At 50.1% G+C, this 121896-nt stretch overlaps 7 protein-coding genes and 2 long non-coding RNA genes across 23 annotated transcripts; 4 read left to right on the plus strand and 5 right to left on the minus strand.

Annotated features, from left to right (window-relative positions):
- Positions 1-1301: 1301 nt before the first annotated feature.
- Positions 1302-8229, minus strand: LOC147575455 (uncharacterized). Its single transcript, XR_015242411.1, has 2 exons — positions 8085-8229; positions 1302-1656 (listed from the first exon to the last, which is right to left on the minus strand). It is a non-coding gene; the product is annotated as an uncharacterized LOC147575455 (long non-coding RNA).
- A 57-nt stretch (positions 8230-8286) lies between these two features.
- On the plus strand, positions 8287-14045 carry LOC112870379 (coiled-coil domain-containing protein 74B). 3 transcript variants are annotated; one of them, XM_025933536.2, is made up of 8 exons: positions 8287-8566; positions 9772-9813; positions 10915-10979; positions 11982-12139; positions 12971-13148; positions 13223-13305; positions 13387-13458; positions 13612-14045. In XM_025933536.2, the coding sequence occupies exons 1-8, from the start codon at positions 8317-8319 to the stop codon at positions 13748-13750; spliced, it is 987 nt and encodes a 328-aa protein (XP_025789321.2). In that variant the 5' UTR covers positions 8287-8316; the 3' UTR covers positions 13751-14045. The 3 variants fall into 3 exon arrangements, with proteins under 3 accessions (XP_025789321.2, XP_086538469.1, XP_086538470.1); XM_086682343.1 differs by lacking the exon at positions 10915-10979 and having other exon boundaries at positions 8301-8566; positions 11977-12139; positions 12938-13148; XM_086682344.1 differs by lacking the exon at positions 10915-10979 and having other exon boundaries at positions 8301-8566; positions 11977-12139.
- A 713-nt stretch (positions 14046-14758) lies between these two features.
- On the minus strand, positions 14759-18245 carry LOC147575456 (mediator of RNA polymerase II transcription subunit 15). Its single transcript, XM_086682357.1, has 5 exons — positions 17991-18245; positions 17310-17470; positions 17045-17211; positions 16483-16581; positions 14759-15797 (listed from the first exon to the last, which is right to left on the minus strand). Exons 1-5 carry the CDS (start codon positions 17997-17999, stop codon positions 15661-15663), a joined length of 573 nt encoding a protein of 190 aa, XP_086538483.1. The 5' UTR covers positions 18000-18245; the 3' UTR covers positions 14759-15660.
- Positions 18246-25920: 7675 nt separating this feature from the next.
- On the plus strand, positions 25921-34466 carry LOC112870317 (tubulin alpha-3 chain). The gene is made up of 5 exons (XM_025933468.2): positions 25921-26050; positions 30017-30239; positions 31125-31273; positions 31587-32267; positions 34078-34466. The coding sequence occupies exons 1-5, from the start codon at positions 26048-26050 to the stop codon at positions 34372-34374; spliced, it is 1353 nt and encodes a 450-aa protein (XP_025789253.2). The 5' UTR covers positions 25921-26047; the 3' UTR covers positions 34375-34466.
- Positions 34467-35260: 794 nt separating this feature from the next.
- On the plus strand, positions 35261-38045 carry THAP7 (THAP domain containing 7). Of its 2 annotated transcripts, XM_025933491.2 has the most exons (5): positions 35262-35380; positions 35553-35632; positions 36053-36208; positions 37003-37143; positions 37331-38045. In XM_025933491.2, the coding sequence occupies exons 2-5, from the start codon at positions 35553-35555 to the stop codon at positions 37893-37895; spliced, it is 942 nt and encodes a 313-aa protein (XP_025789276.1). In that variant the 5' UTR covers positions 35262-35380; the 3' UTR covers positions 37896-38045. The 2 variants fall into 2 exon arrangements, with proteins under 2 accessions (XP_086538473.1, XP_025789276.1); XM_086682347.1 differs by lacking the exon at positions 36053-36208 and having other exon boundaries at positions 35261-35380.
- Positions 38046-38785: 740 nt separating this feature from the next.
- On the minus strand, positions 38786-56529 carry LZTR1 (leucine zipper like post translational regulator 1). Of its 3 annotated transcripts, none has more exons than XM_086682317.1 (21): positions 56122-56529; positions 55591-55653; positions 52162-52218; positions 50622-50701; positions 50022-50130; positions 49442-49525; positions 48346-48403; positions 47617-47756; positions 45468-45669; positions 44836-44991; positions 44584-44694; positions 44113-44205; positions 43836-43931; positions 43591-43756; positions 43211-43380; positions 42748-42859; positions 41734-41860; positions 41491-41640; positions 40742-40847; positions 40574-40654; positions 38786-40297 (listed from the first exon to the last, which is right to left on the minus strand). In XM_086682317.1, exons 1-21 carry the CDS (start codon positions 56319-56321, stop codon positions 40181-40183), a joined length of 2478 nt encoding a protein of 825 aa, XP_086538443.1. In that variant the 5' UTR covers positions 56322-56529; the 3' UTR covers positions 38786-40180. The 3 variants fall into 3 exon arrangements, with proteins under 3 accessions (XP_086538443.1, XP_025789128.1, XP_086538444.1); XM_025933343.2 differs by having other exon boundaries at positions 42748-42904; positions 56122-56528; XM_086682318.1 differs by lacking the exon at positions 44836-44991 and having other exon boundaries at positions 42748-42904; positions 56122-56528.
- A 738-nt stretch (positions 56530-57267) lies between these two features.
- Positions 57268-72299, minus strand: AIFM3 (AIF family member 3). Of its 10 annotated transcripts, none has more exons than XM_086682330.1 (22): positions 71823-71961; positions 70229-71027; positions 69611-69779; positions 65242-65455; positions 64884-64993; positions 64558-64667; positions 64418-64462; positions 64093-64189; positions 63904-64016; positions 63526-63612; positions 63002-63093; positions 62763-62893; positions 62556-62671; positions 62371-62442; positions 62231-62294; positions 61563-61639; positions 61330-61447; positions 59562-59660; positions 59203-59278; positions 58548-58652; positions 57863-57883; positions 57268-57635 (listed from the first exon to the last, which is right to left on the minus strand). In XM_086682330.1, the coding sequence occupies exons 3-22, from the start codon at positions 69639-69641 to the stop codon at positions 57596-57598; spliced, it is 1818 nt and encodes a 605-aa protein (XP_086538456.1). In that variant the 5' UTR covers positions 69642-69779; positions 70229-71027; positions 71823-71961; the 3' UTR covers positions 57268-57595. The 10 variants fall into 10 exon arrangements, 9 of the variants coding, with proteins under 9 accessions (XP_086538456.1, XP_086538452.1, XP_086538453.1 ...); XM_086682326.1 differs by having other exon boundaries at positions 64418-64471; XM_086682327.1 differs by lacking the exons at positions 70229-71027; positions 71823-71961 and adding an exon at positions 72232-72299 and having other exon boundaries at positions 64418-64471.
- Positions 71964-73123, plus strand: LOC147575457 (uncharacterized). The gene is made up of 3 exons (XR_015242410.1): positions 71964-72196; positions 72611-72714; positions 72894-73123. It is a non-coding gene; the product is annotated as an uncharacterized LOC147575457 (long non-coding RNA).
- Positions 73124-78361: 5238 nt separating this feature from the next.
- Positions 78362-115645, minus strand: CRKL (CRK like proto-oncogene, adaptor protein). The gene is made up of 3 exons (XM_025933459.2): positions 114799-115645; positions 103762-104227; positions 78362-81979 (listed from the first exon to the last, which is right to left on the minus strand). The coding sequence occupies exons 1-3, from the start codon at positions 115107-115109 to the stop codon at positions 81845-81847; spliced, it is 912 nt and encodes a 303-aa protein (XP_025789244.1). The 5' UTR covers positions 115110-115645; the 3' UTR covers positions 78362-81844.
- Between the last annotated feature and the right edge of the window lie 6251 nt (positions 115646-121896).

The following is a 121896-nucleotide window of genomic DNA, read 5'->3' on the forward strand; positions in this document are numbered from 1 at the left end:
TCTGGAAGTTTTTGTGCTTTAAATGGTTCTGCCTGTTTTATTATTTATCTGTTTGTTTTTATAAATTCAGTGTTTTCTGAAATATACTTTTTAAAAATATATAATTTATTGTCAAATTGGTTTCCATACAACACCCAGTGCTCATCCCAACAGGTGCCCTCCTCAATGCCCCTCACCCACTTTCCGGTCTCCTCCACCCCCATCAACCCTCAGTTTGTTGTTGCTGTTTTTAAATTTTTTTTTACATTGTATTTATTTTTGATAGAGAGACAATGCACAAGTGGGGGACGGGCAGAGAGAGACGGAGACACAGAATCCCAAGCAGGCTTCAGGCTCCAAGCTGTCAGCACAGAGCCCGACGTGGGGCTCGAACTCACAAACCACGAGATCATGACCTGAGCCCAAGTCTGACACTTAACTGACTGAGCCACCCAGGCGCCGCTGTTCTCAGTTTTTAAGTCTCTTATGGTTTGCCTCCTTCCCTCTCTGCAACCTTTTTTTTCCCCTTCCCCTCCCCACTGTCTTCTGTTAAGTTTCTCAGGATCCACATATGAGTGAAAACATACGGTATCTGTGTTTGTCTGTATGACTTATTTCAGTTAGCATAACACTCTCCAGTTACATCCATGTTGCTACAAATGGCCAGATTTCATTCTTTCTCATTGCCAAGTAATATTCCATTGTATATATAAATCACATCTTCTTTATCCATTCGTCAGTTGATGGACATTTGGGCTCTTTCCGTAATTTGGGTATTGTTGAAAGTGCGGCTATAAACACTGGGGTACGAGTGCCCCTATGCATCAGCACTCCTGTATCCCTTGGGTAAATTCCTAGCAGTGCTTCTTTATTTTGCGCGCGCGCGCGCGCGCGAGAGAGAGTGTGCAGGCTCCCAGCGCAGAGCCCAATGAGGGACTAGAACCCCTGAACCGAAAGATCATGACCTGAGCCGAAACCAAGAATCGGACGCTTAACCGACTGAGCCACCCAGTCGCCCCTTCGTCCTGCCTGTTTTAGGTTGCTATAGTTTTCCGTCATTTTTACCACAGCATGTGGGAGCCCTACGTAAGATTACCAAGAGAATCTCCTGGGTTCCAGGTGTTCCTCCTTGCCCCCATTCTGGAGTAGCAAACCGATTTACGCTTGATAATCAAGCCCAGCCACCCAACCAGTACAGCAACCCCCTTTTTGCCTGACAAAGTCACCAGGTGGCAGTCTCAGCTTCCTGTTCAGTGGAACCAGCGTGTCCCTTGCCACCTGTGGCAACCAAGCAAGACCTCTAAGCCAGCAGAACCCGAAGCTGTGGGGGTGGGAAGTTGAAACTTTACTGGTAGGTCATTAGAATAGTAACAGTGAAACAAGCTCCTCCCACTTCTACCCCTTGATTCCTGAAGTCTTTGGATATCTTTGCCTCGGGGAAAGAAACTTCACTACACGTTAGTGGCTGCTTCAAAGCACGTCCCGCATCTCCCGGGACATTAGGGACATTACGCTAGCTCCACCAAGTGATTTCACCCAGCTGACACCAGAAGCAAATCTTCAAAAGGCCATTCCGCCATCCTTCAGGGTGATGGGAAATACAGCAGGACCGGTGAGTTCCAGACAGAGGCACTGACAACATCATGCTTTCGCGAGCCCACGGCCACACTTCGTTTGCTGTAAAATGAGGTAAAACCAAAACTAAAGATGTAGGATTACACATATAAATAAGAGAGGAGCTAAGAATAATAATGGGACTGTATCAGAATGTGGGATTGGTGATAGAAGTGAGTTAAACCCTCACTCATTAGAACAGGAAAGGAAGCCAGTGGGTGTGGCTCATTTTGGTAAATCAAGAAATAGTAAAGGTGCCTGGGTGGCTCAGTCGGTTAAGTGGCTGACTCTTGATTTCAGCTCAGGTCATGATCTCACAGTTCATGAGATCGAGCCCCACATTGGGCTCTGTGCTGACAGCATAGAGCCTGCTTAGGATTCTCTCTCTCTCTCTCTCTCTCTCTCTCTCTCTCTCTCTCAAAATAAATAAACTTAAAAAAATCGTAGCAAAAGCATATCACCGAAAGCTATGGAGGTAACTACTGGAAAAAAGAGCCCCAGATACGTAGTATTCATGTCTGGGGCGTTGTGAATAGTGGCAGTGAAGAGACTGAAATCTTCCTGTAACAGTAGATTTTAAAAGATCTTCATTATCTCTTAATTTTATTAAAGGAATATATACATTTAAAAGGAAAAATGATAAAATGAATATCCATCTGACTTGCCTGTCTCTTAAGGAAAGTATTCTTTTCCTATTATTTTTACATTTTTTAATGTTTATTTTGAGAGAGAGAGCACGCAAGCACCAGTCGGGGAGGGGCAGAGAGAAGGAGAGACAGAATCCCAAGTAGGCTCCACTCCATCAGCACAGAGCCCCATGTGGGGCTCAAACTCACTAACTGCAAGATCATGACCTGAACTGAGATCAACAGTCGTCAGACACTTAACCCACTGAGCCACCCAGGCACTATGGGAAACTATTCTAGAAAACATCATCCATTCTACTCAATGTTTCGTATCCAAGCCCCCAAAATGCCCAATCCCTCCATATGGGTCCCAAAGAAATTTGTTTCTGAAGAATGTACATATTTCCTTTGCGAGAGAATGAAAACTCTATTCCACAATGACTTTTCCTTTTGCCTTAATTGTCAAAAAACTGTAATGTTGAACAGTCAACTGTGATGTTGCTTCAGTAAGAAGTGATTTTTCTCAGGTTCCTGACACCACTTTTTTTTGTTTTACATTTATTCATTTTTGAGAGCATGAGCAGGGGAGGGGCAGAGAGAGAGGGAGACACAGAATCCGAAGCAGGCTCCAGGCTCTGAGCTGTCAGCACAGAGCCCGACGCGGGGCTCGAACTCACGAACTGCAAGACCGTGACCTGAGCCGAAGTCAGATGCTCAACTGACTGAGCCACCCAGGCGCCCCTGTTACTGTTTTCTATTCATTGCTCTTTGTTTCTCTTTTTGTCTTCCACTCTTTTCCCACCTTGTCTGGCTTTAACTCAGACTTTTTTTTTTTTTTTTTAAGTTTGTTTATTTGTAAGTAATCTCTACGTGGGGCTTGAGCTCCCAATCCCAACAAGATTAGGAGTTGCATGCTCTTCTGACTGAGCCAGCCAGGCACCCCTGTAACTGAACCTTTTACATTATCCCATTTCTCTCTTCTCTTAGCATATCAATTATACTTTTGATTTAAAATTATTTTAAGTGTTTGCCCTTGAGTATACACTTACAGTGAATCCAAGTTCTCTTTAGAATAACACCGTAGCACCTCACGGGAGTGCAAGACCTTAGAATATTTCTGATTTCTCCCTCCCATTGCTGATAACATTGCTGTCATTCACTTATTGATAAGCTATAATTACCAAATGCATTGTTGCTATGATGATTATTATTTTTTGCTATGGTTATTTTAAACAAACTGTTATCTGTAAGATTAATTAAGAATATGACAGGGCGGGGGCGCCTGGGTGGCGCAGTCGGTTAAGCGTCCGACTTCAGCCAGGTCACGATCTCGCGGTCCGGGAGTTCGAGCCCCGCGTCGGGCTCTGGGCTGATGGCTCAGAGCCTGGAGCCTGTTTCCGATTCTGTGTCTCCCTCTCTCTCTGCCCCTCCGCCGTTCATGCTCTGTGTCTCTCTGTCCCAAAAATAAATAAACGTTGAAAAAAAAATTTAAAAAAAAAAAAAAAAAAAAAAAGAATATGACAGGGCGCCTGGGTGGCTTAGTCGGTTAAACATCCAACTCTGGATTTTGGCTCAGATCATGATCTCACGGTTTGTGAGTTTGAGCCCCACATGGGGCTCTGCGCTGACAGTGCAGAACCTCCTTGGGATTCTCTCTCTCCCCCTCTCTCTGCCCCTCCTGCACTTTTCTCTCCCTCTCTCTCAAAATAGACAAATAAACTTAAAAACAAGAATATGAAAAAGAAGGGGTGCCTGGCTGATTCAGTCGGTGGAGCATGTGACTCTTTATCTTGGGGTTGTGAGTTCGAGCCCCACAATTTTTTTTAAGTTTTAAGAATACGAAACAGCAATTTTTTTTTTACCGTCATTTATTCCTTCTCTAATGCTCTTTTCTTAATGTAGATCTTAGTGTCTGACCTATGTCATTTTTCTTCTTTCTGAAGAATTTCTTTTAACATTTCTCACAAAGCAGGGCTACTGGCAACGAAGTTCCTCAATTTTTGTTTGTCTGAGAAGGTCTTTATTATTTCTTCTTTACTTTTGAAGGAAAATGTAGCTAGATACAGTACTCTAAGTTTGTGGCTTTTTTCTTTCAACATGAATATCTTTCTTCACTCTCTTGCTTGCGTGGTTTCTGAGGAGAAATCCGATGTGATTCTATCTTTACTTCTTACTATGAAAGCTCTTTTTCTTTTTTCCTCCTCTGGTTTCTTTCCAGATTTTCTCTTTGTCTTTAATTTTCTCCAATGAGAATGTGATATGCCCAGGAGGAGATTTTTTGTGTGTGTTTCTCCTGCCTGGTGTTCCCTGAGCTTCCTGGATCTGTGATTTGTTGTCTTTCGTTAATTTTTGAAATTATCAGTCGTTATTGCTGTAAATATTTTTTGTTCCTTTCTCTCTTCTCCTTCCGGTCTTCTCACTCTACATATGTTACACCTTTTGAAACAGTCACAAGATTTGTGGATATTCTGTTCTGTCATTTTCATTCATCCTTCTCTTCATATTTCAGTTTTGGAAGTTTCTCTTGACGTAGCTTCAAGCTCATTGATTCTTTCCTTGGCCTCGCCCAGTCGGCTGATAAGCCCATCAAAGGCATTCTTCACTTGTGTTACAGCGTTCTTGACTTCACACATTTCCTTTACCTTCTTAGAGTTCACATCTCTTTGCTTACATTATCCATCAATTCTTTCATATTGTCCACTTTTTCCATCAGAGCCATTAGCATAGTCATCATAGTTGTTTAAAATTCCCAATCTGATGGGGCGCCTGGGTGGCTCAGTCAGTTGAAGTCTGACTGTTGATTACAGCTCAGGTCATGATTCCAGGGTCATGGGATCAAGCCCTGTGTCAGGCTCCTCGCTAAGCATGGAGCCTGGTTAAGATCCTCTCTTTCTCCTTCTGCCCCTCTCCCCTGCTTGCACTCTCTTTCTCTCTTTAAAATAAAAAATAAAATAAAATAAGATGTGAAAAAATAAAAATTTCAATTCAATAATTCCAACATCTCTCCAGATCCAAGTCTAGCTCTGATGCTTGTTCTGTCTCTTCAAACTATGTGGGTTTTTTTTTTTTTTTTTTTTTTTTTTTTTTTTTTTTGTCTTTTAGTATATCTTGTAATTTTTTTTAGGTTTATTTATTTTGAGAGAGAGCGAGCCAGCTGGGGAGGGGCAGGGGGGGGGAGATAGAGGATCCAAAGGAGGCTCTGCGCCAACAGCAGAGAGCCCAGTGTGGGGCTTGAACTCATGGACTGTGAGATCATGGCTGGACCGAAGTTGGACACTTGACTGGCTGAGCCACCCAGGCCCTCATAGTATGCCTTGTAATTTTTTGTTGAAATTTGGATATGATGTGCTGTGAAGAAGCAACTGAGGTAAACAGGCCTGTAGCATGAGAGTTTGTTTATCTTGCCAGGGTTTAGTCCATGTTTATTGCTTGTTGCAGCCATAGGTGTCAGAGGCAAAATATTCCTCCGGTGCCCTCAATTTGTCTTCCTTGTTGTCTTTGGGTTTTCCTAGAAACATTATTATTATTATTATTTTTTCCAACGTTTATTTATTTTTGGGACAGAGAGAGACAGAGCATGAACGGGCGAGGGGCAGAGAGAGAGGGAGACACAGAATTGGAAACAGGCTCCAGGCTCTGAGCCATCAGCCCAGAGCCCGACGCGGGGCTCGAACTCACGGACCGCGAGATCGTGACCTGGCTGAAGTCGGATGCTTAACCGACTGCGCCACCCAGGCGCCCCATTATTATTATTTTTAAAGTAGACTTCATGCCCAGCATGGGACCCAATGTAGGGCTTGAACTCATGAACCTGAGATCAAGACCTAAGCTGAGATCAAGAGTCAGATGCTTAACCAACTTAGCCACACAGATGCCCCTAGACACTTCTTAAATTAGTTCTGAGATGGGTAATTCTTTCGCTTGTATCCCATTTTTACACAGGCCCCCACTGATGTGGTGGAAAGGTGTGGAGAGAGGGGAAGGCTAGAAGCAGCTAGAGTTAGGTATTTCTTTTCCTCCAGGTCTGTTAGGCTCTATTAAAATCCCAGCCGGTTTGGCATTTGGGGCTGTCTTAGTTTGTTTTGAGGGAAATCCCTGAAGAACAGAAAGCTCTGGGCAATACTTCAAAATGGCTGCTTCACCCTCTTCCTGTTGGGACCACAAGGGGATTTTTTCCATCTTTCTTCCTCATGAGAATCTGGTAGGGCTCCTGGAGGTTAAACTCACAAAGGTGCGGGGCCCCTTAAGATTGGACCTCTGCCCCCTGAACTCTTTAACCCTTGTCTACACTGGCCACACCAGCAATTCATCAATTACAGTTTAGCTTTTCCTCCCCTGGTAGTGGTTCAGACAGAGATTGATGCTCCAGTGGGTTGTGATTCTCTGTCTCTCCAATTTGGGGGCAGCCGTTTGTCCTGTGATCTCAGTTCTCTGATGGATCTAAGAAGAGTTTATTGATTTTTCAGCTTGTCAGCGACTTTCTCTTTTGTGCAGATGGCAGTGATGATTGCCAAGGCTGGACCAGGAAACCAGAAATCCAGGTACATTTGTAGTTGTAGGATTTCCTTTTTTTTTTTCCTTTCATTTTTAACGCTTTATCAATCATTTAAAATTTTTTCTATGATTCCACTCACTATGGCCATCTTTTTCTGTAGGTTTTAATCATATTCATTATAAAATACTTTTCTGTAACTTTTCTTATCTAGTATTATTTGCAGATCTATTTCCATTGACTGAATCTGGATTTTTTTTCTCGTGACTCAGTCACATTTGTCTGTTTCTTGGCATGTCTGGTATTTTTTATTGTATATCAGACATCATGGATGACAGGACACAGAGACTCTGGGTTCTGTTATAATTCTCTGAAGAGTGTTGAGTTTTGTTCTCCAGGGGGTGGAATTATTGGAACGTCACCAAAAGCTTGTGGAGGCTGGGCTTTTAAGTTTTATGAGGGTGGGTATTTTCTGATTTTGCCCTTAGTTCTAAGGCAAATCTCTTATTTCTAGAACATAGTCTTTATTACCAAGGTGTGATCCTTTTGGGGGTTAAAAGAAAAACTGAGGCGTTTACCAAGCTCCTCTGTCAGACTCCAAATTCTGTCTCCCCTGGAGCTAGCAGCAAATGAATCTCTTCTCAGCTTTTGGCCTTCCAGCTCTTTCTCTTTCCCTGGAATCCCTGGAATCCTGTGGGCAGTTCAGGCCAGCCACATATTTGAAGTTTATTGCTTTCAACTCCTCACTTGCAGAGGCTCCAAACTTCACTGTGTTGCCCCCTCAGTTTCCAGCTGCACTGTCCTTCCCAAACTCCATCCTCTGCCTTCTGCAGCCAATAGGACTGTGGCTTCCTGTTTGAGGTCTGGCTGACCAGAAGAGAGAGCTCAGGGAAAAAGCAGCTCCTCTTTTTAAAAATAGGTTTATTTATTTATTTTGAGAGAAAGAGAGCATGCAAGCGGAGGAGGAGCAGAGAGAGAGGAGAGAGGGAGAGAGAGAGAGAGACAGACAGGGAGAGAGAGAGACCCAATCAGGCTCCTTGCTCTCAGCGCAGAGCTTGACACGGGTCTCCATCTCACAGTTGTGACTTGAGCCAGACTCAAGAGTTGGGTACTTAACCAACTGAACCACCCAGGCGCCCCAAGCAGCTCTTCTTTCAAGAGCTGCCTTCGTCCACTTTGCTTTTTGTTCTTCTCCGTTGTTTCCAGGTGGCTGTTTCATATATTCTGTCCACATTTCATAAAGCAGAAAGTCCTCTACCTTTGGATTTTTGAATATGTAATCCATATCATCTATTCCAGAAGCGAACTATTAAAATAAACAAGCATAGACAATTGGACAGTAAGACCTATGTAAAGGCGGACGATTATCTGACCTTAATTCAGAGGATGCCTTTCAAAGTCAGGGTGTACGAGCTCAGGCAAACTTGACGCAGGCCCCACCCCCACCAGCAGCTTGGTCTCTCGGGCATCACAGACGACGCCCCGCCGCAAGCCCCGCCCCCCTCGCCCGCTCGCGCCCGTTTCCATGGCGACGCGGCACCAGGCCCGGGCAGTCGAGCCACCAAGTGGGAGTGCAGCGACGGCAGAGGCGGCGGCAGCGGCGACATGAGGGCGGGGGTGGCGGCGGCCGGGCAGCGGCCCCCCAGCTCGGGGAACCCGGGCTCCCGGGGCACGTCGCGCCTGCGCCCGCCCGCCATCCTCCAGCCTGCGCAGCACAGCACGCAGGTTGGGCTCATCGAGGCGCAGAAGCGGGTCGTGGACCTGGAGAAGAGCCTGCAGTTCCTGCAGCAGCAGCACTCGGAGACACTGGTCAAGCTCCACGAGGAGATCGAGCACCTCAAGCGGGAGAACAAGGGTGAGTCCGGGCGCCGCGGCCGCGAGTGAGGCGTCTTCCGCGGCTGGGGCCGAGGGAGAGGCAGACCTGCCGCTCCCGGGTGCCTCCAGTACCGAAACACTCGTGGACTCTAGAACACGAGGTTTAGAAACCCTTAAACAGGGTATAAGGAGGACACAGGGCAGCAAGCCCCACCCCGGGTCCTGCTACGTGGGTCTCGGACTCCCTGCCGCCTCCGCACCCCCTGCCTCCTCCGCACCCCCGGACCCCAAACCTGGGTTTTCGTGGGCGGGGTCGACGGGGCCGCCCCACCATCTGGTGGGGTGGTCTGGCTGTGCAGCGTTTCCCACAGTAGGCCGGGTCGCAGTCTCCTCTCTAGGCAAGTCGGGCCCGCCTGTTCTAAAAAACTTTTATGGAAGTAAAAAGTGCGAGTGTACAGCTCAGTGATTTTCACAAACTAAACACAGATCGAGAGCCGACTTGCCATTCCCATCCAGCCCCTCCTTGGACACCTCCCCCTGCCCCCGCGTCTCCTCAGGCCAGGTCCTTCCTAACTTTGCCCCGCTGGTGGCTCCTCACCGCCATGGGCCAGGCCTGAAGCAGAACTTAAGGCCTATCACGGTGGGACACTGCTGTCCTCTCTCTTCTCCCTTATATGCTGTAGTTGGAACTCCTCCCCCCACATTCTTAGCCCTGTCTCAGTTTCTCCCCACCTTTCTCCTGTTGCCTTTACCTGAAGGGCTATTAGATCAAGGGATCACCATGATGTCAGGACTCCCTCCTCCTGACATAAGGAGTCTTGAGTCTCACCCCTGTCCCTCCCTGATGCCCAGGCTGGATGTGGCCAGCCCACGTTCTGGGTGTCGCTTGATCATTGCTCTGACCACATTTGCTCATCCATGACTAGGGGCTCCTGGAGGACTGGGTCATCCTGACTCACTCACCTCTGTTCCCCTGGAGCTTGGGGCTCCACCTAGCAGAGGGTGCCCTATAGATGTCATGGGCAGAGAAATGGACTCCTGGCGAGGCTCTCACCCAAGGGCTCTGGCTCAGGGAACAGCTAGAGGCATTGCTGGCCCTAAGACACCCAGGGTAAAGGCTTGGCCCATGGGGCAGTGTGTGAGGTCTTTCAGGGGTTCAGCGGGGAGTGCACAGGGCAAGCCAAAACCTCTCCTCCCAAAATGGCTGCAGTTTCAAAAATGACCAGAGCACATGCTTGCTTTCAGATCTCCATTACAAGCTAATAATGAATCAGAAGCCAAAGGAAGGTAAGACTGAGGCCCTTGGGTGCCTGATGGGAAATTACTTCTGTCAGGAATAGCCCCTCCAGAGTGCTTGTGTCTACCCAGCTAGCTGCACTGGCCCATGTACTATCCCAGTGGGGAGGAATCCTGGGGGACCTGGACAGACACCACTGCCCCCCACCCCCCGCCATGGTGTGGGTGACTGTGCACCCAAGCACAGCAGGTGGGGCTCTCCGGGATCCCAAGGCCTGAAGGCTGCAGTAAGGAAGCAGGAAGAGCAGCTTGGGGTGGGGCTGCCGAGACCCCACCCCTGCCACCACCGCCCCGCCCCCGGGCCCCCAGCTTTGCTGCTCTGCTGGATTCTTTTACTTGGGTTGCTGCTATGGCAGCCCCCAGCCCTGTGCCTCTGGCACAGACGGCTCTGGGCACAGTCCTTCTGGGGATCCTCCCTGCCATGTCTGCTGTGAGCAAGTGTAGAGACAGAGAGACCTGCAGTCACTCGTCTAAGGCCCTTCCTCATCGTGACAGCCCCTTTCTCTTTGCCTGTCCTTCAGCCCAGCCCAGGGAGACTCAGGCTGTGTTGGGCCTCTTCCCCCCACATACCTTTGGGGCCAAGTCTGACATCAAGAGGTGGTCTGAGAGGTGTTAGCCTGGTATGCCCCAGTCTGGGGATGTCCCGGGGCTCCCTTTCTAGGGGACATGGAATATGGGAACAGTGGTGGTGGGCCCTCCTCGAGCGGAGCAGAGCAGTTCCAGTGAGCTATCCTGGGCAAGTGGCAGGGCCTGTTAATGGTCCCAGTCCTGCAGGGTCGGGGGTCCCCAGTGGGATATCAGAAGAGGCCATCCTCCCATTCAGGGCCTGCTTCTTCGGGCCCAAGCCCGCTGCTTTCTGGATGGCCCTTCCAGAAATCACCTTCCCCTTGGCCTTGGTTCTGCCTCACCAGAGCCGGGGGGGGCGGGGGGGGGGAGGGCTCTGCACAAACACAAACACACAGGCCTGCAGGGCCAGGAGGAAGGCACGGGTGGCCTGGCCCCTCCCAACAGCGGGGCACAGAAGTGTCCGGGAAAGCTGGGACCAAGGTGGTGCTGCCACCATCTCAGACTAACCGTGTGCATTTCCCACAGGCAGCACTTCCAATTCCAGCTTTCAGTCCATCAAGTCCGTCTCAAATTCGGCCTTGTCAGTTGGCATGCCAGCACCCTCTGTGAACTCAGGGTCAGGGGAGGGGCACATGCCCCACTGGGGCCCTGGGCCCCGATGGCCAGTGTGGGGTGCTGACCAGATTGCACCTTTGCCAAGCTCTGTGGACTTAAGGGTTAAGGAGTAGCTGAAGGGAGCCAGAGAGGGTGGCCGCCAGCTGACACCAGCAGGAAGGAGCCGAGGCGGGGTGTGACAGGACCATGAGTTGGCCAGAGGGAGACTACGAAAGCGAAAGCGGGGTTGGCTACAACGGAAGTGAACGTCAGATCAAGTCAGATCAACGTGGGGCACAAGGTCCTGTGGCAGGCACACCCTGCCTGCATACAAAGAGAGGAGCCCCTGAGCCTTCCTAAGTGGTCTTCCAAGGGCAGCCTGGCAGAAGCCCTGCTTGTCGTGTTTCCTGCAAGCAGGTGGATACAGGTGGGACAGCCCTGCCTAGCGTTCTGGGCTTGTGGTGTCCTCTGCAGAGTGAGGGGAGCTAATAGCCCCTTCTCTGCACTCGGCCTCCGTGAGAGGCCAGGCATCCTCCCCGGGAGTGGCCCTTGCCCCTTCCATGCAGGGCCTAGGCGGGCCGTGGGCCTTGTCCGTGGAAAGGAAGTCTGTGCAGGCCGGGTCCCAGAACTCTCATACAGTTTCATTTTGCCCAAAATGGGGTGCTGCTTCAGAGTCAGGGAACAGCTGCGAGGCCACCCTGACCCCTGGACTTCCCCGAGGCATGGGAGACTGACCCAGTACAAGTAGGGGGAGGCCAGCTTCTACAGCAGCAGTAGTTTTAGGGCGTTCAGCAGGCACCACCCACAGACCCCCTTTTTGGGTCACCTGGCAGCCCCCCCAATGGGGACTCTGTTACCATCTCTCCTTTACAAGGAGGAAACCGAGGCAGAGGGCAGGCGCTCCTTGGGCACTCACAGCCAATCCTGGAGGACGTGGGCCCTGGCTCTTGATGCCCACCCACAGTGACTGCCCTGTCTGGGTCTGATCTACAGCCAACTCTCAAGGAAAGGCCAGGCCCCGGCCCAGCTTCTCCAAGAAGCAAGACTCAAAAACTGACAGTCCTCCGAAGACGGACCTGGAAGAGAAGACCCCAGCTGCTGCCCTGTTTCACAACAGCAAGCGGGACAAAGCCCCAGGGGTGCAGGGGCAGGCCAAGTAAGGGCTCACCTGTACCCTGTGGGCCCAGCGTGGCATTTAGTAGGTTCACATTCTGGAACCAGCCAGCTGCCTTGCCCTTCCAAATGGGTCAGTCTCCAGGGTGAAAGCAGACTCACTCCAGGCAGGCCCATCTGGCGGGCAATGCCCTGTGCTGACCTGAGCCCACACGAGGGTGCCAACAGCAGCCCAGAAACTAATTTCTCACAGAAATGAAACAAAGTGACTTGGCCTTCACATTAGTTTGCTTTTCACCAAGACAACAAGCAAAAGAACAACAGTAAGTTGGGTTCCTGGGCTCACCCTGGGAAATGTGCTTGGCCTCCGCAAGGCACAGAGCCAGCAGGCCAGAGCAAGACCAGGGTTGACGCCTGTTTCTGGGACTTCCTGGAAAGCAGCAGTGAACCTGGACTTTGCATCCGAAGAGACCCTGTTGTCCCCTGGGTAGTTCAGCCAGCAGGACGGGGTCCTGCTTCTCTGCACGGTCCTTACTTAGAGTCCCTCTCAACCAGCCCCACAGGTGTGGGGTCAGGACTGAGGGCAGTCACACAGCTTGAACCACATCTGACCCTCAGTGCACCTTGAGGGGAGAGGAAGGGATAATACGCCCAGGTCACAGCTGGCACCAGAGATGGCCCCCCACCCCCGCCACCTGGTGTCTGGAGCACCCTGGCCAGCAGAAGGGTACCAGACCCCGACGAGGCTGTGCAGACACACCCTTCTTCCCCACACCAGCCGCACACTGGTGTGGATGCCGCCCTCAAGAGAGGTGGTGGGTGGTTAGACCAATCCTGGCAGGCTAGCTCTGGGCTGCTGTAGTGCCCGTTCCAGAGATGAAGAAGTGGAGACGTCCAGTGCAGCAGCCCCCTGGGTGGCAGGCAGCCAGCACAAGGGCAAGCAGCCCCCCGTGATGAATCTGCCCCTGCACCTGCGCAAGCCCACCACGCTTCAGCAATGCGAAGTGGTCATCCGCCAGCTGTGGAACGCCAACCTCCTGCAGGCCCAAGAGGTGAGGCTCAGGCAGCGGGGACCCCAGTGCCTCCGCAGACCCCGCCCACTGCCCCTCTTCTCCCTGCCTTCCAGCTGCAGCACCTCAAGGCCCTCCTGGAAGGGAACCTGAGGAGGCCCAAGGCTGCATCTGAGGAGGCCCGCCCCAGCTCTCCCAAGTGAGTGATTCGGCGTGGCCCCCACCGCATCCCAGTGAGGTCTGCTCTTTTGGGGCTCACTACCGACTCCTCTTTCACCAGGGACCAGGAGGCCCTTCACCAGGGAGCCATGCAGCTCCCCAAGGTCCCCACCAAGGGCGTCCCCAAGAAATGGTGAGTCCCACCGGCAGGGGGAGGGTGGGGTGGCCTGAGCCCAGTACATAAGGGGCAGGGACAGCTCAGTGCCTTGCCTGGGGCCCTGCTGCCAGCCAAGTCTCCGCTCCTGCTCCCGGGGGCACCTGTAGTGACCTCCCTCTGCCCTACCAGCCTGATTCTGAGCCCTATGCCCGTGGCAGAGCGCCCCATCCTGCCCGCGCTGAAGCAGACCTTGAAGAGTAACTTTGCTGAGCGGCAGAAAAGGCTGCAGGTGGTGCAGCGCCGGCGGCTGCACCGCTCTGTCCTTTGAGGCGGGCGCCACGTGTCGGCGTCTGCATGCCAGGTCAGGGCCAGGCCAATGCCCTACAGCTGGAGACGCTAACCCTCTCTAGATAGCGCTTCAAAAGAATTCGAACACGTTTAGGCCGCGCGAAATTCCAGATAAGCAAAGTTCATGGCAGATAAAGTACTTGGTTGCTCTCAGAACCGAGACACTATTTTCTTGCTCGGTATTTTGCTATTCTGCATTTACACAAAAACACATTAAATAAGTATTACCCTACCTGTTGAAGACTGGAAATAAAGCTCGTTTCTCCACTTGTGAACCTCATCCCTCACCGCTATCTGACATGGCTGCCCTGCCCTGTGCCCCCAGCTCTGCTCCCTGCGGTGGGAGGGGCCCACTGGGGCAGTCACCAGGACTTGTCCAGGGCCTGGTGGGTGCCCTGCGCCACGGGCAGGCACAGCATGCACCCTTCTTTGAGTGCAGGGGGTTTCCTGGCCCTTGGCTGGGCTGGGACTGCCTTCCAGGCACAAGGGCAAGTCCCGTCCCCCCTGCCACAGCGCCGTCCAGCCTCCACACTGACAATCCCAGCTAACGAGCCATCCTACCGAGCTGCCTTCTGCTGTGGAGGGCCACGGCCATGGGAGAATGGTCCTCTCCAGGGCGCTAGGGTCCCACCCTGAGATTCCCACCCAAGAGCCTCACCACCCCTTTACTCACCAGAACCGGAGCTTCCTATGTCTCATGGGTGTGGTCAGTTTAGTGTCGACCCTCCCCTGGCAGGACAGGGCTACTGGCCCCACTGGCCATTTCCTCAGTGCTGATCTCTGCCTCTTCTCTGGGCAGCAGGAGCTTTGCCAGAAACCTCGGGGTAAACCAGGATGAGGCACTGATACTGTCAAAAAAGGGTGAACTAAGGTCTGGGCATCCACGGCCATCTCCAAGGTGAGGAATCTGGCTCGGCCCTGAAAGCATACCTCACTGGATAGTGGTCCCAGACTTGGTGGGAGGGGACACAGTGACAAACTCATGACAAACACAGGAATAATAAATTTATTGTAAGAACCACAGATGACACGGTAGTGCACATACAAAAGGGGAAGATTCTCGTGGCCAGAGGGCTGATGCCCTGTCAGGGAGCTTTCACTCTCTGGAGCAGCTCTGATGACGCCAGGTCCTGAGGATGCTGCCCTGACCCAAGAACAGGCCCAAGTGCCCAGTGAGTGGGCACGGTGCCAGGTACAGGATCCACTCAGGTGTCCCTGCTCCCTAGGCACCCCCACAGTGCTGAGCAGACCCCCATGGCTTAAAGGGAGAATGCCATGAGGTAGGAGTCCCAGGTGATGGCAGGGGATTCGCAACTGCCTGCTGGCCAACTTTCCTTCTGAGACGCAGCCAGCGGCCCTTGGATCCAGGAGCTTCCCAGTGGCGTGCCCCCCACGGCAATGGTGGAAGGGTCTGAACCCAAAACCGTGACCAGAGAATTCTGTGTGTGTTTTCAGGGTTTCCTATGCTCTCCATGTTCCCCTACAGAAACAAAAAGTTTTCTGGCACACACACAAGAGGCTCTAACGAGACCTGGAGTTCTCCCCCAGGCTGCTGAGGAAGGACATGGGCCCTGGAGAAGCCAAGGGGACAGCAGCCCAAGGAGGAGCACTCAGGGCTGAGGCATGTCCGACTCCCGGGGGGGAGTGGAGGTGGGGGGAGTCCCAACCCCACCACGAAGCAGCCAGCTCCACAGCCACCTGCCCGAGTCACGTACAAGTATGGGAAAATGTTTGGCAGGTCCCCAAGGCAGACGATAAAAGCAGGAAAGCTAATCTAAGCCCAGGTTCTCTAAGGGAGCCAACACCTAGAAATGTCCAACGTGAGGTGCATGTCCGCTGTGGCCCTGACAAGGTTGCCGGCTATCCCCGTGGTCCCCAGTGGGTGGGTGGCTAGGCGGCGGAGAGGCAGGCCTGGTGGATGCTCTGCGCCCAGGTGTTGAGCAGGGCTGTGACCGAGTGCTTGTCCGGGAGCTGCAGCAGCCTCGAGGTCATGCACCGGTGCACTGACTGCAGGAAGGGGTTGGCGTCTGCAACAGAGCAATGGGCCATGAGTGCCGCTGTGACCTCCGCCGGGACAGCCAGTGCTGGGCCTGACCCTGGGCTGCACAAGCAACTCTTTATGAAAGGCCGCCCCACAGACACAGGGCTGGCGTCTGGGGCATCAAAGCCAGTCAACATGACCAGGATGCCATCTCCCGCACACAGTGGGGCGGCCAACACGGTCCCCTCCCAGGCCCATGCGTCAGTGGAGAACTGGAATGTGAACAGGTCTGGAGCCCAGGGCTTTCTCTCAGGGACAGCCTTGGGATCCCAGCGCTATGCACCAGCTCTGCACTGCAGGGGGACTGGCCACCATCAACAGGGGTCTCTCCGGGCCTCTGGTTTGAAGCCATGTCACCCAGGTGGGTCTCCATAAACCCAAGCTCCTTCTGTACTCCCGTAACAGCCTTGCAGAGGCCCACAAAGGCGGTTGGACCTGCTCGCCTCTCTCTCACTACAGGTGACCGCCCTGCAGACACAGGATGGACCCCTTTCTTCCCAAGTGACTTCTGGGCAACCCACTCCTGCCCACAAAGGGGCAGCAGAGAAAGGGGAGGAGGGGCCTCAGCTGCGGGGCACAGAGCAAATCTCGGTTGCCCTGAGCTGATGCCCCCTACCAGGGTCCCTAGACGGCAGCCGTGAGGCCTCCCCAAGGCTGTCCTCTTGGCTCACTGTACTGCCACTGCCTGTCAATCCACAGTGGGCTCTGGGCGGGGTAGTCGGCAGGCACACTGAGCTCCAGCGGCGGCACGCTTGGGAGATCCTTGTCATCTGCAACACATGTGTCTATGCCTGTGACCTGGCCCAGGCTGCCCTGCCTCAGAGCCCTGCTCTAAACAGGGCTCTTCATATCCCAAAAGGTTCTGGTGAGGCTTGCTGCAGTCTGGAGGTCACTCTGATTCCCACTTCCACATCTCCCTAAGGCCTCAGGCAAGCACAGCCATATCTGGTTGGGAGGGAGGGGCTTCCCTGGCAGGCCGGTGAGAGGTAAGAGTCTGTGGGCTCAGGGCTCTGCCCTCAGAGCACCTCCTGGGCCAGGTATGTGTGAGGATCCAGGAGGACACAGGGATGGTGGGCTTCAGGGTGTGGTGTGAGCATGCCTGTTTGTGGGAGGCCAAGTGCCTGTCCACATGGATCATGCGGGCCTGTGCTGGGCCTGCTCTAGGGCCTTGGGCTGTAGTTCAGGACTCACTCTCCCATAGCACCAGCCCCGCCCGCCCTCCCCTGTACGCACCCAACTTGCATATCAGGTGGACGGTGCCGTTGTTACTGCAGTGAGATGGGTCCAAGTTCACCAAGAACTTAGGGTCTAATCTGGCCACCTCCCCCTGGAGCACGTTAGGAATGCTCTGCCGTTCATCGTCTTCAAACCTACGCTTCCGAGTGCATACCACCGGGGCCCTGGAAGAGACCACCACGGTCACCACACCACACTAGGCTGTGGCCCGTGGCCCACGGCCCACCACCCACTGCGAGGCTGAACCCTGGACTGTACGTACGTAATGGGTGGGCCGTGGATGGCCGTCATGGCTGGCACGAATGTACGGTACAGGGAATGGTTGAAGACAGGTGAGCGGATATTGGCCAGGACGGCATCCAGGAGTGGCTGGCACAGGTACTGCTGCTTGGTTGGCGGCACCGGGGGTGGTGGGGGCGTGGGCTGTGACAGGATGGGCAGTGGGGACGTCAGCAGCCCACTCTTGGGGAGGCTTTCTAGACCCTGAAGTCCTTATCCTTCACAGCCAGACTTCTGTGGCTTCCCCACAACCTCTGCCCCCCTGGAGACAAATACGGCTGATCCTGGATACATTCTCCTGCCTTCTGCAGCCTTGACCTTCCCCAGAGTTCCCTTCGCCCAGGGCTTGGACTGGGGCTGGGCAGGGCTGGCTGGAGGCCTGATGGTGGAGATGGGCATACAAGAAAGCCCATGCACCTGGGGGCTGCAGAAAGCACCCCAGGACCACAGCCACAGGGTGACTTCTCATGTTCCCACATATACTCTCCTTCCGCACAGCAGACCTGACCTGGCAAAAGACTCCTGGGCAAGGTCCCCAGGCTGAGCAGCATGGCCCCTCTGCCCACTCCTGACTGTGAAGGCTTCTCTCAGCTTGTGGTTCTGAATTCTCCCCACAGATGCCTGTGGCCCTTTGAATACCACCAGGCCATGGTGCCCCACTCACCACTGCCATGTCATTCTTGAGCTTCTCCAGGGCAATCTCACACTTCTGGAGTGTTTTCAGGGGGCACCTATGGGGAGAGGGGATGTGACTGATTCTGTGCTCAAGGATGAGGTGTCAGCGGCTCTTGAGCACTCATCCCAACCGCTCCCTGCCTAGCTTGTCCTGGTGTGCATGGAACCAGCCTTGGCCACCAGAACCCTCCACAGGAGCCCCAATCATTGAACTATTCCTAGACCCAGAGTATAAGGCAAGATGCTCCCACGTCCAGGAGCTGTCCGGTCCTGCTCATCAGAAGAGGGCATAAAGGTGATGGGTCAGGGGGAGAAACAGAGGCCAGGTCCCTGCCCCAAGCCCTGGAGTCCCAAAGAGGGATTGAGCCTAGAGGCTTGAGTGCTGCCCAGCTCCAATACATCTAGTTCTGCAGTTTCTAGCATTTTGCACGGTAAATAGAACAGAGAAGATCTTCTAGAAGGGAGCATAGCCAAACTGATGCAGAAATAGGGACAGAATCCAAAGGTCAGTCCATGTGCACAGTTCTGCAGAGCTGGCCCATCTCTGGCGTTCAGAGCAGCACAGCTGGCAGGTGGGGGCAGGGCACGTGTGCCATGTTGTGAACCAGGGCTCCAATGCCTTACAAGTGCTTCTCAAGGCGATGTCTTGTTTCATTTTCACAGCCAACCCGGGTGAGCCATAGTCACTCCTTTTGCAACGGAGTAAACGAGATGCAGTCATTTGCCCAACGCCACTGGGAAGTCAGCGGCAGGGCAGGGGCTGGATACTGGCAAAGACAAGGGGCCAAGGGCTTGGAGGCACCTGTGGAGGCCCGAGGCCCCTTCTCTAAACTCCGTCTCACCACCAAAGCCCTACAATCCCAAAGAGGGATCGAGACTAGAGGCTTGAGTGCCGCCCAGCTCCAATACATCTAGTTCTGCAGTTTCTAGTGTCCTGCTCAGATACTCAGTGTGGCTAAGTCTGAGTTCCACCCCAGGCCTGAATGGAGGGTCACAATGCCACTGTGGCTTTATTTCCACTCCTGACTGGGGGATACCGTTGCGGTCTCATCTCTGACTCATGCCTGGGTTCTTCATTGGCTGAGAGAGAATTGCCTCAGAGGACACTTAGCTCACTGTTCACTGACGTTTGGAATTGAAGGTTTAGTACTTACCCACCTCACCCCCTGGCCTGTTCTGCCTGCAGGTGGATATTGGTGCTGGAAGATTCACTCGTTGGCTTTGAGGGAGATTAAGACTCCTTTTCATTCAGTTGTGGGTTTGTTTTTTGTTTTTATTTTTAGGGGAGAGGGGCAAAGGGAGAGAGAGAGAATGAGAGAGAGACAGAGAGAGAGAGAGAGAGAGAGAGAGAGAGAATCTTAGGCAGGCTCCATGCTAAGCATGGAGCCTGATGCAGGGAGCAATCCCATGACCCTGAGATCATGACCTGAGCTGAAATCAAGAGTCAAATGCTCAACCAACTGAGCCACCGAGGCATCTCAATTGTGCCTTTTTAATACAGAAAATTCAGGGCACCTGGGCGGCTCAGTTGGTTAAGTGTCTGACTCTTGCTTTTGGCTCAGGTCATGATCTCATGGTTCATGAGATCAAACCCCATGTTGGTCTCTGCATTGAAAGGAGGGAGCCTGCTTAGGATTCTCTCTCTGTCCCTCTGTGCCTCTGTGTCCCCCTCCCCTGCTCGCTCGCTCTCTCTCTCTCAAAATAAATAAACTTAAAAATATATAGAGAAAATTATATAAGCAGTAAAACATTAAGGAGAGAATCCCCAAACACAAGTTATTAAACTGAAGTCCAGTCACAAATCACTGCTTATTCTAACCCTCATTTATTTAAAATCAGATTTGTGTCAAAGTCTTTCCAGAGACGTTTTTACAGTTCCAATCCTTCAGGCTTGGGACAACTGATGCTTCCTTCTTCTTATTGCTTATTGCTCCCTTCTGCCTGCCCAGTTTCTACAGCTCCAAAGCCAGAGAGTAGCATGCCTTGACCATGTTCCGCTTGCTCTGAGAATTCCTGTCAGCACTGGATTCCATCGTTTAAAAAAAAAAAAAAAAAAAAAGGAATTATATATGAAACTTCTGCAAAAATACATGCTTATTCAATATAATGTATGGTTATTAACAGAAGCTTTTAGCATAACAGAAACACCACAGACTTTGGAATCAGGCCTGGGACCAAATCCTGAGTCCATCAACATGGGATCTTCTGAATTGGAGAGCAACACCTGTCTAGATGCAATGTTCCATTTTCCTATTCCTTGACTGTTATTAGTCTAATCTCCCTAGCCTAGATCTTCTCAGTTTTAAGGGCAATACTTCGGGGCACCTGAGTGGCTCAGCTGGTTGAGCGTCTGACTTCGGCTCAGGTCATAATCTCACGGTTTGTGAGTTCGAGCCCGGCGTCGGGCTCTGGGCTGACAGCTCAGAGCCTGGAGCCTGCTTCGGATTCCGTGTCTCCTTCTCTCTCTGCCCATCCCCTGCTTGTGCTCTGTCTCTCTGTCTCTCAAAAATAAATAACTGTAAGGGAAATCTTCTAAATCCTTACAGTTCGTGTAAAACCATTCCCAGGGCTCAGCCTGGTCTTTCTGTGAAATGAGGCTAAAATCTCCCACCCAGAATCATTGTGAAGATGGGATGAGGTAGCAGACCCCACAGAAAAGGCCTATGTAGAGAAAGACACTACTGGTGCTAGTATCCTTCCCCTCACTCCCCGTGCCTTTTCATTTGTTATTGAGGAATAACGTTTATGCTGAAAAGTGCACATGGATTGGGGTGTGAATTTCCACAAACAGCACAGACCTATGCAACCAACCTGCAGGTCAAGAAATCACAGACCCCAAGGAGCTCCCCGGAGCCCCTTCCCTTCCCTATTTTCATAGTTTGGGGACTAATGACATTGTCATCCATAGGAGAGAAGCTGCCCTAAGGATTTTCTCCAAAACCTTGTGTGTACCAGCAAAAACCAGCAAAGTTCTCAGAAGGTGGTAATGTATTGCCTTGTAATGGGTTTCTCCTCAGGATATCCAAGTGGACAGAGAGTTTGATGACCTCGCTATCTCAGTGAAGGTAATTCTTCCAGCACTTTATATCAAGACTGCTGCCCACAGAGTGGAGTACGAAAGACTTGCCTCCAGTCTACACCCCGTCCCTACTGGCGTCTGTCCCTAAGTGACTGCGGTATGTGGCTTCCTCTCACAATGGCCACTTCAACTTCCATGTGGAGAGTTCTTGGCCTCATGATGCTTTATTACCACTTGAGTCTGCAGTGAGTCCCCATGTCAGCTGGGTGGTAAGTCTTGTGGAGCCTGTCTTCATGATGACTCAGACACTTGTACCCTCCTCTCCATCCCATGGCCTCTGTTAATGCAGAGGGTGGGCCTTCCTTTGCTCACACTAATTTCCGAAACATGAACTTGTGCTGTGTGCTACATGTTGAGCTGGGTATGGGGTCAAAGATCTCCAAAGTTCCTGCCTTGGTGACTTCAAGAGACCATGAAAATATAAGGTGGTGTGTGACTGGCATTCCCAAACTCAACTTGCAGAGCGCAAACTGACACAAGGTTTTTGGAAGGTTTTATGTACCAAGAGCCTTAAAACTGCCTATGCCCTTTGATTCAATGGTCTGACTAATCTGCTCTTCAGAAATAACCAGAGATGCATAAAAATATTGATGTCCAGGGGTGCCTGAGTGGCTCAGTAGGTTCATGCGTTCGAGCCCCGCATCGGGCTCTGTGCTAAAAGCTCAGAGCCTGGAGCCTGCTTCAGATTCAGTGTCTCCCTCCCTCTCTGCTCCTCCCTCACTCGTGCTCTCTCTCTCTCTCTCTCTCCCTGTCTCTCACAAAAATAAATATTTTTAAAAGTTTCACAAAAAAATATTGATGCCCAAAAATGCTCACTGAAAGGCTGTTTATAATATGAAAATTGGAAATAATCTAGATGCCCAATAACAGGGGACTGATTAACTAAGAATTGGAACTCTGCAATCATTAAAAGCCAAGCGTTCAAAAAACATTGAACACGTTAACAGTTTATGAAAAAGCACATGGTTAATGTTAAGTGAGAAAATCAGGATTGAAAAAAAATCACATGGTTTGTCTGGCAATTCCTTAAAAGTTTGAACCTGTAGCTTATCACAGACCCAGCAATTCGTGTCATAGAGAAATGAAAACATGTGTTCACAGCAGCTTTATTCATGATATCCACAAAGTACAAATGTCCACCAACTGATGAATGGGTAAATAAAATATGGTGTAGGGGCACCTGGGTGGCTCAGTCAGTTGAGCAACTGCCTTTTGATTTCGGCTTAGGTCATGAGCTCACGAACCTTGGGATGGAGCCCTGCATCAGGCTCTGTGCTGTGCGTTGGTGGAGCAGAGCCTGCCTCGGAGTCTCTCTCTCCCTCTCTCCCTTGCTCTTTCTTTCTCTCAAAATGAATAAAATAAACATTAAAAAATAAAATAAAAATGGTATGCCCATACAATGGAATATTATTTGGCCATAAAAAGAAATGAAATTTGAGGTGATGATAGCATTCTAAACTTGCTTGTGGTAATGGCTGCACAACTCTGTGAATACACCAAAAGTAATTGGACACTTTAAATAGATGAATTGTAGAGTATGTGAACCGTATCTCAATAAAGCTGTTTACAAGAAACAGGAGTGAAGGATCATGCTACCACAGGAATGTATCATGTAACAGGAGGAATGTGTCATGCTACAACATGAATGAACCTTGAAAACATGATGCTGTGAAAGAAGCCATTCACAAAAGACCACATATTGTATGATTCTGTTTATAGGAAATGTCCAGAATAGGTAAATCTACCAAGACAGAAAGTAGATTAGAAGTTGCCTAGGGCTGGGGCGCCTGTGTGGCTCAGTGGGTCGAACATCTGACTCTTGATTTCAGCTGATTGTGATCCCAGGGGATTGAGTCCTGTGTCCTGTGTCTCCATGCTGAGCATGGAGCCTTCTTGGGATTCTCTCACTCACTTGCTCTGCTCCTGCTCTCTCTCTCTCTCTCTCTCTCTCTCACACACACACACACACACACAAACTCTCTCTCTCTCTCTCAAATAAAATTTAAAAGAAGTTGCCTAGGGCTAGGGAGATGGGAGGGACTGGAGGTTCGCAGCGAAAGAGCATGGGTTTTTTTGGAGATGATAAAAATGTTCTAAAATGGATTGTGATGGGGCACCTGGGTGGCTCAGTCAGTTATGCATCCAACTCTTGATTTTGGCTCAGGTCGTGATCTCACGGTTTGTGGGTTTGAGCCCTGCTTCAGGCTCCCCGCTTACAGTGTGAAGCTGCTTGTGATTCTCTCTCTCTCTCTCTCTGTCTCTCTCTCTCTCTCTGTCTCTCTCTCTCCACCCCTCCACCACTCATGCTCTAAATAAATAAATAAATAAATAAATAAATAAACTTAAACAAATAAGTCACCTACCCTAACTTTACAAATGGATTGTGGTGATGGTTGCACAACTCTGTGAATATACTGCAAACCACTGGATTGTACACCAGTTTAAATGGGTGAGTTGTGGGGCACCTGGCTGGCTCAGTTGGTAGAGCATGTGATTTGATTTCAGGGTTGTGGGTTTGAGCCCCACATTGGGTGTAGAGATTACTTACAAACAAAAAACATATTTTTTAAAAAATGAATTGTATGGTAGGTGGATTATATCTCAAGAAAGTTGTTACTAAAACAAAAAATCATATTGTTGGATCCAATTTTGTAAAACCCATGTATAAGTATATACACAGGGGGAAAAAAACTAAGAATACCTTGACATATTAATAATGTTTAGCTATAAGGTGTGGGTTTGGGGATGATTTTTATTTTCCTTATGTTATTCTTCATTTCCTACACTTTCTCCTCTGAATATGTGTTACTTTTAAAACCAGAAAAAATAAGTAGTACTTTAAAATGTGATACAGGCTACAATTCAGTTATGTATGTGGAATGATTGGAGCCGTGAGGGTGGAGGAGGGTGTTATAGACTGAATTGGGTCCCCCTGCCAAATTCCTACGTTGAAGGCCTAACCCCCAATGCGACTATATTTGGAAATAGGAGGCAATTAAGGTTACATGAGGTCATAAAGGTGGGACCCTGATCTGACAGGATTAGTGTCCTTGTAAGAAGAGACACCGAGAGCTTGCTCTCTCCTCCCACCCCTATAGGCAGACACAGCAAGAAGGGAGCCTTCTGCAATCAGGAAGAGAGCCCTCGCTAGAAACCAACCCTTCCAGAACTTGACCTTGCATTACTCTCCTAGCCTTTAGAACCGCCAGAAAATAAACTTCCGTTACTTATGCTACCCAGTCCATGGTGTTCTGTTATGGCAGGTGACCTAAGATAGAAGGATTCACTCTCTTGGAGGGAAGAAGCAGGGAGGGTTTCTCCTGGTTTCCCTGGCTCTCCGTTGACCTCCTTCCATCTCCCTCCTCCCTGCCGCCAAAGCTATCTTTCTTTCAACGTTTATTTATTTTTGGGACAGAGAGAGACAGAGCATGAACGGGGGAGGGGCAGAGAGAGAGGGAGACACAGAATCGGAAACAGGCTCCAGGCTCCGAGCCATCAGCCCAGAGCCTGACGCGGGGCTCCAACTCGCGGACCGCGAGATCGTGACCTGGCTGAAGTCGGACGCTTAACCGACTGCGCCACCCAGGCGCCCCCAAAGCTATCTTTCTAAGGGCCGACCTAATCATACTATCCAAATGTTCCCAAGGCCTACAGAAAAAGCCCAGCTCCTCTACCTGCTGTGTGCCACTGCAGGAGCAGAGTTCCCCGCTCTTCTGTAAGAAGTTAAGGGTCTGCTCCAACATGCTCTAGGGAATCACCAGAAAGGATGTTGCATTCTGGTGATAAGTTTGGGGTTATGCCAGAATTCCTTTTACCCTGCTTTTCTCAGAAATAAATACACAGTGGATCCCAAAGAAAGTTAAGTCAGTCTTTACAGAATGGAAGAATCAGGTGATTGTACCAAAGTTCCCCAAAATGGACACTGCACTCCAACCCAGCCTTGGCAGGGGAGCCTGGGGTATACCCTCCAACTCCCTTGTCCCCAGAAACTCAGAAATCCCCAGATTAAAGAAGTAATCAAGTCCTGCCTGGTTCCTGGGCGCTGGATGGCAAAGGCCTTTCTGCACCGGAAAAAGGGTGGACAAGAAAGCCGGGTGCAGATTTTGGGTATGAAGCTGGCATCCATCTTGTTGGTTGTTAGTCTATCTCAAGTCTCTTGAGATAGAACACACCTCCGTGGACCAGATGAAGCCACTTGAAGTAACAAAGTAACATCTGTGAACATGACTTCATGAGCCTCCAATCAACAGCGTCCACCTTCTCAGGAGACCCCCCCCCCGCCCCGGGCCCCCGCCCTGCCCCCAACTTTCCCCGTAAAACCCCTCGTTTATAAGCCATCAGGAAGTTCGGGACGTTGAACACTGGTTTTACGTTCTCCTGGGTGGTGCCACACCAACAAATAGCCTATCTTCAAGGCAAAAACTTGGTGCAAGTCTTTTATTGGCTTGCGAAGCACGGGAGAGCAGCTCTCCTTTGCATTGGTTACTGGTAGATGGTGGGCAGGCCTTGAGAGGGTGTCTCGTTTGCAAAGACCGGAATCACGAGCAGACAGGTGAGTGGGCCTGGGCCTCCAAGCAAGAAGGCAGCACAAGCTTGATGTGAAGCCACGCTCACATTGAGGGCTTACGTGCACGAAAATGTGCTATGTCCCACGCAGAGAAAACCGTGACCACTCCCACCTAACATCCGAGGATGCATCAGAATGTTCGGCTTTGGCTAGGCCACAGCCTTCCCGCCAAAGCCATATCCAATCAGAAAGCACCATACTCCGCAAGTCAAGTAATGTCCAATCAGAAGCGGGATTCCAGGCCTAGGTCCGCCCCGAGGCACTGAGGACCAATGGGCACCTGGGCAGCGGCGGGCCAATCCCGGGCCGGGTGCACCGCGCAGCAGCTGCAGTTGGGCGCGTGGCATCGGTGGCAGCGGTTGAGGTCTGGTGACGGCGTTGGGTAGCAGCTGAACTCACCATGGTGAGGCCCCCGCCGGCCACTCTCGGTTCATAGAGGCCCAGGCAGGAGGGAGGATGAAGCCCGCCACATGAGGCCCCTGGGTGGGGCAAGACTGGGACAAATCCTAGGACCGGGGCTCTGTGTGTGTGTGTGTGTGTGTGTGTGTGTGTGTGTGTGTGTGTGGCGGGGGAGGGGGGTGGAGATCGGGGGAAAGAGGGGGCTGGGCTGGGCACGGGAGGCCGAGGGCTGCCCGGACGAACAGATGATAGTCCTCTCGCTTGTTCTCTGGGTGTGCGAACCCTGAGGGCAGCGGCAACCTGCGTCGTGGTAATGTCCCGGATGAAGGGGGTCGGCAGGTGCAGATGTCTTCTCGAAAATTGTAACTTGGGGCGCCTGGGTGGCGCAGTCGGTTGAGCGTCCGACTTCAGCCAGGTCACGATCTCGCGGTCCGTGAGTTCGAGCCCCGCGTCAGGCTCTGGGCTGATGGCTCAGAGCCTGGAGCCTGTTTCCGATTCTGTGTCTCCCTCTCTCTCTGCCCCTCCCCCGTTCATGCTCTGTCGCTCTCTGTCCCAAAAATAAATAAACATTGAAAAAAAAATTAAAAAAAAAAAAAAAAAGAAAATTGTAACTTTATGAGCCAGGTTGGAAGCTGGGTGACCTTGACTTGTTGGGTGGCCTTGACTCAGTCTCTGAGGACAGCCGTTATGTTGGGTTCCTGAGGCCTGGAAGGTGGTTCTCAAACGTTGGGGTCCCAGGACATCCCTAGAGTATGTATGTATGTATGTATGTATGTATGTTAACGTATGTTTATTTTTGAGAGAGAGACACACACACACAGCACAAGTGGGAGAGGGGCAGAGAGAGAGGGAGACAGAATCCCAAGCAGGCTCCAGGTTCTAAGCTGTCAGCACAGAGCCCAACGTGGCGTTCGAACTCATGTGATATGAGATCATGGCCTGAGCTGAAGTCCAACACTTAACCGACTGAGCCACCCAGGTGCCCCTACAGTATTTATTTTTTTATAGAGTTTATTTGAGAGAGAGAGAGAAAGAGTGCAAGTGGGGGAGGGGCGAGGGAGAGGGAGAGGGAGAATCCCAAGCAGGCTCTGCACTGCCAGCCCAATGAGCTCAACTCACAAACCATGAGATCATGACCTGATGGGGAAGCAAGAGTCATGCTTAACCGTCTTAGCCGCCCAGGCACTCCATGGACATCTCTACAGTGTAACAAATTAGGACTCCAAAAAGCCTTTGTTTATGTGGGTTATCTCCATAGTCATTTGCCATGTTAGAAATTTTGAAAATATTTATTTACTTTCAGACAACATGCTAACTTAAACACCAGATATCCAGGTTGCAATAGCCATAGTTTGTCGGCTCTTGCAAGGAAAATAACATTCTGTGAAAAAAGCTAGTTCAGTTGGCAACTGAAAGCACACAAGTGCTGTTTCTTCAAACAGCTGTATTTCAGCAGGTGCACAAGTGCTTTATGGATACTGTCCATTTTATCACAGTACTCGAGGGTGGATGTTTTATAAAATAATCATTTTTTGCTTCATCATGAATATTCTGAAATGAAATTGCCTGGTTTTTTTTTTTTTTTTTTTTTTTGGTCTTTTTACCGTGAGTGAATAAGGGTGAAGAATCTAACGAACACTGGTATAGTTTGGTGCCACTACCTTGATTTGTACTAGGGCATTAAGAGTTTTACCCACTTTTTTTTTTAAAGTTTATTGTTTTGAGAGAGAGAGCGTGAGAGAATCCCAGGCAGGCTCTGCACTGTCAGTGCGGAGCCCAGTGCGGGGCTTAAACTCATAAATGGTAAGATCGTGACCTGAGCTGAAGTTGGATGCTTAATTGACTGAGGCACCCAAGCACCCCAGTTTTACCCACTGTTTGATTATGCACCATCAGTGAACACGGTGAAATGTGAACACGGTGAAAAGGGCTGGTTATGTCAGTAGTCCTACTGTGAAATCGCTTTAATTTCCAATTACCCTGAAGAGGTCTGTGGATCTCTAGTGGCCTGAGAAGGCCAGTGATTACTTTGAGGACTGTTAGCGGGTAGGGGGATCAGTAGAAACAATTGACAGGAGGAAGAGAGCAGAAAGGTCTGCGCATTTGCTGTCTGGAAGCTGAAGCTTCTGGGTACATAGGGAACAAAGTAATCTGCCAAGAATATGAAGAGAGCAGTTGGACTGGAGCTTGAAAAGAAAGAGGATGAAGATAAGGCTGAGTAAAGTAAGGTAAAATTTTAATGATCCAGGTGAGGTTGGTGATGAATTTTTAATGGCTTTCTGTTGAAAGCTAGGAATGATTTCTCTGACTGCTTTTCGTTAGTTCCATTGGATAATCAGATGGAAGTGGCCTTGCAGATCATGTAGCACACCAGCCCCCATTTTGTAAAAGAAAAACCTGAGGGATTTTCTCAGGGTACAGAGCTTCCTGTGATCATACTAGGGCTGAGTCCGTAGAAGGCTAAATCAGGCATCCTGTGAAGCATCGGCTGCCTGGATTTAAGTAAGGCAAAATGAATAATACTGATCTGTAAATGGTGTGATTGTGTGGATTCCAAAAGACTTCCCAGAGTGTTGATGAATTTCTTCTCTGAAGGAGTGCATTCCTTGTCATTGGAGAAGTTCTTTCTGCAACTGAATAGTTCCTTCTGGGATGGATTCTTAGGGTATTGTGGCGTTACGTGAATCTCTATGCCCCTAATTGGAGAGTTGGTGTTTGTGTGATAAGAAACGGGACTTCAGGGGCACCTGGCTCAGGCGGTTAAGCGTCCGACTTCAGCTCGGGTCATGATCTCACGGTCTGTGGTTCGAGCCCCGTGTCGGACTCTGTGCTGACAGCTCAGAGCCTGGAGCCTGCTTCGGCTTCTGTCTCCTTCTCTCTCTGTCCCTCCCCTGCTTGTGCTGTCTCTCCATAATAAACAAACCTTAAAAATAAAAAAAAAAATTGCCTGCCAAACTTAAAAAACAGGACTTCAAGTTCTTGGTATTGTATATTAGGATTTAGGGTAGGTGGGACACCTTGAATTTTATTTGATCTCCTCTATGTATTTGTAAGGATAAGGTGTCTAAAATAGAACAAATGATTAATGACTGTACAGTTATGTTTATGGCAGGAAAGATAGGATACAGTCAAAATAGGTACTTTGAGTCTAAGGAAACCACCAAAGGACAGTGTGGTGTCCTACCATTTGTGATGTCTGGTTGCCATTAACTCCTAGCCTTGAGGTGAAGGGAGTGGTCACTAGAAGCTGAGAAGGTGGCTTTATCAAGAACACTGACTGCTGAAAGTTTGTGGCCTTGATAAACACACTCAGGGAGCCCATGGCAGTCCGGCAGGGTGGGAGCCAGGAAGTGAGCACCCTGACCACACTGTCCTCTAACCTCGCAGTCTCTTGCCGATGCCTGCCTTGGCTACTGCAACCAGAAGCCAGGTGCAAGGAAGCCCCTTTAATGCAGTCCAGATGGGTCAGCCTCCCTGAGCACAGCCCTGGGTGGAGAAAATAGAGGGTGGCTGTAGATGGGTAGATGGATGGCACACATATGGTGACCACGGGCACCTGGGCCATGGTGACCTGTGTCCAAGTCCACTCTTCCTCCCCTGATCTGTTACTTGTTACATTCTCTTTGGACAGGACACCATCAGAAACTAATCGCTATACTCTTTCGAGAATAACTGTGGCTGTATGGTGACTGTGGCTGTATGTGACTGTATGGTGTGGCGTTTATCATTGACATTACGTGTATGGTAGCAAACACTTTTGTGTAGGGGCTAAGTCCGGCACTTAGTAGCTAGGGTGGTTTAGAGCACCTCAGTTTTCATAGGGACTTGAAAAGGGTCACATAAGCCTTCTGGGAAAGCCATAGACAATGGGAAATACGTGTAGATGTGTGTGTTAATATGGTTTCCATGCCATATAGCGTCGGTTCCCTTGAAGACAAGGGGATCTCAACGTTTGTGTTCTGGTTCCCAGCGCGAGTGCATCTCTATCCACGTGGGGCAGGCAGGTGTCCAGATCGGCAATGCCTGCTGGGAACTGTACTGCCTTGAACATGGAATTCAGCCCGATGGTCAGATGCCAAGTGACAAAACCATCGGTGGTGGGGATGACTCGTTCAACACGTTCTTCAGCGAGACTGGGGCTGGCAAGCATGTGCCCAGAGCGGTGTTTGTGGACCTGGAGCCCACCGTGGTCGGTAGGTACTCGGGCACTTGGGCGGCTTTCCCGGGAGAGTGGGAGAGCCTCCCTGAAGCCCCCTCCGTGCCCTCTGTGCTCCTTTGAATCCTTTCTGCAGAAAGGACGGGGTGTACAAGTACACGCCTGTGGCCACATCAGGTGAGAAACTGAGGCTCCTAAGTTAGGAGAACCTAACGGACAGGAAAAACATAGGCTGGTAATAGATTCGCTCGTGGCCGCCTCAGCCCCGGGCAGGTGGTTGTGTAGACTCCACCTGCGGGGTGCCCAGGCACCGGTCCCTCCTTAACGCTGCGCACACCAAAATGCTGCTGCGTGAGAATCTTGACCCGCATCTGACAGAAAGGTAAGTAGAGAACATTCGTTGGCTTCCTCCGGATTAGAAGGCTGAAGTGGTTGCCAGGGAGAGCTGCCAGGAGAGAGCACCTTTCAGTGGCCACCCAGGGGAAGACAGGATGTCACCCTAAAGCCTGTGAGAGGCAGGCCACAGAGGGTGCCCTGATGGGACTGGCCGGCCAAGGTCATGCTGACCTGGTGACTGTCTAGTACGTAAGCGATTTTTTAGTTACACTCTTTGAGGTAGCTGTGGGTAGGAGGACATACGTATTATGCACGTGCAGAATCACCTGTGTGCGGGTGTGAGTGGTTTCCCTTCTTTGAGGACCAGTCAGATTGGACTTTGTACCTCCACTTGACACTACCTGCTGAGCCATAGATTGCTGTTGTGGTCTGCGTATGACGCAGAGACGTTTTCTACGAGACCCTGATGCCGCCGACCCGCGAGGAACGGCACGTGCTTGGTAGATCCCGACGGTCCCCAAACCCACCCCTCCTGGTGAGTTGACAACAGGCTTGAAGCCCTGCGGCCCACGTGTCCTCTTTGTAGATGAAGTGCGCACAGGGACCTACAGGCAGCTCTTCCACCCAGAGCAGCTGATCACCGGGAAGGAGGACGCAGCCAATAATTACGCCAGAGGCCATTATACCATCGGCAGGGAGATCGTCGACCTGGTCCTGGACCGGATCCGAAAACTGGTAAGGGGGTGCCGAGAAGGCTTCCTGCGGACGTTGCCCCGGACGGGAGGGTGTGCAGGGATTGCGACCAGGAGGTCGCTCTGGCAAAACCCCAGGCCAGAACCTTGAGTCCACGTTTCCCTTCACGTGTGGCTTCAGTGCGTCCGTACATCTCTAACGTCTGCCTTGCTTTGCTCCTGAGCGTCCTGCACGTGCGCTGTGGACGATTTGAATGTGTGATCATCCCGCAGAGACAAAGAAGCGAGCGTGGCTTGTCGGAGGTCGGCGGTGAGGCTTCCGCAGGCACTGACTCACGGTCTCTGGTTTCTCTCAGGCGGATCTGTGCACGGGGCTGCAGGGCTTCCTCATCTTCCACAGTTTCGGGGGCGGCACCGGCTCTGGGTTTGCGTCCCTGCTCATGGAGCGGCTGTCGGTGGACTACGGCAAGAAGTCCAAGCTGGAGTTTGCCATCTACCCGGCCCCGCAGGTGTCCACGGCCGTGGTGGAGCCCTACAACTCCATCCTGACCACCCACACGACCCTGGAGCATTCTGACTGTGCCTTCATGGTGGACAACGAAGCCATCTACGACATATGTCGGCGCAACCTGGATATCGAGCGGCCCACGTACACCAACCTTAATCGTCTGATCGGGCAGATCGTGTCCTCCATCACGGCCTCCCTGCGATTTGATGGGGCCCTGAACGTGGACTTGACGGAATTCCAGACCAACCTGGTCCCCTACCCCCGCATCCACTTCCCCCTGGCCACCTACGCCCCGGTCATCTCAGCTGAGAAGGCGTACCACGAGCAGCTGTCTGTGGCCGAGATCACCAATGCCTGTTTTGAGCCGGCTAACCAGATGGTCAAGTGTGACCCTCGGCACGGCAAGTATATGGCCTGCTGCATGTTGTACAGGGGGGACGTGGTCCCGAAAGATGTCAACGCAGCCATCGCCACCATCAAGACCAAGCGCACCATCCAGTTTGTGGATTGGTGCCCAACTGGATTTAAGGTAGGACTGGGTGATGTTGAGTGGCGTTACCGGTCAGCAGGCGGCCGACCAAGCACGGCATGCCCTTTGTAGGGGATGCCCTGTTCCATGGCAGCCAGCCCCTTGGTCATAAATCAGTGAGCCGGAGTGAGAATTTATTCAGTGGTGCCATTTGAACTCCCTTCCTGAGTTATCACATTGTGTATCTGCGTGAGAATTTTCTTTTTTAACAGAACAGAAAGTTTTTGGAAGGATTTTTGTTGCCGCTTCTGGGGGAAAGAATTAGTGTGGGAAAAATAGTTTGGACTTAGAAATGTAGCAATTTTCAAGGGCATTTTGATAATTTATGTGGATATTTGAAATTGGGGTATCACTGTAAACATCAGTGTTCCTAAATCCCACGTCATTCTTCAGGCATAAGGAAATTAAACCAAATCTAAACGTCCCATGCAGCATTTGATTTAACGAAAAATGGTCATGGATGTTTTTGGAAGAAACGGCAACGTACTCGTTTCTCTGTTAGTAAGATTGGCAAGTTTGGGCAGAGGCTGCCTCCAACACAGTTTGTGCCGGTCTTCCATCTGATACAGAATAGGAAACTTGCTGTAGCTCTTCAGCTTTGTCCAGTACTTGGACGCTAAGCTGTCGATGCTCTCCATCTGGGAAAACGTGCTTCCCTCTGCCTTGCTTTCCATGCCGCCTAGCTGGCTCAGACCTTACTGCTTCTGGTGGGCTTGCTGCAGCGGGTCCTTCACTAGCCCTTCCTATTCTGGGTTCAGGGATCGGCACAGTTGGCAGACCAGCCACGTAGAGTTTTATGTGGACACACCCACACCTGTTCATTGGTGTCTCGTTGGGGCTGCTTTTGTGCTCCAAAGAGAGAATTAAGTAATTGTGACAGAGACCATGTGGCCCACCCAGCCTAGAATATGTGCTGCCTTGCTCTTTTTTTTTTGTTAACACTTATTTTCATTTTTGAGACCGAGAGAGACAGAGCATGAACGGGGGAGGGTCAGAGAGAGAGGGAGACACAGAATCGGAAACAGGCCCCAGGTTCCGAGCTGTCAGCACAGAGCCCGACACGGGGCTCGAACTCACAGGCCGTGAGATCGCGACCCGAGCTGAAGTTGCACACCTTAACCAACTGAGCCACCCAGGCGTCCCTGTCTTGCTCTTTATAGACAAAGTTTGCCGACCCCAGCTCTAACTGACCCTGTGTATTCCTTCCTGCCCAAACCTCTGGTCGTGGTGTCTCCTGGTTTGGAAACTTAGAATGCCTCCCCTTTTGGACCCAGCCCTCGAATATCACCCCCTTTCTCCTACTTAGCACACACATAGGCCACCTCCTGTTGCGGTAGTAGCAACAGTCCTAGGACCTGAGGGTGTGCCTGTCGCCCTATTATGCACAGGCTGGCTCATTTGGTGGGAGACCGGGGGTATGATCTCCCCTGGTGATACAACCATAGTACTCTGAATCGAGTGGAAGAGGTTTCAGCTACAGAAATGAATCCCCATCTTGTAGAAGCCTATGGGGAAAATAACATGAGCAATACAAAGCAGCCTCCCCTTTTAGAAGAAACAGCCCTGTTACCTGAGCACCTGTCACATGTCTCAGTTGCTGGGACACAGCCCTTCAGGCAACTTGGGACTGAGCCGGGAGCCAGGGCTCCTTTTCCCCAGTTTTCCTGGTCTGGAAACCAGCACCCTGCTCACCTGACACCTTGCCTGGCACAAAGAAGGCACCTGCGTGTCTTTTGTTCCCATGAAAGCAGCTACCGTTTCTGGGTTTGACAGAAGTTGCACAGACTGTTTTCTTCCCCTTCTCTGGCAGGTGGGCATCAACTACCAACCCCCCACCGTCGTCCCCGGAGGGGACCTGGCCAGGGTGCAGCGGGCCGTGTGCATGCTGAGCAACACTACCGCCATTGCCGAGGCCTGGGCCCGCCTAGACCATAAGTTTGACCTCATGTATGCAAAGCGAGCCTTTGTGCACTGGTACGTGGGGGAAGGCATGGAGGAAGGGGAGTTCTCCGAGGCCCGGGAGGACCTGGCAGCTCTGGAGAAAGATTATGAAGAGGTGGGTGTGGATTCCGTGGAAGCAGAGGCTGAAGAAGGGGAAGAATACTGAACAAGTGCCTCTGGCAACCATCCTTTTGTATCATCCCCATGATAACATTACAAGATATGTTTATCTATTAAAGTTTGTATATTGAATCTTCATGTCCTTTGTGCTTTTGCCGTAATTCCCGATCTAGACACCTGCCTTTTCCAGGTGGATTTCCAGGGGAAAAACATGTTTCCTCTCAAAAAATTAAGCATGTCTGTATGTCTAGTTACCACTTTAACCCTAGAAAGAAAGTTTCAAAAGGCGTGGCTGAAGGAATTAGGAAGAATGCTTTGGTTACTTTAAATTTAGGCATTTCTTAAATCCTTCACCCATTTTTGATGTTCTTTGAAGAATGGAATAGTAATTTGGTTGTCTTCTAAACTGTGGAGTGGCTACTTTCACCCAGTCTTGTGGGAGGGTCCAGGGAGGCAGCCCCGCCCCAGTGCAAACTTATTTACTGTGAGGTTCTCATTCCTTGAATTTTTTTGATTTCACCTCTAACTCAGCCGCGTGCCTGTCAGAAGGAACTGTAACAGGGCTTTCTGCCCATCACCGCCCACCCATGGCACCTCTCCCGGAGTAAGCTATGGGCACTGAATTTGTCGGGTTATATTGATCACGTATTCTGGCCCCTTTTACTAGTTGGGAGTTTCCTTTTTGCAGTCTAGCCTTTCCCGGGCTGCCAGCGTGGATCCCGGGACCCTGCCGGTTTCCCGCTGCCGCGCCAGCAGACCCATACACTACGGGGACTCTGCGCCAACGACCGGGGCGCCGCTCCTTCGGTGCCGAGGTGTTGACGGCCAAGAGTTTGGCCTGAAAAGCCAAGAGCCCGAGTGTACTACCGCGCAGGCGCTCAGGGAGGGTGGGACGACGCAGACCTGGCAGCAACATTACGCTCCCGCCACTTCCGGTGCCCGCCTCGCCCCGCCCCTGGGTCGAGTGCCTCGCTCTTCCGAGTCTCTATGGTATCAACTTCCACCGCTCTCCACTCCTCGCGAGACTTCGGCGGCGCAGCAATGGCGAGATCGTGAGTGCCGCTGACGGGAGTCAGGAGAACGGGCTGGGACGGGGCTCGGGCGAGATCGGGCCGGGGGAGACCCGGCAGGCCACGGCCGCCAGGAGCGGAACGGCGGCTGGGGGCGCGAGGCCCTTCCGGGCCTGGAGAGCCGCCCACGAGCAAGCTCCCGCCTCTTCCCCAGATGCCGCGTCACTGCTCCGCCGCCGGCTGCTGCACAAGGGACACGCGCGAGACGCGCAACCGCGGCATCTCTTTCCACAGGTCAGCGCGCCTGCGTGCTGGCACGCGAAGGCTCACGTGTGCCTGCGCCGGTTTTACCCTCTTCGTGGAGCCACGATTGCGCATGCGCTTTCCTCTGGTTGGCGCGATGCTTGTATTTGTAGGGGGGAGAGGGGCGGGGCGGGTGCGACTGAGCCTAGGTGGGAGAAGAAGCATGGGAGGTCCACCAGCCTGCGTCCCTCCGCTTTCTGACTCTCACCTGCCAGGTGACGCTAAGGAAGTTGCTTTCCTCGAGGCCTCAGTTTCCTCATCTGGACCTTGGTGGGAGGTGTTTACCTGGCAGGGTTGAAGGGAGGTCTGGTGGTGGCGTGTGCATGACCAGTCCTTGCCGTCTGGAGTGCTTGAGCAGCTTCAGCCCAGGGCTACAGACACCCTGGTGCTTACTGGTTTGTGGCTCCGCAGACTTCCCAAGAAGGACAACCCGAGGCGAGGCTTGTGGCTGGCCAACTGCCAGCGGCTGGACCCCAGCGGCCAGGGCCTGTGGGACCCGGCTTCCGAGTACATCTACTTCTGCTCCAAGCACTTCGAGGAGAACTGCTTTGAGCTGGTGGGAATCAGGTGAGCCTCTGTGGCAGTGGTCACTGGGGCAGGGTTTGAAGCATCAGAGTAGTCGGCCGATTGGGGCAGCTGTACGGCCAGATGAGGACGATCCTGAAGCCACTGGCTGGAGCCCAGGCCGACCTGGTTACGCGGTGTGGCTGCTTTTTCCCAGCTTTGCACCTCGGTGACAGTAAGACCCACCCCCTCAGGGTAACTGTGCTAGAGACAGGAGAGGAAAACATTAGCTTTTTCAAAGGCTATTCTTTAGAACCCCAGTCCTCCCAGCAAATCCACAATGAAATTATTCTTTAAAAAAAAATTTTTTTTTTTTAATGTTTATTTTTGAGAGAAAGAGAGAGAGAGACAGAGCGTGAGCAGGGGAGGGGCAGAGAGAGAGGGAGACAAAGAATCCGAAGCAGGCTCCAGGCTCTGTCAACACAGAGCCCTGGTGCGGGGCCCGAGCTCTCGGACTGTGAGATCATGATATGAGCTGAAGGCAGATGCTTAACCAACTGAGCCACCCAGGCGCTCCCACAATGAAATTATTCGTTTTGGCTGGTCAGCCTAGTTCTAGTACAGTCTTTTTTTACACGTCTAATTTTGAAGAGCCCTGCAGGAAAGAGATTGGTGTAATTTTACCTAAAGTGGCATTCCCTAAACTAAGTGCTGGCAACATGCCTACCCACCTCCCACTGTGCTAGCATGGGAGAGCCTGATCTGGGGTGCTGGGGGCATGCTAGCTCTGTGCCCTGCAGCTGGCCCTGGGGGGCAATGCTTATTGTCCACCTTATCCAGGCTGTTTTTCCCCACAGCGGGTATCACAGGCTGAAGGAGGGGGCAGTTCCCACGATATTTGAGTCCTTCTCCAAGTTACGCCGGACAACCAAGACCAAGGGGCACAGTTACCCACCTGGCCCCCCCGACGTCAGCCGGCTCCGGCGATGCAGGAAGCGGTATGTGCTGTGGGTGGAGGGTGCCCCATTCCCACCCCAAATCTGAGAGACTGGGCTTTAGGATGTGTGCCAGCTTGCTGGACAGGGTTCTAAACCAGTAGAGTAGACTAGGGTGGGCCGGTGAAGTAGAGTCTGGCAAGGCCTTGGCCTGGCCTATTAGTGTCTCTCTCTCTCTCTTTTCTCTCAGCTGCTCTGAGGGCCGTGGGCCCACGACTCCATTTTCTCCACCACCACCTGCTGATGTCGCCTGCTTTCCTGTGGAAGAGGCCTCAGCACCTGCTGCTTTGCCTGCCTCTCCCACTGGGAGGCTGGAGGCTGGCCTCAGCAGCCCCTTCTCAGACCTCTTGGGGCCCCTGGGTGCCCAGGCAGATGAAGCAGGCTGCAGTGCCCAGCCCTCGCCGGAGCGGGAGCCAGAGCGGCAGCCATCCCCCCTTGAGCCACGGCCTGTCTCCCCCTCAGCCTACATGCTTCGTCTCCCACCCCCAGCCGGAGCCTATATCCAGAATGAGCACAGCTACCAGGTGGGCAGTGCCCTGCTCTGGAAACGGCGGGCTGAGGCCGCACTCGATGCCCTGGACAAGGCCCAGCGCCAGCTGCAGGCTTGCAAGCGGCGAGAGCAGCGGCTGCGGCTGCGGCTGAGCAAGCTGCAGCAAGAGCGGGCACGGGAGAAGCGGGCACAGGCAGATGCCCGCCAGACTCTGAAGGAGCATGTGCAGGACTTTGCCATGCAGCTGAGCAACAGCATGGCTTGAGTGAGGGGCTGCTGGGCCCGGAGCTGACTTGAGAGGTTGCCTCTTAGGGCTTCAGCCTCTTCCCCCCCTTAGAATCCACCTGGAGAAGGACCCCATCTGAGCTGTGTCCACCAGACCTGCCAGATGCCATAATAAAGTGGATTCTAGGAGGCCCTGCTATGTGGCTCAGCTAGGGGCTGGGGCCCCTCCCCAATTATCCAAGCTCTCAGCGGTGAAGAGCAGAAAATCCAGCTTTTTGCCCACCCCACCTCATGCAACTCCAGTCCCCACAGGGTTTTGAGGGACAGGATGGTGTGAGCAGAGGCCAGCAACAGTGCCAGGCACCCTCTCCTTGGTACCTGAAACAGCCCAGACAAAAGTAGTCTAGTCCCTTTGAAAACAATTCTGAAACCCAGGCCAGAGTCAGTCTCTTTACAAGGACACCTGCATGGCTTTTATCCACTAGCCTAATCTGCCCAGCAGTCAGTAGGGTACAACATCTGAACCCCAGCCTGCAGACCAGCCACCCACTTACATTGGGCCTGGCTCATCTGAAAAACGGACAAAGATGGCAATTTCTGACCTAGTGCTACTATGATTGGCAAGTAGTAAGGGCCCAGCAAGTGACACTTCTAGTCCCCGGAGGTCTGAGAAGAGGTGGGGGAAACTTGGAGGCAGGCATGAAGACAGCAATTCTGGCCTCAACTGGAGTCCCCATTTTTCTTCAAGCTGACTGGAAAGTAGGCTTCCCTGAGTCTGTGATTGTGGCAGATGGTTCAGTGTGCAGGGTGATTAACTGCACACATGACCTCCCTGCTGGCTGTGGCTACAGTAGCCCCAAGAGCATAGCTGAATTCTCTCTAGTCCTGGAAAGTGCCACACAATGCTGTGAAATTGGCTTTCTAGGGTCCTTGGTGTGTAACTTCATTTATTCATATCATGTCTGGAAGAAAAAGTCAAACGACCAGTTACAAGGGTCCACTGTAGAGCAGGGTTTGCAGTTGTTCACCAAGGCTCATCTTGTGCCAGGCCATTTCCTAGCTTGCCGGCAGCCTTATGGATGGACTCCTCTTGCCTAAGGATGTCCACCTGGGACCAGGGCTCCCTGTCCAACTACGTGGCACCATCTGGGGCTCTTCAGCAAGGGCCAAGGAGTGGCAAGTGCCATTGCATGGGGATGCAACTGGAGGGAGGAGACAGGGGGACTGTTTCCCCCCAACGTGGCTTCCTGGCAGCCAGGGCAGAAGGGTCCCTGGGGTTCTTGTTCCCAGAGAGGAGGCAGAAGTGCCTGTTGTATTAGGGTGGACTCACACAGGGCCTTCTGTTGGGGGGCAGGAAAGGACATGGTGCCCAATCCTTTAGCTTCCCAGTCTAGGCAGGAGCAAGGTGGCCTTGGGACTTCAGGATTTCTGCTGCAACCCCTCTCCCCTCCCCACCCCATATCCCTGGGTATCCCTAGATGTGGCTGGGAGTTGCTGACACGGATAGAAGACCGGATGGGATTGGCCAGTGTCAAGCACTTGGGCCACATGATCCATCCCCAGCTCAGGGACAGCTGAGGGCTGGAGTCCACCCGTGGGGCCTGTACCCATGAGGTGTAATAGGTAGCACTACTATGGTCTTAATGGCATGTCTATGACAAAGAATAAATACTTAGGGACAGATGGGGACCTGGGGGGGGGGGCACTTTCACCGACGTCTCCCTGGCACAACTGGGGACTCCTGATGTGTACACAGTGGAGTGGGATCCTGCAGCCCCTCTGGAAGCCAAGGCCCAGTTCGGCATCAGGGCCCTTCACAAAATTCATCCTGAGTCAGATTTCATCTGCCTGTTACTATTGTCCACCCACAAGCTCTGGATGACAGTAGGGGCCCTTAGAGCAACCCCAGTGAAGGTGAGGGGGTACTATGTAGCCCACATCAGGGGTCTCGGGGCAATAGGATCCAGTGGCCAGACCCACAAGCCATACACAGTCCCTGCTGGATGGGCAGCCTCAAACCAGCTCCACAATGGGCTCTCCCCACTGCTGGGCCCTGGCTTCCCACCCACACCTCCAACTGAGAGGGTGCCACCCAGGGGGTCTGTTTTACCATCACTCCCTGTGGGACTTGTCCTTAGCAGTGAAATGGGGCATCCAGAGCCCCCCATGTCCTCTTTCCCTCCGGAGACTCTGGGCACCCTGCCCCTCGGCTGGCAGGTCCAACCACTCCACCTGAGGCCTGAGCGTGGCCAGCATAGTCTGCAGTGGGCAGGGCAGGAACAGGCATGGTTATTCTCCTCGAGTGGGCCAGCACCACATGGGGCCTCATATGTCAGCTCCAAGCTCTGCGCACTGCTTGTCAGAGATGTGGGAGGCCAGGGAGTCTATGATGTCAAGAAGCAGCTGTTGGCTCAGCGAGCGCAGTGTGGGCAGCTTGGACACCTGCAGGAGGCAACCAAAAGGCCCAAACAGGATGGAACCGGATTCCCATGAGGGCCAGAGTGGGCTCCAGAGTCTCGAAGGAGCTCAACCAAGCCAGGGCACAGGCTGACTCCAAATGGCCAGTGGGTGGGTACTCTGGCTAACCCCAGGGACCACTGCTGCAGGAGATGAGCAGATTCCACGCACCCCCACCCCACACCTGGCCAAGGCTAATGCGGGCAGAAGTGGGTCCTAAAGATGGGTTGGCAGTGAGTGCTGGGCTGGGAGGGCCCTGACCTTGGTGAACTGGTGCACGATGATGTGCAGGCAGTGCCGCTTCATGTCCAGTGCTTGCGTCTTGTCAGCTGCCTCCAGGATCTGGAACGGCAGGTTCCTTGAGGTGCTGCCCCATCCCTCCCCCACCCGCCCAGGTTCAGGAAGGCCCATGAGCACCCGCCGAGCTACCTGCAGTACATTCTGTACTGTCACGTTCATCTCCAGGTTCTGCTTGCAGTACGCCTGCAGCCGGTTGTTGTAGAAACCGTAATAGTAGGGAGCCGCAAACAGGTAGCTGGGGGCTGGTTAAGGAGCTGCCAGCCAAAGGAGCTCGTCCTCCCGCCACCTGTGCATCTCCCCTGGGAGGGTGCAGCTGGAGCCCCACGTGCACCAGGGGCAGAGGAAGCCTGAGACTGTGGCTGCCTCCTCCTGTGTGCTCAGAACAAGGAAACCGCCCCCCACCCCCACCCCAAGGGACCAGCACAAGGGCTCCAATCCAGGCAGGACACTGACTTGCTCTCTACACGGACTCTGAAGCCCTATTCAAGATCCAAAGAAAACCCCAAATCCTCTCCCAGGAAAATACCCATATGCACATTTGCAGAACTAACTGTGGCTTCACAGAGCCCTGAAAGGCATCTTGCACCCATGTGCAGGCCCCCATGAAGTGACATGACCAGGAATCACTCCACGGTGATCTACTCACCTATAACACAGGACCACTTCCTCTGGGCAGTTGTGAGAGTCAAGAACCCACCCATCCCTCCCGGCTGCCAACCTCTCTGTGCCTGCTGACCAACTGCTGGGAGAGCATTAGGTACCAGGAAATCCTCAGGAAATCGCTAGGCCAGAACCCACCCACGAGGCTCCAAAGCTGCCTAAGCTGGGGACTCGGACCTCCAGAGGTGACCTGGGAGCACCCATGGCAGGGAGGATGCAGAGAGTCCTCGGGCGGCATGTTGACCTCGCCGTAGTAGATGTAGCGCAGCATGGACTCAAAGGCCTGCCTGCTGGGCACCATCTCCCCGATGGAGATGTTCACCTGCCCGTCCTCGGGCATGAAGGACCGGAACATGGCCTCAAAGTAGCTGCAGACAGGGGCGTTTGAGTCCTGGCTCTCGGCAAACAGAAGCTGTGCCCAGGACTGCCCTGCCCTGCCCTGTAGCCACACCCCCACCCACCTGGAGCGAGCGGCCAGGATGGCCTTGTGGGCCGGTCTTGGGTGCCCATCCAGCAGCAGAGTGATGTCACAGAACTCTGCACCTGCCCCCTCCAGGTATGCCTTCATGTCCTGGATCAGAGATGTGCCTGGTAGGGAGGGCAGGGGTTGGTGTAGAGGGACCCCGAGCAGATGCCTCCTGCCCCTCTGCAGACTCAGCCATCGGATTTGGGCCTCAGGGCCCCAGGCACTGCTTCCTGGACATCTGCCCATGCTGCTGCCCTGAACAAACGTCTCCCAGGCCAGAAGGCTCACTCTGGCCCTTGAGGCACTAACAGGCCCTGTTACCTTCTCCCCTCAGCCCCAAACACGGCCCTTAGGCCTGCCCAACCCCCAGAGTCTGATCTCCCCAACTCAGCCCACTGAACCCTCCTCCCTACCCTTATGCTTGAGCCCCCTCTGGGTCTGGCAAGCACTGTGTCCCTCCTTGTGTCACCCAGGGCCAATGGCCAGATGCAGCACAGACCCCAGGGAGAGTCAGGGGATGAAGGAGATTGTGATGTCCCTCCCCGGACTAGGTGGGCACAGGGAGCTACCAGGAATGTCTGAAGTCTTTGGACTGAGCTTACCTCTCACTAGGCCCCAAAGGGTGGGCATGCCTAGAAAAGAAGCTTGCAACTAGTCACTGACCCTGAGCACACTGCTCCCAACAGAGCTGTCAAACCTGATGTCAGTCAGGGCAGGTACCCTCACTAGAGTGGGACCCGTGCCCACCTCTGGAAACGGGCTCAGGAGATTCTCCACCCTCAGGCACACAGCTGTGGTAGGATGCCCCATAGGTCAGGGGCTCTTCCTTCCAATGAGCCTGACCTGCCTCCCTGTCTGCCCATGCAGGAGCCCCAGGAGCGCTCTGGGCACCCCCGGTACCCACACCCCACCCTGAGGGCCTGACAGGTACTTCCATGGCTCCCAGGTCTCCACCCAGGATGAATACAATCCCGTTCTGCTGCCTCAGGGATGGGGACTGGATCCCTACCAATGTCCACGGGCTGCTCTGAGGGAGCACGGGGAGGTGGCTGCTGCTTCCGCCGCACAATCTCCACGATCAGTGGGGAAGAGAGGCGTTCAAACTCCTTCATCATGATCACCTGATTGAAGTGGGACTCCTTCACCACGAAGTTCAGGCAATGCTCCTGGGACACACAAGCCGGAGCAGGCAAGCAGGGTCAGGCCTTGGCCGATGGGGCAGCAGCCTGGGCAGGAGGACTTGGGCCGGGGCAGGGAACAGGGGGCTTGTGGCAGGGGTCGGCAGCCTGGGGTAGGGTTTGACAACGGGGTATAGGGGCCCTGTGGCGAGAGTTGGCAGCCTGGGGTGCAGGTTGGCAGCAGCAGGGCAGGGGCAGCAGCTTGCAGCGGGGGTCAGTAGCCTGGGGTTGGTGTTGGCAGCAGGGGACGGGGGCCTGTGGTAGGCGGGGTGGGCCATGCACACCGGCCCGCACCTTCAGCTGGCCCAGCTGCAGCCTGGTGGCACTCTCACACACAACCAGCACGTTCTGCAAGTCCACGGAGGCCTCGATGTACTGTCGGCACAGCTGCTCCAGGCGGCACAACTGGAAGCTCAGTGCCAACTTGTAGACATCCATGATGAGCAGCACATCCTCCACGTGGCCTGCATCCAAGAGCTACCTGAACCTCAGAGTCATGGAGAGAGGGAGAAGGTGCGGGGCAGGGCGGAGGGGAGGACAGGGTCCAGGGCTTCTTTCAGAGGAGTGTGGGTCTGGGTCATCAGGCAACTCAACCACACCAGTGGACATGAGTGGTGGTGGCCGCCAGGCCTCAGGCTGTGCGCCTGTCCACCCTGTTCCCACCCCCAGCACACCTTTCCGCGGGTACTTGATCTTGTCCGTGTACAGGAACTGCATGAGCACTTCAAAGGGCCGGGCCTCGGCCTCGCGGATGGCCACGTGCAGCAGGGGCGGCCGGGCCCCCCCGACAGCTGCACCAGGTTCCTCCCTGGAAGCGGGGGCTGCCTCCTCCTCCAGCTTCTATAGGGAGAGGAAGGGGAGCTCAGGGGCACCCCACAGATGCCACTGTCCTGGCAGGAGGGACTGGGCAGCACCTCACCTGGGCTAGCCGTTCCCGTGCCTGCATGATCTTCCTGCGGAGCCAGCGGCTCCGAGCGGTGACAATGGCCACATGGCCCTGCACACACTCCTCCTTCTGGAGCAAGAATGACACCTTGGTGGGGAGCACAGAACCCTCATCCTGGCTGGGACGGAGGCCCAGACAGCCAGGTAAGGGCTCTAGGACTCCAGGCACAAGGGGTAGGCCAGCAGTGCCTCAGGGCACAGCCTCCACCCTGCAGTACAGGGGACAGGCTGGGCATAGGGAGGGCACCCACCTCGCCCAACACAAACTCCACGTCGCAGAACTGGCGGCTCTCCCACAGCCTCCCGTAGTCCTCATGCAGTGTGCACTTGGGGTAACAAGAGAACTGTGGGAGGAGACCCAGTGTTGCCCAAGGAAGCCAGCACTGGCCCAGGCTCTGCCCCCCTCTAAGCCACACTGCCCAGCCCAGCTCAGCCCAGCTCCCTCCACTGGCCCAAGCCTGCTCCCCGGCCTCCACTGGCTCCACTGTGAGCCCCCAATGTTGCCCCACCCACCCCACCCTGCACAGAGGTTCCTCAGACTGCCCTCGGCCTAGAGTTCCCCACCCTGTCTTCCAGACTCCTCGGGAAGGCTGCCATCCCACTAGACCCCTGGCTCTGGTCCCCTTGGACAAGTCCCACCCCTACCTACGGGGCCTCAGTTTCCATCATCTGGGACCCATCCACCCTGGCTGGCTCCCCTGCAGTCGGTCCATGAGCCCCACCTGGAACCTGTACATCTCCCCACTGCGGATGTTATTGTCCACGGTGCCCCCGAAGATGTACATGGCGTCCGAGATCACAGCAGCTGCGTGGAAGAGCCTTCCGCTTGGCAGCTGGGTGGAGGTGGGGAGGGGAGGAGATAAGTGACCCTAACAAGTACTTCTCTAAGCCTCAGTCTCCCTATCTGTGAGAGAGGCTGACCACAGGACTGGCATCAGGGAGTGATGGAGAGGAGCGAGGGCGCCAACCCTCACCTCTGAGGCCGGCGGGGCAGGCGGCTTGGCTGTGGTGGTGCCAAAGTCCAGGCCAAACACATCTCGGGACTTCTTGAAGCCACCCCGCTCCTCAGAGGCCAGGGCAGGCGCCTCCTCAGAAGCAGATGCTCGCTCTGGCACCTCAGCCCCACCGACCTGGAGGGGAGAGACATGCGGGCATGGGACCAGTCAGCAAGGGCCAGGCAAGACACCACAGACCAGCCTCCTGCTGACCCTGTTCAAGAGTGAGAGCGCTCTGGAGACAGGTTTGGGAGGGGAAAGAGCCACAGGATGAGGGAGCTCGCAGCATGGCTGAGAAGGGGAGCCAGCAGCAGTCAGGGTGGACGTTCTGGGAGAACATCCTCAGCACCATGCAGATATGATGGGAAGTGAAATGTTAAAAGCCTGTAGGCTGCAAGATGGAGAACAAGGGCCCAGGGCCTAGGGTCTGGTCAAGGCAGGCGTCCAGGGCTGAGGGCCTCAGTCATCCGGGCTTTGCTCCTGCTGGCCATCTAGAGCCCTGGGAGCCCTCTGAGGCTGTGAGGAGCTGCAGGGTGGTGGGAGCAGGTGAATCAGGCCTCCCAGCCCTCAGGCCTGGGCAACCCTGGCCACCTGTGCCCGGAAGCACTCACCTCACTGTCTGAGCTGGGCTGGACAACCTCCCAGGTCTGGAAGTCCACATCATAGCAGTGCAGCTCATTGGGCAGTGTGTTGTCTGCCGCACCCCCAAACACGTAGAGGTGGCGGTCAAAGGCCACCATGGTATGCCCATAGCGCCGCTGCGGGGGTGGTGGGGAGCCACGGAGTAGGTGCTCGGTGGGGATGCGTGTCCACCTAAGGGCACATGACAGTAAACTAGTGCCAGAGTGGGGGCTCCTGCTCCCCCACGGCCTCCACCTGGGTTCTGAGGCCTCCCCACAGCAGGCACCATCTGGAAGTGCCCTGAAGCCCCTGGGGAGACCAGCCGGGTCAAGGTAGGGCATGCACTGCAGGGCATCCCCTTTTGCTCTGGCACCAGCTCTGCCTAGGTCCACTCAGCCCACCATGGGGTCCTGCCCGAGTCCTTTTCTGTCTCCCAGCTATAAACCAGGCAGCAGTGGCAGGCAGGAGAGGTGGCCAGCCTCTGTATGGTGAGGCAATTCCACTCTCTGGGGGAATGGAGATATGTCCACCACTCCAACATGTGGGATGATCCCCGCAGCCAAGGCCTTGCTCCTGGGAGCCACCAGGACCCCACCTCCCAATGCTGCTCCTACATTCTCTACCCTCCCAGGAATCCCCAACAGCTTCCAACGTATCCTCTTTGGAACCCAAACAGATCCTGGCCAGGTGGGCCATGCCATCTGGCTCCATGCTGACCCCTGCACCTGGCACATGCTGGGCTTGACAGGTGCCCCTGCTGCGGGGAGGTTGTCCAGCATGCAGGAGACCTGCCTGGGCAAAGCCCATCTCCAGGTGGCAGGGGTCCTGAATGCCCATCTGGGAATGGGGTAGGGCAGAGGTGCTCTGTAAGGACCCCAGTGCTAAGTGCCTCACACCAGCAGCCCTCTGTGGCCCCATGGGGAATGGGCCCTATGTGATGCCCACACCACAGGATCTGCCCACCTATGCACAGCCTAAAGGCCAGGGTGTGTTCACTCTCACCTCTGTGTGTGTGGGAGCAAAGGGCACAGGCATGACGCTGGGCAGGTGGCTGTCTGGGGGCTGGGAGCAGGCCAGCCCGAGGAAGGCAGCACCACACTGACTCCACCCCGTGGGACTCCTCTGCTGCCAGTGGCCCCCGGGATCTCCTAACACCCAGCCTGGGCTGGTGCTGGTGGCCATACCTCCCCTGGTTTTCTTCCTACCCCTGTCCACTCTGCCCCCAGCTGCAGCTCTGCCCCCCATCTCTGGCCTGGGTCCCCCACCCCACAGCCCTCTGCTCCCTCAATGCACCTTCCTCAGCCCCCACATCCCTGAACAGTCCTCAGGCCCTGCGTCTCCTCCAATACCTGTACCTCCTTGAGCACCCTTCCCAGATTAGCCACTTGTCCACCTATCCAGAGCCTGCATATCTGCCCTTCAACCCCTCCCCACATCTGAGCCTTCTTGGCCTCTACTTCCAAGGCCTCTCACCTCACCAGGTCTGTTCCTATTGGTGCTGAGCCCTCTTTGCTGCCCACTGCTGTAAGCACCAAGGCCAGGATGGAGAGGCAGGCTGGCTCAAGCCCGGCTGCCCTCATGAGAGCCACAGGAGAGCTGGGTGGGTGTCAGCGGGATTCCCTCTGCCTCAGATGCCTTGACCTTCCTCCTTCTGAATGGACAGTGCTGGGCTCCAGGGCAACTCCAAGTCCCCTCCTGAGCCTCCCTGGCTTACAGCAGAAGCTCCCTGTTCCCTCCCCTCCATTCACTCCCAGAGCCAAGAACCAGTCTGTGCCACCTCCAGGGCTCAGTCCCCATCACAAGGGCTGGTCAAGGACAGCATAGGCTGGACGCTCTCAGGGCCTGAGCACCCCTCCAGGCTTCTTCCATCGTATGAGATCTATTCCAGCCACATTTGTTACTGGTGACACTGACCAGGCCGTCTGCGGGGCAGGAGCCGTCCTTCACACTGGACAGAGAGAGAGGCCAGCTGAGCCCCATCTTGCTGAGCTGTAGCCACACACTAAGGAGCCTGCTTGCACAGTCTGTATGAAGGCACCTGCACCTCCTTGCTTTGGAAGGGTAACTTGCCCTGCTGTGTCGGAAGCTCACGAGGACAGCTCCAGACACAGATGTGGGTGCCACCACCAGAACACTCACGTCTTGTCCTTGAATTCAAACTGGAAGAGGTTGTTGGTTATCTTGGCTCCACTCTGCCCTGAGAACACAAACATCTTGTCCCGGCACACGGCCACTGGGAAGTTGCAGCAGGATGGCGGGATCTCACCGCTCTGCGCTACCTGGGGTAGGGAAGGCAGCTCAGCCCGAGCCCTCATGGGACCGGGTTCACAGGGTCGAGACTTACACTGCTGAACTGGGACTACTTTCATTCTTGAAACTTCTGTGAATGAGGGTTCATAGATTAAGTTCTATGGAACAGCTTAAAGCCCCACCTCATCCACCTAAATGGGCCCAGTTTTTAACAACTGGGGCTAAAAATCATCACCATGGGGGAAAGAAACTCCAGGGGAAAGAATGGAGCAGATGGACAGATTGCCCAGAAACAGCAGGGAGCAGGACACCAGACAGCATGCTGAACTTGCTGTGTTCAAATGAGGGTGGATTCTACCTAAGTGGCACCAGTCACCAGGACACGCTGCCATTTGAAGCACAGAGGATTTAGTCACTAGGTGAGTGCTGCTGGAATTGGGCAGGAAGTCAGCAGGGAGGGTGAGGCTGAGGACAGGCTAGGATTTGGCAAAGAGAACAAAGCAGCCCCTCCCCTGCCCCACCTCTGCCCCCCCATTGCCCCTCCCCTCCCTGCCGGCCCCACCCTGGCCCCCCAAGCCCCTGCCTTCCCTGCCTGCCCCAGCCCCCCAAACCCCTCACCTCCTCCCAGCATGTGAGCTCCCGGTCCTGGAGGCCAATGGTCCACATGTCATTCAACCTGCATTAGGACAGAGGGGTCAGGATCTGCACAGCTGGAGCTGGTGGCAGGGTGGGCCTGGCCGGGAGAGATGGCTCCAGGGAGGAAGGACACATCACGCAGGACTCTGATCAGGGGCCTATGGAGTAGCCATGAGGTGGGGGCTTCAGGGTCAGGGCCAGGGGGGATGCACTGAATCCCTGCTAGGTATCCCCCCAGCCCAGACAGGAACACATGGTCTTAAGCACAACATCTAGCCAGTGTAGCAGGGTCAGTCCCACTCGGCAGACCCCCGGGGCTCGGAGAGGACTTCAGAGAGGCAACACATGCAGAAACCACCACTAACATCGCATCCCTTGGAGCGTTTGTTTGTTTCAAAAAAAATTTTTTTTTTTTTTAGTGATTTCCATACCCAACCTGGGGCTCGAACTCACGACTCCAAGATTGAGACTCACATACTCTTCTAACTGAGCCAGCCAGGTGCCCCACCTCTTGGAGTTTCTATAATGCTGAAGTCTTGGGGAATGATCACATGCTACTTTTGTAATCAGAAAAATGCAGCACATCCTCAGATAGCTGCACAAAAATGGGCCAGGCTTGCCACCTCCTCAGACACCCCCAGGAGGGGTCTCAGGGGTGCCAGGCCTTCTGACCTCTGTCGGGTCAGGGCAAGAGCTCCACTCAGTTGCCCCTCACCTCCATCCTACCCATCTTCTTCCCCTCAGTCCTTTTTGTTTTCAGTTTATCTATTTTGAGAGGGCAAGAGCGCACATGCACACACATGTACGAGTGGGGGGGGAGCAGAGAAAAAGGGAGAGATGAACCCAAGTGGGCTCCGTACTGACAGTGAGATCATGATCTGAGCCAAAATCAAGTCAGATGCTTAACTGACTGAGCCACCCAGGCACCCCAGCCCCCCACCCCGTCCCTCCTGTCCACAACGCTACCCTCTTGAGAAACCCCCACCTGAGCCCTCCCATGCCAGGAAGTCCCGCTCTGGGCCTTGGTACACTTACAGGGATGCTCAGGGGCTGGGTACACGGGCTGGGCACCACCTACCTGGCATTGCCATCATAGCCAGCAAAGATCCACAGCTTGTCACTGTATACCGTGGCGCCATGGGCAGACCTAGCGACCGGCAACCTGTAGTGTGATGAGGGAGGGGGTGAGGAGCGAGGCCGCCCAGCACAGACCTGAACCTCATGGCCCCATAACACCAGCCGGGACCCCAGGGCCACTGTGCCTACATTTGCTGACACCGGGGCTCTGGGATGCCATCTGGGTGTCATAAGGCTGAGCTCATGAGGCAGGGCAGTGGGATAAGGAATTCAGATGCCCACAGGGTAGAGCCCTCTCCCAGCCACCACCAAAATATCAAAGGGGGATGCTTGCAAAACAGGAGAGACGCGCCCATCAGCAGTACATCAGGGTCCCTTCTGCTCTCTGAAAGGAGAGAATCTAAGAGCAGGGCAAGGGCCTCAAACAGGCACAGCTGGGAATGAGCAGAGCTCAGGCCTCTCTGAGTCTCAGGCTCTTCTTCTGTAATGCTATAGGGGCCACATCCCAGGCCGGCTGCCACCACGGACCCAATGCGGTAGCCACTCGATCAACCCTGAAAGGTTTCAGCAAAGTCTCTCACCGTCCTTCAATTTTCCACTCTGTCCACTGGCCCGTTGCAAACTTATATTCAAAGAGGTCGTTTTTATTCTTCAAGTTAGAATTGGAATAAATGTCCCCAGTGTAGCCCCCTGGGTAGAGAGAGGGAGAAACTGTCACACCCAAAGGCAGCATCTCAGAGTCTCTAAACCCCAGGAGGTGGGGGCAGAATCTGGCCTCACTTAAGATGTATTCTGGGACTCCCTCCATAAACTTTGGGGAACACCTACTGTGTGCCTGACTGTGTTAGGCTCTGGGGACACATAAATGAGCAGAACCCTGTGCTCTGCTCCTGGTGGGGTGACAGAGGAGGGAGGAGAGCCACCTTCCAGCCCAGTCACAGAGGCAGACAATTCTAAACCTGGGAAATTGGGACAGTTAGGGAAAGGGGCACATAGGGCCATAGGGGCCCTTGAGAGGCCCCCAAACCAGTGCAGGAACTCAAGACTCAAGCAGAGAAAGACAAGGCATGGACAGAGAGAAGTTGGCCATGCACAGCATGTGAGCCCCAGGCCTGGGGCAGGACAAGGGTGCTGTGAGCCCAGAAGAGGGCACAGTGCCCAGGAGAGAAGAGGCAGCTCACCAAATACAAACATGCTGCTCCCGTAGACAACGGCTGAGTGGTGGTAGCGGGGGGCTGGTGGGGTGCCTGTGGTGAAGGCCCTGGTTGGGGGGAAACGGAGAGTGGGTGTCAGCAGGGGTCAGATGTGCAGTCCATGCCACACAGGGCAGCCCCTGCCACCTCCCTGATTCCTTTCGTTTTTGTGTTTTGTAGGTAATACCTATGTCATTATATAGAAACGTATAATAAAAGTTGCCAATAAGGAAAAAACACAAAACCAGAATTAAGACTTGTATATAATCCCTTTGCCAGAAACTACCCTTTATACCTTGAGGCCACCACCCTCCCACCCCGTCACCTTTCCTATTCATGTTTATGCCTCCGAGTAATTTATGAAAATGGAATCACGCGGTAGATATGTTGTAATATCTGCTTTTTCAGCTTAACAGTAAACTGTGACTAGGTCTTCCTGCCACTCTCCAATCAGCTATACTTGTGTTCTTACAGCTGCACTGTGTTCCACAGAGGTAGTCCATGCATTTTATTTATGGAATTAAAAACCCATTTATACTGCTTCCCTGGGGCTGCTCCTTTTCAGACTTTTATGCTTAAGCAATTATTAGTAAAGGACTGTAAAGTCTTTAGAGTGATTTTAAACATTAATCTGTAACTATTGGTTATATTATAAAACTAAGTGTGAGAGGAACAATAACAAATTTCTTTGGCAATATCAGCACTACCTAGGTCTCCTGGGCAGAGGGTGGGTGGCACACAATGATGCCACCCTGGTTTTCCAGGCTTGGCAGGTATGGGTCCTGGGCCTGGACATCCTCCTCCATCAAATGGGGGTGGTGAGACCCCCCCCCTCCCCAGAGGACTGCTAGGGACGGAGGGCTGCACACACAGCTCCTGCAGAGTGGGGCACCCAGGGGACTCAGAGGGTCTGTGCTCCTGCACGAGCAGATGGTAGAGCTCAGAACACCCAGTATCTTCTAATCCTGGGATCCCTTTCTCCCCCTCAGCTGTGAGCTTCCCCCTGGGTAGGGCTGGACTGGAGGAGATGGGCACAAATATGCAGTGCTCAGAGAGGGCAAATGTCTTGCCCAAGGCTGCACAGGGGCGAGGGCCATCCGTGGCAGGAAGCCAGAGCTCTCGTATTGCCCACTACCCATGTGGGGTCTCCGGGCAGAAGACGGGCCCCACAGTGTCAGTCCTGAAAAGACCCAGCAGCGGTTCCCCACCCCCACCCATGTTGGCTCCCAGGACAGCCGCTGGCCCAGGAAACAGGCCCAGTGACTGAAGGGCTCTCTGGAGGCAGAATTTGAGGACCAGCAACCAGACCAAACAGATCCCCTTACCTAACAGGATTCAGAATAATCAATCCAAGTTGTGGACTGGAAAAGAAACCCAGGAGAGAGAGGGAAAGACTAAGGACCATAGCTGTCTCCTTGCAGTTTCTCCCTAGCTCTCCCCAGCATGACCCTACTGGCAATCAGGGCCCAGCATGGTGCTACAGACCTCTAGGGGAAAGAGGGGGACCTGGGGCCCGGAGACCACGTACCTACACCAGGAGCAATCCTTCACATCGAACCGCAGGAGATCGTTGAGCATGGTCTTCCTAAAAGACAGCCAGGGAGAAGTGGGGTCAGTCCTGGTCTGCTCTCCAGGACCCAGGAGATGGACATTGCGGCCCAGGGATGGGGGTGGGGACTGTTGTGGGGACCCAACCAGGGCTAGGGATTCCCTAGAGAATCCAGCTGATTCCCAAGGGACCAGAGTGATGACCACAAAGAAAGCTCCCCAGCTGGTGCGGGTACCAGGCTACCAGGCTGCCAGGGACCCGCCTGCCTGGGGTCAGGTCCAAAGTCTGATCCCAGCTACTCAGCAGCTGGCTTGAGGGTTCACACCTCACCCCAGGCTCTAGAACCCCTCCTCCCACTCCCATGACTCAGCACCTCTTTCTTGGAGGCTGTGCCACCACAATGCAGAGCTTCCCAGGGGAGGCCCCTTTCCTCCTCTCTGATATTCCTTCCACCTCTTTATTGCAAAGCCAGTGTAACTACATTAAAGATGCACAATAAAATGGAAAACAAATCCACTGGCCACCCACTAAGACCTGCAAGTTACTGCCCAGCCCTTGTCAGTAAGAAGGAAGAAGGGAGTCAACCAATAGGAGCCCAGCATCCAGGCCTGTATGGGGCACCCCCTGCACCCTTCCCTCAATCTGCACCAGGGGGCTGCACACTCCACCTGTCTCTAGAAAAGAGGAAGCAGCCTGGGAGATAAAGGGCCTGCCTGAGGCCATGCAGCCTGGAAGCCAGGAGCTGGGAAGCGGAGATGTGACTGTAATTTTTCCCCTCTCCCATTTGCCCCTCCTTGCTCTCTCTCTACCCCTCTCAGATTCTGCAGGAGGCTTTCTTTCTTTTTTTCTTTCTTTCTTTCCTTCTTTTTTAATTTTTAACATTTATTCATTTTTGAGAGAGAGAGAGAGAAAGAGAGAGAGAGAGACAAAGTGCGAGTGGGGGAGGGGCAAAGAGAGCCAGAGACACAGAATTTGAAGCAGGCTCTAGGCTCCAAGCTGTCAGCACAGAGCCTGACATGAAGCTTGAACCCAAGAACTGTGAGATCATGACCTGAGCCGAAGTTGGACGCTTAACCAACTGAGCCACCCAAGTGCCCCTATTTCTTTCTTTTTTAAATGTTTATTTTTATTTTTGAGAGAGAGAGCAAGCACAAGCAGAGCAAGTGGAAGAGGGGAGGGGGAGGGGCAGAGAGAGAGGGGACAGAGGATCCAAAGTGGGCTCTGTGCTGACAGCAGAGAGCCAGATGAGGGGCTTGAACTCACACACCGTGAGATCATGACCTGAGCCAAAGTTGCTTAAGGGACCAAGCCACCCAGGGAGCGCCATCTTTCTTTGTACTCAATCTTTACAAAGTTGCAACCAGAGTGAGACAAATCCTGTTTCTTAATGCCACATTATAGCAAAGATATTTCTGCTTATTGCTACACAGTTACCATGCCAACCCTACCTGCTATAGAACACTCCTGGGAATGTTCCCACCCACTGCCCCGGACTGGACATCAGGCCTTTTCTGGTTTGGGGGATTCTCATAAAGCCTGCAGTGAACACCTGTGAATCTTTTCCTATTTCATCCTGTCATGTGACACACATTTACTGAATTGTTTGGGTGCTGGGTTCAGGTCTCTCCCCAGTGGAGGAGACAGGTAACAAACAAAAATAACTCTGAGGTAATCTATGTGGTCTGTACTCTTACCATGGAGCCAGTAAGAGGTGCAGAAGGGGACGGGAGGGCCACAGTCCAGTTGACCCAGGCAGTCAGGAAGGCCTCCCTCACAGTATGTTCGGAAGAGAGGCAGGAAGGGTTGGGAAGGAGGGAACAGCCAGTACAAGGGCCTGAACAGGAGGATGCTTGGTTCAATCAGAACACAGCAAGGCAGTGATGTAGCCCAGTGTAAAACAAAGGCAGAGGAGCAGGGCAGGCACAAGTGTATAGGCCTCTCAGACTGCCAGGACAGTTTGGGCTTTTACTCAGAGAGAGGGGAGCCATCCCAGGATTATGTGCTCAGGAGGCACACACTGAGACTTGCATTTCAAATGGATCCCTCTGGCTGCTCATAGGGAAACAGGCTGTGGGGAAGACAGGCTAGAAGCCAGGGCCCCGCCCAAGGAAACCATTCTGCCTAGTCTGCAGGTACTCATGGGGTCCTTGTATCCTACTAACTCCAGGTCAGCCCCCGCAGAGGGAGTCCTGAAGGACCAAGGCTGCAGAACCAACCAGAGGCCAGTCCTTCTGGGCTTCAGGCCAAGTCCTGTGGTTGAGAGGCAGGGACAGACTCATGGGCAGAATCGGTCATGTGCAAACACCGCACCTTCAGTACAGCAAAACCTGTCCTGAGTCTTTCACAGGTTTGTGCTCACTGACCCTCAGGAGCAGGGCATATGGCCACCCTATATACAAAGGAGGAGACCAGATTAGTGGTCTTAACAAACCTGCCTGAGCTCAAAGCCACAAAGCTCTAACTTGAACTGAGCCTGGTCTATCCGGGAGACCAAGCTTCAGCCCCACATCTAGCAGGTTCCCAAGCCTCCCAGACCCCTGGTGAGCATCCCTGGCCTTTCCTGATGACATAAATGAATTAATGGAGGAGGGATGCCCTGCCCAAACTCCAGGTCTGGTGCCACTCTGTACTCCCCCACCTTTGGGTCATTCATTGCCCAGGCGGATCCCTCCGATTGGAACCTTCTTCCTCTTTTCCCTGAGTCACTCCTACTTATCTTTCAGGTCATCAACCCCTCCAGATTGGGCTTCCCTGCCCAGATCAGAGCCCCTTTTCCTCTGCAAGCATGGCCAGCTATGCCCACACCCAGTACTTAACATGGCCCAGCCCATGATAAGAGCTAAAATAGCTCTTTCCCTCTGGGAATGGGTCTTAAGGAAACACCACCAGAAGAAAGCAGCTGCACAAACCAAAGGTTTACCTCAGCCATTATCTCTCACCAAAGGAGACCAACCGCAACTTAACTGGGAACAGTTCATAGGATGGAGGTGTGCCCACCAACAAAAACATCAGGTCGGTGTCAGGAAAGTTGTTTCCCAGAAATTTATGGCAGGTGGGAAAACCTTTCCAAAAAGTGGAAAATATGAGAAATAAATAAAACTGTGTCCTCCAAACACTGCCATGTGAGCATGAGGATAAGGCCCAAAAAGGAGTTCAGTGAAGGGAAAAGTGCCTGGTGAGAGCGACTGCCAGGGTGGATGTGTTTCTTTCAAGGTTGTGTCCACCCAGAACAAGAGGAACATTTCTGTGTCCCAAGCATGTGCTATCCACTGAATGCTGTGCTGAGGACCTTGAGGACAGGTAACCTCAAAGACGGAGAAAGTGAGACGGAGTGATTAGCTAACCTCATCCGAACCACCATGTTCCTCCCTCCCTGGTCCAAACACCCTCATGTTCATACTCACTCACCCATTGTCTCCACCAAATACATAAATGGCATCTTTATAGGCCACCACTGTGTGCTTGCTGCGCCTGGAAAGAAAGAATGGGTGGGTGGCAGTGAGTCCAGGACCCTCCTGGGGGCACCCAAGGAATGAGACTAAGCACCCGGGCTGGTGCAGAAATTAGGTAACACCTCTCAACTGCCAAGATTGATAGAGATCCCTAAATTCCACCTGTACCCCAAGACCCTGTATATGGGAACCAAAGACATTGCCCTGGGACTCTCTGGACTCCGCACCCCACTGCAGAGCCCCCGGGACCCCAGCTCCAGACCCACAAACACAGCTTAACTCTAGTACCTGCCCCAGGCCACGCTGCTCCAGGACTCCCTCAGGACCCCCTCCCATGGCCTGGACATCATCCTGGACACCACCACTTCCTCCCCATCCCCCATCACCAGATCGCTCCTGGACACCACGCCCCGGCCTCGGTCCCTGGACCCCGCCCAAGACCTCCTCAGACACCCCCCTACTCCAAGACCCCTGAACTCCGCCGTACCGGGCCCCCACGAACTCGTCGCAGGGCGGGAGGCGCCGCCAACGATGCACTGTCTCGAAGGGCCCGAAGTTGAGTGTCAGGTACTCAACACTGTCCGAGCAGCTGTGGTCAAAGTCCACGCTCGGAGCTACCTTGGACCGTGCGCTGCCTGCCAGGGCCCCGGCTCCGATCGGGCCCCCCGAACCCCCCGGCCCAGCCATCCCGGGTCCACGCCGGCTCGGCCACTGGGTCCGCGGGACGTGAGGCCACCGCCCCGGGCGGGACTACGTTTCCCGGCGAGCACTGTGCCAACCGCACCACACTTCCGGCCGGCGCCGCACTCCCGCCTGCACGCGCTTCCCGGCCAGCTTAGCGCTCCTCCTGACTCCGCGGGCCAGCACAGCCTCCGGGAACGCGCCCTGCAGAGAGCGTGTAACCCCCTGGGAATCATTTACCGCCAAGTACGCGCGCCCAGTTCCCCCTTCCAGTGAGGGCGGCGTCTAGTCCCCAGCCCTTTCTGGACTGCACTGCCCCGCCGCAGGCCCGACCCACACCGCCTGGAGATAGGCCACACTTCCCGGCATGCCCTGCTTGCGCGGGTCTCGGCCTTGATCGTCCGCCGCTCCCGGGATCCCGGGTGGAGGGTTCCGGTCTCACAGCGGCCTAGGAGGGAGCACGACTATCTCCTTCCGTTTTGCTGTCTCATTTCTGGCCCCCGCGTCTCGCCCTCAACATTCCCCTTGGCTAGGAGGCAGAGTAGCACAGAGGCTCTAGATCCTCGTTCCTAGTTAATAGCAGAGCCTCATTTTCTTTACCTTCGAAATGGGGGTTCCTGAAGCTCTGGCTGCCATGAAAAGCATGGATTGTCTCAGGACCCAGCCCCTACAGCCCCAAGTAGGCACATGCCCCCAAACTGCCAAGTGCGAGCTGCCTCTGACCCCTGAAGAAGCACTTCCCATCTCAAACCTTTGGCATGTGCTGTCCCTTCTACCTGGAGTGCCATTCTTTGAAAATCCAGATCCAACACACTGGTTAGAGAAGCTTTTCCTAACCTTAGGGGTAGCATCAGTTGCTACCTCCTCTGAGTGCTCATAGGCCAAACTTCCTTGGTGTGGTTGTGCTTTCTCCATGAGTATCTGTCCGATTACAATGGAAGTCACACAGATATGCAAACGTGTGCGTTTTAATTTTAAGATAATATCTAATATGTTGCAGGGTCCTGTAGGGAACCAGTCTCAAGAAAGGGAGAAGAGGACAAGCCTGTCCTGCCTCCATTGTCAGCCATCAGTGGCAGCTGAGGCCTTGGGGGGTAAGCATCTCCTGGAGGCAGCAGAAGCCTCTCTGGAGGTGAGCCAGGAAACCGAAGGCAAGCACTGGGAAGGCTCAGGTTCTGCCCTGGGGGATCCTGGGAAATTGGAGGTTGGCACCTGCCCCCAAGGCTTGGCCTCTGTCCCTGGTGCCCCAGCGTGCCTGCCCAAGTCTGCTGCATGCGAGCTCAGGATCCTTTCCCTGTGAGCCAGGACATGTCGCCGGTCCTGCAGGAATGAGGGGAGGAGGAGTCAGGGTAGAAGACAGAGGGTTCCCCACTTGGCACCATGAACAGCTGATCACTGAGGACAGCAGGGGGCCTGCTCTGTGCCAGGCCCTGGTGCCCAGCAGGAATGGGTACTTAGGCATAGAGGGAAAGACCATGGGGTACAGGCTCTGGGCTTAGGTGGGAAAGGCTCAGAATGGTCAACAGGAAGGACAGAGAACCACGTACTTGCTGTGCAGCACAAACAGCCTTTTCGAAGGCAAGAGAGAGAGAGATAGAGAGAAGGCCAGGAAGAGAGCATGTCATTCATCATGTTCCCTCTTGGTTCTCCATTGTTTCCAGCCTGAGGCCTACCCCTGTCCCGTGGCCTCCAGGATTTCCCCAGTCCCTGGGCAGGGGGAGGGGGCCTCTCTGCAGGCAGTTTAAGCCTACAGGGTGACTCCCATTGGCACCAGCCTGGGGTGAGGGGAATAGCTGACATCCAGTGTCTCCCAGACACCAAAAAAACCACCCAACAACTCTATGTAGGGTGTCCCCAGAGGCATCACTAGCTGCCTTTACCCCCCTAGCTTCTGCCAGTCTCAGTACAACCATGTCCTGTTGGGTGTCCCATGCCAGGTAACTGCCTAAGCAATGGCTTTGACCAAGGGCTTTGACCCCTCCCCACAGCACTGGGCCTGCCCTGGGACAACAGCTTTTTCCCCTTCTGTCCCCCAAGAACACAAATAACCAGCCCATTCACAAAGCACAACCCTTGTCCCAACCACCCCATAGTCCTGATGCTCCATAGACTGATGTGGACCAAGAATAGAGGGAAGGCTCTGTAGGGCTATGGGGGTGGCTGGCTACCAAGGACCAGTCCCTTAGGGGACCTCCTCCCCCCCCCCCCCATATCTCTGAAGCCCACACTCACTCCACCTCCCGCTTCCGGATGGCACGGCCTGAGGCTAGCACCTCAGCCACCTTGGACACGATTGGATCGTAATTCATGCTGGCCACAGCAATCACCTCATCGCCTCTGCAGGGACAGAGTAACTGAGCCTGAGGACTGCCCAGCAGTGGCCTCTCTTCTTAGAGACCCTGATGTACTCCTCTTCAACTGGGGCCCAGGGAGTGATCTTACCCAGGACAACAGAAATATTCTGAGCACCCAGCCCTCCCTGCTTTGCTTGGCCCAGCATGGGCTTTAGGATCCTGCCAGAGGCCCACTGAGGTTCCAGTCTTTCTCCTCAGTGGAGTTCAGAGCTGAGCTCCAGTCCTGGGATCACCACTCTCTCTCTCTACCTGTGTGATTTTCCTCAGCGTCAAAGCAGGAGTCAACACCCACCTCAAATTGCTGTCCTGAAGATAAAATGTCCTGTCTCAGTGCGTGGCTGCTGGAGTTATTACTGCCCCACCTCCTCACATTCCCTTGGTGGGTCTCCTGCCTAGCTGCCTCCCTTGGCCACTTGGTCCATCTTTCAGGTAAGTCCCCTCCTCTGGAGCAGAGCTCCTCTGGGATGAGTTCCCTTTCCCGACCGAGCTCCCGCTGCTTCGGCGGCTGCCACGTTCCACCCAGTTGCTCTCACTTGGTGTAAAAAGCCACGAACTTGAGCTCTTCCAGATCCCCCTGGATGATGACGTCGTCGAAGCCTTCTCCGTACCCTGTGGGCCGTACAGGAGGGGATGGGGCTCCCCCGGGTCAGCGTCCTGTGGCCTCTTAAATCCCCCCTGAATACCCCACCAGGCCTTGCTCCCTTTGTCCTTTTAGGTGGTCCTTTTAGTCCACCCCTAATCAGTTTTCACTCTTCCTACAGCTGACGCGGCCCCGCCCCTAGGATGCTCATAGCCCCGCCCTAACTTCCAAGCTCCACCTCTGCGCTCCGCACACACCTTAGCCACACCCCTAAACGCACTTGGCCCCGCCCCTGCCCGGGCCATCTGTTACCAGCGTAGCGCAGGCTCTTGCCAAACATGGCTGTCCACAGGTAGGGCACGGTGCTGATCTCCGCCTCCTGCGCCAGCATATTCTGGGCCGCCACGCGCCCTGTAAGACTCAGGGTCATGAGATCCCCGACCCTAGCCCCGGCCACCCCTACACTGCCTGCCGGGGCTCTCTGGGGACCTCTGACATGTGGAGCTACTCCTCCTTGCTTTCCCAGAGGTGAACAGGTGCATCATGGCTCAGCCCATTGCCCACACTCAATTGCAGAGGAGACACCTGGCTCAAAGCCAGTCACTTAGATTGCTTCTCGAGAGAATTTGAATGAAGTGCCCCACATCTAGAAGGTCTGTTTCCTGGCGTTGTTGGGCTGCCTCCATTTCAGGTGTGCACCCAGACAATAATCGGACACATCAGGTCTGAAGAATGGGACACAAGTGCCCAGGGAAGTAGGGATAACAGCCACACCCAGGGCCCCAGAGAATAGCGTGGGTGGCTTCCCAGTTCATATTCCCAGGCCCCACTGGACCCTGTAGTTGGAGGGCTATGAGAGCCTCCTAGACCCTCCCAGTTAAACCTTAATTGTACTTGGCTGATGAGTGGTCTTTGGTTCCTCAAAACCAGCACCAACTTGGGGCGCCTGGGTGGCGCAGTCGGTTAAGCGTCCGACTTCAGCCAGGTCACGATCTCACGGTCCGTGAGTTTGAGCCCCGCGTCAGGCTCTGGGCTGATGGCTCCGAGCCTGGAGCCTGTTTCCGATTCTGTGTCTCCCTCTCTCTCTGCCCCTCCCCCGTTCATGCTCTGTCTCTCTCTGTCCCAAAAATAAATAAAAAATGTTGAAAAAAAAAATTAAAAAAAAAAACAAAAAAAAACCCAGCACCAACTTTAGACCTTGAACCTGAGCAGATATTGGTACCAGGAGTGGGATTTCAGGCAGCAGATGCTCAGATAATGTGAAGTGAGAGAGGAGAGGTGAGTGCAGGGAGTCTGGTGGTCCTCCCCACGAGGCAGCTAACTTGCTTGTACCTACATCTTAGGGACTCAGACCAGGTGTTCACAGTAAATGAGGCTTCAGGGGCATGGTGACCACCAAGTGTGTGTGTGTGTGTGTGTGGTGGGGGAGCTATTCCTCATAGAGCACGACAGTTCTCCACTGAGCCCAAATTTCCAGGCCCAAATGGCTGCCTCCCAGGGGCCTGCATGAAACAACTGTGTTCACAGAGCCAGTTGAGTGGCCCAAGGGAGACAGAAGCACTGAGTGGGAAGGTGGCCCGTGTCTTACTAAATCCCTTTCTCTCTCCCTGGGTGACTGCACAGGTTGGTGAGGATGAAAGGAAAGGAGGGGCTGGTGGAAGGATGGGGTGGGACACTGTGGCTAGTTGGGTGGGGTGTCCTGAGGGCACTGGAGGGGCATCTGTGGATGGGCCACAGGGCTTGCTCTGTCAGGTAGCTTTTTTTTTTTTTTTTTTTAAGTCAGTTTCATGCCCAGTGAGGAGCTTAACATGGTGCTTGAACTCACAACCCTGAGATCAACACCCTGAGATCAAGAACTGAGCTGAAATCAAGAGTCAGATGCTTAACTGACTGAGCCACCCAGGCTCCCTGTCATCTGGCTTGATCACCTGGAGGAGGCTCCCAGACAGGCCACCACAAAACCTTGAATGTCTAACCCAGAGACTGGGACCCAAGGCCAGCAACTGAGGAGTGGGCCTGGGGGAAGCTGAGACCCTGGGACATCCTCCCATCCCCCATCCTGCCACAGGGCTGGCCATACCCTGGGCATGAGCCATCTGCCAATGTGGGATGTTCACTTTCCGATTGTTTCTCCAGGCGAGGGGGAAAGTGACAGCATCGCCAGCTGCAAACACGCCCGGAACGTTCGTCTGCATCATCTGTGGGGAGAGGGCCCAGGGCTCTGTGGGTGGCACAGCGGCCTTGACTTGGACATGCCACTACCCCCGGCCCAGCACCCTGCCTGCCCCCGCCACCACCATCCCCCAGCCCCACCTTGTTGACAGGGATGAAGCCTCGGGAATCCAGATTGATGCTGCTCTGCCTCAGGAAGCCCGTGGCAGGCACCGCACCTGACAAGACAGGGGCCACCATGTCCATTCCCTGGTCCCTCCCTTCTCCCACCTCATTGTCCTCCATGACCCATACCCTTCACTCACCACAATTCAGCCCCAGACCATTCATCCAATGGGCTGCCCATCCTGCAGCCTTCATGCATCCTGTCCCCTCTGCCTGGACCCTCACAGACCCTGTGCCTCCCATGAGGCCTCATGTATCACCTCCTCTGAGAAATTCCATGAAGCCCCTGGTAGGGTCAGCATGCCATACCTTCCCAGCCCCTAGGCTGCCACCTCCCAGCTCTGTCCTTTCCCAAACTGGCACCTCAACTGGAGCAGTTTGAGGCTTGTTTGTGTTCTGCAGCCCACATGGGGCAGGCTGTGGAGTCGAGTATTTGTGGGCAGCAGTCACTGGGAGCATCCTCCATGCCAAGCCCTGGCTAAATGTGGAACACCCATTCCCTGATAGCCTGGTGAAGTGGGTATGGTTGGGGTACCCATTTTACAGATGTGAAAACCCAGGCCCAGGGAGGGGAAGAGACTGGCCCAAGGTCATTCTGGAGCATGTGCAGGTGCTCACTTGCACCTGCCTGCCCACTCACTCACCAATGCCCACAACACAGACGTCAGCCCGCACAACCTTGCTGCTCTTCAGCACGACTTCCTTCAGCTGTGGGGAGGGGGTGGGTTAGCAGGTAGGCCCAGCTCCTGGGAACACGGGAGAAGGGGCAGGAAGAAGGGCCCACCTTTCCCTCCTGGGCCCGCAGCTCAGACACCTCTGTCTGCATGTAGAACTTGACCCGGTTGTTCTCAAACATCTGTCAGGGAAGGTGGGCAAGAAGGCCATGGATGAGAGCATAGCCAGGGGCTGGGCTGGGCTGGGTGCCTGGAGTTCTGACAGCCCAGGTGCCGAGAGTCAGAGTGGGCTTACTTTCATGAGGGCACGACCGACACGTTCCCCCAAAAATCTCCTGAAGGGCGTCTCCTCCAGCTCCACCACGGACACTGAGTGGGCCTTTTCAGTCAGATAAGCAGCCACCTCCATCCCTAAGGGGTGGTGCATGGTAGTCTAGCACCCTGCACCCTGGGACCAGCCATGACAGCCTGACCACTGCCCCCACCAGCCCTGGCTGCTCACCCAGGAAGCCAGCTCCCACGACCACTGCGTTGCGGCCCCGGGCTAGCCTCACCACACGATTGGCATCTTCAGGTGTCCGGATGGTGAACACGTTCTCCACCTCTTTGCCTTTGCAGCTCAGCATCTTAGGGCTGAGATGTGGCCAGCATCAGTGAGGGGCTCCCGGCACCCAATCCCTCGCATGCTGGCTGGTGCCCTGCCAAGTGCCAACAGGGTACAAGGGGGAGACACCCTCCTACCTGCTCCCTGGTGCGAGAAGCAGCTTGCTGTACTCCAGCTTGAAGCCATCCTTGAACACAACCTTCTTGTTTCTCACATCCACCGTAACCACCTGCAACCCCCGCCGGGCAGAGTGTGGGCCTGGCCATGGACTTGGGCCTGGCTGCCCCTCCAAGCTCCTGCCAGACCCTCTGAACAGGAGGTTCCACAGGCACTGTTCCTGCCACCTGGATGGTCCTCTTTCCCTCACCTGGCTTCTCCTTACTGTTTAAGGTTCTGACATCACCTTCCCCTCAAAGCCATCCTTATGCTCTCCGGCTCCAGCTCTGAACAGATTTCTGCATGTGCCCACAATCCTGACTGGAAGAATATCCAGTGCTGCCTTCCAGGCCTGGAGCACCCCTGAGAGGGCCTAGACATCAGGGCCAAGAGGGCAGAACACCTCCCCCCACCACACACACCTCCAGGGGCCTGCATGTCCTCACATCATTTGTGGTTCTCACTAAGTCTTCCCCAGACTTGTTTCTTAGTCTTGGCCCCATACCTGGGCCTCGGTGAGCACCTCGATGCCATAGGCTCGAAAGAACTCCTTGGGCCTCAGGGCCAGCTGCTCAGGCTGTGCATCCAGGGACTGCAGGAGATAGCTATCTTGAGATAAGGCCAGGTGGCCAGTGTTCCATTTTGCAATGGAGGACCCGATGCCTAGGGAGGGTAGGGCTGGGCCCAGGTCACAAAGGGGCTGCAGAATGGAATTCACCAAACCCACATCTTTATAGGGTACCACAGACAGGCCTGGCCTGAGCAGAGAGGCAGCTGGTCAGACCCCCAAGGGGTGACAAGCAAGGCGCTGAGAGGGCCTGACTGTGCCCAGAGAGCTAGGGGTCTGGGGCCTGCCTGGGCTCCCATTTGCCCCTCCTCCCACCTTGCTGAGCTTAGGCCGGTCATAGGGGAGGTGCCGGTCCAGTGTGCACAAGACGATCCTGTCTGAGAACCCCTCCTGCCGCAGTGTCTCTGCACATACCAAGCCAGCTGCACCTGAGGGGATGGTGCTGTGGGTTAAGGGACCACCTCTCCCCCACCCTGCCCTACCCCTCATAACCTCACCACCAACCTGCGCCTACAATCAGCACGTTGGTGCTGCTGCTGTGGCCAGCACTTGGAGAGATACACTTGGCCATCACTTTGGTTCTTCGCTGTAGCTGCAAGGCCTGGGGATGTCCGGAGAGCAAGAGGCAGCTGGGAGCTAGAGTCATGGAATGGCATCCTCCCTATGCCATCATCCCAGCAGGCCAGGTCCTGCTGCTGCAGTCCAGCCTCATCCCCACTGCACAGTTTTCACTCTGTCCCCAGCCACAGGGCCTTTGCACATGCTGATCCCTGGGCCAAGATGCCCTCCTCACTTCTCCTTTTTGCCTGAGCCCAAGCCACGCCCTCACCTGCTTACTGGCTCGGACGTACACCTTCTCCTTCTCAATCTTCACCTGCAAGGGCTGTGTTGCTCAGGACCAGGTTTTGGGGGGCTCCATCCCCTGCCCTGCACCCCCAGGCTCCCACCCTACTGCCCCCCTGGCCCCACCTGGAATTTGTGCAGACTGTCCAGGCCAGGGAAATCCTCTAGGTCACCGGTGCCGATGTTGAAGCAGGCACCATGCCAGGGGCAGCGCACCCGGCCACGGGACAGCACACCTAAGGGAAGCAGTGCTGGGCTGGGGCCACAGGCAACAGCTCCCCTCCCCTGCGTTCCAGCAGCTGCTCGCCCCTCCCCACAGCTCAGGAGACCCCCACTAATAGATGAGACCCTGGAGGTCCAGGGAAGAGCCAAGCCAGCCTGTGATGGTGCAGTGGCCAAGCACCCTTCAGGGAGGTCCCACCCCACCTCCTGTGTGTACTGGGACAGCTCACCTTTCACCAGGGGTGCACCATAGTGTGGACACTTGTGGCCCAGAGCGTGGAACTCCCCGTTGTCCTTCACCAGCAACACTTTCCCCCAGCCCAGCTCTACTTCCCGCATCCTGGGGAGGGGCTGCACTCAGACATCAGGCCAGACACCAGGCACCACCTCTGGTGGGCACCTCTTCCCAGAGTCTAGCTTTCTGGGGAGCAGGCCCAGACCAGGAGAGGCCACACTGGTGGTGGCTGGCGCAGGTGCTCGTCAAGGGCTCCCTCCAGGCCTCCCAGCCCACCCCATCCATGGCCTGCACCATGCCTTCCCATCTTGGGCCCTCTGACTGCTCCCTGCCCCACTAGACCCAGCACCCACTGGCCATTCTCAAGGTCCTTGACATGGCAGATGGCGGCCTCCACACAGTCCTGAGCACCAGGGTACGGGTGAGGGGCAGGCAGGCGTTCCTCAGTGTGGAAGTGGCGGGCTGTGCCATTGCCCTGGTAGGCCCGAGGGCTGCCCTTCCCGCTGGCTGACAGCTCCTCCTTGCCCCGCTCCTTCTCAGGCAGCACCACCTCGATCTTGAGCTCCACTGTAGGGTAGACAGGGCAGCACTGTGAGTTTCCAGCCCTGCCCACCTCCTTGCCCACGCCACAGGCTCTGGGCAGGCTGGTCCCTTTGAGTTTGAGTTCTCTCCTGTGCCTCCACCTCTCCAGAAAGCCATCTGCAACATCAGCAAAGAGCCTTAAAACAGGCAAGAAGCAGGGGCACCTGGTTGGCTTAGTTGGTTAATTACCCGACTCTTAATCTCGGCTCAGGTCATGATCTCACAGTTCATGAGTTCGAGCCCACGCTCACAGTTCATAAGTGCTGAGCTTGCTTGGGATTCTCTCTCTCTCCCTCCCTCTCGTTCTCCCTCCCTCTCTCTGACCCTCCCTCGCTCAGGAGCAAGCACAATCGTGTGTGCACGCCTGCACGCGTGCTCTCTCTCTAAATAAATAAACTTAAATTTTTTTTTTTCATTAAAAAAAAAAAAAAAAAACAGGCTCGAAGCAGAACAGAGGCAGCAGGAGGTGAGCTGGGTTGGCTTGATTTCATTCCTGCATGTTTTCTTTTTCAGTAACAAATTAGTGAGGGGCCCACAAATGGAGCTCCTTTGACCCTGAAATTGCCTTTTCTCTAAGAATTTATGTGGGGGGGCCTGAATCCTGCTCTGATTCCAACTGCACGGTCCCTGATGGAGAAGGACATCCCTAAAGGATCAGGGGCATGTTTAGGGTCTGACTCCAGGGAGAACAGGGCGTTCAAACCTGGGTATGGCTCATTTTCCAGCCAGTGAATCTGGGTAATGGGAAACCAAGGCTTTGTTGTTCTGTTTGCAATGTTCCCATAGGTTTGAGATTTTTTTTTTAATTAAAAAAAAAAGTGTACACACTGTATTTTCAACTTCTTAAAATAGCTATGCTCACCAGTTTAAGAATCCATCATTTGCCAAGCACTGGTTTTTCAACACCTTCATGTGCAAGGGTGTGGGGCCTTGGGGGTGAACTGTACCCAAAGGGGTGGGTGCACAGGGACTGTACAGAGGGGCGTAGGGCCCACCTTGAAGCTTCTGTGGGGCAGATGCTTCCCCAGAGTGCCCGTGGCGACTACTCTAAGCAGTCAGTTAGCCGGAGACTGTCATTTTGTTCTGTATATTTCTCTGCATTTTCTAAATTCCCTACAATGTGCCTGGGGTATTTTTCTAATTAGAAGGAAACAATAAACAGAATTTTTAGCAGCAATAATCTGGCCTCCTGGGCTGAGTGATGGAAGCTAAGCCCCTGGCACAGCATGGGCCCAATGAGGAAGCAGGAGTCCAAGGAGTCCCAAGTCCCAAGGCACCAGAGCCTCCAGCCCTCTCCCCTTTTCACCTCTTCTCCCCTCCACCCCAGACCTGACACTCCAGAAATAAACAGAGTCACACCTCTGGGCCTTTGCCTAGGCAGTTCCTTGGTCTGGGTTGCCATTCTTCCCTGCCCTGGCTCACTGCTGCCCATCCACTTGAACAGCTCAGGTGATGCCTCCTCTGGCTGCCCACTCCCTGCGTGTCCCTCCTCTCTTGCAGAGCTAATCCCCCACTGGCTTGAAGCCTGGGAAGGTAGAACCCCTCCCCCTCCTTATCCTCAAGTCCCAGCCCCTAGCCTGGCTCAGGCGTGGGAGGGGAGGGAAGGGGAAGGGGGGTGGTTGAGGTCCCTCCATGATTCCAGCTGGGCAGGAAGGGAGCACACCACCAAGCTGAAGCTGTTGTATCAGGTGGGAGAAGGGGGAGGGGGGCGGGTTTAGGGTGGGGTAGTTTCTGTGCCTCCATTTCCATACTTTATGTAATAATGTTAGAATGTTTTGAGAAGAATCAAAAAGGAAAATACTCCTGGACTCAGCTGACACCAGCTATGTGAACTGTAGAGAGGGAGCTCACAGGAACTGCCTGGCAGGGGCCCAGATAACAACCAAGCCAGGCTGTTTTCATCCTCCACCTCCTTCCAGAAGGCTCCAAGGAGCTCGCTGACGCAGTCTAATGGGAAGCCATTAAGTCAGGAACAGTAGTGTAAAGGTGGATGGAGAGGGTGTCTCTGCTCACCCATAGAGCCAGATCAACCCTAGCAAATGATTCCCAGGTGCCCATGTGACCATGGGCTCCTGCCTTAGCCCCTTTGGACTGCAGATGCCTTCATTATAAAACAGAGAACAGTGCCTACCTCTTTGGTGATAGTCAATGCTGAAGGATTTAATATATGTAACCCAGAGCAGAAGCTCAACAGATAAAGCTGGGTAGTAGCATTTTATTGGTGAGCTCTGAGCTTCCTGACAGCCATGGCAAAAAGGGAAAGCTGTTAGGTAGCACTTGTGTCCTATTAAAAGGCAAGTGACCAGATGCCAAGAGAGCTGCACTTCCTCCTAGTTCTGAGCTTAGTGTGGGTCTGGCCTGGAATACTTCCTATCAGGAACACAGAGCCAATGGAACACAAGGAATACAGAGTGAGCTCAGGAAATGTGTGCTGATGTTCTCCAAGTCAGAGTCAAGCAAGATAGAAGGTGAAGAATTTGCACAAAGACCTTGGGCTTGCTGTGGTCTCCCTATAGCCCCTGCTGACCCCAGCTGAACTTCTATGGCCCAAATGCTCTCACTCCCACACCCTGAAATTCCCTGAGCCTCACCCCTGACCTGCCCAGTGTTGAGTGCCTGGGGTCTAAAATCGTGCCCTTCTGCCATAGCTCCACAGGGGAGTCCTGGAAGCAGGGAACCTAGCTCCTAAAAGAGGGGATAGTAACATTCTGCACAGCCTCCTGTGTGCCAGGCCCTGTGCTAAGCGCAATAGTCTGCATGAGGGGGTGGAGGTGGGGGGCAAAACGGTTAGCCCCACTTACACATGAGAACACAGCAGCACAGAGAGGTGAAGTCACCTCCCCAAGGCCACACAGCCAGGAAGGGGCAGGGCTGAATTTAGGCTCAAGAATGCAAGTTCTTACCACTGCCTCTAGGGTGGTGAGAATGGCCAGCTCCTGAACTGGGAGCTTGGGGCCAGGGGCCTCAGGTAGGCCAGCCTGTTGAGGCCCTTTACAAGAAACTGCAGATGGCACCCTCTGCTTTTGGCTTCCTGCCAGCCCAGTAGTCCTATAGGAGCCGGATTTGGGACCAGCTAGCATTTTTCTACCCACTTCGGATGGAGGAAGGCTGAGGTCAAGACAGTGGACATCATTTGCTCAAGTCATACATGGAAGCAGGAAGGGTGGTAGGATCAGGCCCAGGGCTGGGTACCCACAGCATAGGCATGGGGGGAGGGAGAGCTGGCTCCTGAGGCAGATGAATGGGGTGTTCCTCTGCCTGGCAGGGCATCAAAGGTCTCCTCTTGCCCCAAGTTCTCCCTCAGACCCAGGAAAGGGAGAATAGGCTCATGTGTTCCAAGGTAATGGAGCTGATGGGTATCAGGTAAGGGGAGCTGGGGCGAGCTGGTTGGGGCAGGGTGGCCTGGGTGGCAGGTGGGCGGGGGCACTGACTAGACACTAGAGAAGCCAGTAACATGCCTCCATTCTTTTGCCTTCCTGAGTGTTGTGAAGAGAGAAGAGGGAAAATAGGGGCTGGAGAGAGAGCCCAACAGACAGGGGTCTCCATGGAGAGCAGACCTGGGCCTCCCTTAGCATCTGTGAGGCCCCCACCTCTGGCCAGAACTTCTTGGGCCAGGCAGGGCAGGATTTCATGCACAAATGGGGAAATTCGGCCCAAGGTCACACAGGACATCAGAAGAGGTGAACACTCCACCCTCATGGCAACTTTGAGAGATCAGGCTCATTTTGTAGAGAGGGAAACTGAGGCTCAGAGAGGTAACTTGCATGCCCTGGGTCACATAGTGGCTGAGGATGTCCTCAGAGTCCCTCTTCCCCAACCCTAGGGGACACTGCCCCCCTCCCCTCCCCCAGGGCAGGAGGAACGGGTAACTTCTACTTTTCAAGAAAGATTCAGCTGCTATTCCCACCACAAACACCCAAATCCCCAAATAAAGAGGGGGACCCATTGGAGGGGATCCAAGAGAATGGCTCCAAGCCCCCACTCCCTCCAGCCTTCAGGGAATTAACATTCGGAGCCGGCTGCCGCCTGGCCTGACCTACTTCAGAGGCAGAGGGGGGAGGGGGAGGAGGAAGGATGTGGCTGGAGAAGGGAGGAGGGAGGAGGAGGGAGGGGAGAACGAGGCAAGAAGAAAGGAGGTACCTGGCTTGGGCTTGGAGAAGCACCCACCCATGGTGAGTGGCCCACAGATGAGTGGGGGGCAGGTGCACAGATGGCTGTGGGAGTCCTAGGGTGCCCCCGGTGGGGCTGGACCCCCTGTGGCCCTTAAAGATGCTGGAGCTGCCATCCCAGCAGGAGCTGCCTCCAGGACCTGCAGGGGAGACAGAGGCATCTGTAGGGACCAGGGCTTTGATGGGGAATGTGAGTAGAGATACAGAGAGATAGAGACAGACTAGGGGAGGGGCTTCTGGAGGACAAGCACATTTGAGCTAGGAACCATGTAGGGGACCTTGGTGGCACCTCCCCTTTGAGGCCTCACTCTCCCCTCCCATCTTTGCTGTGCCTACTGCCTGGGGAGCCCCTCTGCTCCAACCTCAGCCATTCTTTTGGCGTAGCTGCCTTGTCCAGTAAATCCTGATTTCTGCAACCCACTCAAAATCCAGCAGCTAGGGAGGCCACAATGCCTGGGGTCAAACCCCAGGGCATCTTGGGCAGATCAGAGCCTTCCTGGTCCAGGGGTTTCTCTTTCCTGCAGTGGGGGTAATGTTTAGTTTTCTCAGGCCCTGGCCCCCACCCAGCTGGCAGCCCCTGGATACCCACCTCCTCCAGGGACAGCCACAGCTTCTTCTTCCTGGCCCAGCCCAGAGGTGGACCGGCCCTGGAAGGCAGGGCGTGGGGTGGGGCAGGGGTCCAAGAGGCTGCCCAGCCTCTACTCCTCCTCCTAGTGTGAGTTAGGCCAGGAGAGACTGGGGGCGCACGTCAGGGGGTGGGGTGGGGGTGGGCTGGGCCAGGCTACTTGTCCCCAGGGAAACCCAGCTCCATGGTGAATAGAAGTGGGCGGCCAGCCCAGGCCTGATGGGGTTGGGGGAAAGGGAGGCCAGGCACACAGCCCAGGCCCAGCAGTCATGAGCTCCCACCCTGTGCACCTCCCCCCTTCACAAATGTCCTCCAGGCCTACGGTGCTGAGATCACATCCAACAGCAGATGAGGAAACTGAGGGGCCAGGGGCTTGCCAAGGTCAGGCAGCAGGCAGGGCCATCCGGGTGGCCTCCCACTTCCCTCCCACCTTGGTTAGTTTCAAGATAGGAGGGGACCCAGGAAGCCCCCATATCACCCTGCAAGCCACAAAGCCATGGGGAGAGGTCACCTGGTCAGCAAAGAGATCCCTGCAGCCAAAGTCCTCAAGGCCACAGGGTGGGCCTTCTGGAAGATTCAGCTTACAGACTGGACTTTGGAAGGCCTGGGACAAAGCTGCCCTGTTTACAAATGATCTTCCCCCAGTCCATCCAACTGTCATCCTTTCTGTTTTCCCTGGAAGTTCTTCCTGAAGTCTAACTGGAGGTGGGGCTGGCACCTATTTGGTCTTGCCCAGATCCCTGCAAGGGCTTTGAGTGGGTGCCTGAGAGCAAGGGGGGCAAGAAGACAGGAGGAAAAGTTGGGAAGGACAATCTACTGCCTGGCATCTGATGTAACCTGCACTAGAGGCACCCATTACAATTCAGGAGGTGGTGGTACTTAAAGGTCACCTGGGCATACCGATGCCCTTTAACCCTCTCATCACCAAGGCAAGTCTGTTAAGATTTGGCTACCACCTGCCCCACCTGTCCCCTCCCTGGGCACAAGGGGGCCCCTCCCCAGATCCTGGCTTCTCCTCTGGCTCAGCCATACCTACCTCCTTCCTGCCTGGCCTAGGCTTCATCTGCTGGGCCACAGATGTCAGAAAAGGTGGAACTTTCACTTGCTGCCAGTTACCTGTCTAGGCTGTTTCTCCCTTCCCAGGTGCCCAGGTGTCTCAGATCCTCCAGAGCCTTGGGCCTGGAAACAGACTTGCTGGGGATTGAACCTTCCGCAGGCCTACCTTGTGCAGGCTGGCTTGGAGCCCTGCTGCCTCAAGGGCAAAGGTTCTTGCAGCAGGAGGGGGCCCTGCACCCCCCCCCCACCCCCCCCCACCCCCCCCCCCGCCAAGATTTTGTGGAGTGCTGTCCCTTGCCTACAAACTACCCAATGCTGAAAAGTTGTAACAGTGCCCAAGTGCTAACTATCCACCAGGAGCCTGTGTCCTGGTTCACAGGGACACCACCCTCCCCTAAGCCAGTGCAGGCTAGACAGAAACAGCAGTGGGGAGGTTGCTGTCCAGTTGGGGCCCTCAGTGCCTTCCAGCGTTCCTTGGGATGGAATTCAAGTTTGCCCTCACCTGCTCCCCTGCCGGGCTCAGGCGCAAAACTCCCGTGCACTCTCCCTGCCTTTGCACGTGCAGTTCCCTCTATCTGGGAAGATCTTTCCTGCAGCCTTCCCGCTGGTCCAGCTGCCCTCACCAAACCGGACGGCCCAGGAAGGGGGACGGGTACACCGCAGGGCCCCGCGGCAAGCGAGGAAGGGCCTGGCGGGGGAGGAGAGAAGGAACAGAGGCGCTCCAGCCTCCAGCATGTCTCTTCTCCCCGACTGCCGACCTCAGCCCCCAACGCGCCGGCCCGGGGTCCAAGATCTGAGAGCGCGCGCGAGCTAGCCCAGGTCGCGGGGACTGTGGAGCCGGGACCCGGCAGCCGAGCCGGGACAGCGGGGACAGAGGTCTGGGGCCTGGGGTCCCCAGGGCGGGCACTCACCTGGGTTCGGCGCGGGCCTCCGTTCTGGAGCCGCTCGGGGCCGCGGCCGCCTGGGGGGGAGGGGGAAGGTGGGGGGGAGGAGCGGGCGGGGGCGGGGCCGGCGCTGCGGCGACACTGCGGCCGGGAAGCCCGCGGCGCCCAGCACCGCCCCGCCGGGTCCCTGCTGGTAGTTGGGGGTCGGTTCCAGGTCAGGGGTCAGGCCGGTGGCTTCAGAGTCCTCACAGAGGGTCGCGGGGTATGGGGAGGCATTCGGGGGCCCTTCTGGCCATGGACGCCGCCGGCGGGGTTTGGGTTCCCAGGGATCCTCTGGACCTTAGAGGGGCGCATAGCTGGGCAGCGCACCGGATCTGATTCTTGCTTCTTTTCTTTCTTTCCTAAGTCTTCGAATCGTGGGCAGCGGAGTGACGTGGGGAGTGGGAGTTGAATCACCCGGAGTAAGCTCCCCAAGAAGGAAAATCCAAATCACTTCCCACTACCCCATAGGTAACCTGACTCCCTTGGGAGGCTCAGTCTCCTTGGTCTGCCTTCTCCCTACACTTAATACGGTCTATTTTAAATTATATTCTATTACATTTTCTTTTTCCCATCTGTCATTATATCAGGAGAACTTCCTGGATTCCTATAAATCATAATGCCCCCTGATGGTATGTCCCCTCTTCCAGGAAGCCCTCCCTGACCAGCCTCCCCAGACTGGGACTTGATCAGGCCCTGATATCCTGGCTCCTGGTTACCCCTGTTTCACTGTCCTGACTGTCCTGATCTTCGCATTGTGTTCAGGTAGAGCTTGTACCTCTCGCAAACTGGAACTCAGTGACTATGTGGGAAATGAATGAATGACAATTTCTGGGGAAGTGATGTCACATCTATCATTAAACACATCAGGGCCCATCAACTCTGTGTCTTATTAGTGCTCCTTTAGTGGCTTGTGTTGGGTTCTCTTTTTTTTTTTTTTTTTTTTTTTTTTGCCACCTCTCCCCTTTTTGGACTTTGCTTTCCTGTAAGGACAAAAACAACAGCAGTAACAGTCACCTATGCCAGGCAGATACAGCCTTCAGAGAACGTCCTTTATTTATGTCCCACCCTGCCCAGGGGGACAAGCAACACTCTCCCTCATTTTACAGATGGGTGAATTCGGAAGGCTAAGTCTCACCCAGGGGCAGAACCAGGGCCTGCATGGGTCACACTTATGCAGGTGGGTGAGGGGCTGAGGCCTGGAGGAGAAATGTGGCAGGGCAAGACCATAACATCTGGCTTGGAAAATATCCAATGGGATGTTAGCAAAGAGGGAAATGGAACCCCAGGCTGAGATGTAGTAAGGTGACCTGAAGTGGCTGAGAGACCCCTAGACCCAGCAGACACCCCAAAGGCAGGGAGGGGGTTGCCAAGGTTTGAGAAGCGTGTGTGTGTGTGTGTAGGTGATCCCTGTCCAAGCCTGTCTCTGTTCTCCTTCCATCTACCAGCTCCTGTCAGTTTCTCCTGTTCCCCATTCCCCTCAGACTAGGGGCTGGACGCCAAGGTGTGTAGGGAGATCCTTTGGAACAGGAGATAGAGGCAATGTTGAACATTGGGATTGACACTGGCGCCCCCTGGAGGCAGGTCTGAGGGTCAGCAGAGCCTACCTGAGCTTTGGGGTTCTGAGGGCAGCCATGGGCTGAGACAGTAGAGGCCTCTTCCCTGCCAGACTTAGGTGGATTTCCAGATACAGAGACCTAAGTTTATCTAACTGACTCCCATGAAATACTGGGGGCTGATACAGCACAGCCAACGCTTGAGTTAAGGCCAGCTGTGCCCACAGCTACAGGGTGATTCATTCATATAGAAACAGAAGTTAGGGGATCCCCAGTTCGGGGAGCCTGAGACAAACCCCATATCCCAGGCTCATCCCTGACTTGCTGTAGCTACTGAAGCCTATCCTCCCCCCAGCCCGGTTGGTCTACACAGTGTGAACACCGTTCTGGGTTCTCTGACTGTGGAGGCCAGCTCCAGCTCCTATTGACCTCTTCAGCCCCACCATGGCCCTCCCCAAGCTGCTGGCTTGCTGCCAGGACTGTCCTGTTTCCAGGTTATGGGGTACCCAGTCCTAATTCTAGTCCTGCTGGAGGGAGAGAAAGGCCAGAAGGGTTTTACTAGGGGGTGGCAAGGACTGAGGACAGACAGGCCCTTAGGAGTTCAACAGAGAGGAGATGGGCATCCAGGCAGAAGGAATGTCCGGGGAAAGGCAAGGAGGTATGATGGCAAATTCTGGGGAATACAAAATGTGCCAGCCCAGCCTGGCTTGGGTGCTGAGTTCTGGGCAGGAGCATAGCATGGAGGTATGTTACAGGGCCCAAGAGCAGCTGGGTGAGGGGTTTTCATCCCATGTGTCTTCGGTAAAAAAACATACCAACAAGTAGGACTGGCACTGGATTGGAATGGGGCAGAGGGACCAGAAGGTCAGGAGGCACCTGGGGTGAGGATTGAGCCACAGTCAGCTTGAGGGCTGGAAGGTGGGCCATGCCCTTGTGGCCCTTACTTAGACCTGAAGATTTTCTATCATCAGAAGGATTGGCAACAACTTCCACACCCTCAGTGACAAATGTCCTGGTTTAAGCTACCTCAGCCACGTGGAGGAATACTGTTCAACCATAAAACGGGTCTACAATGGGTTTGGAAAAATGTTGTAAATATTTTCTTATACATCTCTGGTGAAAGTGTAAGTTACCCTACAGAGGGCAATTTGGCAACACCTCTAAAAACTGCAAATACCCAGAGCCTTTGATCCAGCAATCCCACTTGGAGCAGCTCATTTTATTTAAAAAAAAAAAAAATTTTTTTTTTCAACGTTTATTTATTTTTGGGATAGAGAGAGACAGAGCATGAACGGGGGAGGGGCAGAGAGAGAGGGAGACACAGAACCGGAAACAGGCTCCAGGCTCTGAGCCATCAGCCCAGAGCCCGACACGGGGCTCGAACTCACGGACCGCGAGATCGTGACCTGGCTGAAGTCGGACGCTTAACCGACTGCGCCACCCAGGCGCCCCGGAGCAGCTCATTTTAATGCACCTGACCTCCTTGGAAAGACATACATGTCCATCAATAGTGGATTGTTGAAATGAGTAACCGTACATCTATATCATGTGGTACTATACAGTGGTGAAAAAGAACAAAGACTCACAATAATCTTTAAAACAGACTGGGGAAATAAAGCAAGGTACAGAACAGTAAGTAAGTAATCTATTCTACCTTTCTGTGCAGAAAACATTTAGAAAGGATATTTACAGAGGTATATTTGCTTGTATGTTATAGAAAAATTCTGGAAATATACATAATTATATTAATATATTATCAAATATATAATACATAATAAACTAGAAACAGGGAGATCCTGGGTAGTGGAATGGACAGTGGAAGGGATGTGCTTCTTCAGATACCCGTATTTTGAATGCTGCATCCTATGGATGTTTTTCCTCCAACGCTGAAGCCAAAGTCAAATCCCCCAAACTCCTCAGAGCTGTTTTGGGGGAGCTCGGTGGGCTTCAAACCACTATTCGCGAATGGCTGACACTGGGGCTTGGGTCCTTTTCCTCTGGTCACTGGGCCTGGCACAGCCCCTGCCCAGGTCTCTCTTCCTCTTGGTGCCCGTCCTGGACGCAGTTACGGGGCAGACTCCCAGTAACTCACTCACTCCCTCTTTCCAGGACTCAGCTGGTGGGCAGCTCCTGGCGCCCACTCAGAGGACATCCCCGCCCCCGCCCCCACCCAGCCGCTTCCTCAGATTCAGCCTGCACAGCACATTCCGCGGGGCTCTCGGGCGGGAGGGTGTAGGTTGCTCTCAAAGCGCGCCGCCTTAGCCACGCCCCCAGCCCCTCCTTCACCTGTGCCCGCCTCCATTTCAGAGAAGGCAAAGCTGAGACACACTAGCCCTGCCCTCCGGAGCCGCCAGGACACAGGTTTCGTAGGGCCCCGAGCCCAGGAGCCCTGCGAGGGCAAATTCGTTGGCCCCGGAAAAGGGTAGCGCTGACGGCCACCGGTCCCCTCTTCGGTCTCCCCGCCTTCTGTTTGTCACCCTACCTGGCCCTCGGCCCTGCCACCAGGAAGCCCGGGCTAGCCAAACCCCACAGCCCGCGATCTCTCCAGCCGCCGGGGACCTCACCCGAGAGCCATGCACTCTGGACAACGTCCGGAAAAGGGCAAACCCTTTCTGGGACCTGAGAGCGGGGAGGGAGCCTCCTGCGGCCCCAGTGCACTGTGTTCTCTACCCTCACCCCTCCCGGGGTCCTCCTCTCCATCCCTCCGGGTGATTGTCCTCCTGCCCCCGACTCAGCGGCGGCTGCCCCCGGGACCGACGGCCGCATCTAGGCGTGGGGAGTGGCGGGGTCGGGTGGGCAGGGTCTGGAGGACGCAGTGGCGGTGGTCCCCAGAGCCGGTCCGAAAAGCGGAGAACCGGAGTCTAGGTGACGCAGCCGCGCCGGAGTACGTGCTGCAGCCGGACTTCGAGCCCAGGACTCCTGGGAGTACCAGGTGTGGGCCGCGCCTGCGCACTGCTGTCCGAAGGCGTCCGGGTCTTCTACCCTCAGGGTCTTTCGCATAAAGGCGGGACGGCAACTGGCAGTCGCAACTGGCAGTCTTCCCGTGGGCTTGGGCTTGGGTCCTCGCCCCGGCGGACTCCAGTCTTGCTCTCCTAGCACAGGCAGAACATAGACCACAGCCCCTTGGCCCAAGACTTCGGAGAGCTGGAGGCGCAGGAGTGAGGGGCTTCAGTGGCACAAGTAGTTCTCAAACTTGGCTGCATAAACCCCTGGAGAACTTGAAAAAAAAAAAGGGGATCGAGGAAGGGCAGGTCACCTGAGGTCTCCAGGGGCTATGACAAAGCCAGGCACTCTCCAGCCCTGAGCTGTTCCCTCCACCCGGATTTCGTTGATTTCTCTTCCTCTAAGCAGCCAAGAAGCCATCCTGAACCCACCGAGGGCTCCACAGCAGCTCCCACTGTCTCGAGCCACCTTCACCACGTTTGCACTATGAGCTCTCCAGGGCAGGGGCAGGGATTCCCTCCAGCTTAGGTTGCAAAGACTTGGGGAACCAAGGTGTGCACGGAGACCGCAAGATCAAGGTCAGATCCCGAGAAAGGGCTGGGGAAGAGGGCCCATGCCTAGGCAAGAGAAGAGCCTCCCAGAACAAGGACCCAGGAGGAGACCATGTGAAAAGCGCAGCAATGTCACAGTTTTTACTGTGGAGTGAGGTTTCAAGATCTGGGCACTGGCCTCTCTGCTGGTGTGCACTGAGGCTAACTCAGCAGAGGAAGGTGGAGGGACAGCCACCCTCACCTGGTCCCACTTCCAAGGGTTTTTCCTGCCACAGAGGGTAGTACCCAGCTCAGTATTGCTGCTCAAAATACACCTTTTCAAACCAAGTATTCTTCAAAGGTGTCTCTAGGGCACTGTGTCTTCCAGAATGACTTAACAGTTTTGTATTCCCATTCAAGGCAAACTTTTCTTTCAAATTCTGCAGAACCCTGAAAGTAGAAGCTAGGGAGTACATTTAAGCAGCATAAATATGGACTGGTATCACTTCCTGAAACTCACTTTTGGAGGTTTTACTACAAAGAAATGTGGACCTCTCAATACATACACAAATTATGTGTGAGAACAGGGCTCTGACTGAGGGGATGTCAGGAAAGTGTCATCCCTACCCCCACCTCCAGCTGTCTACCTGAAGGTCCCTGGAGTTCATCACGAAGGCTATATATAGACAGAAAGAGAAGAGGCTGCTTGTTTTTTAGGACTTACTTCCACTTGAAACCATTCAACCCTGGGTAGCTTGTGCTGAACAAATATTTAACAGACGTCTTCAGATACAGGTGCCTAGAAGGGACCTTGGTGGTGTAAACTGTGGCAACTATTGCTTCATCTTCAGAAGGCCAAGACTGAGCACCAGCCCCCTACAGCACCTACTGTGCTCACGCATTGGGAACCAGCTGTTTCTCTTTTGTAGGGGGCTCCAAGTGTGGGGAAGGGCCAATGCAAGACGCACCCTAGGAGAGGCACCAGTTGTTTCTGTGTTTCACAGGCATTCATCAGGTGCTAAACTGACTGGGAGGTTGATATGGGCTGAGAGCCTCCAGGCAGCACTGAGGAGACACCGAAACACCAAAGCCGCTGCTGCCACCACCGGCTGATGCAAGTTTTATTGAGACAATGTACAAACAGGCCATGGAAACAAGGGTTCTGATGCCGGGATCAGTAACGTAAAATGAATACAAAAATAAAAAGGCACTAATCTGTTAAGAAAAGACACTCAATGTTCTAAGAATATAAGTCATTTAATACTGTTAATTTTATAGCACAAAATAAAACAAGCTATGATCCCCAAAAATAATTTTAAAAGCTTACACAGAAAATATTATTGCCTGAAGTTTATGATCTTTAAGTTACAGGTCAAAAGTTTTGTGTTGTTGTTGTTGTCATTTTAAAACACACAGTGAAGACCGTCTAGAAGCAAGGCCACTGTTCGTCCTGCAGAGACAACAACCCTGTGTCAGGGAACTGTCCTTCTACTCCTTTAGAATATACAACCAGCTCAGTTACCACACTGATATCAGTTAACCAGAGTTAGGTCTCTGGTCCCAGAGGGTGGAGTTTGAGGCAGAGCTCAGTGGTGTCCACAGAAAGCATTAGTCTTAGGTACTGTGTTAAAACAATCAAAAGTCACTCATTTTAACAGGTTAATGAACATAATATTAAAGGATTAAATTATAAACACCTGGCAAAAAAAACAGATCATCCCTTTTCAAAAATAAAATGGTCATATTCCTCTGAGCAAACATTACAAGAGCAGTGGCCGTCTGTCTCGGCCTGTCTTGTCTGTAAACAGCTGTAAAAGAAAGTTAGCACGGAGCCAGGGATCCTTGAGCTCCAAGGAGGGAGCAGCTGTCTTTCCCCCCCTTTCAGTTTTCCAACATGAGCACAGAAGGTGTCTTGTCTGGGTGACCAAAGTTGTCAAATGGCAGCTAGTCAACGTGTGCTCCTCTCTAACTATGCCATCAGGTGGTACCACACCATGAAGAAATGACAAGAACAACTCCTGCATGGGAGGTCCTTTTCAGGATAAACAAGTTTTGAATCAAACTGTCAATGCCCTTCATAATTTGTTCAGTTCCCGAGTTAATTTAATATCCAAATATCTTCTTAGGTGACACACAGTAGAGCAGAGCCAAGTAGCAATAATGAACAATCTTAAAAGGAGACCAACCAAGGAGGGAAGGCAGCTCCTCTGGAAGATTCGCATTGCTTTCTGAAACAGGAAGTCTTTCCCAATCACTGGGGAACCCAGGCATGAAGCTGAGGCAAGGATGCGGTCTTCTGTATATTTAGTGTGATGAAGAGAACTTCCCTGCCTGATGAGAAAACTAATAAGGTCCTAAGTCAAAAAGGTACTACTTTTGGCACGTATCTTGAGAGTTCAGAACTCAAGGTTCACCATATTTCAGGCTCCCAATCTCTTGGGCAGCCCTGGAGACATGTACGTGGGCTGAAGTGACAAGCAGACTTATTATGAAGCCAAAGTAGGTTTGTGGGGTGTTCTGATTCTGAAGTGCTCTACACGAGGTGGGTCTTGCCATGGGCCAGCAGACATAGCTGAAAGGAAACCCTGCTTTCCAAAATGGCCATATACTTCTTATACTCTGAACCAACTACTGTCACCAAAAAGTGCCAAGCCCCTCAGCTAAATTTGGCTAAAAAAAGTCTTAAGGTTTGTGCCTTCTTTAAACAAGGCACATATAATGCTCACAACCCCCTTAGTACTGGGTCACTGGTTGCAAGGCAAGTGCTGCGTCCAGGCAGAGAGCAGGAATGCTGCCACACATGTACCACTTACTGTGGGAGCTAGGCTGGGCCCGAAATGAGTATGAGGCAACTACAACAGAGAGGCACCTTCAGAGCAAGAAGTGGCCACAGTTCTCCCTGACTAGGGAGAGCAGATTGCATTTTTTTCTGGGAAGACCACAGACAGGCAGCCAGTGGTTTTTTTCCCAACTGATCATTAACTTTATCACAAGAACACTTTCAAGATTCTTCCATATGGCAGATACCAGCCTAATGAAATATGGATTTAAAGACAGACTGAAAAAATGGTTGTTTTGCTGGTTCTGTCACCAGAATATATCGCTCTAGCCCTCCAAACCTAAGACCCTTGGGACACAGGGCCATGGCTACAGCAGATGCTCAGCAAATGATGCAGTTACTCATTAGGTGGCTGCTACATTTCTAGGTCTTCTGTATTCATTCTGAGCTGAGGCCTGTCTTCACCAGTTTCCAGAAGGGAGAGCAGACTGAACTGCATGAAGGTTCCAGAATCCTAATCTGCTATGTGCACCAGTCGAGGGATCAGCCACACATTTGTATCAAGCGGGCTTGTATGAACAGCCCTTTTTTTAGCTAACAAGGAAACAATAACATCAAATTGCTAAATGGTTAATGGTTCTCCCTAGTGACTAAAATCTTAGACATTAAATGCATTAACCAATTTCCAGAGCTTACATTTTCTTTGTCTGAGGGCATCAGGGACATACAGACTGGGGAACCAGTATTAGCAGCACCATCTTTCTCTGGCAGCCTTGTGAACTTGGGCTGTGGTGGCGAGGAGTGAGCCTCAGTGGGTAGAATTTAAAGATTCATTAATTATTTCAATGATTCTATGAACAACTTCATTTTTTAAAGAAACTTAATTCCTATACCTTAAAGGGGTGTATTCACTGAAACGGTAGACAGAAAATTGGCCAGTGCGCCCCCCACATTGCTCCTGTCACTGGCAAACAAGGTAAGCAAAGGTTTCCCCAAATCACCCCTCACTCTGATGCTTTTGGGGACAATGTAATCCAAGAGGCCATGCACACAGCTTGGCACGCTATGACTGATTTTTTGTGGGCTGTTTGCAATATGGCAAAACAAGGTACAAGTGGCAACCAAGACAATAAAGGCCTCTGCTTCAGGGCTGTTTTTTCCTTTAGTTACAGCAGCTTCAGTTTGGAAGCTCAGAGGCACGAGTCATTCCTTACAATACCACAAAAATCCAACCCTCTAGTTAAAAACCTGTTCAGAACACACAAATCTAATTAAGTCTTCCAAAACCAAACCAAAAGGAAAAAAGAAGAGCCAGATTTGGGGAGTTAAGGACAGAATTCCCTCTTCTGTAAGGTTCATTTGCTCTGTTCTTCAAAGGAAAAACAAAATGGCAACTGAGCCACTGCTCTGTGGAACAGCAATGTGCAATGTCTCGTCATGGCCTCAAGCTCCATCTGATGAACATGATAGAATCAGTCACAAGTACAAACAGGGCAGTGATGAGAAGACAGACCCTTTCCTCGTCAACTTCTCTCCACTTGTGTGCTTCCACCAGTACTTCCAGTTTATGATCCAAAAGAACTCTAAAATCGGCTACTCTTGACAACACGACTATGATACAAATGCCGAGGCAGCCACTGTGTGCATTCCAAATGGGTGTGAGAGACCGCCACTCTGCAGAAAGCTGGACATCGGCAATGCAGTGTAACTTGCCTATGAGAGAGAATGCTTTCCCACTTCAAAGAGACTATGACAGGCAGAACAACGAAGCAGCAGGAAACAGGCAACAGCAATCACTCGTTTTCATCAGGGTTTTGAGGGTCAATGATTTTGACATGCGTAAAGGGGAAAAGCCCTTTGCGCCCATTCACTTCGCCTTCCCACTGGCCATTTATATTCATTCTTGTGACTTTCACAATGTCACCAACCTGTAAGGATGGAGAAAGAAGACAAAGTCAGCATTTTCTCTGCAAACAGAAGAAAAATAAAGTTTATTTATTTTTGAATATTTATTTATTTATTTTTTCAACATTTTTATTTATTTTTGGGACAGAGAGAGACAGAGCATGAATGGGGGAGGGGCAGAGAGAGAGGGAGACACAGAATCGGAAACAGGCTCCAGGCTCCGAGCCATCAGCCCAGAGCCTGACGCGGGGCTCGAACTCACGGACCATGAGATCGTGACCTGGCTGAAGTCGGACGCCCAACCGACTGCGCCACCCAGGCGCCCCTGAATATTTATTTTTTGAGAGCGAGCAAGTAAGCGCAAGCAGGGGAGGGGCAGAGAGAGGGAACAGAGAATCCCAAGCAAGCTTCCTACTGTCAGTGCAGAGCTGGCTCGATCCCATGAACTACGAGATCATGACCTGAGCCGAAATCAAAGATGGATGCTCAGCTGATTGAGCCACCCAGGCGCCCCAGAGAAAGTTTATTTAAAAATAATTTTTGGGGGGGGGGGGCGCCTGGGTGGCTCGGTCGGTTAAGCGTCCGACTTCGGCTCAGGTCACGATCTCGCGGTCCGTGAGTTCGAGCCCCGTGTTGGGGTCTGTGCTGACCGCTCAGAGCCTGGAGCCTGTTTCAGATTCTGTGTCTCCCTCTCTCTCTGCCCCTCCCCTGTTCATGCTCTGTCTCTCTCTGTCTCAAAAATAAACATTTAAAAAAATTAAAAAAAAAATAATTTTTTTAAACATTTATTTATATTTGAGAGAGAGAGAGAGAGAGAGAGCGCGCGCGCACGAGAGCAAGAGCGTGTGCACATGCACAAGCGTGGAGAGGGCAGAGAGAGAGGGAGACAGAATCTGAAGCAAGCTCCAGGCTCTGAGCTGTCAGCACAGAGTCTGACACAGGGCTCGAACTCAGGAGCTGTGAGATCATGACCTGAGCCAAAGTCAGAAGCTTAACTGACTGAGCCACCCAGGCACCCCAAAGAGTTTATTATTTTGTTTTTGTTTTTAATGATATTTATTTTTGAGAGAGACAGAGTGGGGGAGGGGCAGATAGAGAGGGAGACACACAATTTGAAGCAGGCTTCAGGCTCTGGGCTTTCAGAATACAGCCTGACATGGGGGTCGAGCCCACGAACTGTGAGATCATGACCTGAGCCGAAGTCGGACGCTTAACTGACTGAGCCACCCAGGTGCCCCAAGAAAGTTTACTTTTTTTTTTTTAAATGTTTATTTATTATTGAAATACAGAGAGTCAGAGTGTGAGCAGGGGAGGGGCAGAGGGAGAGGGAGACACAGAATCTGAAGCAGGGCTGTCAGCACAGAGCCCAACACGGGGTCCGAACTCACAAACCGCGAGATCATGACCTGAGCCGAAGTTGGACGCTTAACTGACTGAGCCACCCAGGCACCCCGAAAGTTTATTTTAAATAATACACACTGTTTTATCCAAAGGAACCTACCAATAAGCTCACTGTACTTCTCTTCAGGTGCCAAGAATATATAGTAAGTGAAGCAGCTTCTGAGCATAAAAGCACCCTTTTTTCTCCCCATCCTGGTTACTAACTCCAACAGGACAGAAATGAACACTTAACTCTCTGAGAATGGTTACAGTGAAGTCACTCACACACACACACACACACACACACACACACACACACACACACACACACACACACACACAATGTGTCTCCGCCTTAATTTACATGGGGTGGAACTGCTGTCACCAAGACCTCAGTAACCATGCTGCTTTCCCCAAGCAGCAATAATGTCTCCCTGAGTTGTCCATTCCTGGCTCCCCTCCCCTCTGTGGGGCAGTCACAGAGGGAAGGAAGCTCAGCTTTGAACATCTTTTAAGGCCTATTTTAAATTAAAAAAAAAAAAAATGTTTTATTCATTTTTGAGAGAGAGAAACAGAGTGTGAGCAGGGTTAGGCACAGAGAGAGACACACACAGAATCTGAAGCACGTTCCAGGCTCTGAACTGTCAGCACAGAACCTGATGCAGGCCTCGAACCCATGAACCATGAGATCATGACCTGAGCCGAAATCGGACACTTAACCGACTGAGCCACCCAGGAGCCGCTTAAAGCCTATTTTAAACCGCAGGGTGGTAGGAATTCTATCTACTATCAGAGGACAGGCACCAATTAGGGGCAGCTCTACTCATCAAGGGGAATGCAGCAATTTTGTTTTGGAAATGGTTTTCAAATTGTTCTGGAGACCCACAAAGCTCTAGGGAGGTGTTTTAAGGGCCCAACAAATGTCTGATTGGGATTTCAACTTTTTAAAATTGTATTTTATAAAATTATAGTAGGAAAAAGTACACTGAAATGTGCCACTGCCAAATTAACCTGTGCTGCTCTGCTAGCTGCTTTTCATGCAGACCTTCCTTGGAATGAAGCTTCTTTTGCCTTGTGTCTGATTGAAGACTCCCCCAAATGGCAAGGTAAAAGCTACAAGATACCTATCACTACTTGCAACAAAACACATTCAGAAATAAACAGAATGCTAAGATGGATCAGACTGCACTGGTCATTCATGTTATTTCATGTTTTTTTTCTGCCCATCGTAATAGTCCACTGTCCCAAATGCCTTTTTAGCTAATTCTTATAAATCTCAACTTAAAAAAAAAAAATTATACTTACATAAAACCTTTTATATCTGACATATAGTGGGGTTCCATGCAGTATTTCGTTTGGAAAGAAAGGTTCTTCTGCTAAAGTTACTGGTCCAGCAAGCTGACTGCTGGCCTGGAATGATCAAAGATCCCAGGGATGACAAGGCAGCTTTAGTAGTTCACGTGCACACAGATCTGGGCCATTAAGGCTGCCTCCATAAGTGTGAAGGCAGACCTCCTCCTACCCCTGGTCCCTTCTCCAAAGCCCTGGAGCTCAGAGGCTTTGGGTGGAGCCACAACTACCTCTCTTGGGTTACAAGGTGGGTCACTACCCTCTGAAGAAAAGGAGGTTATGTTTTCTGAAGCAAATCCAGAGAAGGAAGGTAGTCTTTGAAACAGTCACTTGAATTAGTTTATAAGATGACTAGGCACCCGGGTGGCTCAATCAGTTAGTTCAGCGTCTGACTCTTGATTTCAGCTCATCTCATGATCCCAGGGGATCCTAGGCCCCTCACTGGGCTCCACGCTGAGTGTGGAGCTTGCTTAAGATTCTCTCTCTCCCTCAACAAAAAAGACTAGGACCAAACAGAAACACCAAAACACCAAAACACCAAAACAACAACAACAACAACAACAACAACAACAACAACAACAACAACGTTTACAAGGTCACAGGCTGGTTCACCATGAAGCAGGGGTAAAAGCCAGTCAGCATCCAGTCCCGGCCATTTGTGTCCCTGCCATCTTGCACAGTGCAAAGGCAGCATGGCCCACCTGGGCCCAGGACCACTCAACCTCCCCCTCTCAAGTTCTTCTCACCAAGACACCCATTACTCTTAATGGTGTATCCTCACAATCTCTTTCTGTGAACACAGACTGGCTGTCCTGAGTTTTCTACCTCCTCATCCTCCATTTTTTTGCTTTTACTATTCTACTTGTAATTCTTCAAACCTACTGAGAAATAAGAATGAAGTCACTACATTTACACGGAAAACAGCATTATTACCAAATGAAGCCTCTTGCCTTATGGAAACCAACTTATTTTGAGTACTCGATAAAATGAAAACGGAAAAAAGAACTTTATCCCATGAGGCTCCCTGATTAGAACACAGTAGAAAATCAGTAAATGAAAAAAACAAAAAACAAAACAACAGTGCTCTAAGTTCCCTGTCTAAATTCTGACTCAAAACCCTTTATTCAGGAAAACCACTAATTCAACTCAATGGTAGGATGGCTTACAAAGAGTTAACCTGGTAATGAAGAATTAGATTTTTTTTTTTAATTTTATTTTTTTAAGTATGCTCTAGGCCCAATGTAGGGTTTGAACTCACAACCTATGACCAAGAGTTGCATATTCCACCCAACTGAGCCATCAAAGGCATCCAAGAATTAGATTTTATATGATAAAAGTTCTAAGACAAAAAAAAAAATGTACTTCAGTATTCAGTAGTAGGTATGTATATGAGAAAAATGGTGTAAAAAGCCAATTGTATATATTTATAGATTATTATAATTATTTTCAAATTCATGTCATGAGCTCAACAGAAACAATTCAGCTCGTTGAACAATTAAAATCTGAAGATAACAACTGAGAATTCTATTTTTGAGATCTGCATTAAAAACTGAGTTGTAGGGGCACCTGAGTGGTTCAGTCGGTTAAGCATCTGACTTCGGCTCAGGTCATGATCTCATGGTTTGTGAGCCCCATATTGAGCTCTCTGCTGTCACAGTACACAGTCGGACTCAGATCCTATTAGTCCCACCCCTCCCCCCTTGCATGTGTGTGCTCTCAAACAAATAAACAAAAACATTAAGAGAAAATTTTTTTTCAATTAAGTTGTGAGGGGCGAGGGTGAGGGTGAGGGTGAGGGTGAGGGTGTGTGTGTGTGTGTGTGTGTGTGTGCGCGCGCGCGTGCGCGCCTGCCTGCCTGCCAGGCTCAGTTGGTAGAGCATGTGACTCTTGATCTCAGGGTCATGAATTCAAGCCCCTCATTGGGTGTGGGGCCTAATTAAAAAAAAAAAAAAAATTAAGTTTTAAAATAGTGGAAAAAAGTTACAACTGAAAAGACTGGTTTTCTTTGGCTTTGCCTTAAAAGGAAATAATTTGAGGGAGAGTAAATTGATTTAATAATAAAAATTAAGTTTTAAAATATTTGAGACATACTAAAGACTTCTGAATATATAGACTGTTTTATGATTAGTGCTTGGAGTCCAAAATTACTTTCTCCAAGTCGTAATATTTTAACTTATGGATAACAGAAAAAATTTTTAATGTTTATTTTGAAAGAGAGAGAGTGCATGTGAGCGGGGGAGAGGGGTAGAGGGGTAAAGGGAGAGACAGTGAGAATTCCAAGAGGTTCCATGCAGTACAGAGCCCAATGTGGGGTGTGATCCCATGAACCGTGAGATCATGACCTGAGCAGAACAAGAGTCAGACACCTAACCAACTGAGCACCCAGGAGCTCTGAGAAATGTCATTTTTATTCATAGCTAGGATAATCATACAAATGTTTATTTTAAAAATTTTTTTTTTCAACGTTTTTATTTATTTTTGGGACAGAGAGAGACAGAGCATGAACGGGGGAGGGGCAGAGAGAGAGGGAGACACAGAATCGGAAACAGGCTCCAGGCTCCGAGCCATCAGCCCAGAGCCTGACGCGGGGCTCGAACTCACGGACCGCAAGATCGTGACCTGGCTGAAGTCGGACGCTTAACCGACTGCGCCACCCAGGCGCCCCTATTTTTTTAATTTTTTTAAATGTTTATTTATTTTTGACAGAGAGACAGAGCATGAGTTGGGGAGGGGCAGAGAGAGAGGGAGACACAGAATCCGAAACAGGCTCCAGGCTCTGAGCTGTCAGCACAGAGCCTGACACGGGGCTTGAACTGACAGACTGAGAGATCATGACCCGAAGTCAGACGCTCAACCAACTGAGCTACCCAGGTGCCCCAAATGTTTCTGATAATTATGAAAAATTTCATATTCTATGAAGTGGACCAAGGATTTAGTTTTATAATTTGTATACCCTTCTCCTACCATACAGAGGTCATGAAAAGGGAAAACCCTAATTATGATTATTTCTAATAATGAAAATCTTCAGATCTGTGTATAAGTAAGTTCTAATGTGAATGAGAACCTTGAGTTATAGTAGAGACGTTACAGAAATCATGTAGCTGGAAGCTGAAGTCGATGGAAATCTGGAAAAATGGTTTATGTTCAATCTTATCATCTTACTCCATTAAAAAATTATAATGTTTAAGCACAAACATACAATAATGAAAGTGAACCCGCAAGTTAAAATCAGGTCTAGGTAAGCAGAGAGCTTCTGCAGGCAGGAGCTACTAAGATGCTACAAATCTAGACCCCTACCGACAGACCACATTTCCCAATTTCCTCAAACTTGTACTGCGCCTGCTCTAGAACCTTGCCCTCTTTGAGCCTTTCAGTACAGGAACCCGCTGTCTCATGTCTGGAGCACAATGAGGCCAACGAGATGAGGAGCTTCACCGCCTGGCCTTTCTCACTCACACACAACATTCTTCCCTTATCTCCTTTTCACCTAAGAAAACAGATCTATTTTTCAAATAATGAAATAGGAAAGATATGAAAACTCATGGATAGAAAACTACTGACATCATTAAAAAAAAATTCTTTTAATGTTTACCTTTTAAAGAGAGAGCGACAGAGATAGAGCATAAATGGGGAGGGGCAGAGAGAGAAGGAGACACAGAATATGAAGCAGGCTCCAGGCTCTGAGCTGTCAGCACAGAGCCTGATGCAGGGCTTGAACCCATGAACTGCGAGATCATGACCAGAGCTGAAGTTGGACGCTTAACTGACTGGGCCACCCAGGTGCCCCAGACATCATTCTAAATGAACTTCTAGTTATTGTTAATTACCACAAACAAAAAATATAATGAATGTATTAAAATAAATACACAGAAAGGCAAGGACAAGTAAGAGGATGTGTGGGTATATACCTGCAGAGAGGATTTGGTGAAGAAAGGGATGGGGACCAGGTGAAGAAACGCCCAGGTGGACTCTGCTGTACAAAGGGACGATGGCCCTAGGGCACCTGGGCAGTCTGTAAGTAGGCTGGCACTCAGAGCCAGATCTGACTCTGCCAAGATGTTAAAAGAAAAAAAAAAAAAGGCTAAGGCAAGAATGAGCTGAAACTGGAAAGAAACAAAGTTACAGTTTGGGGCTAAAGGCTGTTGACAGACGCTGGGCCCTGTGACTGAAGTTTTTATTTGCTCCACTCATTTGACGTCCTGCAAAAAATACTCTGGAATTTTGTTATTTTATCTATGTCTTCCCTATCTTCAACTGCACTCCAGATGCCCAGAGAGCTTACATTTTGCCTGAAGTTTGTAATCTTAGCCTGCCTTAGCTGATATTTGATAAATGTGAAAGGAAACGAGGCCTCACCTTCCTGAAAACCTGGCCTGGGGCAGCCCTCTCTCACATCTTGGGTGAGTCCACCCCTCCAGCTAAGGCCCCCTCCCTGGTTCCCCCAGCCTCTCACTACCTGGCTCTACCAGTGCAGCCATCCTGCCCTGATCTGGCTTGTCATCTCATGTCACCCCAGCCCAATCAGCCCAACTCCCAATCACCCTGCTCTTCTACAGCCAGGCCCTACCTACGACAATGACTACTGCTCCCACCATTTTACCAAGGAACACCTGACAGTCCAAAGTCAATAGCACAAGTCCAGGTGTTACCTCTGATGCTCTATGGCACCTGAAGTGGGAGACTTCACCCACCCTTCTCACTTCCTGCTGCTTAGCCCTCCTTTTCTGTGGTATTCTATAAAATAACCCCACTATCAGGTGGGTACTTCCCATCTGGCATTTGTGGAAAGCAAGGCTCTGTCAGGTCGGGTCAGGTGCCTTGTTTTCCAGGTTTCTGGCAGACTTGCCCAAGGAGGCTTCCACAGTCACCTCCTCACCCCTAACACATACCACATGGCACTTTCTGAAGGAGGAAACTTGTTTTGCTCATTTTGCACTCCAAGTCACAGGTCTCTTGTAAACTACTTTCTGGAGAAGTCTGCAGAATCAAGGTTAAAGAGAGAAGAGAAAATTATTTGATGATGTCCCCCACCTGCTGGGGATAGATGGCCAAGCAGAGAAGCAAGGTGCTGGAGTAACAGGCACAAGGGCCTAAAGGCAAAAGACAGACCTTTAAAAAATATAAAGATAAGTGGGTCACTGCTCTGCCTTTTAAACCCCTAACACCTTTTCTCTGCACAAGAGCAACATCCATACTCCAGTCTTCGAGGCTCTGCTTAATCTGGCTTGACTCTTCCCATCTCTGACCTCGTTTCATGGCTTTCTGCACTGCCTCCACCCTCCCCCCGACCAACCACATTGGCTTTCTTTCAGTTTCTCAAACTTGCCAAGCTCTTCCTCAGATATTGACTGTAGGACAGATGCAAGGACATGATGTAAATGCAATTCTACAACTGCACATCTTAAGATGCTATTGCCAAGCTGGTCCTAAGAAACCTTGGACTTCCTCTCTTCTTCCAGTTTGAAGACATGTAAGCAACCCTGATCAAAATCAAATCCCAAGGACAATCCAAGTCCCCTCATAACTACCTTATAGAGCTGCACACGCAGACAATGAGAGCAGGAAGTCTCTCTAGGCCACTGTAGATGGAGCATTTATTCTGCTCAGAGAACTGGGCTAGGTTCTATATTGTGTATTCAGGATACATATGATGCATCTTGAATATTAGACCTACCTAAAACTAAGGTCTAAGATCAACAATAACAGGATGTAAGCAATGCCCTGAATGCCTAAAACAGGTACAAAGTAGCACTGTGGTGGCTTATGCTATGTACTTGGGAATAGGGCAGAACTGGACTGATGCACTGCATCTGCCACTTCCAGTGTCTATATGTCTGTAGCAGAATGCTCAAGCTGTCCAAGTCTCAGTTTCCTTCTGACTTTGACAGGTTCTTGTAATAATCAGAGGAAGTACTATAGGGGAATTGTTAACCAGGCCACTCATCTAAGTAAATGGTAGCAGTTATCAGAGTGGGGATTCCAGAATAGAATCCAACCCCCACACTTATGCTCATGTTCCCAGCTGGAAGCACTCTGGAAAGAACTGGAATCAGTATGGAGAAGAACTGTATTAAGGTGGGTTTTCAACCTTGTTAGTAACAAGGGTCCTCCCAAAACTGATGATGGGATGGGAAAGATGCCATATCAGAATGAGAGAAGATGAGGGGCAGGCGTGAAAAGTGGGGGTCTACTAGGTTACTGTGATGGACACCAAGCAGCTGAAGAAGACAATGGGAAGGTGAAGGTGAGTCAAGTACTCAAAACTGCCAAGAACATTGAAACCTCATGCTTTCTAATTAACTTGTGATTTTGACAAGTCTTTACAGAATACTTACCACACCATTCTACATCATCAATTTAATAAGATTTACTACAGATCTATTGTAGCTCAGTTCCCATCCTCAAGGAACCTCTGTCTTCACTGTGGTATAGAAAATAAATAATCTACTGTCCAGATATGGTAGATGCTCAATGAATGTTTGTTAGAGAATAAACAGTATAAAAAACAGCAAGTGGTGGTGTGGGTGCCTGGATGGTTCAGTCGGTTGAGCATCTGACTCTTGATTTCAGCTCAGGTCATGATCTCATGGTCGTGGGATTGAGCCGTGTTGGGCTCCACCCAGAGTGTGGATTGTGCCTAAGATTCATTCTCCCTCCCCTCCCCTCTCACACACACACACTCTCTCTCTCTCACACACACACACTCTAAGGAAAAAAAAAGAAAAAGAAAAAAGGAAAGAGAAAGGAAAAAAAAGCAACAAGTGGAAGAAAAACTGCACTGAGTCCATGCTGCGGAGAACAGGAGGATCTACTGTTTTGACCCAGGGAACCTTGACCAATAGAGAGAAGTCAAGTTTCAGGTTAGGAAGAGAGAATGGGTGAGGGACATCTGATGGCCACCTGACCATTAATGCGTCATTCTGGCCTTGCAGGAGCTCTCACATGTCAAAACACAGCATGTCATTTCTCATGCTGGTTCTAGCTCAGTCCGAGGCCCTTCACAAGGGGAACAAGCCCCAGAACACCAATATAGAAAAGATGCCCTGGCTATGTTATGCTGCCTGCTGCCCACAATTACAGGCCTGGCTATGGACCAGCTTCTTCATGGCTCCACTGAAGACTGGGCTCAGATCCTAATATGCCATCTTGCTGCTGCTCTCATCACTCCTGATTCTGGTACAGTGCCCTTCTTTTGGCTTCACAGCAGAAAGACGGAGCCCAAAGAACCACTCACTTCAGAGAGCAGATCAATCTCGAAGTTGGTGGTATCAACTCAGTTCAAGAACTGTACTTGAAGACGTGGCTAACTCTATCAGATCAAGAAGACACACATACCTTATGCATCAACCTTACTAGGAATGTCACCTATGACAATCCTAATAATTATTAGAACTGCCACACATCGGAAGGACACTATTCAGTCCCATTCTTTGTGTCTGGTGAGGACCATGCAAGAAGGCAAGAGGACACTTCCTGGTGCTGGAAATAGTTTCCTATAGGTCTACTTGTCCAGAGCATTAACAGAAGGGCTCTGGAAATAACTCTAATGCCTGACTTCTGGCACTTGATTCCAAGAGTAGCCAAAGAGCTGGAGGGCCCAAGCACTGGCTACCACAGCAGCTTTCTGCTTCCTCAGTTCAGTTATTTTCAGACTGTACACTCAGGTTACCAAAAAGTAAGATCAGAAGCACAATGGGTTACAATGGAATCAGAAGTTCTAACTTGGGTGACACGAATGTGTCTCAGATATCAAAAAACATCCTGAAAGTATATGTGGAATTGTATGTAAGTGCATTAATGTACAGTTTTCCTGGAGAAAGCTTTCATCAGATTCTAAAAGGGGTCTATAACCCAAAAAAAGGTATAAAACACAACAAAAACCCACATCCTACAACCACCAGGCAGTTTAATCCCACTAGTTGTGGCTTGCATTCATTTACTTGTTCAACAACTAGTGATTATTATTGTGCCAGGAATACAACGGAGAACAAAGCAGACAACAGGCCTGCCCTCATGGAGCTGCCTGGGGTCTTCACCTGTTTTAACAGCTACCTTTATGTTCTCTGTGCACCAGTACCTGAATCAAAGCTACCAGAACTGGAGAGGCTTTTAAGGGCTGCAACCCTCCTTGTCCATGTGCCCTGAGTAGCAGTCAAGTAGTTGCATGTATTCTCTCCTACAACTGATGATATTTACTGGTTTTTAATACTGAAGACTTATTTTCTTCTTTGAAATTCCCATTATCCTTCAGGGCAGCATCTTGATTTAGGAGGGCTGCTTACCAGTTAACACTTCTTATGCAAACATAGGGATTTAAGATGGGCCAAGGGTTAAAGGTATCACAGGCCAGTATCCTGTGATGCAAGAGAATGTGGGCTATGGAGAGGAAGAAGTAAAACTATCTCCTTTTGTAGATGAGAAAGTCCTATATATAGAAAATTGCAAAGATTCCACAAGAAAGCTATTAGAGCTAATAAAATTCAGCAAAGTTGCAGGGTACAAGATCAACACACAAATATCACTTGTGTTTCTATAAATCAGTAATGAACAATTAAGAATGCAATTTCACTTAGGGATGCCTGGCTGGCTCAGTTGGTAGAGCATACGAGTCTTGGTCTCAGGGTTGTGTGTTTGAGCCCCATGTTGGGTGTAAAGATTATTTAAAAACAAACAAAAAAAATAACTAAAAAACCCCGCGGAATTCCATATACAGTGGCATTTTTCTTTTAAGGTTTATTTATTTTTGAGAGTGAGAGCTCAAGCAGGGGAAGGGGGGGGCGGGGGGGAGGGAGGGAGGGAGGGGGAGAGAGAGAGAGAGAGAGAGAGAGAGAGAGAGGGAGGGAGGGAGGGAGGGAGGGAGGGAGAGGGAGAGAATTCAAAGCGGGCTCCAAGCTGACAGCAGTGAGCCTGATGCGGGGCTTGAACTCACAAACCATGAGGTCACGAACTGAGTTAAGTCGGATGCTCAACCAACTGACTGAGCCACCCAGGCACTCTAGTGGCATCTTAAAAAATTTTTTTTTTAATCTTTAAGTTTATTTATTTTTGAGAGACAGAGAGAGAGAGAGAGAGAGAGAGAGAGAGAGAGAGAGAGAGAGAGAGAGAATGAGTGGGAGAGGGGAACAGAAAAAGGGAGAGAGAGAATCCCAAACAGGTTCTGTGTTGTCAGTGTGCAGCCTGACATGGGGCTCAATCTGGAGAACCATGAAATCATGATCTAAGCTGAAATGAGTGGGATGCTTAACCGACTGAACTACCCAGGCACCCCTACAGTGCCATCTAAGAGAACAAAGTAACTGGGAATAAATTTAACCAAATGAAGCACTTATACACTGAACACTACAAAACGTTGCTGAAAAAAATAAAAGGCTTAAGGAAATGGCAAAATATCTTGTGTTCATGGATAGGAAGTCTCGGTACTATCAAGATGTCAACACTACCCAAGCATCTACAAATTCAACACAATCCCTATCAAAATTCTAACAGTTTTGCAGAAATGGAAAAGCTGATCTTCAAAATCACATGGAATTGCAAGACACCCTGAAGAGCTAAAACAATCTTGAAAAAAGAAGAACAAAGTTGTAAGACTCATACTTTTGGACTTCAAAACTACTCCACAAAGCTACTCCACAGTAATCAAAACAGTGTGGTATTGGCATACAGATAGACATACAGACCAATGGAACAGAAATAAACACATACATCTTTAGTAATGATTTTTGACAAGAGTGTCAGGTTCATTCAAATAAGGAAAGAACAGGGGCGCCTGGGTGGCGCAGTCGGTTAAGCGTCCGACTTCAGCCAGGTCACGATCTCACGGTCCGTGAGTTCGAGCCCCGCGTCAGGCTCTGGGCTGAGGGCTCAGAACCTGGAGCCTGTTTCCGATTCTGTGTCTCCCTCTCTCTCTGCCCCTCCCCTGTTCATGCTCTGTCTCTCTCTGTCCCAAAAATAAATAAACGTTGAAAAAAAAATTAAAAAAAAAAACAAAAAAACAAAACAAAACAAAAAACAAATAAGGAAAGAACAATCTCTTCAACAAATGATGCTGGTACAACTGGATTTCCATATGCAAAAGGAAGAATTTGGACCCCTACATCAAACCGTATACACAAACTAACAAAATGGATAAACAACTTACGTATAAGAGCTATAACCATTAAACTCTTAGAAAACACTGGGGTAAATCTTCATGACCTTGAATTTGGTAAAGGATTCTTATATATGACATTAAAAGCATGAGCAAGCAAAAGAAAAACTAGGTAAGTTGGATTTCATCAAAATTAAGAATTTGCATTGGGGCACCTGGCTGGCTTAGTCGGTTAAGTGTCTGACTTTGGCTCATGGTTCATGAGTTCAAACCCCACATTAGGTTCTCTGCTGTTAGTGCAGAGCCTGCTTCAGATAGATCCTCTTTCACCCTCTCTCTCTGCCCACGCACCCCCACTTGTGCCCACACACTCTCAAAAATAACATTAAAAAAAAAAAAAAAAAAAAAGAATGTGCACCAAAGCACACTATCAAGAAAGTGAAAAGAAAACCTACAGAAGGGGAAAAAACATTTAGAAAGCATACAACTGATAAGAGTTGAATACCCATGGGAATGCAAGCTAGTGCAGCCACTCTGGAAAACAGTATGGAGGTTCCTCAAAAAACTAAAAATAGAACTACCCTACGACCCAGCAATTGCACTACTAGGCATTTATCCACGGATACAGGTGTGCTGTTTCGAAGGGACACATTATAGCAGCACTATCAACAATAGCCAAAGTATGGAAAGAGCCCAAATGTCCATCGATGGATGGATGGATAAAGAAAATGTGGTATATATATATACAATGGAGTATTACTCAGCAATCAAAAAGAATGAAATCTTGCCATTTGCAACTACGTGGATGGAACTGGAGGGTACTATGCTAAGTGAAATTAGTCAGAGAAAGACAAAAATCATATGACTTCACTCATGAGGGCTTTAAGAGACAAAACAGATGAACATAAGGGACAGGAAACAAAAATAATATAAAAACAGGGAGGGGGACAAAACAGAAGAGACTCATGCATATGGAGAATAAACTGAGGGTTCCTGGAGGGGTTGTGGGAGGGGGGATGGGCTAAATGGGTAAGGGTCACTAAGGAATCTACTCCTGAAATCATTGTTGCACTATATGCTAACTAATTTGGATGTAAAAAAAAAAAAAAAAAAAAAGTTGAATATCCAGAATATATAAAGAACTCCTAATGCTCAACAACAAAAACCAAACAACCCAATTAAAGCATGAGCAAAGGACTTGAGCATTTTTCCAAAGAAGATATAAGGAATGTCCAAGAAGCATACGAGATGTTCAACATCATTAGTAATTACAGAAATACAAATCAAAACTTAAAAACTGGAAAGTAATAAGCGTTGGTGAGGATGTAGAAAACCTTGTGCACTGCTGGTGAGACATCCACTGTACACAACAGTTTGGCAGTTCCTCAAGAAGTTCAACATAGAGTTACCATATGACCCAGCAACTCTACTGTTAGCTATATATCCAAAAGAACTGAAAACAGGGGCGACTGGGTGGCTCAGGTCATGATCTCATGGTTTGTGAGTTCAAGCCCCGCATCCGGCTCTGTGTTGACAGCTCAGAGCCTAGAGCTTGCTTTGGATTGTGTGTCTCCTCTCTCTGCCCCTCCCCAGCTTGTGCTCTGTCTCTCAAAAATAAATAAATGTTGAATAAAGATACATGCTACCATATGGATGAACATTAAAACATTATGCTAAGTTGAAATAAGCCAGACTCAAAGGATAAATATTGTAGGATTGCATTTACATGAGATCTAGAATAGGAAATTCATACATATGGGAAAGGCAGATTAGAGTTCACCAGGGCCTCAGGAGAGGGGAGTTTCTGGTTAATGGTTACAGAGTTTCTACTCAGGGTGATGAAAAAGTTTTGGAAATAGTGGTGACAGTTGCACAACATTATGACCGTAACACCACTGAACTGTACACTTAAATTGTTATACGTATTCTACAATTAAAAAAAAAAAAAGAGCCACAATCAAGACCACTGAGTTGTATGGTTTAAGTGGGTAAATTGTATAATGTGTGAATTACACCTCAATAAACCTATTCAAAAATAAGACTGTGGGCTGAGTCCTAGCTCTGCCATATACCACTTGTGAAAGTGGCAACAGATGACATCAACCTCAAGTCCTAAGTGTGTAAAATAGGACTGGTGTCCTATTTTACATAATAGCAGCCACATAAGGCAGCCACAAGGACTAACTAAAATACTCTGTGAAGCCCCTAGCTGAAGATTCTTTTTATTCAATAGCTATTACTACATACAGAAAACTAAGGTCAGCATAATGACTAGGCTGGGGCAGGCCTTGTCTGAACCATACCAGGGCCTCAATTTCATGGTATTCTCACCCAATTTACACATTAAGAGAAATAAAAACCTTTTAAAGATAATCTTCTCTAATGCACAACCCAATGACATCATGATAAGTTAGAAGAAAAAAAATGTTATTAAAAATACAAGGACTTTCAGGGCTCCTGGGTGGCTCAGTCAGTTAAGTGTCTGGGCGTGGATTCTACTTAAAATACATACATACATACACACATACATACATACATACAAGACCTTTCTAAAATTCTAAAGGACTTTCTAAAGATTCCTAATTTTCATTTTTAAATTTACTTTTATTACTTATTTTTATTTTGAGAGAGAGAGAGAGAACACACACATGCACAAGTGGGGGAAGGGTTAGAGGAAGGAGAAAAAGAATCTTAAGCCAGGCTCCACACACCTAGTGCAGAGCCTGACATGGGGCTTGACCTCACGACCATGAGATCACGACCTGAACTGAAATTAAGAGTTGGATGCTTAACCGACTGAGCCACCCAGGTGCCCCTAAAGATTCCTACTTCTGATAAAGCACTGTGATTAAGGAAAAACAAAAACAAAAAAGTTTTGGTACAGAAGAAGTAAATCAAATTCCTAAAACTAGATGCATAACCAACAAACATCAATGACAGAAGGATAGAGGAAGAGCCCATCAGTCCTGATGAAAAGCTCTGAGATTATTAAAAGATGAATGTGAGCTCGTGGGCATCTGACAAACCTTGGTGAGAAGGTTCCATTGCTGGAATGTGACAGGAGGTAAGACAGAGTGTCCCTGTTACGTTATGAGGCTAGGACCCTGAACAGATCTCCAGAGCAGAGTCAGATGTTTGATGATAACCATGCACAGACGTGCCATCACTGTGGATATACTCTACAGGTGACCCAGCCAGAGGAAATCACAGATGATCCAAGAGGTTGAAAAATAAAACTAGTACTACTAAAACCTTCATTTACTTTGCAGACAACTTGATCTCAGTCAGAAGGATAGATGAAGAAACTGCTAATGGGAATTTAATTCTAACCAATGAAGCAGAACCAAAGTAGAAACCTGAGAATTCCAGGCCATTGAAAGAAGTGGTGCCATTGGTCTTAGGAAGATTCAGAAAATTCAGAAGCCAGATGTAATCCCATGACTAGGGGTTTCAAAATTGGAGAAGACAAACCAAAAAGCAATATGAACACAATCACAATGGGAGTAAACAGCAAGTTCCTGAGAATGCTGGTGAGTTCACACAAAGAACTCTGAGCATCATAAAAAAGTATGTGCCAAAGATGAAAGGGTGTCCCTATACCGATAAGACAGACATCTAAGTACTGACCAAACACACTGGCAAGCAGGAATGAGAGTCCAAATCTGGTTACCTGCCATAGAGCATTACAACACAGGACACTGGCAGACATATGAAGGGTCAAGATTCTTGGTTTTGTTAAAACAGGGACGATGGCACATTCTATAAAATGTAAAAGGTGAGCATGAAATCAAACCTGGACAAAATTCTAAATGCAATTAGCAAACAGATGATTGGAAGGCAGTATGGGCTCAACCAAGAACAAGTCATGCCAGACCAACCTCATTGTCTTTTTTTAGACAAGTGGCCTAGATCAGAGGAGGCTGCAGAGGAGGACTTTCGTACAAAGATCTGGATGGTGCTTTTATGAAATCTGCAGTTAACATGAAACTGAGGGGGATGATCAATATAATAGATGACATCATCAGGATTTTAAAAGATTCAGGTAACTGTACAGATGGTGTATGACAAAAACAAAAAATATACAGAAATGTATTCACCGCCCCCCCCCCCCGCCCCGCAAAAAAAACAAGAGGGATAACTAGAGGGATAACTATAGGGCCACATAATAAAGGCCAAACATTGGGCTCAGCAAATACAGGAAGGGGACTCATAGTGATTTGTTTTTCCCTGATAGAGAGCTAGAAGGAACCACTTATGAGACTCTGTTCTAGAACTTCCACGAGGACAGAGACCTTTGTATTTTTCACTGCTGAACTCCAAACTCCTTAACAAGGCCTGCCACATAGTAACTACTCAGTAAACTTTCTGCTGGAAGGGGTGAGTGTTTTTGGAAGTGCCAAGTTGAGACCAGAGGGCCAATGAATTTAGACGCTGCAGAAAGTTTAAAGCATTAGGAAGATGGGCAGACTAAATGATCTATTATCGCTACAACTTGCCCATCTTCTCCATCCTGAGTCACTTTAAGCCTCACTTGCAGTTGGAGAAAATGTTATTCTTCCTCCACAGAATCTGTGCCACTGACTTTGATTCCCATAGATCCCTACTGTCACCAATTGTGGGGTGTTTTTTGTTTGTTTGTTTGTTTGTTTTAAACCCATACCACAGGGGAATGCTCCACCAAGGTTCCAGTTAGATGCTTGGACACAAATGTTCATACAGCAAATATTCATGGGTGTGCAGTCCCAGAATTAATTAAGTTCAATGCTAAGAAAGTTCTTCCCTTTCTTTTCTAGTCAGGAAAGTGTACTGGAATACAAGTGTGTGAGAATAATACTATTATAGGGAGACTCAAGCATCTGCTCTATACTACCTAAAAATCATTAAAAATGTAAATTCCCTGCAAACTTTGGAACCTCCATCAGTTGTGAGAAATTGGCTATTCTGTGCCTCAGTGAAGGCAACAGAAGAAAACTGTTTATCTCCTCAGCCTAGCCCTTTGATGATATGGCAACAACTTCCTCAACTTTGTCTTTTGTTCACTTTTGCCCTCTGCCCAACATATCCTGTGCTCTCACCAACCTGCAGCTACTCAGTGGTGTTAAGTCTTGTTCAAGTAAGCTCTTCCCTCTGCCAAAAATGTCTCCCTACACTTCACCCAGCTAACTTCTGTTCATCCTTCAAAACTCAGTTTGAGGGTCACCCCTCCAGAAAGGCTTCCCAGACCAATACTCACCCACACTCCCATCTCTTACTCCCTTCTCCACTCTCCCTCTACTCTGTGCTATTAGAGCACTTATCACACTGCTGGTTTCTGTCTCTATTTTCTCACTAGGTGGTAAGGACCTGGGTGGTAGGATCCTACAAGATATCCCTCACAGGTTAGTTGCATGAATGGATAATTTATCCAACTCTCAGAAGGAAGGTGTTTTTTAGACTCAAAAGAACTTAAGTAACTTGCCCAAGATCACACCATGAAAAGCCAGGACTTGAATGCAGGTACATGATCTTTCCCTAACCATCTTGTTTTTTACTGTATCAGATAACTGTGACTACAGGTATTTTATAATGGGGTGTCTGGGTGGCTCGGTCGGTTAAACGTCCAACTTTGGCTCAGGTCATGATCATCAGGCTCTGTGCTGATGGCTCGGAGCCTGGAGCCTGCTTCAGATTCTGTGTCTCCCTCTCTAATAAACATTAAAAAATATATACATAATGACAACAGCACCCTTGCTATTGATCAATGGTGTACTTCTGGAAAGGGCTGTATCATTTCCCTTGACCGGAGAATGTTCTTGTAGGGTTGATCTGCTTCTCAGGAGCCCTTCCCAGCTCTACTACACCAAGAGCATGGGAGAGTTCTGCTGTTTTCAAGGAGTGGGGACACCCACCTTAATCACCTCACACAGGTACCAAGTATTCCTTTTTAAATTAAACCCCAAGGAATAACTCACTTCTTGAAAAGAGGTCAGCAAGAGACAAAAATGGATAAACACAAACCTGTTTTAAAATATCTCTTTACTTGCATGAATGTTCTTTTGAAAATCAAGTTTTATGAAAAAACACATGAAATAATTCACGAAATAAAGTTCACCTAAGCCCTCATTGTTCTCGGTAATACTATCAAGGGAAATAAAGAAGCTTCAATTACTGGCACATTTTGTCCTACTTGTCTCACCTTTCTTATTTTAATACTTTTCCTGGTAACCTAATTGCAAAAGTCTCAAGAGAGTTGTTTTTAACAAGATCAGACAAGCACTACGTTTTAGAACATAACGTAACTCAAAGAACTATTTACTTATGCTATAGCCAAAAGTCTCATTTAAATATATAGAATGAGAAATATAATTAAATGGAATTTAGCAAAGGTTTATTTCTCAGGTCCCCCTTACACTCTCTCAGTGAAGCACCAAAGCAAGCCTTTGATGAGGCTTACACAGCTGGGGTAGTGTCACGAGGCAGCTCAGGTGTAGAGACCTCTCTTTGGGGTCTGAGAGACAAGAAGAGCTGCATAATGGCCAAGTATGTGGGCTATCTTAAAATACACATCGTTAACTAGGCTGTCACCTCATCCTGGTCTAAGGCACCTACCCTGGTATCCGCTCACTAAGCTCTAAATGATCCCCATTATAGTACCTGGTCTTGCATTCTACAAGCCCCCTATGCACACTCCAGGCAATAATACACAGGAGGTATGGGCTTCTAAAATGCATGTACATCTTAGAGCTAAAGGTCAACAGGGAGGTGGCCTAAATGGAGTGAGGCTTTAAACCCTAGCTCAGGTAAGAGCCCAATTCTTGACTTCCTCTATGGAGCTCTTGGAATTCTGACTGGGTGCTTCAATCCCAATGTGTCTAACACATGCGAGTCACACCAACTCTGAATTCTAGCTCTCTACTCCTATGATGAGACAACAGATATGAAAATGCCTCAAAAGGCAGAAATCACTGTGCAAACTGGAAAGCGTTTAGAGCCCAGAACACCCTACATAATTTTAGGGTGCTGATGTGTGAACTAGGCCAGAGGCGTGTACCTGTGCAGGGGCAGGTCTGTGTGGGGATGAGAAAGCTGGAAGGCCTACAGGATTCAGTCTGGTTTCTTTCCTGTTCTTCTACCAGGAAGCATGAAAGCATGTGGGTCCTCCCCAGACCTGGTCCCTGCCACAAGCCTCAGATGCTCACTCCTTCTTAAAAGCCAACATGAGAGGGAGAAGTCATCAGACTCTGAAACAAACCTTTAGGTGTAGTTCAGTCAGACATTACTGCTGGTCCAGAGAAACTGAGGATTACCAATGGAAAAAATCACAGAACAAATCAATGCTAGCTTTTATCTGTAAGCAGGCTGTTCTGTGGGTTAAGTTCTGCTTTTTTGAATCAACAGGCTCCATTACTTCATCCTTCTGTCATGCACCAGGGCTGTCCCCCAACCCTGCTCTACTCTGACCTTGGGGTGAACACACAAAGAACAATCACTAGCTTAATTCTAGTTTCTCAAACATACATGCATTTGATAATACTAAGAAAGAGTATTTAACTAATTATATTATAATGATTACCTTATAGTTTGTCGCTCATAAAGCATTTTCACAACTTACCAATAAATAAAAGAGCTAGGATTTATGGCACCAAATTCCATGTTCTGGTATGTTAACATTTAGGGCCCATCTTGCTATGTGCATTTTATACCTCAGTGAAAAATAACACGAAAAATATATGGGACTGCCCTAAAAATAGGAATTTTTAAAAATTCCTATTTTTCAAATCCTTCTGTTCTTCCCCTGGGGTTTGTGCTCATTTATGGTCACTCCAGGTGTATCAAATGTCTCATTAAACTTCTACCTCCTGTAATACATAGTTTTATACCCTCAACTGGCTTATCAACAACAGTCTTCAAGACTTTTTGCTAAGCACTGAAGAGTCTGTTTTTAAATTTTTTTCAACTTTATTTATTTTGAGAGAGAGAAAGAGATCATGAGCAGGGGAGAGGCAGAAAGAGAGGGAGAGAATCCCAAGCAGGCCCCACACTGCCAGCACAGAGTCTGATGCAGGGCTCAAACCAGAGTTGGATGCTTAACTGAATGAGCCACCCAGGCACACACACCACCCCTCCCCCCCCACCCCTAAAGTTTATTTTTGAGAGAGACAAAGAGTGGGTGGGGAAGGGGCAGAGAGAAAGGGAAAGATAGAGAATTCCAAGTAGGCTCTCCACACTGTCAGTGCAGAGCCCAATGTGGGGCCTGAACCCATGAACTACAAGATCATGACCTGAACCAGAGCTGGATGCCTAACCTATTGAGCCACCTAGGAACCCCAAAGCTTTTTTTTTTTTTTTTTTAAGGCAGTTAATGTTTGGTTTAAAGAATATGACTTGACAATTAAAATGTTCAAGTTCTGGGGCACCTGGCTGGCTCAGTCAGTATAGCATGTGACTCTTAATCAGGGTCATGAATTCAAGCCCCACATTGGGCAAGGAGCCTACTTAAAAAAAAAAAAAAGAGAAGAAAAAAAAGTTCAAGTTCTATTTCATGCTATTGTAATTTACAAAATCTCTACTAAGTAAGATCTGAGATATTGTAAACATTTCTCTGCCTAGCCGAAGAGGAATTCTAAGACATTTATCATATTTCTCCTCAGTCAGTCACAATGTTAGGGAAATATAGAACTGTACAAATAGCTACATATCTATCTGTATGCTTATTTTGTCTCTAGGTCATGAGTGTTTATTAAACCATCATCTTTCCTTATTGGAAAGAACACCAACTACTGTGAAACTAAACCTAGGAGAGACTACACCTTGGGAGAAACAAAGAATGGGAAAGGACAAAAGAGTCACATGGGACACTCATAGTGGATCTTCCAAAATCACCCAGTTCTCTTATTCCCCTGAACAGAACCTTAAATCAGCAGTCATTACTTTGCAGAAATGAAATTACAACTGAAAATGAAAACCGAACTGTTAAAAGACCCAAAAAACCAGCCTTGTAAATTTTACCTCTAATGCCAAGGCGGTCTTGTCGTAAGCACAGGGTACTCTTTTCTGGATGGCTTTTGCAAAGACAGGTCCATTCTGTGTGGATGGCAAAGGGTTGATCGCTGCTCCAGGAGTACTGGAAACTGCAGGTAGAGGAGTTGTGGTCTGAGGTTGAGCATATGCATGAGCCGGTTCTGGGATTCCATAACTGTTGGAATTCCTATTCCCGTGCTTTCCATGTGGTGAGGACCTCACAAGCTTTTCAACATAAGGGACAGGAATCATCCCAATTCGGCCATCCTTGTTCCGGGCACTCCACCACTGTTCTTCAGGCTTCTCTATTATCACCAGGATCTCACCCTTTTTAAAGGGCAGGTCTTCGGCATCATTCCCAGGAAAATCATAGAGAGTCCGTACGTATTCCAGATTTTCTTCTGCTGTAGGCAGGTTGGGTGCTGATACAGATCCCATTGGTGGGCTCGGATACCTTAAGAGAGAAAGAACATTACTCTTAAGGGAAAGATATTACTCTATACCAGTGTTTGTCAAACTTTTAAATAAATCATTCTCCTCTATGATGAATTTTTTCCTTGCTATATTCTTAGTTAAGAAATTTTATCACACTGTTTTATGTTCTGCAGTTTGTTTTATTTTATTTTATTTTTTAACGTTTATTTATTTTTGAGAGAGACAAAGACAGAATGCGAGTGGGTTAGGGGGGCAGAGAGAGAGACACACACACAGAATCCGAAACAGGCTCCAGGCTCCGAGCTGTCAGCACAGAGCCAGACGCGGGGCTGGAACTCGTGAGCCACAAGATCGTGACCTGAGCCGAAGTTGGCCGCTCAACCGACTGAGCCACCCAGGCGCCCCTATGTTCTGTAGTTTGTATTGCAACAGAAGTTTAGCATCCTCAATACATCTTGTTAAATCACATGTCAACTGCATGCATCCAACTCTTGGTTTCAGCTCAGGTTGTGATCTCAGGGAGTTCAGGCTCCACATTGACAGGGGGGAGCTTGCTTGAGATTCTCTCTCTCCCTCTCTTTCTGCCCCTCTCCCGCTTATGCTCCCTTTCTTTCTCAAAATAAATTAACTTAAAAAATAATAATAAATTTTTAAAAATCCCACAGTTCCTGCCCTATTATGATAGGTACAATTCTCCTTTTCTTTTTACCCCCTCCCACTGGCCAAGTTTATTTCTTAAAAGAGTCTTGTGTATGCCCGTGGCAGTTTTTCTGCCTAATATCACACTACAGGTGTTTCCCATATCACTGATCTACAGGATTACTTTTATGGCAGGGCACCATTTCATTCTGTGAGCTTGCAACAACTTAGCATCCCCGTGTTTTTGGATACTTAGTTTTTCTTTCTCCCTATTTGATCACCAACATCATGAAGTCTTTTGAACTATTTTCTCCATACTAGATTGTTGTAAAGCCTAGATTTCCGATTAAAAAACATGGGCATTTTCATGGCCCTTGGTACACACTGCCACACTACTTTTCAAAAGGCAGTCTTCATAATTTGGCAAAACTTACATTTTTTATGTTCATTTATTTATTTATTGAGAGAGAGAGAGCAAGCCAAGGAGGGGCAGAGAGGGAGAGAGAATCTGAAACAGGCTCCATACTTTCAGCCCAGAGTCCTACTCAGGGCTTGAACTCACGAACTGTGAGATTATGACCTGAGTCGAAACCAAGAGTTGGACACTCAACAGACTGAGCCACCCGGGCACCCCCCAAACTTGTTTCTTTTTTAACGTAAATGACTTGCTTAATATAGTATGCGGACTACTGAATTAACAGTAATCAATATACTACACAACGGTGATTAGGAGACAGCAGGAGTAGCTGCAGGAGCAGCAACAGTAATAGAGCTGACATTTATTACCTATGCCAGGCACTATTTGCAGTCTATATAAACTTTAAATTATTTAATCCTCTCGTCAATTCTGTGAGTATCCCCATTTTACAGATGAGGAAGCCAATGCCAACTCAGGGTTAGATTTGTACTCAGGCAGTCTTGTTCTAGAGTCCTCACTCATAACCTCTAAGCTAGTCAGCCTCAGGAACAAACCCTGCATCTTTTGAGTGTATGGGAATCAATGTCGGATTGTATGTGAAACATGCACGACAGTTCCTGGCTGTTACTGAGCATCCAATTAGCTCCCCACCCCCACCCTCTTTAAGGTACACCCTGCTTCTATTTCAAAGGCCACAGACAATCTGTGAAGTCTGGGTGGTACTACATAAATCTCATATACCTTTACTAAAAACACAATCAGTTCCAAATCAGACCCCCTCCAAGGGTATTTTCATTGTCTGTGTACTTAAAAGTTAAAAGCAGTTAGTTCTACAACACAAACTGTGAGGACACTAATATAGCTTCAGTGGGGATTAACATTAATCAAATTCATCTACGTAGGTATCCACTGGACTTACTATGTACTAAGAACTTGGGAGACAAACAATGTATTAAAACCAAGTTCTTGCTCTTAAAAGACTGCCAATTTAATATAGGCAGAGACTAGAAGGCAACCAAAGCACAACGTGTAATTACTGTGGGTCATGACAGTAGTTGATAGGGTCAAGGAGTATTCAAAGGAAAGAGTGAGTTCTGTTAGGGGGCAGAACAAGCAAGGAGGTGATGAACGAATAAAAGCTGAAGACTAGCTCCCTTTGAAGTTGAAAGATTTTGTTGAAGACAGGCTTACATATTTTGGTTCTGTATCAGAAAAAGACTAGAGGCCCAAGAGTTCAAACACTCCCCCAGCCTCTCCACACCTCACGGGGCACGCTGCTCATTCCTTTAAGTACAGCCCAGGAGCTTTGCTGGCAAGGCCCTTGACGTTGAGGAATTTCTGTAAACCGTTGGTACATGTTTAAGGCTTTGCAGGCCTATGTCGTATATTCTTTTTTAATACAACTTTTGGAAAATACAATAACCATTCTTAGCTTCAGTACACTATACAAAAACTGAGTCTGGCCTAGGGACCTACAAACTATTGCCTCTGTGCCATTCAGTCTACTGTATTTTTTTTAAATAAATGAGACAAACTCATTCTTTTAAGTATTGTGTATGACTACTTTTGTGCTCTAAGGGCATAGTTGAGAAACTGTGACAGAAACTATATGGCCTACAAAGCTTAACATATTTTGGGTGCGTGGGTGGCTCAGTTGGTTGAGCGCCCAACTTCAGCTCGGGTCATGATCTCACGGTTTGTGGGTTCGAGCCCTGCGTCGGGCTCTGTGCTGACAGCTCAGAGCCTGGAGCCTGCTTCGGATTCTGTGTCTTCCTCTCTCTGTCCCTCCCCTGCTCACACTCTGTCAATCTCTCTCTCAAAAAATAAACATTAGGGGCGCCTGGGTGGCTCAGTCGGTTAAGCGCCCGACTTTGGCTCAGGTCACGATCTCACGGTCCGTGAGTTCGAGCCCCGCGTCGGGCTCTGTGCTGACAGCTCAGAGCCTGGAGCCCGTTTCGGATTCTGTGTCTCCCTCTCTCTCTGCCCCTCCCCTGTTCATGCTCTGTCTCTCTCTGTCTCAAAAATAAATAAACATTAAAAAAAATTTTAAAAAATAATAAAAAAATAAACATTAAAATAAAAATTAAAAAGCTTAAAATATTTACTATCTGGCCCCTTAAAGTTTGCTGATTCTTTGTCTAGATTACTTGGTTAAAAGAGCAGAGAGTGTTTTCATCTTTTAATACTTCTCTGGCGAGGGGGATATGCAAATCTGACAGAGATGGAAGATAGTTTCTACTTTCTCCACCATTATTATCGCTATAGTGACCATGGGGCTCGTCTCCTGATTCAGCACATGCACAGATCTTAGACACCAAATCAATCTCCCAGACATGTGCCTGACATAAATTCAAAGTCTTCCACCCCACATCCTCAAACTCATATATTCATCAAAATTTCCTGCAAATTACACATTAGTTCCACTGTAGACATGAAACCGTGATGACAGGACAGCTTATCTTGCCCTTTCTATTAGGCCCCACAGCCTAAACATAACATAAAATTGGGACAATTCACTGTTTCTCAATCATTTTGATTTATTCCTTGATCAAAACTGTAAAAGAGCAGCTTTCAACTCTTCTTTAAATTTTATATGTAAAGAGTTTCCCAATCCCATTCAAACACACTTAGACCCATGCTTCTCCCTGACTTATATAGCCTATAGCATATTGAATAAGAAGGCCCTGGATGACTAACTGGAAATTGCCTCTTCTTATCTAATGTCAATGAACCCCCTCTCCTTTAGATTAAAAGCATCTCAGCTTCATGTATAAAGCACAGATAAAACATTTTTTTTAAGCCTGACTGTTAATAAACTCTAAGGTTAAAATTTCTTTCTTCATGCAAAAGCAATACAACTTCTGGGAGGAGAGTTTCAAAGGTACTGGTAATCTAGTTTTTTAAAGGAGTCACACGGGGGCGCCTGGGTGGCTCAGTTGGTAAAGCATCTGACTTTGGCTCAGGTCACAATCTCAGTCTCAGATTTCAAGCCCCACATTGAGCTCTGTGCTGACAGCTCAGAGCCTGGGGCTGCTTCGGATTCTGTGTCTCCCCCTCTCTCTGCCCCTCCCCGCTCACACTCTGTCTCTCAAAAAAATAAATAAACGTTAAAAAAATATTAAAGGAGTCAATCAAATGGGTTTTGAAGATTTTTCTTATTATGTACACGTACATATTCTCTTTTATGTACAGAAATATTTCATAGTAAAAAGTTGGAAAACTAAACAAAATAGGTAAGAAAAACAATTCTAAGAAGACTGGCTAAGAACCTCTCTAGCGAAACAAGCACTGAATACTGAGAACCTCACCCTTCCACCCCTAGACATTCACAGCATCATTTATAGCTCTCTATGCCTGTGGCTGCCTCTCCACTCCCTTCCACAGCTCCTCTTCTGTTCACTCTGTGGATTCCCTAAATTTAGACTCCCAAATCTACATTTAGCCCCCAATTCTCTTCTCAATAACAAGCCCATCAGATTGCTAAACCTGGCTTCCAGTACACATCTCAAAAAGATTCTCCCTGCTGAAAACAATCATCCCCCCTCACCCTGATCAATTCTCTTCTATTCTCTCAAAGACACCACTGAATCATTCTTGAAGTCATACCTCTTCCCTCACCTTCTACATGCAATTGCCCAGCAACAACTGTTAGTTTCCACTTTATAGTCCCAAATGTCTTAGAGTTCAGCTTTTCACAATCTCTTCTCCTTTAACAGGCCTTCATTAGTTCCACATCCTAGACTCTCTCCCTACCCAGTCTCACACCAGAGCAGTTTCTAAAAAGTAAAACTGGCCATGGCAATTCTCTTCTCTCTGCACCTCCCCCACTCATGCTTGCGTGCTCTCTCTCTCAAGAATAAACAAACATTAAAAACAAAAAACCCAAAACAACTTTATTTTATTTTTTAAGTAGGCTCCATGCCCAATGTGGGGATTGAACTCATGACCTTGAGATTGAGAGTCGGATGCTCTACTGAGTCACCCAGCCATCAAAAACTTTAGATAGCTCCCACTGTTAAATTTATTCACAAAGCATAGGAGGCCTTTTACAATTTAGTATTTATTCTTGCTTTCTACCTCACTGCCCATCACTCATATTAATTACAACTGTGCCTTTCCCTAGCAGGCACTGCCACCACCTCTTCTTTCAAGCCTTCCCTGACCCCCCAGTTGATCATCCTTGCTTTTAAGTTCCCATGGTATTCTATTTTAACTTGTTCAATATACTGAGCTTCTTAAGGGCTAAAACCATGATTTACTCCCATTATATGCCTTGAGTCTAGTAGTGGGTTTTGGTATAGAGTAGGCTTCAATACAGTGAAATTCCTGCTAATAAAAATAAAATGCCAAAGACATAGAGAAGCATTTCCCATTACTGTCCCTATTCTTTTTTTTTTTTTTCCTTCTGAAAACACAAAAACTTCAGCACTCCAATTCCCTATATCTGGTTTAATTCTGTTATACAAAGAAATCCTGTATGCCACTTGGTTTGCTCTCCAAGCCTCTTCAGTTTACCACTGTTCCACTCATGCTCTCGGACGTCATTCCAGACTAGTTGCCACATGCCTAATGGCTCCACCTTATGTGGTATGATCTTAGCTCAGACTCTAAAATAATCTGAACTCCCACTAATCAGCACTGTTCCCTTTTACTTATCAGGAAAAACTAAAATATTTTAGCCTGAAGGAAACCTAGAAATAATCTAGTCCAACTCTTCAAGTCAAAAGAAAAATTCTATCTTAGGTTAAAAAAACAAATCTCTGTATTTGAGTCTTAAGAGAGAAAAATCACAAATCAAATGCCTACCAGTACTTTACATGTCACAACTCTTAACCGGGCAAACTTCCATTCCCAGCATAATGACAATGTTCTTGTATCTCATCTGAATCAAATTTAGAGGAGTTAACTACTGGTAAGAAGAAAACCAAAGGTTTATTCATGGTGCCAAATTCTATGCTAATCAAAATTACTGGTAATCTTTCTCCCCCAATCCTAATTATAAAAGTCCAGATTTTAGATCCCTCAAATATTTAGAACAGGGGATGTGGGAGGAGGTGTGACCATGATGCCCATGGCATCCTCTGGTCCATGCAAGGCTTGGCTTCTGCTTCACAGGTGGGAGGGCCCTCCTCTGGGCACTCAGACTAGGCTGGGCATCCTTTTCCAGCTACTCTATCATATTAGATAGCATGGAAATTGCCTTTAAAAAATCCCAGTACCAGTAATCTTCTCAAGAATTTGACAGGGATTATTTTGATTCAATGTTAGTTCTATGTTACCAAATACATGTAACATGCAACGTCTGTTGTGAAAATCAAATATTTTCTCTAAGGGTCAACTTGCCTCAATTAAAAAACTTTACTTTTCAGGATTTTTCTCCTAGCCTTCATATAGCTATATAAGCTAAGAACTGGAGATTTTATAAGCAAAGTAAGCTATACAAAACACAGTCTCTAAACCACAGGAAAACATATTTCATATCTAAACAATCCACTCAGGAATCTTCTGAAACATTCTGTTGTTAAACTGGAAATCACCTCCATTAAATTAAGAAGCACTAGCACTTACTAACTATAACTTAATGAACAGAATCTTAAAAATGTTTATACTCAAATAAGTTGGAGGTGAAAACCATCAAAGGTTTTGTTCACCAACTGTAATATAAAAAGTACACTCACATGCTGAAAGAGAATCCTTTAAGGTCACTCAAAATCAACAAAAGCCATCTGACAAGACATAACACCTTTTGGAGGTTTTTTTCTTAAATTAAAAACAAAATTTAATTTAAAACCCACCACAGGAATACCACAAATACAAAAAGGAATTAATAAGATAAACTGAGAAGATACAAAGTTACTAATGTATCAAGTCATTTTGGTTTCTTCCTTTCTCTTTCCTCATCATTCCCCACTCCCCTCCCATCAGCAACTCAATCTTAACTCCAAAACACGCACCTCCAAGCCATAGCTCAAGTCAGTCTATATGAACTATGACACCTATATGTTATCAGCCATGAACATTTTGCACCTGAATAGCAGTGACAACCCCAGAGGACTCCCCTGCTTCAAATTCCTTCCACGGGACCCACTGTGCTTTAATTAAAATCTAATTTCCTTATCTTGACCGTTGTATCTCATAACTCTTATTGGACCCCCTTATTTAAGCACCATACTCCCGGGGTGCCTGGGTGGCTCAGTCAGTTTTGAGAGTCCCTTTTGGATTTTGGCTAACGTCATGATCCTAGGGTCGTGGGATGGAGCCCTGTGTTGGGCTCAGCATGGAGTCTGCCTAAGATTCTCTCTCTCCCCCTCAGTTCCTCTCCCCAGTTTGAGCTCTCTAAAACAAAATAAAACAAAACAACAAAACTCTCACCACTACCAACCTACTATCTTTTTCACCTCCGGACTTTGTGTAAGCTCTTCCCTATGACTGGAAGGCTCTTCCCTTCTCTTAATCCAAGCCTTCCCAAGGCTTGCCTCTTCTCTACGCTTAGTTAACATCGTGTTTCTCTGACCACACTACATCAGGTAGGTCTCTTCTATTATATTCTCTCTGCCCAGCTGCATTTCCTTCATAGCATTTATTAATCTTGTATTTTATTTATTTTCCTAATTTTTAGTTGGTCTCTTCCACTAAAATATAAGTTCTATTATGGAAGAAGTATGTCTGCCATCCATTGTTCTCAACTTCTATCACTGACATATAATGCTCATAAACATTTGAAAATACAAAACTAAATGTTAAGGAACATTCCAATAAAAAAGATCAGACTAGGAAACAAGGACCAGTCCTCAAATTCTGAGGAAGTCATACTGTTATAATTTTTCACTAAGGAAAATTAAAAAGCTAAGGGGCATGAAACTTTGGCCTTAAAAGCTCAATTCTGACGCCTAAATAACTAAACCACTTTATTTATCTTGTTTGGATGTGAAAAGGCATTTTTAAAAAATGTTTATTTTTTAAAGAGAAACAGAGAGAAGGCTCATGCGTGGGTCAGGGCCACAGACAGGGGGACACAGGATCCGAAGCAGGCTCCATGCTGACAACAGGGCTCGAACCCACTAACCACAAGATCATGACCTGAGCCAAAGTCAGATGCTCAACCATCTGAACCACCCGGGCTGCCCTGGGTGTGAAGAGGCATTAAACTGACTTGCTTTTGGTCAAGGCTTTACAGGATACCTCTAGTTTTTTCTGAAGGTTGAAAACACATTAAACCAAATCGGCGAATTTCAAGCTTGAAGGACAGTCCAAAGATTAAGAAAGTAAATCCAGTCAGGATCTAATCCAACCAGCATTGTGATCACCGTCTGATCACAAGGAAAAACAAGAAACTAAATTACAGCAACATGCGTGGGGCAGAGAGCAAAAAGAGGGAGAAGGGAAAAACAATTAAAGCTGCAGTGTAAGCGGGAGGGCTTATTATTTGAGGGGCCTAGAACAGCAGTTAAGATTTCAATACGCGAGGAGTGGGGGTTAGGCAATCAAGGGAAGAGCCAATAGCCCCAGTTGGCTAGTGGGGCTGCACTAAAGGAAGAACAGGTAGGGGAGAGGGAGGAGGAAAGGCAGCAAAAACATAAAGTTATGTCTGGTATCTGGGAAGACACATGTATGAAAAATGCGGAGTTGTTTTTGTTGGTAATGGGAAGCCACTGCAGCATACTCCCTTTTCTCTCTAGGAGGGAATTCAACCATTTACTCACACTTTCTCAAACAGCTGTATTAATAGTATCTGTCACCTCAAAGCAAGCACAGTGCCTTTCACATAACACGGCTTAATAAATCCCTGAAATTAATGACATAATTCACCTCCATGAGTTGGAGAATTCACTTAAACATATTAAAAATCTCATTACAGTTGGTTCTAATATTCTCTCCAACCCCTTAGATCAGAATTATACTGTGCTCAAAGTTGACTGTAATAGCCAGCATCTTTGGGGACGTGGAGATTTCACTAATCAGATTCTTGGTGCCTAGGTCTTTATTATACACTATTTGATTTATAATCACTTTCTCCCAGTTTTTAAAGTCCATTTGGTTCAGCAGTTAATCTTACAGTCATGATACCGTCATGGCTTTGTTTCTTCTCTATCTTATTCCACAGAAGCAACACTTACGCCTGCAGTGGGGGTTCCTTAATTATTATAGCTTTTAATGGTTAAAGCTCAGAGCAACATCTTGCCAGCGAATCTATAAAATCAGAAACATTTCATTCCAAAAAACCAGTATCAGCACCCTATCCTTTTTAAACAGATGTTCAAAAAGCAAAATGGGCAGTAAAATACCTTTTATTAAAATAAAAATTCTAAGCAATTTCTTCAGTTCAAATTTGGCATAATTCAAATAAAAGTGAGAAAATACTAAAGACAAATTAAAGCAAGTAATCAAATAAAACAATGCACTTTACTTGAAAAGGAGGATGCTTGATGCTGGGAGTCACTTTGGGGGCCTAACTTTATTTATTTATTTTGGGGGGGCAGGGGAGAGGCAGAGAGAGAGGGAGAGCGGATCCTTAGCAGGCTGGGTGCTGTGAGAGCAGAACCCGATGCAGGGCTTGAACTCACAAACCATGAGATCATGACCTAAAGCTGAAGTTGGTGGCTTAAAAACTGAGCCAGCCAGGAGCCCTTGGGTGCTTAACTTTAATATTAAATCATTAGACTCAGAAATATCCAAAAAGCATATGTGAAACTAAACTTGCATAGAATTAAGAAAGTGTTGCTCTAAATTTGTCCTTTAGTAAGTAACATTATAGCCTTATCCCTCCTTAGAATTTAACCAGATTGATTTCTGACCTATTAATGATCCAGCTTGGGAGTAAACTATAAAATAAAAAGTTAAAAATATGTCCTAGATGAAACCAATACACCTTATTTTAAAATTTCTGTAATTAAAAAAAAAAAATTCTGTAATTATAAAACAAAAGGTGTCTGGCATTAATTCAAACCTGGCACCAAGGTATCAACATATAGTTCTGATGTTTCACAGTTAAAGGTTTTGTTTCTGAACGCTCAAGCATTTTCATTTGTCGATTGTTCCAAAGGCTGCAGTCCAAGAGTTCTAAAACTGGAGCAGGGAGTTGCAAGAACCTTGAGCAGTGTGCAAAATTGAGTGTACGGACATTTTTAGGGAGGGGGGAAAAGTCACGACTACTTTGAGATTCTCAAATAAGTCTGTGGTCCAAAAAAGGTTTAAAAACAACAATAAAACATTCTGCTGTAGTAGAATAAGCCAATAGATAATATGACAAAGGGCAAAAAAAGCGTGCATTTTAACTATGCAAACCACCGTTAAACATGTTTAAAACGCATCCCCGCATTCAGTGACCCAGATCCTGACACTAGCCTTCCGTTCAGAATGCCTTCTGGAAAATAATTGGGTTCAGAATGGGGTGAAACGGGTTCAATCGCCCCTCGCCGCACCCCCCTCCCCCAACTCTTCGATGGATCCCAAGCGGACAAGCCCCTGCCATTCTCGACTCTCCTCCGCGGTCGGAGTGGGCTGTGCGCCCGAGGACGCGGGCGCTCGCATACCTGGGCGCGGGCTCGATTAGGGTGGTGGTGTCCAGGTAGTGGATCTTGTAGAACTCCAGCAGGGCCGGCAAGTGGTCAAATTCCTGGTCCCCAATCTTAAAACGGCGGTTGGGCAGAGAGTTGATGATGTAGTGGGAGACCCGCGAGTTCTCGGACACGGACAGCACATAATCCCCAGGGCAGGTGGAGGAGTCGCGAACTAGGAACATACCGTGGCGCTGGCCCTGGAGCCGGGTCTGCGCCTCCTGGCGAGACACCGGCCCCATGTACCAGGCGGAGCGGTCTGAGGAGTCGAACCTGGCGGAGGACATGGTGTCGAGCCGGGGCTCTGCGGCGAGTCGGGGCGGCGGCTGCTCTCTTCTGTTCTGGACGCCTCTGCCCGACAGACGGCTTTGCGGCCAAGGAAGGGCCTCTTGGCACACCTCGAGGAGCGCTTAGAGGGCCGAGCCACCTTCCTCTCGGCTCCGGGCCCGCAGCATCCTCCGCCGCCGCCCGCCTGCTCCGGGGCCGCCTTACGGAGGGAGCCGGCCCGGGGAATGCGGAGCAGAGCCCGAGGTCGGGGCGGGCGAAGCCGAGCCGCAGCGGAGGCCGCCCCGGGGTTCTCGGGCTGCCCGGAGTACCGGGGTACCTCCAGTCACTCCTGGCCTGGAACGCGCCGACTCCGCGCCCCCCCCCCCCACGACTCTGCACCGAAACCCGCCGCCACGCAAAGAACCGGACTCCTAAAAGCGTCGCGCCTCCGGGGCGGCTTTGCCGAGCCCGTTCCCAAGAGCCACAGCAACAAAATGGCGGACGCAGGAGAAGCGGCCGGCCACCTCCCCCTCAGCTCAGCGCACTCTCTCTGCGCACGCGCGGGCTCCGGCTCCCAGCTGCCGCCTGGGCCCACCCCTTGTCGTCGCCCGGCGCGGCCAATCAGGAGCACGGTCGTGACGGTCGGGGCGTGCGCCACTCGCGGCCGCTCCCGCGTTCCGGGAGGAGGCGGGGGAGGCGGGGGAGGTGGAGGAGGCGGTGGTGGTGGCGGCCACTCCCTTCTTCCTGGGCTGCGGTGCGCCGCCGGGGGCGCTGCCGCGGCCGGCTCTCCCCGCGCTGGCAGGAAAACAGCTGGAGACTAGAGGGAGCGGCATTTCGAAAACCTGCTCTGGGAACAAAGCATTAACGTACACGCCGAATCTCTGGCCATGGAGGCGTGGCACTGAGGTGACCTGGCCGGCCTAGGGGCTCAGGGGGACCCGCCCTGAGGGATACCGATGGGCGGACAGGCCCAATGGGTCGAAGTGGTTCTGGAAGGAGATGACCGCGGGGGCTGAGGTGACCAGCAGACAGGGACGAGGTGGCCTCGACCCGAGGTGGCCCGATAGGTTAAGGGACCCAGAGTGGCCAGGAGACTCGACAGGCAGCATTGGGGGGTTGTGGAGGTTATATCGAAAGGAGTAAATGGTCTAGGAAGTCCACAGTCTGGTGCAGTGTGGCCATCATTAATTAGCGCTTGATTGATACAAGTGAAATGCAAACGCCTCCGGGCGTGGCCTGAAGACCTCATCTGCTCTGGATTCTGCAGCTTTTCTGAATCTCCCAGTCCTTGGCTGACCCTACTCCCGCCAGGACCTCCTAGCCTGTTTCCCCGCCCCGCCCTAGAATGAAATTTTAAGAGAACAGGGATCTTGTATGTCTTGTTCACTTCTGGACCTAGCACAATGTCTGGACCTGAACTGATGCTCAAATATTTATTGAATGAATGACTGTTCAGAAAAACCACCAGGTTACTGGTGCCTGATTTATTGGTAGCACCATCCCTGGAACTGGACAGACAAGAAAGCATGTCCAAAAAGGGAGACGCAGGCAACACAAACCCATACTTAGATCCCTTTGTCAATGGAATTTCATTTGGGCTGTTTGCATCCAAGTTGATCATATACTGAATTCTAGGGTGATAGGTGATATCTATCTTAGAGTAAGCTAAAGGGGAAATGTCAAGGTCTAGTGCCTTTTGTGACATAGCATAAGCAGGTTTTCATCTTCCAAAAACTGTCATGACTCAGGTACAATTTGAATAGCACAAAATTTGAAGATGACTGTTGGGATTCAAATCTTGCTCCATTGACTAGCTGGGTGACCTTGGACCAATTACTTAATCATTCTATGCCTCATATATTAAACAAGCTAATACTTGTAAAGTGCTTAGAATAGTGCCTGGCACATATTAAACATCATATAAGAGCTTTTAATTATTACTATTCAGCCTCTATCTGGGCTTCTGCCTCCATAGCCTAAAGGTGTGCAGATCTTTCAATGGGTGGATGAGGGTAGGGAGAAAAATCTCCATTTGATTTTCTGGCTACCTTTTCTTACCAGATTTTACCACTTCATCATCAGCCACTCTTTGCCCAGCCTTTATTTGGATTCTACCCTTACTTTGAAACTGACCTTTGGAAATCATCACTGATCTCCACTGAACCTAGCATTTTCTTTGATCTACCTGGCCCTATGTGTCTATACTGAAAATCTGTGGAAAGAATCCCTTTTTTTTTAATTTTATTTTTTTAAGCTTCTGAGCCACTAATACAATTTTTTCTTTCTCTTTAATATACTTGTTTGTTTTCTGTTTTGTTTTTTAACTCAGAACCCTGAGATCAAGACCTGAGCTGAGATCAAGAGTCAGATACTTAACCTACTGAGCCACTCAGGTGCCCCTCTTGGTCTTTTTTGATAGCACTTTTGTCTCCAGCCTCTGTGTGTAGAAGCTCAGTGCTTAATCTCTCTACAGCCTCTCCTTTGGTAGGCTAATAATGAAGGCTGTAGGAATCACCTGTTTATTGGTGACACGGAAGCATGTATATTCTAAAAGTAGAACAGAATCTGACCACACCCTATAATTTCTACGCAAACTCTATGGTCACAGCCTAAATTCTTATCACTTTCTGTTGTGATTGTTTATAAACATCTCTCTGGTCCTAATCAGAATGTCTTGAAGGCCTCCTTTACTATTACTTTTTGTATTCCCAGTGCCCAACACAGTGCCCAGCACATAATATATACTTAAAATAAATGGTTTTTGAATGTAGGTGGATAACGATGAGAAGAAGCCAGAGCAAAGATTTATTGTAGTAAAGGTAATGTGATTTTTGTCACTATTTCCTGTTAATTAACATAATAAATGTATTTAAAATAGGTCTTTGGACCTGAGGTTTATTTAACCCTGTATCTACCCTTACGTTTTATCTTCTGTTTGGATTAAATTGTGCCTCTCAGCTTCCCCTTTTCTGTCAATAGCCATCAGTGTTTTCCTAATGCACAGACTCAAATCTGAGTCATTTTGTACTTAACTAAATAACTCAAAAATACCTAATTTATATAGTGTTTTCCAATTCACAAAACTGTGCATAATACATTGTTTTACTCCAACCAAAGTCCCATGAAATCGTTTTTTATAGATGATCCAGAAGCTCAGAGAGGTTAAGTGACTTGCTGACATAAGTTATTATAAATTACATAATTTGCAAGAGGCAGAGCTGGCACTCCTGAGCCAGGTCTCCTGACTCAGAGTCAGTCTCACTTTATTGTTACACAACTGCCTATAATTTAGTCCATTTTCTTTGTTTTGCTGATCAGGAAACTGAGGTCTTCCAATGTAAAATTTAACACCAGGAAGGAATATCAATCTTATAATACAGAGGAGTGGTTGGACTTGTCCCTCTTTTTGGATTTCAGATAGCACCATCATTCAGCTGCCAAAGTGCCATGATCCCCTCTTGAAAAATTTATATTACAGATGGATCAAAATGCCTCTCCTTTTGCTTCAAAATAGTCCCCTGGGGGATGGAGTATGGACCGGACAAAGGTGGAAATAAGAATGCCCTTGTGTTGGTAACTGTTGAAGCTAGGTAACAAGACGTGTGTTTGGGGCAGGATGGGGAGGATGAATTATAGTATATTCTATTTTTTTATATGTATGGAATTTTTCATAATAAATTTTTAAAAGTGCTTTACTTTCCCTTAGTACAGCTGAGACAAGCTTTAAAACAAATTCCAGGGGCACCTGGGTGGCTCAGTCGGTTGAGTGTCTGACTTCAGCTCAGGTCATGATCTCGTGGTTTGTGGGTTCGGAGCCCCGCGTTGGGCTCTGTGCTGACAGCTCAGAGCCTGGAGCCTGATTCAGATTTTGTGTCTCCCTCTCTCTCTGCCCCTCCCCTGCTCATGCTTTGTCTCTCTCTCTCTCTCAAAAATAAAATAAAAACATAAAAAAATTTTTTTTAATTCCAAAAAATGTTTCTAGATGCTAAGATATAACAAAATGGAAGTGAATGGAGAAGCACAAGGAAGCATTAAGAAAAAAAGGGAGAGGTTGCTGTAACATAAAGATTTGTGATTCTGCCAGCTTGCTCATTCCCAGGGTTTCCAGATGGCATTACACTTAGATTTTTCTTCTAAGATAATTACAATCTAGTCTCAAAGGACTGACAAAGCTTTTCAAGTACCTTGTCCAGATCCCTTACTTCCTAGCCCTGAGGCTGCCTCTGTGCAAAGGGCACAATCTTGGGACAACCTACTGTTGACTTTGTTCTCCCCTATCTGGACAGGTCCAATCCTGATGATGGTTAAAGCCAGGTAGTCTTCCTATGTTGCTGCCTTACTGAGGACATGAGAAGAGCAAGGGTCTGTCCCTTTCTCCTGCCCTTGATTCTTTTCTATCAATGATTCTGAGAGAAGAAGCTTGACCATGTAGGTATGCATACTTGATATATTTACTTCACTGACTTGATAAGGTCAGCAGTTCTCAGATGCTTTCTCCACAAGGATTGGTTGACCTGTTGAATATCTACTGCATTTCTTAACCTAATTTTTTGAGATATTTTCCTCCTATGCAATAAATTTTCTCTTATCAGTTGTTCTCAGTCACTATTCCCCCATGTTTTACACACACACACACACACACACACACACATATATACATTTTTTTTTTTGAGAGACAGCACAAGTAGGGGAGAAGGGCAGAGGGGGAGAGGGAGAGGGAGAGAGAGAGAGAGAGAGAGAGAGAGAGAGAGAGAGAGAGAGAATCTTAAGCAGGCTCCACACTCAGCATGAAGCCCAACAGGGCTCAATCCCATGACCCTGGGATCATGACTTGAGCCAAAATCAAGAGTTGGACACTCAACTGACTGAGCCACCCAGGCAGCCCTACATGTATTTCTAAGTTTATCTCCCTAAAACAAAAAAAGGAGCTTATTAATGATTTGCTTTTTTCCCCCTCCTATTACTTTCCTACTACAATACTAATAATGTTCATATCCCCCTCACAATTTTCCATACCAAGCTATTTAAAATATCAACGTAATAATCACTTCTTTCACGGGGTGATATCTTTGAACTAGACTTAGTTGCCATATCCAGAAGCTCTATTGGCCACTATAGAAAGCACTGGCCCGACCTTATTCTAGTGTGGTTTTTATTTTTTTTAAGTTTTCTTTTCCTTTTCTTTTTTCTTTTCTTTTTTTTTTTTTTTTTGTAATCTCTACACCCAACATGGGGCTCGAACTCATAACCTTAGATCAAGGGTCACACACTCTTCTGACTGAGCCAGCCAGGTGCCCTTTTCTAGTGCTTTCAAGTGTGGTCATGTTCTCCTTGCCATTTTCTAACATAGTTATAATTGCTGTGTCACCTCTCTTATATAAGTCCACCTTCTTATCATTTAGCCACTTGTGGGCTGGAAGGCAAATTTTCTTGTTTCCCCTGGATTTTAAAGCATTCTGGAATGCCATTAGAAAATTCTGAGCAGGATGACCCTTTCACTAGAGGGCACTGATTCCCTTTCACACTTAGCTCAAAGAAACCAATTGTACTCAATTCTTTACACTGGGGGTATGTCACCAAATTTTTCCATAAATGGTCAGATAGTAAATATTTTAGGCTTTGCAGGCCAAGAGGAAAGGCAATATTATGTAGGTACTTGTGTAACAAGAGGAAAAAAATTTCCCACAAATGTTTTAAGTGAAATTCAAAATATGATAGCAATTGAGTATAACTTCTTTATACTCCAGGTATGCTAATGAGAAGAATGGAATTCTTTTGTTTGGGATAATATTTTGCTTAATTAGGCTCAAAGTTAGTGTTCCCTATCATCAAATATTGAGCTATAAATGCTGATTTGTAATGATACTACATGTTTCATCTTTGAAAATGTCTCCATCCAGATGGTACTGCCAGTACTGGTGTTGGTCCATGAGCATGATTTTAATTGAGCATTTTATTGTTGGAAGACATATATAGGATTCTGTTAGATTCTTCTGATGTTTGTCGTTTAGCTTCTTGTTAGTTACAGATTAGTCATTTCCATTTGAAGGTTAGGTGGAAGCTCCTCTGTTGCACAATGAAATGGATTTTGAAATATGGAAATTTCCACTGCACTTGACATCAAGGTCTGGCAATATTGCTTCTTCTAATTTTTGACATTACAGGAAGTATATAAAGCTGTTTTACATTATTTGTGATTCAAAACATTATTGTCAAAATGACTTTGTTACAGTACACATTTCACATATAAGCACTGCTTTGCTCTGTAATTTTAGGTTGAATTCATTGAGAAACACTATCAAGCCTGTAGCAAAAGCTAATTTCCAATTCTTCAGTAATGATGGTTTGGAATAGTTCTCTGTTCTGAAAAATTTCAATCTTGGCTCTAAGCTGAAAAAAAATTGCTGTAAAATGTTACCACTGCTAAGCCATCAAAATGATTTGTAGTAGGGCAAGTCAGGATATTCAGCTTCTATCTTTGACAAAACTTCATAGACCTGATGATGGTTAGGTACAAAAGCCTGCCCCTCAGGCCTACACTTCAAAATAAGCAGGTGAGCTGCTTTTACTTTATTTTATTTATTTATTTTTTTAAATGCTTATTTATTTATTTTGAGAGAGAGATCATGAGTGGGGAAGGGGCAGAGAGTGAAGATCCCAAACAGCCTCTGTGCTGTCAGTGCAGAGCCCCATGTGGGGTTTGGACTCATGAACCATAAGATCATGAGCCAAAATCAAGGGTTGGATGCTTAACCAACTGAGCCACTCAGGGCACCCGAGCGTCTTTCACTTTAAATATTGGCTGCA

Source organism: Puma concolor, chromosome D3 (assembly GCF_028749965.1).
Source record: "Puma concolor isolate L17-30 chromosome D3, mPumCon1.1.hap2, whole genome shotgun sequence".
Taxonomy (NCBI): Eukaryota; Metazoa; Chordata; class Mammalia; order Carnivora; family Felidae; genus Puma; species Puma concolor.

Coding starts and splice junctions, on each gene's coding strand:
- CRKL (XM_025933459.2), bottom strand. CDS start 115,109: ATGTCCTCCGCCAGGTTCGACTCCTCAGACCGCTCCGCCTGGTACATG. Junction 104,228..114,798: donor CTAATCGAGCCCGCGCCCAG/GTATGCGAGCGC, acceptor TTCTCTCTTAAG/GTATCCGAGCCCACCAATGG. Junction 81,980..103,761: donor AGACCGCCTTGGCATTAGAG/GTAAAATTTACA, acceptor CCATCCTTACAG/GTTGGTGACATTGTGAAAGT.
- LOC147575456 (XM_086682357.1), bottom strand. Junction 17,212..17,309: donor ATCCACGGCCCACCCATTAC/GTACGTACAGTC, acceptor GGTCTCTTCCAG/GGCCCCGGTGGTATGCACTC. Junction 16,582..17,044: donor CCACCTGATATGCAAGTTGG/GTGCGTACAGGG, acceptor CATGTGTTGCAG/ATGACAAGGATCTCCCAAGC.
- THAP7 (XM_025933491.2), top strand. CDS start 35,553: ATGCCGCGTCACTGCTCCGCCGCCGGCTGCTGCACAAGGGACACGCGC. Junction 36,209..37,002: donor TTTGAGCTGGTGGGAATCAG/GTGAGCCTCTGT, acceptor TTTTCCCCACAG/CGGGTATCACAGGCTGAAGG. Junction 37,144..37,330: donor CTCCGGCGATGCAGGAAGCG/GTATGTGCTGTG, acceptor CTTTTCTCTCAG/CTGCTCTGAGGGCCGTGGGC.
- LOC112870379 (XM_025933536.2), top strand. CDS start 8,317: ATGAGGGCGGGGGTGGCGGCGGCCGGGCAGCGGCCCCCCAGCTCGGGG. Junction 10,980..11,981: donor ATTCGGCCTTGTCAGTTGGC/ATGCCAGCACCC, acceptor TCTACAGCCAAC/TCTCAAGGAAAGGCCAGGCC. Junction 13,459..13,611: donor AAGGGCGTCCCCAAGAAATG/GTGAGTCCCACC, acceptor CTGCCCTACCAG/CCTGATTCTGAGCCCTATGC.
- LOC112870317 (XM_025933468.2), top strand. Junction 30,240..31,124: donor CCTGGAGCCCACCGTGGTCG/GTAGGTACTCGG, acceptor TCCTCTTTGTAG/ATGAAGTGCGCACAGGGACC. Junction 31,274..31,586: donor TGGACCGGATCCGAAAACTG/GTAAGGGGGTGC, acceptor GGTTTCTCTCAG/GCGGATCTGTGCACGGGGCT.
- LZTR1 (XM_025933343.2), bottom strand. CDS start 56,321: ATGGCTGGGCCGGGGGGTTCGGGGGGCCCGATCGGAGCCGGGGCCCTG. Junction 48,404..49,441: donor GGCTATGATGGCAATGCCAG/GTAGGTGGTGCC, acceptor GTCCTAATGCAG/GTTGAATGACATGTGGACCA. Junction 40,655..40,741: donor CAGTACAGAATGTACTGCAG/GTAGCTCGGCGG, acceptor CTGCCGTTCCAG/ATCCTGGAGGCAGCTGACAA.
- AIFM3 (XM_086682327.1), bottom strand. CDS start 69,641: ATGGGTGGGTGCTTCTCCAAGCCCAAGCCAG. Junction 64,190..64,417: donor ACGTCCGAGCCAGTAAGCAG/GTGAGGGCGTGG, acceptor GGACATCCCCAG/GCCTTGCAGCTACAGCGAAG. Junction 59,279..59,561: donor CAAGAGCCTGCGCTACGCTG/GTAACAGATGGC, acceptor TACGGCCCACAG/GGTACGGAGAAGGCTTCGAC.